The sequence below is a fragment of the Oncorhynchus masou genome, chromosome 15 (genome assembly GCF_036934945.1).
Source record: "Oncorhynchus masou masou isolate Uvic2021 chromosome 15, UVic_Omas_1.1, whole genome shotgun sequence".
NCBI lineage: Eukaryota > Metazoa > Chordata > Actinopteri > Salmoniformes > Salmonidae > Oncorhynchus > Oncorhynchus masou.
Genome location: NC_088226.1, coordinates 11239140 through 11383318, shown reverse-complemented (window position 1 = coordinate 11383318; position 144179 = coordinate 11239140). Strand labels below are relative to the sequence as shown.

Below are 144179 nucleotides of genomic sequence, written 5' to 3'. Positions count from 1 at the left end.
AAAGCAGGGAGAATGTGTGCGTGTCTCAATGTGTGTGTGTGGTTTGGTTTTTACTATCCTTGTGGGGACCGCTTTTTTAGGCTTAAGGGTTAGGTTTAGGGTTAGGTTTAGTTTTAGGGTTAGGGTTAGGATTTTGGGCTAGGGTTAAAGTTAAGAGTTAGGGTTAAGGTCAGGGGAAATGTGTGTGTGTGTGTGTGTGTGTGTGTGTGTGTGTGTGTGTGTGTGTGTGTGTGTGTGTGTGTGTGTGTGTGTGTGTGTGTGTGTGTGTGTGTGTGTGTGTGTGTGTGTGTGTGGGTGGGTGTGTGTGTGTGTAGTCAATTACATTTGTGGGTCAGGGAACGTTAGAGCAATTCTAAAAAGACACAGAGAGAGAGAGAGAGAGAGAGAGAGAGAGAGAGAGAGAGAGAGAGAGAGAGAGACAGAGAGGGCGATGGAGGAGGCTGAGACGGAGAGAGGGAGGGGAGATAAGGGTGAAGGGACAGAGTGATAGTGTGTACACAGGCAGTGGGAATGTGTGAGTGTGTGACCTAGCGCCATGCAGTGTGCTGTATGAGTCTTTGTTCCTGTTAGTCGTTTGAAGGCAGGATGTAGAGATCAGGAACCTTGGCAACAGAACAGTTCCATCTGGGCCTGGGCTAGAAACAAAATGGCTTTGTGTGAGTGTGTTAGAGAGAGACACCCTTATCCCATCCTCACCCCCAGCCGGCTCGGCCCAGCCTCAGGCAGGGTACACGAGGTGCTCCCCCCTCATCAGTCGTCCCAGCAGCCCAGGCCCAGCCAGCTGCCCTGGGCCTGGGGAGAGGGAACAGAGTAGCTAATGGCTCACACACAGCACATGACCTTCACTGAGACACATGCAGACACAGAGCAGGTCCCACTCCAATCAGCAACACACACTTATATAATCTAGAATTTCAGGGAGAAGAGGAAGCCAGCTGATTCAGAACAGATTGTAATACAACAGGTTACATAGGGGTTACATGAGACAGGGAGGGACATTTGATGTAATACTCATAGTTCCTTTTCCCCAAAGGAGCTATTGTTGGGATTTGGGGGTTGTCAGGAAGATATTATAGGTTGGTGAAAGGTTCAACATTGTCAGATACGAATGAAGCAGGCCCCAGGGAGAAGTAGAGCATTCTGGGTATTGGAGTATACTGATCCATATCTCTCTCCATAGGTCATAAGACTGATCACAAAGCAAATACTCCCCTCGTCTCCACTCACAGAGCAATTGACTGTTATAGAGCCATCTGTGATAAATGAAAAGAAGAGGGTTTCTCTGGCCAACTCTGGAACTCGCTCCCCCATTTCGTGAGATTTTCCTGGCTGTGGAGCGTTCACACCCCCACCCCCCAGAGTCATTTTTTAAGAGCTAAACAAGCCTTCTCCATAACATGAGTACATGCTGTACTAGGCCAAGTGCCCGCGGCACGCTAGAGACAATAACTGGACGTTAAACCTACCTCCGCCCTACCCCAGCACCACCAGCTCATTCCCCAGCCACCCTCCACTACCACCTCACATCCCCAGAGTACTCTAGTCCTCTACCTCTCCCTGCCCATCTCTCACTCTCCACCCCCTCCCTCTTCCACATACTTCTTTTCTCAACCCCCCTCTCTCTCCTCCACACCCTCCCACTCTCCTCTCCTCCCTGCCATCCATCGCTTGGGCTGATATTGAGCATGTATTTCACAGACACTCCCTTAGAGACCGGTGACCTCATCACTGGGCAGGAAGTCAGGGGTTCGTGTTCCTCCTTTTGTGAAAGTAATCCCACACTCAATATTTTATTCAGGAGGGAGTGGAGTGGAGAGAGGTCTGACGGAGGGAAGGAGGGGGTGTGGAGGCCCCTAACTCAGTTGATTCTCATTAGTGCTCACTGCTCATGCCACATCATCATGGTCACACGTCTCTACTTATAGACTAGAGCTTTAACTGCATTGAAACCACAGGAGGCTGGTGAGGGGAGGACGGCTGATCATAGTGTCTGGAATGGAGTGAATGGAATGGTATCAAACATGTGTTTGATACTGTTCCATTTATTCCATTCCAGCCATTACTATGAGCCAGTCCTCCACAATGAAGGTGCCACCAGGAACCAAGAGGTCCTCTGTGAAAAGCATTTCTAGATCCAGGTCCAGGTGGCTTAACTTTCACAACTGGTCTAGACTGGACTGCAATGTGGCAGTGGAACACTGTGGAAGAGGAAGGACTGAAACACAAAAGCCACAGAAAATAAAAGGGATGAAAGATTCGACAAAAGGAAGAAAGATTTGACAAAGGGAAGAAAGATTCGACAAAAGGAAGAAAGATTCGACAAAGGGAAGAAAGATTCGACAAAAGGAAGAAAGATTCGACAAAGGGAAGAAAGATTCGACAAAGGGAAGAAAGATTCGACAAAGGGAAGAAAGATTCGACAAAGACAAGATTTGACAAAGAGAAGAAAGATTCGACAAAGAGAAGTTATAAATGAAGCACAAAATATCAAAAGGAATGGAGAACCGATCAGTCTGATTGGTTAGACACATGCTGTAGGTTACTGTATCTTTCTGTAAAAACCCAAGTCAATATGTCGTAAAAACATGGAGACAGAGAGACAAACTGACTGGAAACTTTTGTCCCTGATGTGAGTCAATGAATTTGACTGACGGTTTATTGCTGCCAGGGTGCTATTGCTATATTCTGATGACATCAAGGAAACGCCTAGGCAAGGCTGTAGCAGAGCTCAACTCTACAGCTGCTTCTCCTCAGGCAGCAGCAACAGGAACACATCCACCTGGCCTGCTGCCTTCTACACAGAGGAGGTGTGGGGGCAGGCATCAGCTCTTTCTCTCAGGGGGCCCTACTGTGGACTAGGAAGATCACACACATACGTGCACACACGCACAGACATATATGCACGTGCACATGGACACATATAACACACACACACACACACACACACACACACACACACACACACACACACACACACACACACACACACACACACACACACACACACACACACACCTTTGACAATGTGAGTGTTTTTACTGCATTCTGGATAGAACCTCTGTCTTCTGGACAAGAAAACTATTCCCCATTCAGAGACACGCTCGACCTGTGAAAAGAAAGATCATTCCAATCCATTCCAATTTCTAAGTGATTCTAAAGAAGGAATGGAAAGTACCTGAGCGGGACCTCACCAGTGGGGTCCTCACCAGTGGGACTTCACCAGTGGGTCCTCACCAGTGGGTCCTCACCAGTGGGTCCTCACCAGTGGGGTCCTCACCAGTGGGTCTTCACCAGTGGGTCCTCACCAGCGGGTCCTCACTAGTGGGTCCTCACCAGTGGGTCCTCAACAGTGGGTCCTCACCAGTGGGGTCCTCACCAGTGGGTCTTCACCAGTGGGTCCTCACCAGTGGGTCCTCACCAGTGGGTCCTCACCAGTGGGGTCCTCCAGTGGGTCCTCACCAGTGGGTCTCAACAGTGGGTCACCAGTGGGTCCTCACCAGTGGGTCCTCACCAGTGGGTCCTCACCAGTGGGGTCCTCACCAGTGGGTCTTCACCAGTGGGTCCTCACCAGTGGGGGTCCTCACCAGTGGGGTCCAGTGGGTCACCAGTGGGTCCTCACCAGTCCTCAACAGTGGGTCCTCACCAGTGGGTCACCAGTGGGTTCACCAGTGGGTCCTCACCAGTGGGTCCTCACCAGTGGGTCCTCACCAGTGGGGTCCTCACCAGTGGGTCTTCACCAGTGGGTCCTCACCAGCGGGTCCTCACCAGTGGGTCCTCAACAGTGGGTCCTCAACAGTGGGTCCTCACCAGTGGGGTCCTCACCAGTGGGTCTTCACCAGTGGGTCCTCAGTGGGTCCTCACCAGTGGGTCCTCACCAGTGGGGGTCCTCACCAGTGGGTCTTCAACAGTGGGTCCTCAGTGGGGTCCTCACCAGCGGGTCCTCACCAGTGGGTCCGGGTCACCAGTGGGTCCTCACCAGTGGGTGGGTCCTCACCAGTGGGTCCTCACCAGTGGGTCCTCAACAGTGGGTCCTCACCAGTGGGGTCACCAGTGGGTCCTCACCAGGGTCCTCACCAGTGGGTCCTCACCAGTGGGTCCTCAACAGTGGGTCCTCACCAGTGGGTCCTCAGTGGGTCCTCACCAGTGGGTCCTCACCAGTGGGTCCTCACCAGTGGGTCCTCACCAGTGGGTCCTCACCAGTGGGTCCTCAACAGTGGGTCCTCACCAGTGGGGTCCTCACCAGTGGGTCTTCACCAGTGGGTCCTCACCAGTGGGTCCTCACCAGTGGGTCCTCACCAGTGGGTCCTCACCAGTGGGTCCTCAGTGGGTCCTCACCAGTGGGTCCTCACCACCAGTGGGTCACCAGTGGGTCCTCACCAGTGGGTCCTCACCAGTGGGTCCTCACCAGTGGGTCCTCACCAGTGGGTCAGTGGGTCTCACCAGTGGGTCCTCACCAGTGGGTCCTCACCAGTGGGTCCTCACCAGTGGGTCCTCACCAGTGGGTCCTCACCAGTGGGTCCTCACCCAGTGGGTCTCACCAGTGGGTCCTCAACCTCACCAGTGGGTCCTCACCAGTGGGGTCCTCAGTGGGTCCTCACCAGTGGGTCCCAGTGGGTCCTCACCAGTGGGGTCCTCACCAGTCCTCACCAGTGGGTCCTCACCAGTGGGTCCTCACCAGTCACCAGTGGGTCCTCACCAGTGGGTCCTCACCAGTGGGTCCTCACCAGTGGGTCCTCACCAGTGGGTCCTCACCAGTGGGTCCTCACCAGTGGGTCCTCACCAGTGGGTCCTCACCAGTGGGTCCTCACCAGTGGGGTCCTCACCAGCGGGTCCTCACCAGTGGGTCCTCACCAGTGGGTCCTCACCAGTGGGTCCTCAACAGTGGGTCCTCACCAGTGGGGTCCTCACCAGTGGGTCCTCACCGGCGGGTCCTCACCAGCGGGTCCTCACCAGTCGGGTCCTCACCAGTGGGTACTCAACAGTGGGTCCTCACCAGCGGGTCCTCACCAGTGGGGTCCTCACCAGTGGGTCCTCACCAGTGGGTCCTCACCAGCGGGTCCTCACCAGTGGGTCCTCACCAGTGGGTCCTCACCAGTGTGCACATTAGATTAGAGTAGAATAGATTATTTGTAACATGACATTTACACTACCAAACTCTTAGATTAGAATAAACACTGTCTGTAAAGGCTATCAAAGTAATTGGTTATTTTGATTTTGGCTACGATTACATTATCGGGAGTGTTTATTTTTGATGTGAAGTATCAATAGATTCATTGCAACGGTTAGGCCTATTTAAATAACAGAACACACCAAACATTAGGAACACCTTCCTAATATAGCTTTCACCTGGATTCACCTGCTCAGTCTATATCATGGCAAGAGTGTTCTTAATATTTTGTGGACTCATTGAATGTTACCTTATCATCAGGTCAAGCCCTGCAAGACAACCTTTCCTTTTCAATTTCTCACAATAAGTTTTATCTAAGAAAGGAGATGAGAGAGTGAAAAAGAAAGAGAAAGAGAGAGAAATGGATCAGGAGAGAGAGAGAGAGAGTAGTGAGAAAGCACATTTTTGATCAATGCCTACAGTGTGTTTCATCCAGCTGGCATGTGAGAGCTGCGAGCAGACATTCACGGCAGATCGATTCAGCACTGGGGGGCACAAGCATAGGATTTTGAGGTTAAACTTTGCACGCACAGTCACTCAAAAGAACAAAGTCAAACTGACACAGACACTCACCTATCATTTATACCACTTTCACAGACACACCTGCATTCCCTCCTTCCCTCAGTCTCCAGGACAGTCATCCCCAGTGAGTCTGTACATGTCTGTTACCGCCAGGTCTGGCTTTCTGCTAACGGTGCACAAACACACACTGTTGCTCCAGAGGGGTGTGTTAGGGCCTGGCCACTCCCGGCCCTCACGACACAAAGACAGTAGCACTGCCAGAAAGCAACACACAGCAGCTCCACAGAAAAGGAGAAAAACAGACAGAGTAGGCCAGGGAAAGAGGGGGGCAGAGAGGCGAGGGGTGGGGGTGAATTCACTGAGGAGGCTGTGGAGTCTGAGCACTCTGACTGCAGGGACATTGGTGCGTCTGTCCCCAGATGTGAGGGAGGGGATGGATGGATGGATGGATGGATGGATGGATGTATGGATGGACACAGAAGTGACAGTAAGATCCAGTGTGTCTGAATCCCTGTCAATCCCTCCAGTCATTCTCATGGTGCTACTCTACTGCCTCTACAACAAATCTGTTATGTTTCCAGGACATTTCATTCCCCACCCGCTGCTGACTCTGGCACACACCCCCTTAGGGCCTTCTCACATATTATAGTGTTGGACACACACTCTTAGTACACACCACGCACGCACACAAACACGCACTCACACGCACGCACACACAGCGAGTCAGTGGAACAGAAGGCAGTGGCAACACATACTCTGTCGTCCTCTATCTTCCAGAGATATGCTAATTAGCAGTGACACAGTCGACCAGTGATAAGGAAGTACTATAAAAACAGTGCCTCATGTCTTAGGAAGTGAATGTCATCCGTTACGCTCTCAACCAGCCCTTTCTGCATTGTACTCGATGTGGAGTCCCTGTGGTTTGATAGCATTTCTCTCCTCCCCCTCTCTCTCTCTTCCTTTCCCTCTCTCTCGCTCTCTCTCTTTCTCTCTCTCTGTGCCATGATTCATGCTGTAGTGAAACAGAACTGCTAGGAGACCGGGAGGACATTCACAGATAAACTATGAACATACTCCTTACACAATAAGAACATTCAGCCCTGCATTCAGAGAGGAACTGCACTCACTCACTGACACTCAGTCCAAGATGGTGCCTCGTCCACTGTTGGCCAAGTGGAGAGTCTGTGATTAGTATGTGCTTACCTCATTGGTTAGAAATCTAATGATGCAGTTACTGACATGAGATTGTCCAATTAGCATAGACGGCTTACCACGACCAAACCCGGACAATGCTGGGCCAATTGCGCCGACCTACGGGACTCCCAGTCCCGGCCAGTTGTGATACAGCCTGGATTCGAACCAGGGTGTCTGTAGTGACGCCTCTAGCACTGAGATGCAGTGCCTTAGACCGCTGAGCGCATTATCTCACAAGCTGAAAAGCGTTACCTCAAAACTAGGTCAAGGAAAAATAGCACATAAGATGAAGAGCTTGCCAAGGGCCAGAGTGACACTAAAGTGTTACAGGGATGAAATAATCAGCAAGAGAAAAGGGGGCGAGGGAGGGAGGGAGGGAGGGAGGGAGGGAGGGAGGGAGGGAGGGAGGGAGGGAGGGAGGGCAAGAAAGAGAGCATGTAACTGTGAGGGGAGGAGCAGGGTCAAGGGGGAGATTGGGAGCGAGAGATAAGCAAAGTTTGGTGGGCGTCTGGTGGCTCCAAGGTCACAGAGGTCAGCCAGAGCGGAGGAAAGGTGGAACGTCATGACTCATTGCTATGTGGGAAAGAAGGAGGGAGAGAGAGAGGAAATAGTTTCAGGTCTGTTTGGGATAATTGAAGTGCATCCCTCAGCTGTAGTTGCTTGTGGAGTGTGGGAGTGTAGTGAGAGAGGGAGAAAGAGAGAAAGGGAGAAAGCGAGAAAGGAGGAAGGAGAAAGGGAGAGAGTGAGAGAAAGCGAGAGAAAGAAAGAGAGACAGAGGGAGGGAGGGTTCAGTGCCTGGGCAGGTCTGGTTCCCATTAGACAAGAGGCCCAGAGGGTGGGTTTGTTTGTACAGGCAGAACGTCCCATAGGAGCAGGGGAGGTAGAGGAAGGTTGATGATGTCACTCCGCCCTAATGGGCCCCTACAGAGGGAATATCAACTGCTCTGGTTCACTCTTTCACCCTCTCACCCCTCCAATTCCCTCATCCCTCCATCCCGCCCACCCGTTTGGACAGAATTGAAACAAACGGTTAACTTCTAAACTGTTTACGGATGTTCTCTGTTTGCGTGTTATTCATGAGAGCTGAACTGAGATTCCTGTCATGACTCCTCTTCTCCTTGGCCTGGCCCAGAACAGAGGATCATCTGCTGCTGCCCTTTGACGGATGTGTCATTCACCTGTAAACGAACCAACCTAGCCCTGCAGATGAATCAGCCTCCTGCCTCACTGCCGCCTAATGGACATGTGCAGACAGGTCTATCACTCACATGGCCCATGGGCTGGGTTGTATCAGGACCAGTTACACACACACACACACACACACACACACACACACACACACACACACACACACACACACACACACACACACACACACACACACACACACACACACTCCTTTTACACATTATAATTACAGGCCAATTAATTACTGATGTGACTTTCCACCATGTCATGAATCATAACAGATGCCTCTTATTGTCACCCATTAAATGTGTTTTGGTGCTATTATTGACAGCTGTTATATTGGATGCTATCCCCAGGTCATTCATTATCTCCGCTGACCACCATCTCCATAGTTTGTGTTATTTTCACCATGACAACAATGGTTTCCTTGGTGTTTGTGGCCTAACTGTTTCTCTCTTTTCCCTCCTGGCATATGGCTGTTAGAGATAGCAACAGCCTTAGGCGCAGAGGGATGAATGGAAGGCATCACTGTTGATTGTGGCCTATAAAGGACACTATGACTAACACGCAGTAGCATTAATAGGTTACAATTTTTTTCGATTGCTAAACGACAGTGGACACAACTGGAGTCACATGTGCAAAACTCTAACTACAGTCTGCACAGCAGCAGTTCATGTGGACCAAACTCTAGTTCGTTTTTCATTGCTTGAACACAGTTTTCAAAACTGTACACACTTATCCCATGACTTTAACCACAACCTGCACAACACTGAGGATTTACAGCACTTTGTTCAAATGCTAGCACACTGCTGTCAAAACTGTGAACCACACATTCAAAACGGAATAGATTTCAGCCTTGTGCCTTTCAAACACTGCTGATTGCAATTTCAGCTGAAAGGCTAAGCAGGTGTCTTGTTTTAGACTTGTTAGTGAACACACACACATATTACAGTATATATAGGTAGAGCTCAGAAAGACTCATTTTGGAAATGGAACAAGGAAGATGGGTTCGTGGAGGGAGAAGGGTGGCAGAGAGAGGGCGGATGCGTGGAGGAAGACAAAGAAGACAAAGAGCTGTTATTTCAGATGAAATAAGGGCTACACTTATAGACCATGTCGTGAACCATGGTCTCTCATTGAGAGAGGCAGGGTTGAGGGTGCAACCCAATCTGCAAAGATCCACAGTGGCATCTGTAATGCAAATTTTCCATCATACAAACAGGTGAGAGTTACATCCTTACAGTAAATGAAAACATTACAGGAATCTATTTTGTATTGCAATTATAGAATATTTACACAGATATATATTACAGTAAGTTTAACTGTAAAATACATTTTTACAACAGGACCCAAAGGCTGCCCCCAACAGGGGGAAGCGCAAAAATATTTTCAGATGCGCAGGAAAATGCTATTGTTGACATGGTTGTTGTCAACAATGCAATAAAACTGCGGGAGATTCAAGATAGAGTGCTGGCTGATAATGATGTATTTGAAAATGTTAATTCTGTCGGCACAACAACTATTGCTCGAGTCCTAAAGAAACACCAAGTTACAATGGAACAGTTATACACTGTACCGTTCGAGAGAAACAGTGAACGGGTAAAAGAGCAAAGATACCAATATGTCCAGGTAAGACATCTGAGGTTACGTACACAGCTATACAAAATATTTACAGTAAAAAAAAAACACTAGCATTTCTACAGTAAAACTGTGCACTTACTGTTTTTCAGAGAGTAATGGAGGTGGAAGCACTGGAAAGACCACATTCATTTGTATTTATCGATGAAGCTGGATTTAACCTTGCCAAAACACGGCGCAGAGGAAGGAATGTTATAGGTCAAAGGGCCACTGTGGAGGTTCCAGGCCAAAGGGGGGGAAATATCACCATGTGTGCTGCAATGGCCAATGATGGTTTGCTTCTCAACACACCACTCATTGGCCCATACAACACAGAAAGGCTTATAGCTTTCCTAGAACAGCTCTATGCTCAGCTAGTGCCAGCAGAACAGGGGGAGGCAGTAAGAAACCCCCAAGTTTTTGTCATAGTTTGCGATAACGTTGCTTTTCACCACTCTGCAGCTGTCACAGATTGGTTTGCAGCACATCACAGATTTATGGTTTTGTACCTGCCTGCATATTCACCCTTCCTCAACCCAATAGAGGAGTTTTTCTCTGCCTGGAGGTGGAAAGTGTTTGGTCACCACCCACATGACCAAATGTCTCTTTTGGAAGCCATGCGTGCCGGATGTGAGGACACGAGTCCAGAGGACTGCCAGGGATGGATAAGGCACTCTAGAAGGTTCTTCCCCAGGTGCATGGCAAGAGAAAAGATTAGATGTGATGTTGAAGAAAACCTGTGGCCTGATGCTAGAGAGAGGCAGGATTAGCCCCTCAATTATTTGTTCGAATTACAGTATGTACTTTTAGTTTCTACCTTTTTTTTCTCATTACTGTAATTCCGTAAATTACTACAGACTATTGAAGCAAACTGCTAATTTTCATTTACCTTAAAGAATTGTTATGTTCAAAAATGTTAATAAATCATGTGAAATAATGTCACTCTTTTCTTTGAAGAAAATATTACTTTGTATGAAGTCACTGAAATTGTTCGAACTGTAAAGATGAAAAGTTTGTATTTTCTGTATTGGTGTTTGATGCTAGTGTTTTTACTCTCAGTGTGTTCTGAGTGACAGTGTGTGTTATCTCATTGAGGGTTGTGCATAGTGTTTGGCTGCACTGAGCGTGTTTTGAGCCATGTAAGAGTTGTGTTGCTTGGAATGAGTTTTGCAGGTGATGTGAACTGTTTAGCTCAGGTGACTGTTGGTAGTGCAGACTGTAGATAGAGTTTTGCACATGTGACTCCAGTTGTGCCCACTGACGTTTAGCAATTAAAACAAACTGTAATAAGGAGTCTGATTGGAGCAGAATGACTCTGACTCAACTATGGTGCAACAGACAGACAGGACCAGAAACAGTTGTGGTTAGAGCAGAGACAGAATAGGAAGTGAGACATCCCACTCCCTCAATTTTTCTGTTTCAATGTGAGTCAATGAACTAGGTAGACCAGACCCAGCTGCTATCGCATTGGTGTCTATGGGAGAGCCAAACCTTAAGCTCCCGAGTGGTGCGATCTAAGGCACTGCATCTCTGTCCAAGAGGTGTCACCACAGTCTCTTGTTCGAATCCAGGCTGTATCACATCCGGCTGTGATTGGGAGTCCCATAGGGCGGTGCACAATTGGCCCAGCGTCATCTGGGTTTGGCCGGGGTAGGTCGTCATTGTAAATAAGAATTTGTTCTTAACTGACTTGCCCAGTTAAATAAAGGTTAAATCATTTTTTGTTGTGAAGTAGACCATTACTGACCATTTTTTCCAATGGTAAACGGCCTGAGTGAACTATCTTCTTTTATCCACCATCTTTGGTTAGAGTGTCTGAATCAAAGCTGAACAGACACCTGGTTAGGTTGGGGTTAAGGAGTGGAGGGAGTGGTGATGTTTCACTCCTGGTTCCTCTGACACAAGGACCGGCTGGGGTGTGTAGCACTGATTTATAGAGCCCAGACCAAAACTTCACTCCAACTTTTCCTGGAATTCGAGGCCTTTTGGTGGGAGAGGGAGCAGGGTGTTAAGGGGTGAGTGTGGTCCGAAGGCCAGGGAAGGAGCTATATTTCACCCATGGCCGTTAAATCAATTCTCCTCCAGATGGGTTTCAGGAGGTTGAAAGCGAATGAACAATCTCTTCCCCCTGCCTGTCTATTGCATTGAGTTACACACTTCACCCTGTCTATCCCTATAGGGTAGATCTGTTTCTCAAAGATGGAACCCTACAGTTCAACTTTGTTATTTGAGCTAAGGGGTCAACACTGCACATGATTAGGTAACTAGCATTTCCCTGGCTCAAGTAGTCAGCTGAAGACTGTAGAGGATAAGTGGACTGGTTTGTAACAGTCCAACTGATTACAATAGTTCAGACTGAACAGTTTGCACATTGAGACAATGAATCAGCCACACTGTTGTTCTGTTGGCTGTGGATGCACATGCACGTAGAGGCAAGCATGTGTAACCTTATAAGTATATAGAGTCTCTAGAGCAACTGCGTGTGTGTGTGTGTGTGTGTGTGTGTGTGTGTGTGTGTGTGTGTGTGTGTGTGTGTGTGTGTGTGTGTGTGTGTGTGTGTGTGTGTGTGTGTGTGTGTGTGTGTGTGTGTGTGTGTGTGTGTGTGTGTGTGTGTGTTTCTGTGTGTGTTTCTGTGTGTCTTGTGTGTTTCTGTGTGTGCGTGTTTGTGCATGCACCTGGAGGTGTGTGTGTTTGTTAGTGTAATAATAAAAAGGACCAGAGAATATCTTTATTAGTGTACTGTTCTACCCTTTGAACCAGTTTCTCAATGAGTCACACCAGCCTAATAAGTTATTGTCAGCACCAATGCCTCCTATGCAGGAGAAAGAGGACAAACCCTCCAGCAAGTTACCAACACCCACACAGACCCACAGCGTATTAGCATTATAGCATTGCTATTATAGTTTCACCATGGAGTCGTAAAACTATCAGAACCATCTCAACCAATCTGCTTCAATTTAACATGATCACTGATAGCCCTGGAAGAGGGGTTCGTGTGAGCCTTTAATTTAAGCCAGCTTTCTTTTGTGTTAGCTCGCAGCGATGTTCGTCACTATATGGAGCATTCTTCAGGACAGTTGCACTGTTGCCAAACTCTGACTTTCAAGATAAACACGGGATGTTTTCCAGCATTACAGCTCGGTCCATGGTCACAAAACACTTCCATACCACCACAGCTTGTTAGTCTCACACACGCATACACACACACACACACACACACACACACACACACACACACACACACACACACACACACACACACACACACACACACACACACACACACACACACACACACACACACACACACCTCCCGCTCATGGTGTAGTGTAGTAGGGATCTGAGGCTGAACAGGCTTGGTTTTAACAGGGACGTAATATGGCCCCTGTCTCATACATTTTCAATAGGCCACCCCTAATTCCTAGTGAGGGAAGTTCCCATAATTCCTTGGAGGGATGACTGCTCTGCTCGGCCTGCCCTCCTCACAATGAACTCTGTCCCATGTGTCAACTGCTCTCTTCTCATTAACAAACCAGTGTTCCTGATGTGTTTGTGTTGCAGTGACTGTTCTATCTGCTGCCCTAGATTAGCTTTGACTTTTGTTTGCCATGGATTTAATGGCATGACTCACATCATACTAAATCAGGCAGGCAGCTCTGTTTGACACCGTGACTTCCATCATATTATTTAATAAGAAATCCAATATATGGTGGCACACTCCTTTCATCTGTCATCATCTACTTAAGCTGGAAAAGTGTCGGCTCGATGTATTAATGCAATATGGCCAGAGTCAGGTTTCCTCATCAATGTTGTGAGATTGTGAGACGGCCAGAGTGTTAGTTTTGATTATAAACTGGGTTGTTCAAGCCCTGAAGGATGATTGTCTGACAGCCATGGTATATCAGACAGTATATGACGGGTACGACAAAACATTTTTTACTGCTGGATGATGCTTATTTATAAAACCCTCTTAGGCTTCACTCCCCCCTACTTGAGATATCTACTGCAGCCCTCATCCACCACATACAACACCCGTTCTGCCAGTCACATTCTGTTAAAGGTCTCCAAAGCACACACATCTCTGGGTCGCTCCTCTTTTCAGTTCGCTGCAGCTAGCGACTGGAACGAGCTGCAACATGATGTATTGTATGATGTTATTGTTGTTTCTACCTTCTTGCCCTTTGTGCTGTTGTCTGTGCCCAATAATGTTTGTACCATGTTTTGTGCTGCTACCATGTTGTGTTGCTACCATGTTGTTGTTATGTTGTGTTGCTACCATGCTGTGTTGTCATGTGTTGCTGCCTTGCTATGTTGTTGTCTTAGGTCTCTCTTTATGTAGTGTTGTCTCTCTTGTCCATTAAAATTATTTCAAACTGATCAGAAATACAGTGACAAAGACATTGTTAATGTTGTAAATTACTATTGTAGCTGGAAACGGCTGATTTTTAATGGAATATCTACATAGGCGTACAGGGGTCCATAATCAGCAACCACCACTCCTGTGTTCCAATGGCACGTTGTGTTAGCTAATCCAAGTTTATCATTTTAAAAGGCTAATTGATCATTAGAAAACCCTTTTGCAATTATGTTAGTGCAACCGATATGAAATGGCTAGCTAGTTAGCAGGGTGCGCGCTAATAGCGTTTCAATCTGTGACGTCACTCGCTCTGAGATCCCGAAGTAGTTGTTCCCCTTGCTCTGCAAGGGTCGAGGCTTTTGTGGAGCGATGGGTAATGATGCTTTGAGAGTGGCTGTTGTTGATGTGTGCAGAGGGTACCTGGTTCGAGCCCAGGTAGGGGCGAGGAAAGGGACGGAAGCTATACTGTTACATTAGCACAGCTGAGATGTGTTGTGCTGATGAAAGAAGCAATAAAACTGGCCTTCTTTAGACTAGTCGAGTATCTGGAGCATCAGCATTTGTGGGTTCGATTACAGGCTCAAAATGGCCAGAAACAAATAAATTTCTTCGAAAACTCGTCAGTCTATTTTTGTTCTGAGAAATTAAGGCTATTCAATGTGAGAAATTGCCAAGAAACTGAAGATCACATACAAAGCTGTGTACTATTCCCTTCACAGAACAGCATAAACTGGCCCTAACCAGAATAGAAAGAGGACTGGGAGGCCCCGGTGCACAACCTTAGCAAGAGGACAAGTACATTACAGTGTGTAGTTTGAGAAAAAGATGTCTCACAAATCCTCAACTGGCAGCTTCATTAAATAGTACCCGCAAAACACCAGTCTCACGGTCAACAGTAAAGAGTTGACTCCAGGATGCTGGCCTTATAGGCAGAGTTGCAAAGAAAAAGCCATATCTGAGACTGGCTAATAAAAATGAAGGATTAATATGGGCAAAAGAACACAGACACTGGACAGAGGAAGATTGGAAAAAGTGTTATTGTAACGGTTTTCTTCCTGGGAAGGAGAGGCGGACCAAAATGCAGCGTGGTTATTTATAAACATCTTTAATGAAAGATGAAAACGTGAACACTATACAAAATAAGAAAACATGGGAAAACCGAAACAGTCCTAACTGGTGCAAAACACAGAGACAGGAACAATCACCCATAAGATACCTAAAGAATATGGCTGCCTAAATATGGCTCCCAATCAGACACAACGATAAACACCTGCCTCTGATTGAGAACCACTCCAGGCAACCATAGACTTACCTAGAACACTCAACTGAACACAACCCCATAGACTACAAATCCCCTAGACAAAACAAGACACATAAATCACCCATGTCACACCCTGGCCTATATAACATAATTAAGAAAACACAGAATACTAAGGCCAGGGCGTGACAGTTATGGACAGACGAATATAAGTTTGAGGTGTTCGGACAGAAAAAAATGAAAAGATGCTGGAGGAGTGCTTGACGCCACCTGTGGTGGAGGCAATGTGATGGTCTGGGGGTGCTTTGGTGGTGCTAAAATGGGAGATTTGAACAGGGTTAAATGGATCTTGAAGGAAGGCTATCACTCCATTTTGCAACGCCATGCCGTACCCTGTGGGCGGTGTTTAATTGGAGCCAATTTCTTCCTACAACAGGACAATGACCCAAAACACAGCTCCAAACTATGCAATAACTATTTAGAGAAGAAGCAGTCAGCTGGTATTCTGTCTATAATGGAGGAGCCAGCACAGTCACCGGATCTCAACCCTATTGAACTGTGGGAGCAGGTACGTAAGAAGTGCCCATCAAGCCAATCCAACTTGTGGGAGGTGCTTCAGGAAGCATGGGGTGAAATCTCTTCAGATTACCTCAACAAATTGACAACTAGAATGCCAAAGGTCTGCAAGGCTGTAATTGCTGCAAATGGAGGATTCTTTGACGAAAGCAAAGTTTGAAGGACACAATTATTTCAATTAAAAATAGTTCTTTATAACCTTGTCAACGTCCTACCGATGCTAGATTACGGAGACATCATTTATAGATCGGCAGGTAAGGGTGCTCTCGACCAGCTAGATGTTCTTTACCATTCGGCCATCAGATTTGCCACCAATGATTCTTATAGGACACATCACTGTACTCTATACTCCTCTGTAAACTTGTCATCTCTATAAACCCGTCGCAAGACCCACTGGTTAATGCTTATTTATAAAACCCTCTTAGGCTTCACTCCCCCCTACATGAGATATATACTGCAGCCCTCATCCACCACATACAACATCCGTTCTGTCAGTCACATTCGGTTAAAGGTCTCCAAAGCACACACTTCCCTGGGTCGCTCGTCTTTTCAGTTTGCTGCAGCTAGAACGAGCTGCAACAAACACTCAAACTGGACAGTTCTCAATCTCTTCATTCAAAGACTCAATCATAGCCACTCTTACTGACAGTTGTGGCTGCTTTGTGTGATGTATTGTTGCCTCTACCATCTTGCCCTTTGTGCTGTTGTCTGTGCCCAATAATGTTTGTAACATATTGTGTTATTACCATGTTGTGTTATTACCATGTTGTGTTGCTACCATGCTGTGTTGTCATGTGTTGCTGCCTTGCTATGTTATCTTAGGTCTCTATGTAGTGTTTTGTCCTATATTTATATTTTATCATGACACAAGGCGAGACCCAGATGCAGACACAGGAGGCAGATAGTTGGAGTTTTACAATATTTATTAATCTAATAGGGGAAGGCAAGAGAATGATCGTGGACAGGCAAAAGGGTCAAAACCAATTTGGTACCAAAAGGTACCGAAGGGCAGGCAGAATCAAGGTCAGAGCAGGCAGGATGATCAGGCAGGCAGGAAAGTAGTCCAGAGTCAGGCAGGGTTCAAAACCGGGAAGACTATCAAAAAGAGAATAACAAAAGGAGAACGGGAAAAACACGCTGGTTGACTTGACTAACATACAAGACGAGCTGGCAAAGAAAGGCAGGAAACAAAGGGATAAATACACTGGGGAAAATAAGTGACACTTGGAGGGGGTTGAGACAATCACAGGAACAGGTGAAACAGATCAGGGCATGACAGTACCCACCCCCCATAGAGACGCCACCTGGCGTCCTACCTGTGCACATACCTGGCTGGCCGGGTTGTCGGCTGTGGAAATCGGCAATGAGGGCCGGGTCCAAGATGTCTTGAGCAGGGACCCAGCACATCTCCTCTGGGCCATAACCATCCCAGTCAACCAGGTACTGGAAACCTCTACCCCGTGGTCGAACCTTCAGGAGGAGTCTCACCGTATAAGCTGGCTGGCCACCGATAACCCGGGGGAGGGATGGGCCTGAAGACGTAAGACAAAGGACAGTGAGACACAGGCTTAATCCTAGACACATGGAAGGTAGGGTGAATACAGAGGGTACGGGGTAACAAGACGGACAGCAGAGGAACTCAGGACTTTAGAGCTGGAAAAAGGACCAATGAACCGGGGAGACAGCTTGTGGGACTCTACCCGAAGGGGCAGAAACCGAGTGGAAAGCCATACCTTCTGCCCAATGCGGTAGCGGGGAGCTGGGGTCCGGCGGCAGTCCGCTTGTCGACGATACCTGAAGTTGGTCTTGAGAATAGCCGCCCTGGCTCTTCTCCAGGTACGTCGACAGAGGCGGACAAACATCTGGGCTGAGGGTACGCTGACCTCTTGCTCAGGGAAGAGTGGAGGCTGATAACCCCATGGAGCACTCGAAAGGGGAGGGTCCCGTAGTAGAACTGGGAAGAGTGTTCCGGGCATACTCCACATAGACCACTTGACCACTCCAGGTAGTGGGGTTGGTTGAGACCAGGCACCTTAAGGTGGTCTCCAGGTCTTGGTTGGCTCGCTCTGACTGACAATTAGTTTGGGGATGGAATCCGAATGACAGGCTGGTCGATGACCCAATAAGGGTGCAGAATGTCTTCCAGAACTGAGACGAGAACCCCGAGTGGAGACCACCATAAGCTGGGCCGTCTCCTTGGCAGAAGGTAGTTTGGGGAGAGGGATGAAATGGGCGGCCTTGGAGAACCGGTCGACTACCATCAGAATGACAGTGTTGCCATCAGATGGAGGGAGCCCAGTGACAAAGTCCAGAGACCGGGACGATGAAGAACCAGTAGTGGCTGCAGGAGGCCAGAAGGAGCTTGCCGTGGAGTCTTGTTTTGAACACAGACAGTGCAAGCGGCGACGAAGGCAGAGACGTCAGAGACCATTGTCGGCCACCAGAAACATTGTCGAAGGAAGGCTAATGTACGACGGGACCCTGGATGACAGGTCAGCCTGGAGGAATGAGCCCATTCCAGGACCGGACTGGGGTAGGTTCCCCTTCAGGTCCAGGCTGGGAGCGTTGACCCTCGCGAACCAGGTACTCAATACCCCAATCCACAGTGGCAGCAAGGCATGAGGTAGGGAGAATGGTTTCAGAGGTCGAGGGTGTGGCAGAGGAACTTTATAGGTGGAAGAGCATCAGGCTTCACATTTTTAGACCCTGGATGGTAGGAAATGGTAAAGTGAATCAGGTAAACAGGAAGCACTTGAAGCACTTGGCTGAATGGAGATATTCCACATTTTATGGTCGGTCCAGACCAGGAATGGCTGTTCTGCTCCTTCCAGCCAGTGCCTCCACTCCTCCAACACCATCTTCACTGCCAGGAGTTCTCAGCTGTCAACATCATCATTCCTCTCAGCAGGATTGAGACGATGGGACAGGAAAGCACAGGGATGAAGCTTCTGGTCCTGGGCAGATCGCTGGGACAGGATGGCCCCCACTCCAACATCCAAAGCATCCACTTCCACCACAAATTGACGTGAGTGGTCCGGATGGATGAGGATGGGTGCTGTTGTGAACCAATGCTTCAGGTTGTTGAAGGAATTGAATTCCTCTGTTTTAATTCCAAATTAAAATTAAACACTCTGTCAATTCATAAGAATTTGTAAGACCCTTATTTTATAGGAATGGACAGAGCCCGGTCTTAAAAGTCAAGTAACAGCCTTTAATCAAGAGAGTACTGCCACAATACAGGTTACCACAGGAAATAAACTGAAAATGACATCCTTAGTTCCAGCCCCAATCCGTGCCATATCCGTTCCAGAACAAAGGCTGTCTCTCCAGCCTTCCCACATCCGCCTCTCTACCAATTTAATATAATTTATGACTCAAGGCCTTTTCAAGTAGATAAGCATTCAAATAGCAGTCTGAAGATTTGTACCAAGGAACAGACAGTCATTGTTCTAACTTTTGCCCACGTTCACACACATTATTTTCAGTACTGGGATCAAGAAAGAAAACTCATACATATACAGTAACATTTAGTATTCTGATTAGTACATATACAGTAACATAATAGTATTCGGATTAGTCAGTCCTGATTGAAATGTATACATAATTAGTCATCATTGATAAAATGTCCCTTAACACAGGTCCACAAAGGCTTTGTCAACAGCTGAAGACCATTTGAATGGTACCTTGGGGGAGGTGAGTGCCGAGAGGGGGCCCACCAGGGTACTGTAATCCTGAATTAAATGGCTGTAGAAGTTTGCAAAACCAAGAAACTGTTGCAACTGAACCCTGGATGTTGGTTGAGGCCAATCCACCACTGCGTTCACCTTTCCAGGATCCATCTGAACATTGCCCTCAGCAATGACATATCCCAGAAAGGTGATAGAAGAGCGGTGGAACCCACACTTCTAGGCTTTGACAAACAGTTGGTTCTCCAGGAGGTGCTGAAGGACCTGTCTGACATGGAGTACATGTTCTTGGGTAGATCGAGAAAAACCAGGATGTCGTCCAGGTTTTACGAACACAAACCGGTTTAGCATGTCCCAAAGCACATCATTGACCAAAGCCTGGAAGACAGCGGTGGCTTTGGGGAGTCCAAATGGCATGACCTGGTACTCATAATGTCCACTGGCTGTGTTGAAGACTGTCTTCCACTCATCCCCCTCACGTTTGCAAACCAGGTGGTAGGCATTCCGAAGGTCCAACTTGGAAAACATGGTAGCCCCCTGGAGAGGTTCAAACGCTGAGGAAAGGAGAGGTAGGGGTTGAGGATTTTTGACAGTGATATCTTTAAGTCCCCTGTAGTCAATGCATGGGCGCAGGGTCTTGTCCTTATTCTCCACAAAGGAAAACCCTGTGCCAGCAGGAGATGCAGATGGACGGACGGCCCCAGGAGCCAGAGACTATGTATTCCTCCATAGCAATGGTCTCTGGTTGGGACAGAGAGTACAACTGACCCCGAGGTGGTGTAGTGCCTGGGTGAAGATCAATGGCACAATCATAAGGACGGTGCGGGGGAAGGGATGTAGCACGTGCCTTGCTAAACACTCCCAGGAGGTCATGGTATTCCATGGGGATAACTCACTCACCACAGATACGGAAAAAAATACTGGGTGATTGGGTTTTTTCAGAGTTGGCAGACAGTCTGAGCTAACTCCCTGATTTGCACCATAATAGCCTTTAACCCATGGTCGTGGCGTGCCGTCAAGGAACTGAGCCCTTCCAAAAGGCCCTGTAGCAACTCCTGATGTCTCCCAATGTTGGCTCCCTGCAGGGACACAGCGTGGCGGAGCTGGCCCAAGTCTGCTGGGTCTGTCATGGCCAGTTCGTACGATCATGACAAGGCGAGACCCAGATGCAGACACAGGAGGCAGATGGTTGGAGTCTTACAATATTTATTAATCCAATAGGTTAAGGCAAGAGAATGATAGTGGACAGGGAAAAGGGTCAAAACCAGTTCAGAGTCCTAAAGGTACCGAAGGGCAGGCAGAATCAAGGTCAGGGCAGGATGATCAGGCAGGCAGGAAGTAGTCCAGAGTCAGATAGGGGTCAAAACCGGGAAGACTATCAAAAAGAGAATAGCAAAAGGAGAACGGGAAAAACACACTGGTTGACTTGACTAACATACAAGACGAACTGGCAAAGAGAGACACAGGGATAAATACACTGGGGAAAATAAGTGACACTTGGAGGGGGTGGAGACAATCACAGGAACAGGTGAGACAGATCAGGGCGTGACAATATTTATTTATTTATATTAATGCCAGGCCCCCGTCTCTGCAGGAGGCCTTTCGCCATTTAATAGGCTGTAATTGTAAATAAGAATTTGTTCTTAACTGACTTGCCTAGTTAAATAAGTTCTTGCCTAGTTCCTATTAATTTTGCAACTCACTTCATGTATGTTTTCATGGAAATCAAGGACACTTCTAAGTGACCCCAAACTTTTGAGCGGTAGTGTATACAATTACATTGGTAACCAGTTTATAATAGCAATAAGGCACATCGGCTGTTTGTGGTATATTTTTACATTTTATTTCACCTTTATTTAACCAGGTAGGCTAGTTGAGAACAAGTTCTCATTTGCAACTGCGACCTGGACAAGATAAAGCAAAGCAGTGTGAACAGACAACACAGAGTTACACATGGAGTAAACAATAAACAAGTCAATAACATAGTAGAAAAAAAAGAATCTATATACATTGTGTGAAAAAGGCATGAGGAGGTAGGCAATAAATAGGCCATAGTGAATAATTACAATTTAGCAGATTAACACTGGAGTGATAAATGATCAGATGAACATGTGCAGGTGGAGATACTGGTGTGCAAAAGAGCAGAAAAGTAAATAAAATAAAAACAGTATGGGGATGAGGTAGGTAAATTGGGTGGGCTATATACCGATGGACTATGTACAGCTGCAGCGATTGGTTAGCTGCTCAGATAGCAGATGTTTAAAGTTGGTGAGGGAGATAAAAGTCTCCAACTTCAGGGATTTTTGCAATTCGTTCCAGTCGCAGGCAACAGAGAACTGGAAGGAAAGGCGGACAAATGAGGTGTTGGCTTTAGGGATGATCAGTGAGATACACCTGCTGGAGCGTGTGCTATGGGTGGGTGTTGCCATCGTGACCAGTGAACTGAGATAAGGCAGAGCTTTACCTAGCATAGACTAGCATAGCATACCTAGCATAGACTTGTAGATGACCTGTAGCGAGGGCCAGCAACAGAGCATACAGGTCGCAGTGGTGGGTGGTATAAGGTGCTTTAGTAACAAAACGGATGGTACTGTGATAAACTGCATCCAGTTTGCTGAGTAGAGTATTGGAAGCTATTTTGTAGATGACATCGCCGAAGTCGAGGATCGGTAGGATAGTCAGTTTTACTAGGGTAAGTTTTGCAGCGTGAGTGTGTCAGGCATAGGTGTATAGGTGGCAGGGAAGTCAGGCGCAGGAGAGAAAAACGGAGTGTAAAATGGAGTCTTTTAATAAAGTCCACGTAACATGCTCCATAACACTAAAAGGTACATACATAAACAAACATGGGTACGAGGACCCGACGCGCACCTATACAACATAAAACTACACTGACAATAAAACAATCTCTGACAAGGACATGAGGGGAAACAGAGGGTTAAATACACAACAGGTAATGAATGGGATTGAAAACAGGTGTGTGGGAAGACAAGACAAAACCAATGGAAAATGATGGCTAGAAGACCGGTGACGTCGAACGCCGAGCACCGCCCAAACAAGGAGAGGCAACGACTTCGGCAGAAGTTGTGACAGAGTGAAGGAGGCTTTGTTGCGAAACAGAAAGCCGACTCTAGATTTGATTTTGGATTGGAGAGGTTTGATATGAGTCTGGAAGGAGAGTTTGCAGTCTAGCCAGACACCTAGGTACTTATAGATGACCACATATTCTAGGTCGGAACCATCGAGGGTGGTGATGCTAGTCGGGCGTGCGGGTGCAGGCAGCGAACGGTTGAAAAGCATGCATTTGGTTTTACTAGCGTTTAAGAGCAGTTGGAGGCCACGGAAGGAGTGTTGTATGGCATTGAAACTCATTTGGAGGTTAGATAGCACAGTGTCCAAGGAAGGGCCAGAAGTATACAGAATGGTGTTGTCTGCGTAGAGGTGGATCAGGGAATCGCCCGCAGCAAGAGCAACATCATTGATATACACAGAGAGAAGAGTCGGCCCGAGAATTGAACCCTGTGGTTCAATGGCCAATATACCAAGGCGAAGGGCTGTGTCCAGGCACTCCGAGTTGCGCCGTGCGTAAGAACAGCCCTTAGCATGGTATATTGGCCATATACCACACCTCCTCGGGCCTTATTGCTTAAGTAGACCATGTGTGGGTGGAATCTTAGCTTTGAGTATTTAGAGCACACTGTGTAATAGGTGAGTGTTTACAGTTAACATTGTGTCTATACGGTAGTCTAGTGTATGCAATAAGTGTGCTGCCGTTCAATTTTCTGTTCTCTTTGGGCTCCTAGTCTTTCACCCCTTTCCTTTGAATACCAACCGCTGTGTTATTTCAGTTTTGATTGGATGTGACCGGCGAGGTCATAATGTAATTACTGCACAGCTGTATCAACATCACCAAACTTCGCCAAAACCTTCCTTCCCCTCCTCCATCCATCCCTCTCATCCATCCTCCACTCTGGTCTCCCCTCCCTTGGTCTGGCCTGTTCTGGTCTGCAGCACAGAGGAGCCTTTTCCTGCTCGAGGCCTTTCTGCTCCCTGCTCACTGTCTCAACAACCAGTTTACAGGTCAGGGGAAGGAAAGAAGAGTGGAGGCAGCAGCAGGAACCAGGAGGAGAATCAACACAACAGACCCAACCTGATGATGACTGTGGAGAGAGAGAGGGGGGGGAGAGAGAGAGAGATAGTGAGATAGAGAGTAAGCAGGCGAGAGAGAGAGATAGCAGGAGAGAGAGAGAGTGCAGGAGAGAGAGTGCAGGAGGGAGAGAGAGAGTGCAGGAGAGAGAAAGATAGCAGGAGAGAGATAGAGTGCAGGAAAGAGAGAGAGAGAGTGCAGGAGATAGAGAGAGAGGAAGAGAGGGAGAGAGAGAGATGATCTCCCACCGTCACATGCTATAATAACTCCTGACCTTCGTGCAAAAAATAAACAGTGCCAATATTGACTATGAAAATAGCCGCTATCTCATGTGAGATGGAAAATGGGTGGCCATGAAACATTTACAACGCCGGGTGATGATTCCAATGTTGCACAATACGTTCCCTCCTTCCCGCCCTCCTGTGATTGCGTAAAGGTGTGAAATGAAAACGAGAGTCGGAAAAGATCTTCACTTGTTTGTCTCACAGCAGCAGTGGTTTGTCAGGGTGACCCTGGTGACCGTGGTGACCGTGAATACAGAGGTCTGGGCAACTGGACTGGAGAAGTGTTCAGTTCCTGTCTGCCAGCCACTCGTAAACATGGGAGAGGGAAGTGAAGTGACATGGAGAAGGGAAGAATGTGTAGAGTGTGTAGGAGATCAAAGCACCAGACCCCAGGGTGGTGGTGGTGGTGTGTTGTGGTGCAGCAGGGGAGCTACCGCTGCACAGTCAGTAAATCTCTGCTCAATTTCAAGTGTGTTTCAACTGTGATTTACAATAACAACACCACTCCCAGATCCCTGGTGGAGGCTAACTAACACCATGGTCACTTTCATGGTAAACTGCTGAGTGCCGAGACCCGCATATCAAAAGACAAATCTGCACTGAAAAGAAGGCAAAATTGTATATATCAACTGATCATGAACATGGATGGTAAAACTGAAATAGCTGTGTCATGGATGGTCTCAGCTGCACAATTGGTGTCCTTTATGGCCATTTTCTTGTCTAGGTGATTGTGAATGTCTGGTGTTGTGTCCCGCCCTGGCAGTATGTCTGAGATGTCTGTAGACTGCACTGCTCCAGGCTGTGTCGGCAGTATGTCTGAGATGTCTGTAGACTGCACTGCTCCAGGCTGTCGGCAGAGTGTCTGAGATGTCTGTAGACTGCACTCCAGGCTGCTCCAGGCTGTGTCGGCAGAGATGTCTGTAGACTGCACTGCTCCAGGCTGTCGGCAGAGTGTCTGAGATGTCTGTAGACTGCACTGCTCCAGGCTGTGTCGGCAGAGTGTCTGAGATGTCTGTAGACTGCACTGCTCCAGGCTGTGTCGGCAGTATGTCTGAGATGTCTGTAGACTGCACTGCTCCAGGCTGTCGGCAGAGTGTCTGAGATGTCTGTAGACTGCACTGCTCCAGGCTGTGTCGGCAGTATGTCTGAGATGTCTGTAGACTGCACTGCTCCAGGCTGTGTCGGCAGTATGTCTGAGATGTCTGTAGACTGCACTGCTCCAGGCTGTGTCGGCAGTATGTCTGAGATGTCTGTAGACTGCACTGCTTCAGGCTGTGTCGGCAGAGTGTCTGAGATGTCTGTAGACTGCACTGCTTCAGGCTGTGTCGGCAGAGTGTCTGAGATGTCTGTAGACTGCACTGCTTCAGGCTGTGTCGGCAGAGTGTCTGAGATGTCTGTAGACTGCACTGATCCAGGCTGTGTCGGCAGTATGTCTGAGATGTCTGTAGACTGCACTGCTCCAGGCTGTCGGCAGAGTGTCTGAGATGTCTGTAGACTGCACTGCTCCAGGCTGATGTCTGTAGACTGCACTGCAGGCTAGGCAGAGTGTCTGGGATGTCTGTAGACTGCACTGCTCCAGTGTCTGAGATGTCTGTAGACTGCACTGCTCCAGGCTGTCGGCAGAGTGTCTGAGATGTCTGTAGACTGCACTGCTCCAGGCTGTGTCGGCAGAGTGTCTGGGATGTCTGTAGACTGCACTGCTTCAGGCTGCAGAGTGTCCAGGCTGTGTCGGCAGAGTGTCTGAGATGTCTGTAGACTGCACTGTCTAGACTGCACTGCTCCAGGCTGTGTAGGCAGAGTGTCTGGGATGTCTGGACTGCACTGCTCCAGGCTGTGTAGGCAGAGTGTCTGGGATGTCTGTAGACTGCACTGCTCCAGGCTGTGTAGGCAGAGTGTCTGGGATGTCTGTAGACTGCACTGCTCCAGGCTGTGTAGGCAGAGTGTCTGGGATGTCTGTAGACTGCACTGCTCCAGGCTGTGTAGGCAGAGTGTCTGGGATGTCTGTAGACTGCACTGCTCCAGGCTGTGTCGGCAGAGTGTCTGGGATGTCTGTAGACTGCACTGCTCCAGGCTGTGTAGGCAGAGTGTCTGGGATGTCTGTAGACTGCACTGCTCCAGGCTGTGTAGGCAGAGTGTCTGAGATGTCTGTAGACTGCACTGCTCCAGGCTGTGTCGGCAGAGTGTCTGAGATGTCTGTAGACTGCACTGCTCCAGGCTGTCGGCAGAGTGTCTGACATGTCTGTAGACTGCACTGCTCCAGGCTGTCGGCAGAGTGTCTGAGATGCAGAGTGTCTGGCAGATGTCTGACATAGACTGCACTGCTCCAGGCTGTGTAGTGCAGAGTGTCTGGGATGTAGACTGCACTGCTCCAGGCTGTGACAGATGTCTAAGATGTCTGTAGACTGCACTGCTCCAGGCTGTGTCGGCAGTATGTCTGAGATGTCTGTAGACTGCACTGCTTCAGGCTGTGTCGGCAGAGTGTCTGAGATGTCTGTAGACTGCACTGCTCCAGGCTGTGTCGGCAGAGTGTCTGAGATGTCTGTAGACTGCACTGCTCCAGGCTGTGTCGGCAGAGTGTCTGAGATGTCTGTAGACTGCACTGCTCCAGGCTGTGTCGGCAGAGTGTCTGAGATGTCTGTAGACTGCACTGCTCAGGCTGTGTATGTCTGAGATGTCTGTAGACTGCAGAGCTGTCGGCAGATGTCTGAGATGTCTGTAGACTGCACTGCTCCAGGCTGTGTCGGCAGAGTGTCTGAGATGTCTGTAGACTGCACTGCTTCAGGCTGTGTCGGCAGAGTGTCTGAGAGGACTGCACTGTCCAGGCAGAGTGTCTGGGATGTCTGTAGACTGCACTGCTCCAGGCTGTGTCGGCAGAGTGTCTGGGATGTCTGTAGACTGCACTGCTCCAGGCTGTGTAGGCAGAGTGTCTGGGAGAGACTGTCTCCAGGCTGTGAGGCAGAGTGTCTGGGATGTCTGTAGACTGCACTGCTCCAGGCTGTGTCGGCAGAGTGTCTGGGATGACTGCACTGTCAGACAGAGTGTCATGTCTGTAGACTGCACTCCAGGCTGTGTAGGCAGAGTGTCTGGGATGTCTGTAGACTGCACTGCTCCAGGCTGTGTCGGCAGAGTGTCTAGGCAGAGTGTCTGGGATGTCTGTAGACTGCACTGCTCCAGGCTGTCGGCAGAGTGTCTAGGCAGAGTGTCTGGGATGTCTGTAGACTGCACTGCTCCAGGCTAGGCAGAGTGTCGATGCAGACTGCACTGCTCCAGGCTGTGTAGGCAGAGTGTCTGGGATGTCTGTAGACTGCACTGCTCCAGGCTGTGTCGGCAGAGATGTCTGTAGACTGCACTGCTCCAGGCTGTCGGCAGAGTGTCTGAGATGTCTGTAGACTGCACTGCTCCAGGCTGTCGGCAGAGTGTCTGACATGTCTCTAGACTGCACTGCTCCAGGCTGTCGGCAGAGTGTCTGAGATGTCTGTAGACTGCACTGCTCCAGGCTGTGTCGGCAGAGGGTGAGATCTAGACCCTCACTCTCTCCCTGTCATCTCCTCTCACAGCCTTTGTTATTTTAAGATACGCACATTCCACCACCCTGTCACTCTGTCTGTCACACAAGTAAACATAGACACACACTCATACACACTCACAGATATCCCTTAGTCATCTTCACATTCGTTTTCCCTCTTAACTGAAGTACTCTTTTTAACCTACTGAGTTGAGCCGAGCTGTACTTCACTGGCCTGGTTACCATCCATCATAGTTGCTGGAACTGTGCTGGAAAGGACAGAGTGGAAAGAAAATATCTGAGCCAGCACAGTACGATTCAGGACGGCACAATAGTGTGAAAAGGAGAGAGAGAGAGAGAGAGAGAGAGAGAGAGAGAGAGAGAGAGATATTAAAGCTGTGCTCTTGTTATGGCCTGACCCTGATCCTTGTTATCTGATGACCCCAACATTGACCCCTGCAGTCAACCAGCCAATCCTGCCCTGAGAGATTAGAAGATAAGGAAGTGGAGAGGGGAAAGATGTGTGTTTGACACATGAGTCGGCACAAACACTCTTTTGTAAACACACTTATACAAACAAATCCTGCGTGCACAGTCATCCCTGTCACAAATACACAAAGTGAGTAAGACACACACGCACACACACACACACACGCTGATCTTCTGCTCGATCTCTCAGGTAAACAACTGGCAGTGTTTGTACAATCTCATGGAGGTGAGATTCCAATAGGCTCACGCTTGACCTGCTTACTGAAAGCTTATTTTACCCTCTACTGACACACTTCACTTCCTTCAACTTCTCTGCATCCATCCATCCATCCATTCATCCTTCCTCTATTTCCTTACCCTATTTTCACCTTTTTCACCCAACTCCCTCAGCTCCCCCATCCTCACACATCATTTACGATCCTCCAAAACACCCCCCCCCCTCTCCACCCTCTCCTTCCCAAAATCTTCAGGGTAGTAACAGTCTGCATGAGTGCATTTGAGAGCCCAAGCGTTCCATTCTTCGGGGTGTCCTGCTGAGCTGCGCCAACGCTGTGAAACATCTGTGCTCCAATTTCTTTCTCTTTTATCTGAGTACACATGTAGCTGTCTCTAAGACTGCCCAACCAGTTAGTAGGCTACATACTGCAGGTCAACCTATGGGTCCAGATGTTCCACAGCTGGAGTGGGAGAACATGCAAAACAGTATTCGGCGACAATCTTACACATCAAACACACACTACATCCACCCATATGTCCACAAACACACACACACACAGGGGAGAGAATGGCACACCGCCATAACCATTGAGCTGAACCTGCGAGTATATTAAGCATTTGAACTCACACACACAGGTAAAATAATTATCTGTAAATGTCTATGTCGGGTTTCTCGACCAATGACAAGGGGAGCCGCTGATGGCTGCCATGTGGTTTCAGATTTTGCCCTTGTCCTCTCTGATGCTTCAGAATATAATAGAGCCCCATCCATGACTGTCACCTCTCACGCTTAACTGACTCCTAAACTCAGTCTGTTGTTCCTGTTTAACTGTGCTTGCTGCTCATGCCTGTTTTAGACTTTAGAAGTTGAGGAGGACTGGTGAAAATGACTGGGGAAATAATTCCATTTTTATTCCAGTTGTTAGGAATTATTTGTTTACATCTCGCACGCAAGTAATGCCCTGGATCAGAGCTGGCTAGTCGATAGCTGACAAGCTGGGTGGGTATAGTGGGTATAGTGGCACCACAATTAAAAACACAAACGCCTCCCGTTTGGTAGTTAATAACTAATGTGAAACATGCTTGGTATAGTTGGCCTTGGAAATGTTAACCAGTTCATCAAAATCGTCCAAATTGCACATGCCTACAGTATGAGAGATTATTCAATACGTCCTCAAATGAGGGGGGCACTATTGAGATTAGACCATTTCAGAACAGTGTTTTTAAACAGATATTTTTCATTGATGTATCTAAAAATGTTAAATGTTTCCAATGACCAGCCTCCTCTGATATGTACATGTATTTATCTTTCAACCAGACACACACAGAGAAGGTGATCTAAGCTGACTGACGAGAGTTGTATGACAGCACAAATGACAGGTCCTGTTTAGGAAAACATTATCTCTGAGTTATCATGTTCATAGAGCCTAGTTTAATAATGAACGTGCGGATGAGAATGTGTTTTCATACTGGTACTTCAGCAAGGCTCTGTAAACACAGGGCCTAAGCTGCAGGAAGCCTCAAAACTCATGGCCCCTCAACCCCTACCTTGTGTCCCTCATCTCCCAATCCCTGTGTCCATACCGTCCCTCACCATGGAGCTCTCTGGACCTCCCTGCCCTCCTCATTTCTTTCCCCACCCTGTCAGAGGGAGAGAGGTGATGGCAGAGTCACACACACTGAAATGGAACATAATAGATATGGCCCAATACACCAGTAGAGTAACCAACACACAGAGACACAACAACACATCCACACACTCACACACATGAATAAAGTTGAACATGGGAACAGTCTATTGAGTCCAGGCTATAATAATCGGGGTAACTCTATACTCCTGAGAGAGATTCCTGGGCAGAAGGGGTGGAGCCCTTTAACATTGACTACACACTGAGATCCACTGCACCACGGAAACATCTCACTCATACCCACAGAGAGCTCTGCTAGGAAAATAAATAGACAGATCATATACGTTCAGAGAGACTCCCCTCACACAGCCTCACAGAGAGAAAATACAGACACACAGAGAAAACACTAACAAAGGACACACAGGAAGCAAACAGAAGATGGGTACAACAAGGCCTGGCAGTTATAAAATATATATAATAATAATGTGCCTGTAATAAAATCTGGTGTTATACGTGGCTTCATGTACCCATCATGTACATAACTAACAAAAGCACATACGGTTTCATTTGTGTGGGGGGAAACAAAGTGCCCTCCATGTGGTGTGGACAATGAGGTGAACCTCACCCCACAACGAAGAGATCAAATGTTTCTAACAACTACAAGTCTACTGTGTAGGTAAGAGAAAGCTAGAAGATCAGGTTTGAGATACGAGTGGAAGGTAACACTAGAGGTTATTATGGAGGAGGGGGAGCAGGGGGACCTGTTTTACCACATAACCTGTGAACGACAGACAGACAGACAGACAGACAGACAGACAGACAGACAGACAGACAGACAGACAGACAGACAGACAGACAGACAGACAGACAGACAGAGCGAGAGAGAGAGAAAGGGAGAGAGAGAGACATGTGGCATGACCAACACTTAAGCCACTAATGGGTGATTTGGTGAGAGGAGAAGATCAGCAGACGTCCAAGTGACAATGTTTACTCTGTTTTTTAAGGGGTATGGGGGGAACAAAAACACCCGGCAATGACACACACACACACCTCCTCCAACCCTCACACACCACCTCCTGCTGTCTCCTCTTTTTTATTTAACTTATATTTAACTAGGCAAGTCAGTTAAGAACAAATTCTTGTTTACAATGATGGCCTACCCCGGCCAAACCCTTCCCTAACCCAGGCGACGCTGGCCCAATTGTGAACCGCCCTATGGGACTCCTGATCACAGCCGATTGTAATACAGCCCGGTATAGAACCCAGGTCTGTAGTGACGCCTCTAGCACTAGTGCCTTAGACCGCTGCGCCACTCGGTCCCATTGCTCCATTGATTGAATCACACAGCACATCAGGATACTTATGATGGTTAAAGGCACAGGTTTTACTGATTTTTCAGAGTGGCTGGAAGCAGTTGTAGCTGAGGCCTCTGACTGGGATGCCTGTTCATCTACAGTAACACTATTGATTGGAACATCCAGAACTCATATTGACATTTCTCAGAACATGCCCTATGCTGTATTCATAAAATAGAGTGTAGAATATGGCGCTGAACCACGATCACATGCAAGCATGCAAAGCCCCTTTAGCTGTGTCCTGTTCTCTCATGTTCTGACTGTTTGCAGCACTACCCTAGTACCAAGATAGAACCAAAAATAGGAGTATTGTATGTAGTATAACCACTTTGTGGTAAAGTATATTTGCACTAGAAAATTGCACTAGAAAAGTTACTGGTAAACCTAAACTAAAATGAGGCGATGAGCTAATGCTAAAATGAACCCTGTGCCAATTCTGTCTCAATCATCAGTTGGTGAGAAATATGTCGCTCTGGAGACTAACGGTCACAAAGGTGTTACATAACCAAAATAATTTCCACATCCTTTGACCTGAATGAGAACACTCAGAGTAACACTCATTATTCATGTCATTGTGACCATCAGGTCTCATTGTATCACAAGAATGGATTACAGATGCACATGACTTAAGGAACATTCACAGTGCTAAAAATATAAAGTCTAACTTTGGGTACTTTGAAGCATCTGTGGCGGAAAGAGGAAGGTTATGTCCAGGATTTGTGGAGCTGTTCTCTGATTTCAGAAGAGGAAGTGATGTGAGTAAGAGATCCTTCCCCTGCTTTTCTCTTTACACCTCTTTTTCAAATCCAAACAAGGTCATATTAACAGGAAAACACAGTGGATTTTCCCCATCAATCCTCATGCAGAATAGTAACAGAATATTTTCTTAGTATTGTCTTCCCTGATCTTTGTGCAAAGGAGGAAAACTAGACCTTGTGCATTCAGTGTACCCTAAATAATGGTCCCCCTTAACCAGATTAACCCTAATTGAAATCCCTGTGCATGACGTTGACAACATCTTTGCATCTGTAAACACCACAGAAAATAGGTTAAATGTATATAATTTAGCCATGGAAAGTCCCCTTTCACTGAAATAGAGCATGAGAACAGTTACGCTTGACTGTTGTGATGACTTCCCTAGTGAAGGCTGGCCAGCATCTAAAAGTAGATACAAAGGAAACTCAGATCCTCAGACCCTATAATACCACTCTGCCTTGTTGGGTCTGAGATGAGTTGAGGAGTCACAATATCTGCTCTTACTCAATGGGACATTTTGCTTGCTAGCAGTCCTGGGATAACTATAGTTTTAAATATGCTAAATCCATAGATTAGGGCCTAATTTATTTATTTCAATTGACTGATTTCCTTATGTTAACTGTAACTCAGTAAAATTGTTGGCTGTTGCGTTTATATTTTTGTTCAGTATATATATTTTTAATACCTTGCATATAAAATACCTTTCAATATTGTGTTTTTCTGAGAGGTATTCAAAATACTGTCAAAGGTGATTCGTTTTCTGAGACCTTTATTTGAATATCAAAGGAAATAATTGCCTGCAGTTGTTCTATATCTGACTACTGTTGGACTACCTCAAGTATTTGAAATGTTGGTGTTTTCTAATAAACTACAAACTACAAACTTACTTTTTCTGCCCAGGTCTGCTTGCGAGACATTACAATAAATAGTTTTGTTTCTCTAAATGTCTGTCTGTCTCTCGCTCTCTCTCACTTTCACATAACTCCATAGGGCTAGAGACAAGTCAGGTAACCACAGACTGTGTCACAACAATCCATGTTCACTTACAAGAAAGGCACTTCACATTTGTTTTGTCATTTAGCAGACATTCTTATCCAAAGTGACTTTCAGGAGAAATTAGGGTTGTGCTTTGCTCAAGGGCACATCGACAGATGTTTCACCATGCAGGGGCCGTAATAACAGCTGCCAGATGTGGGGAGTCTCAAGAGCTCAGTCACATTCTCACAGACAATGGAATGCTTGTGAGTAGCCCCAACAGGAAGTGAGGTCAGGGCTCTTGACCCCTCCCCTGAGCTAAGTGGGAGCTGCAAGGTTGGGGGTTCCTCTCTCCTCTGTGAGGCTTTGCAGTGCACTCTCTCTCAAATGTCTTGTCCCATCATAAACTCCCTGACAATGTGCAGTCAGTCCATAATGAGCGCTTGCTAGACATCCAGATTACTCACTGTCCATTCAAACTGCCAACGCTTAAGTGGAGTACGTCACTGACATGGAGGTACGAAAAGAATTGGCGCCTTAGAGGGTAGGTACGCCCACGTGTCGAAGAGCCTCTCTCAGTTTCCAGAGAAACAGAGCGTTAACTTTGAGTCTCCTTTTGATTTCTCCCAAATATACAGTGTGTTTCTATTCAAGATCATTTCACAATTTCCCTGCTTCTGAGAGAACACCTCCCACGCAGCTGGTGGAGGAGGAGAGGTGGAAGGAAGAAAGGTGGGAAGGATGTCTGCAGTTGGTGGGTGGGGTTTGCCCAATCACTGCCTGTCTCCTCTTACTATGCAGCTCTATTCACTCTCAACTCACTCACCAACACAGGGAGAGAAAGCAGACAGTTTATGGACTATATGTTTAATCTGTGTGAGTTTCATTACCTAGTTTCATTTGCCACCAAGATGTGTGTAATGTGTCATGTGGTCTCTGGCTGCTGTATACAACAGCATTACATTGATGTCACTCTGCATCACGGTACAGTAGCTAGGCTGGATTTCTGGCTTGATAATGACTGACAGAACATGCCCATACTCACCTCTCCCCTACCTTCTTGACTGACAGCAGACCAATTGCCATGATGTATTGATTAAAGACAAAAACAAGAATGAGTCAACATGAACAACTGACTCAACGCTTATTTACATGTTTTGCTATGAGCCATATCAAAGTTGAAATGCAAATACATTTCCTTTCCCTAATAGTAAAATCTAATTACAAATAATGTATGGGAAACACTGAAATTCTTCAGTATATGAATAGCCTGTATGCCAGAGACGGTAATTCTAGTACTGTAGTCTGTCAGAAGACTCCTCGGGTCTCAGGCTAGTTTAGATTTTGAGGAGCACTGGACTCACGTTCATCCAGGGAGCGCGAGTGCTCCGGAAGTGAGGTGGTGGAATATTAAGGACGAAAACATCTGGACTTCATTTGTACACTGGACAGAGAAAAACTCACAATGAAAATGCAATTTGTTATCCTGTAAGTCTAATTAGTCTAAGAATAAAGGTAGAGGGTTTATCTGAACATTACAAGTGAAAACCATTAACCACCAATGGGACTGGTGTTCATATTCTGTAGTAGGACGTTTCGGCAGTGGTTCTGAGGAAATATGTGTGTGACCGGCGCGTAATGTGCGCGCGCCTCCCTGTTGTTCCAAACCCGGTGGAGCTGTTGTTCTCAGACTTAGAGAAGGAACAACCACACGGACACTGGGAATAGAGCAACAAAGGAGAAAGTATGAGCCTAACGAAAAGTCTTAGGCATTGTCTTTAAAGTATTTTGTATTGGGAATCATTCAGTCTTCGCAGTATATACTTATTTTTTGAGGCAGAGTAGTTCCAGCTATGGATTTACCTTTGACCAGACAAGCAACACTGCCCAGTCGTCATCCGAACTTTTGATTGTCCTCATTACCCTCGACCCAGAAGAAGACAGCGCTCACAAATCAGGTGAACTTTTGAAAATGCATTTGATTTGGAGATAGGTAGCCACATGCTACACCTTTGTCGACAACAACCACAACTACACCGGCCGACTTCGCACATGGGGTAAGTGGTTTCATGTGTAAACCTACCAGCCAAATTGTACAATTGTGGCAAGTGTACACTCTACACGTGCCGTTTGTTAGAAAAACAAAGGAACTATCAATCAATGAACAATATGCAATGAGTCTGCAACACACGAGGGCGGTTATGAACTTCGCCCACTTTGGGAAGATTATTATTACTATTATTTTATATTAACCTACTCAAAGACCTATAGCACGCATTTAGTGGCAACCACTGACGTCTAATCACACAGGATTGTTTAAGTAACCCTAATGATACTAGAATTGGGCAGCATGAATGATTACCAGGATGCAGTCAAACGTGTTGAGAGGTTATCAGTATATAACGTAAAAGGAAACCACACACAAATTCTAAGAGAAGCTTATGGGTGTCTTGGGTGATGCCTTATTAGTGTCCCTTAAGGTTGTACATTAGATGGTTAATCGAACAACCAGAAAATGATCCCTCAATAAATATGTTGTTTTTATTCTCCGAGAATAACAGATGTTTTGGAACGTTGTTTTTAATGAGTAACATGATCCATTAAATATTAACAAGCCACCGTGCCCGCTGCTGGCGGATCCACTACTGCTCTATGTGTATTGTAGTTTGTCGAGGGGGGTGGGGCTGTGGTCCCCTGGCTTTAGCTTCGCATGGGGCTTCTATACGTCTTGTAGCGGTTGCAAGACCCGCTGTGCCTCCCTCGTGTGTTGTCGAGGTCCGCTCATCCGTCACTGTAAAGGGCGCATTGTCCTGAAAGGATGTTTTAATAAAACAAAAGGCTCCATTATACCATCTCACCGGAGCGGAGCTGCTTGGTCGGCGGATCGGGGTCCCCAAGTGCCTGGTGGATTAAACCTAATTTCCATTCTAAAATGTTTTCAAGTGTTCCAAAATGAATAAAGGCTAATATATATATATATTTTTAGCAACACTGCTCAGTTTTATCTTAAAAGATAAAGAAACTGTTCATAATTCTATTGTAAAAGCCCTTACCTACTTTCTGCACACTTTCACAAACCATTACATTAGGCTAACCTATTTGTTCTGTCATACTGTACATGTATTATATGCTGAGGTCTTAACTGACTACAAAATCAAATCAAAGTTTATTTGTCACATGCTTTGTAAACAACAGGTTTAGTCTACTAGCCCTTTCCAACAATGAAGAGATAATCTTTTAATAATTATAGAAAAAATGTATTACACAAGGAAAAAATACACAATGAGTAATGGTAACTTGGCTATATATACTGGGTACCAGTATGTAGTCGATGTGCAGGGGTACTTAAAAAAAAAATCACCTGTTATTTAACCAGGTAAGCTAGTTGAGAACAAGTTCTCATTTACAACTGTGACCTGGCCAAGATAAAGCAAAGCAGTGCGACACAAACAACAACACTGAGTTTCACATGGAATAAACAAGCGTACAGTCAATAACACAATAGAAGAAAAATGAGTCTATACAGTGTACAAGGTAATTGAGGTAGATATGTATTATAGGTAGGGGTAAAGTGACTAGGCAACAGGATAGATAATAAACAGCAGCAGCGTATGTGATGAGTCAAAAGAGAGCGCCAAATGGTTCAATGTAGATATTTGGTTAACTATTTAGCATTCCTACGGCTTGGGCGTAGAAGCTGTTCAGGGTTGTTTTGGTTCCTGACTTGGTGCATCGGTACCGCTTGCCGGGCGGTAGCAGAGAGAACAGTCTATGACTTGGGTGGCTGGAGTCTTTGACAGCTTTTAGGGCCTTCCTCTGACACTGCTTGACATTACAGTTCAGCGTGTTGAATATGTGGATTAAGATGTGTGGAACAAGTTGTGTCATAATTGTCTGGGTTGTGTGGATTTAGGTGACTGCAATGATGTCTGTTATGGTGTGTTTATGACCCTTTCTGCACCTTGGCCAGGATGAATGAAATAGTGTTTGTTAGGAGCACAGTTTTGGGTCAAATTGACAATGAAAAGCATAAACGCACCCTGCACATTTCTGCTCTTTGAAAGAACAGCATTATGCAAAAACACCTTACAGACACACCCACACAGAATGAGGGTGTCGGTAATCTATTCATGAGTAAGAGAAACACAGAGATAAGCAGATAATCAGGAGGAACTAGTGTTTTATTACCCTGATTAAAAACACCCATCCATCATTGTCTCTCTCTCTCTCCTCAGCTCACTCTCTTCAGTGTGCTGGCCATTAAACATCTCTAAAATGTTAAAAGCTCCTGATGACATGAGCTCATGCTTAACCAATGGCAACAGAGCGCTAAACTAACTGAATGCTTAGATGCATATGGGAACCACGACAGACAAAAAAAACACCAAATAAAGACAAGCAAACATTTCTCCATGATAACATAATTTGAGATGGGTGGTGGGTGGGAGAAGGACATAAACGGAGTGTACAAAACATTAAGAACACCTGCTCTTTCCATGACAGACTGACCAGGTGAATCTAGGTGAATGCTTATTGATGTATCTTGTTAAATTCACTTCAATCAGTGTAGCTGAAGGGGAGAAGACAGGTTAAAGACAGATTTTTTAAGCCTTGAGACAATTGAGACATGGATTGTGTGTGTGCCATTCAGAGGGTGAATGGGCAAGACAACAGATTTAAGTGCTTTTGAACAAGGTAAGGTAGTAGGTGTCAGGCACACTGGTTTGTGTCAAGAACTGAAATGCTGCTGGGTTTTTCACGCTCAACAGTTTCCTGTGTGTATCAAGAATGGTCCCCCACCCAAAGGACATCCCGCTAAGCATTGGAGTCATTGGAAGCATTGGAGTCAACATGGGCCATCATTCCCGTGGAATGCTTTTGACACCTTGTAGAGTCCATGCCTGACAAATCGAGGCTGTTCTGAGTGTAAAGGGGGGAGGTGTTCATAATGTTTGGTGTTTTCAGTGTATGTAGGTGGAGAAGAATATCAGGTGTGAGATGGGGATGTTGTGGGAGTGCTGTGGGTTGTTTCGGGTGTGGATAGGACGCCTGTGCTACGGGGGGGGACAGGCTGGAGATAGATATAACCTGATCCAGGCGACTGGCCATCTGCTTTGGGACCATGTGACCTCACGGCTCATTACACTAGAACAAAACCCACCACGCCGCTGCCACAACTGACCTCTGCCAACCCTCTTCACACACGTTCACTTCACACACTCTCATCTCTGTCCTAAGTCCTGGAGTGCTGCTGTTAACAGCTCCAACACACCAACAGTCAACCATCCACACAGTGTAACCAGGCGGACATGACAGCAGCATCCACACAGTGTAACCAGGCAGACATGACAGCAGCATCCCCACAGTGTAACCAGGCAGACATGACAGCAGCATCCCCACAGTGTAACCAGGCGGACATGACAGCAGCATCCACACAGTGTAACCAGGCAGACATGACAGCAGCATCCACACAGTGTAACCAGGCAGACATGACAGCAGCATCCCCACAGTGTAACCAGGCAGACATGACAGCATCCCCACAGTGTAACCCGGACATGACAGCAGCATCCCCACAGTGTAACTAGGCGGACATGACAGCAGCATCCCCACAGTGTAACCAGGCGGACATGACAGCAGCATCCCCACAGTGTAACCAGGCAGACATGACAGCAGCATCCCCACAGTGTAACCAGGCGGACATGACAGCACCATCCACACAGTGTAACCAGGCGGACATGACAGCACCATCCACACAGTGTAACCAGGCAGACATGACAGCAGCATCCACACAGTGTAACCAGGCAGACATGACAGCAGCATCCACACAGTGTAACCAGGCAGACATGACAGCAGCATCCACACAGTGTAACCAGGCAGACATGACAGCAGCATTCACACAGTGTAACCAGGCAGACATGACAGCAGCATCCACACAGTGTAACCAGGCAGACATGACAGCAGCATCCACACAGTGTAACCATGCAGACTTACTGTTAAAGACAAAAAAAGGATTTAAAGGGATTCATTGGCTCTCGTGCTCTGGCTCTGACACATGTTTTTGGGGTTTAGCAGTCCGTATAGAGTGAATCTAAACTCCATGATGTCAGACTGCTCTCTGGTTAAATCCAGCAGATCATGACATCATCATGTTGGGGTCAGGAGGTCTCTGGGTGCTGTTACCCACCCTGGCTCCTTCCCTGCTCAGTCACCAGTTTATCCCTCATGAATTGAACCCCCCCATGGGCCCCAGGGTCACCAAAGCCTACTGAATGGAGGAAGACTGCAAGGAGAAGTAGCGCGTGAGAAATGCAAGTCAAATCAATGAACAAATAAATAAACCAATGCAGAAAGTAAATGGATGGATAAATAAATGAATGATAATTCAGCAGTGGGAACTGGATGTGTGGTATTATTTCTTGGCCAGGTCGGAAGCCGGGTCACATGGGGGTTGAAGTCGGAGGGAGATGTGGGTGGGGTCATCCCAAAAGGATGCTCATGTTTCAGCTCCAATCCTGGGAGAGCGAGGCCGCTAATACGAGCAGTGAGAAGTCTTTTTCCTTAGGGACGCTGAAGGCTCTTGTTGTCTAATACACACAGCCACTTTACTTTAGTCAGAAAGGAGTACGGACAGCGGAAAGATCAGAGAAGGGTGCAACAACGTTCTGGCTTGTACAGGCAGGGTTAAAAGGAAACAGTCACGTGTCAATCCCATACTTACAGATAAGAGCTGCAGCACTGACTAACAATGTATCCTACAACCAATGTGTGTAATGCCTTTACAGGGGTGGATCCCCAAATAAATGTATGAAGTGATCAAAACAAATGTAATTAGTGCAATATTCTAGATTAAAGGATAAGTAGCATATCATTTATAAATGTGTGCATGCTCTTCTCCTTCGGGAAAACATTTGCTGACTCAAAGGGGGTGTGGCGGGTATTAAAACACTTCTGCGCTACCTGCCGTGAGGATCAGTGGAGGCTGCTGAGGGGAGGACGGCTCATAATAATAGCTGTAACGGAGTGAATGGAATGGCATCAAACACAAGGAAACCATGTGTTTGATGTATTTGAGACCATTCCCCTCCAGCCATTACTACAATTCCGTCGATCCCAATTAATGTGCCACCAACCTCCTGTGGTGTGGATACTCTTGTGCATCCTCTGTCGAAGTTGGTAATGGAGGAGGGGAGCAGCCTTCTTCCTTCGCCTACTAACGAATTGACACTCAACCACTTATTGGTTTTACCGGGTCACGGAGGAGAGAGGAAGGAGACGTCTTTTGCCCAAATGAGAATCTCCACTAGCCTGAAAAACACTTTTCCTGGGTGTGGCAGCTGTAGAAAAATAAGTGCCTTCTGTTCGCAGGCTGCAGAAGTACAAGCTGCAACAAACAGCTGACAGCATGTAGCTTTCTGATACACAGCCAAGAACTGGGAGTGTCTCCGATCAGGAAATATATGGCCTGCTCTGCTTTATTCCCATTCCCAACATTTTACACACATACACAGACACATGAAACTATTTCCAAACGTAATCTGTCTAACACACCCGGACTCACTGTCAGACGTGATCTCAGGAATATTTTATAAATATTTAGTTGAGCAGACATTTGGAGGAGGGAAAGGTTTGGGGTATTTCAGTCCAGGATGATGTTTAAATTTCTTACCCAAATCCAACAGCTTTAAAAGGTCCTGTTACATATCCCGTCTTCTCTAGTCACTTAACCATAAACGTATCCATGGCTACGCACCCTAATACCCTCACCAACATACCAGCATGCCTGACATATCATTAAAGGGATTTGGTTCAAATCATCCTGCACAGTTGTGATAGAGGCATGTCTGTATCATACAGTATTTTTAACTTCACTGTGGACCACCCATAGACTGGCAGAAACTTTCTGCCAGTCTAAGTAATTAGGCTAAGAAAGGTTATTGGATTGCAATATTGGATCTTTCATCCATGGCACATGAAACAATAACAGACCACCTCAACATTTTCATTTTGGTTTTGTGGCTTTCGAAAAAGGCGACAACACTTTGAGAACTGTACAGTGTACAAATACTGTGATTTACGGTAGGGAGGGAGTGGAATGAGCTCCGCGCTCCTGCTACAGCTGTATGGTTAATCAATGTGGTCAGATTGTGGTTTCCTGGTGTCTGGTCAATCCCAGTCAGTGGTCATGTTTCAATGATGTTGGAGCAGGTACACATGGAGATATTTGGTTTGGAACCCCACCCCCACCCACATCCCTCCATTCTGGCAGCCATTGTTATTCTGAGCTGGCTTTGTTTGTGCAGCTGGAAGAAAAGCTGTGCTTCTTCAACCCCCCCACATGGAGAAGGAGGGAGACAAGGAGTTAGAGACAGGCCTTTCAGGATTGTTCAAGTGGGAGAAGCTCAGATTAAAGTTTTAGAGCAGTGTTTGACTCGCTTACTGAGACTTCGAACTCTGAAAGAAGGTCTGTTCCATTAACAACGTATTGGCGACACATCTCTAATGTGTGATTATGAATAAAGATGGATGTGGCAGACTGACAGACTCTGTATTGGCTGGCCTACTTCCTCTCATTATTAACGGACTGACATACTGAAAAGAAAAACACATACCACGAGTAACTGAACTGGAGTGAGGTCATGCAGCAGTTCAGAATGCTTTATAGGAGTTGGCAGATCAATTTGAAATGGACGATGTTTGTCTCAACCAAACGTGACAACAGGTCAAATGTTGTAACTCTTGTGAGATCATCTCTCTGCTCCCGGGTCAAAGTCAAGTAGCCGTTCTCTCACTGCCCTCGAAACCATACCCCCACAGCATGGCAGAGTACTTTCAGACCTGCTCACTATTAATATTATAGCATACATACACAAATATACACACATACAACTGTTCCGTCAAGGTACCTTTAGAGAGGTTGCAAGCCAGTGAAATAATCGTAGCATGGCGCAAACTCCCAAATCTTTTCAGCTGCTATTGTGACTGCTGTATGCATACCACCTCAGGCCAATCAAAATAATAAACTGGCACTTAACGAGCTGTACAAGGCTATAAACAAGCAGGAAGCCCTACACCCAGCGGCCGCCTTTCTGGTTTCCGGCGATTTTAATTCGGCATCGCTAAGACACACGATGCCCCACTTCCATCAACACGTCTCCAACGCGTCCACGTCTCCAACGCCACTAGGGGAGAAAGTCATAGACCACTGCTATTTTACCCATAAGCAAGCATACAATTTCCTCCCTCATCTGGCATTCGGCAAATATGATCATGACTCCGTACTCTTGCTTCCTGTTTACAAGCAGAAGCTGAAACAGGAAGTACCCGCAATTTGCTCCTTTGAGAAATGGTCACCAGAATCGGAGGGTATGCTTCAGGACTGCTTTGCGAGCGCTGGTTGGAATATGTTCTGAGACTCCACCGATTTAACGTTGCCGAGTTTACCACCTCCGTCAATGACTTCATTAGAAAATGCATCAGCAACGTTGTACCCACGGTCAGGGTTCGCTACTTCCTCAATCAAAAGCCCTGGATTAACACTGAGGTTGGCGCTAAACTAAAGAGCATGGCTACCGCACACAGCGCTATCGCAGACAACCCTGCCATCCAGGACCTCTATGTTAGGCAGTGTGAAAGAAGGCCCGGAAAGTCATCAAAACCACCCACTGTCACTCCAACACACACACAAAAACTCGCTCCATCATTCGCTCACTCACACATAATATGCACATTCATTTATACGGACTCTGCACATCCACTCACATGCAAGCTGCTGCTACTCTGTTTATCTCATATCCTGTTGTCCAGTCACTTTATCCCTATACATATCTACCTCCATCACTCCAGTATCCCTGCACCTGTAAATATGGTATTGGAACTGACTTTTTAAATATTTGCCTTATATAGTATGCCTACTTTCTTACGTTATTTACGTTATTGTGTATATCATATATATTATTCTTCTAGTATTAAATTGTTATGGATTATTGCATTGTTGGGCTTTGAGTTAGCAAGAAAGGCATTTCTCTGTACTTGTGCATGTGACTTGAAACTGAACCTCTTGGGTTGTTTCCGTACAGCTCACTCTGCCTCTGTATGTGGTCTGCTTTTACCATGTACTGTAACTGTATGTGTCCAGTCTCAGGGGGGATTGGTGCTCTTATATGTCAGTGCTCGGGAGGTCTCTGGATGTCGAAATATCCTTGTTGTTTTTTATGAGACACATTGGCTAGCTCTTGATAGTTTTTTCTAAAACTTTGTTGAATGTTCGTAGAGCGTGTTCTCTCACTAGGCAACCATGTATTTTTCTGACAGCAAAGCTCTGAATACAGGTCTGTATTAATAAAATACGGAAGGCTTCAAAGCAGCATCTAAAACAGAATCTAAAAGCAATCAGAACTGCGTTGTCCCCCTCTGTTCGGCCCTATAGATGCTACCATATTTTTTTACACACTTCTCATCTCTTTCATTGGCACCATCCCCCTCTCCTCTATTGTGGCCTCCCAGCTCTCTGTCCCGTGACAGTCTGCTGTTATTGATGCATAGAAAGATCACGGGAACATCAGAGGAACAAGCATGCAGTTTGTCGTGTCACAGTCACTGCCTGCACCCTCACCACCAATTTGTGTACACACACACAACTAATATTGCACACACATAGAGATGTGTCAAAGCATTTGGAATCTGCTTCTATAGTGCTTACATTCATTAACATGCATACATGCACGATCACATGCATGCTGTGCACATGGATGCTGTGCGCTATCCCAAACCCTCATTACACACCGTATCCTAGCCAGGCAATAGAATAGAACTGGAGTAGGGTTGGAGTCCAAGTTTGAGCATCAGGTCAGAATAGGAGCTGGGACAAAGAAAAGGTGAATGTGCATTGAAAGCCTATTCGTTTAGGAGTACCTGACTGTGTTAAACAACAACACAGAGATGTGAGATAGCAGCGCTGCTGAAACCTGAAACAAGGACACCTCATCCTCCCTTGAGCTCAGCTGTTAGTTCCAGATCTGACCCATAATGGAACACCTTGTTCCAAACTGAAGGATTCTGACCCAGACCAACCGGTTATGTTCAGGTCCAACAGAAGAACAGAGCTCCTTGTACCCCCCCTGCTCTGAGTGAGCCAGGATACTGACTTGTCCTGCTGAAACTACTGAGCCTTGCGTTCGCATTCTTTTCAGTTTCAGAGCTGGATGGAGACAAGCAGGCCTCCGGGCTGAGTGTAAATATTCCGAGCCTTGCCTCTGTGGTTTACCAGTAATGTGACTAGTGTGTACGTGTCTTAGTGCCGTGAGAACATTAGCTTACTGTTATCTGTTACTACCACGCTTCCTTTGTGACACTAACCACGTTTCCGTCCACAGTTTTTATGCAAGTAAAGTCATACCTTTTTATAAAAAATAAATCACGACAGCTATGATGGAAACAAAGTGTAGGTAGAATTTTTAAATGCAGACAGATACTTTTGTGTCTGTAAAATGTATTATGCGAGAAATGGAGGTGGAAACACCTTTTTATGTGCAAATATTGATATAATAACCATCATATCAAAGTAAACTTGGAGTCACGCAATGATGTGTGTGGTCCTCCCACTACGACTCAGGAAACCATGCAGTTTATTAAGCTACAGATGAAATAAGTTGTGATGAACTTCACAGGGTGGAGCTTGATGCTCCTTTCCAATAACTGTTTGGGGTCTTATTCTGGTGACATGCTGATGGATGCTTGACCGCCGTTTGACAAATACAAATATTCTCGCTCTTATCCATAATAATCTCATCATGTAGACTAGCCTACCCTCACTGTATCTGTGAGTCCACGTGCCAAGACTAGAGTAGGAACATGTGCTATTGAACAAAACATTTTGTGACAACACTATTGGGAGAGTTGAATTTAATGGAAACCCATTAAACTTTTTAGATTTTTATTTGGTACAAGCAAAAAACAATGTCATCGCACAGATTTTTTTATCCACAAGTCCATTTGGTTGAAACACACTACTGGTGAGGAAATTCACATTTTCTTTGTGCTGATTGTTAGTCTATTCACATACAAATCTGTTGCCAACTGGATGGAAACCTAGTTACTGTGATCTCTTGAGCGACGTATAACTGCTCAGGTTGTTGCGAACCTTTCGTGTGAAATGAGTGTAGAAATGATGTGGTGTGAAGACGGTTCAGGGTGTCATGACGAGCCTCAAACCAGAGAGTGGTTGGTTCCTTTATATGGAGTCATGAGGCCTTAATACGGAACTGTAAGAACATGTCTGCTCCAGATGTGTTCTAAGTCAGCTCGTTGTGCCCTTGTGCTTTGATCTCTGTGGTAAGTGTAAAGTATACCGGAGGGGGAACACGGAGAGAGGGAAATGTGGTCCCTTTAAATCAGGACGACAGATGAAAGAGAGATATGCAGAATAGTGTGACGTAAGAATATGAATAATTTGGCAGTGTGCCCCGTGGGACAGGCAAGCTACAAAGACGTTTTTCCACTATATTTAAAAAAATCTTTCTCCGAATGTGCACTAAGTTCCCCTGTGGAATTCCTCTTAAAGCTTAAAACTGAGATATTGCAGGCTTCCATCTCATATCACTGGTCCGTCCGGCCTCTCTACAGTACAAGTCACAGAACGACACAGAAACAGCCTCTCTACAGTACAAGTCACAGAGCGACACAGAAACAGCCTCTCTACAGTACAAGTCACAGAGCGACACAGAAACAGCCTCTCTACAGTACAAGTCACAGAGCGACACAGAAACAGCCTCTCTACAGTACAAGTCACAGAGCGACACAGAAACAGCCTCTCTTCCTCTCGCCTCTGTTTTTTGTTTCATTTAGCTGCCTGGCGGTCATATGAACAGTGCAAGTCTCTCAACGACAGAGCCTCGTCTCTCTTGAGTCTGAGTTTCACTCCCCCACAATCAGTCAGTCCACGCTGTAGCCAGCTCCACAAAGCCAGGTGCTACAGAACTGTATGTCAAAGGTCAAATCACAGACAGACCAAGTGATTCACTCTCCAGTCCAAAGTCTGCTCATGGAGATTTCACCATAGCCATTTACTTTGTTTAGGAAATTGAGCTCTAAACTGTTGTGAATATCAGTGTCAAAGTGGTATGCATATAGATAAGATTATGCTGGTGTGTCTGTGTGAGTGATAATATTTTTCTTTTGGCATTTTGCAGGTGTCTGTGTGTATCTCTGTTACTGGTCCACTAGCACGCGTGTGTTGTGTGGCGTTTCAGTGTTTGTCAACAATCTCCCCAAGGAGAAGTGGGTGTGGAGTCAGGCGCAGGAGAAAGCAAATTTCGAAAAGGGCATTTTATTAACAAGTCCAAAGAACAGGAAACAGGACTACAACTGTGGCATCAAAACAACCGGACCCCGTCCAGGAAAAAAACACCTGTTCAACAGAACATAGGAAAACGCAACACAAACGAAATGCCAGCAAACGTAACAATCCCGCACAAAACCCAGAGGGCGAGATAAAATACCCCTAATTACCCTAAATCAAACACAGGTGAAACACAAGACGGACACAACCAAATGAAAAGGAAAAAAGATCGTTGGCAGCTAGTAGACCGGTGACGCCGAGCACTACCCAAACAGGGAGAGGTGCCACCTTCGGTGGAAGTTGTGTGTGTTGCTATTTGTGTTTTTTTTTCTCCTGGTGTGGGTTTCAGCCCTGGCTGCATGGCTGTGCGGTTGTGGGTGTTATCAGCCTGCCTGTCAACACTGAGCCATTTAGAGGAGATAACACCATGCAGGAAGAAGGCCAGGGGAGGATCACTGCTCTCTCTCTCTCTCTCTCTCTCTCTCTCACAGATCATCATTGATACCACCACCACCACCACCAACCGACTGCATGACTGTTGCCCTGAAGACTTACCCTGGGTTAATGTAGCAGTTAGTGTTATTTCATTTACGCCTCACAATTGGGTTGTTAATGTTGTATGTATTTTCCCTATGGGAAAACACCCTGAGATAAAACCTCTTCTGTTTGTGACTGCAGATGGAACTCAAAGACCTATCTATCTATACAGTGACCGCGGTTAGGGTTTAGGATGAGTGCTGCTCGTGTCTCTTCTGCTCTGTGATCACTCACCTAGCTGAGTTTTTAAAGTCACACTTTATTTGGCCCATCTGTACATGCTCTACAGAGGATCATACTATCTGTTGATAAGCAACTGCTTGCTAGGGTTAGGTTTAGAATAAGGGCTAGGGTTAGCCAGGATAAGTGTTAAGGTTTGGGTTAAAGCTAGGGTTAGTAGCTAGTTAATTAGTTGAAATGTTGCTGATAGTCTGTAGAGCATCTACAGATAGACGATTCAAATAGTGTTTCTGCCCCTGGTCCTGCTGGTTTTGTGAACTCGAATGCCCTGCCTCTGCTTCTGCCTTGCCCTGGGAACGGACTGAGGGCAATCAATGCTGCAGTGATGGCTGTGAAATCACTTCATGTCATGGATGGAGCCCTGGGGCTCAGGGATGTGGAGAGAGAGCAGAGACACACTGCTGCCACCTGCTATCACCAGCAAATTCAGTCCCACTACATCCTGACTGTGAAGCTAAGCTCAGTGTGTGGCTAACTGGCTGGGGCTGTTTAGTCAGTGGGCTGTAGAGGGCTTGTCCTTCCCTGCCCGTTTCCACTATGTAATGACTTGTAGCTATAGAAGAGAGTGTAGCTGGTGTCTGTGTGTAAAGTTGAGACCAGGGGGGGAGTGTCATCTGATTTGGAAAACGCTGTCTGGTAAAGGGTGATATACAAGTGTCACTGATCGTCTGTAGAGCATCTACAGATTTGTATGCAAATAGTTTGTGTGCCTATGAATGCCCATTATTTTGGAATGACATGTTTGACAAGCAGGTGTCCACATAATTTTGATCATGTAGTGTACATGATCTAAGTGTGTTAGTTGGTATTCAGCAGTCATAAAATGGGCCTTATTTACATTGAAGAGCAACTCAAATATGTGACTTTCAGCTCTGCAGAGATGAGATAATGACTTACAATGAAATAATGTAGTCATCAAATAGGCCTAAAACAAAACTCCTGTGTTGTCTTGGCTGTGCTGCTTAGGGTTGTTGTCCTTTTGGAAGGTGAAATATTGAAATATTCCAAAGGCACTGAATGTTTCAAGCCCCATTGCTTCCTGCCTTTATACACTGCATTGTGTCTAACGGTCCTGCTGAGATAGAAATCTTTCTTCCTTCCTGCACTGACATCTTTCATGCTCCATCTCACTGCATTTGTGTTGATACCGCAGAGACAATATTGACACTTGGCGTCAAGGGTGATAACCTGTGGTCAGGGACCGGGGTGGGGGAGGAGGCATTAAGGGGAGGGAGTGCGAAATGGAACAATCCCCCAGACAGCTCGCAGAGCTCTCAATGAGTATGCTCACCACACCATTAGACGGGCCAAAAATGGAACCCGACAAGGCATCCAATCACAGCAAAGATGGGTTCTACCCAGCGTGGGACTATGATGGATAATGATAACCCATAACCGTCTGGCTGCTCTAAAACCTGAGAGAGATTAGCTAGGAGGAGGAGAGAGATTACTACTACAGAGGTAAGATTGTGTCTGTCTGGTGCTTTGATGCGAATACAACAGCTTTAATGTGATAGAGGGGTAGTGTGAAGTAGAGGTCATCTCAGATCTGGAAATTTAGATCCAAATTGGATTTGTGAAATTCCCATCTGACATTTTTTGCAAAATCAATACCCCATCAGATTCGGGTTTCCGAGGTGGACCAGATCCGACCCAAAATATGTCAGAGAAATTTCAATACCTGAACACTTCTCCGTTGCGCAAATACAGCTGTGTCTGTTCCAAGCTCATTGGTGTGGGAAATCGTGAGGGCCCAGTTGAAACAAGTTAGTCAACATGGGTCAGGATCCCTGTGGAACGCTTTCAACACCTTGTAGTCCATGACCCGACGAACTGAGGCAGTTCTGGGGACAAAAAAAGGGGTGCAACTCAATATTGTTGTTCCTAATATTTTGAACACTCGGGGTACTGTATATGTATGTGCGTCTCTGTGTGTCCATGTGACTGAGTGCAGTTATACAAGACGATGTTGTGTCTGAGGTATCTCAAACACTGATGTCTAGGTTCACTGGTTTCCCCTGCAGCAGGAGAAAGTGGAGCTGGGTAGCTGCAGTGCTGCAGTGACAGCAGGTGGGTAATGGAACAGCTATCTGGGAGGGGAGCAGCAGGCACACACAGACACTGCTAATTGGGGCTTATCAGGTGTAGCTGGGAAAGGGAAAACACCACCTGGGGCTTTTGTGAGAGCAGAGCAGGGAGCTATCAGTGGGTCACATGACCACTATGCCGGGATGGGGTGGCTTGGTCTCAGTGTGGGGTTAGGAACCAGATAATTTTGTCCACCAGCCGGCTCTCTCTGTTGAACCACCTAGTTTTACAGCGCCTCAGAACGGGTCTTGACTGGAAGTCTATGGTAGGAGCAGACGAAACAACCGCTGGTTTTAATTGGCTGATCTCTCAGTAATAATTGGCTGATCTCTGTCCATCACCATCTCGCTTAACCCTTCGAACCTCCCCCCTACATTGTGGACTTCAAAGTGCGAGCAACGCAGGTGAGTTTGGAAAATCTGAAAGTACGCATCTTAGAAATAGTTTTCGCGTTTAAAATGTAAATGCCTGAACTCAGAATCAATCGGTTTAATGAGAGAGAACATTTATTTTGATTGACGATTTTGAAGTCCTGTCTACTACTCTTCCCTTTCAAGTCCCACTTTGTTGTACAGTGTTACCTAGCTCTCTGCACCAGTCGAGCCCGGGGAAACCAGAGGATAAGGTTTCAGAAGATCTTTACTATTCGGACTCCTGAATATTCAGCATGGTTCATTTGAATATCTTACTAAATACACATTGCGTGATAAACTTTGAGCAGCTTTGATTATGTAAGACAGATATTATTATCTGGTTGTTTTAGTTCTGATCATTTGTGGATGTAAAACAACCTTGGTGTTGGAGAAAGAAAAAAAGAAATGTCCTTTCACTGTCAATTGCATTTATTTTCAGCAAACTTAACATGTGTAAATATTTGTATGAACATAACAAGGTTCGACAACTGAGACATAAACTGAACAAGTTCCAAAGACAGAAATGGAATAATGTGTCCCTGAACAAAGGGGGGTCAAAATCAAAAGTAACAGTCAGTATCTGGTGTGACCACCAGCTGCATTAAGTACTGCAGTGCATCTCCTCCTCATGGACTGCACCAGATTTGCCAGTTCTTGCTGTGAGATGTTACCCCACTCTTCCACCAAGGCACCTGCAATTTACCGGACATTTCAGGTGGGAATGGCCCTAGCCCTCACCCTCCGGTCCAACAGGTCCCAGACGTGTTCAATGGGATTGAGATCCGGGCTCTTCGCTGACCATGGCAGAACACTGACATTCCTGTCTTGCAAGAAATCACGCACAGAACGAGCAGTATGGCTGGTGGCATTGTCATGCTGGAGGGTCATGTCAGGATGATCCTGCAGGAAGGGTACCACATGAGGGAGGATGATGTCTTCCCTGTAACGCACAGCATTGAGATTGCCTGCAATGACAACAAGCTCAGTCCGATGATGCTGTGACACACCACCCCAGACCACGACGGACCCTCCAAATCGATCCCGCTCCAGAGTACAGGCCTCAGTGTAATGCTCATTCCTTCGACGATAAACGCGAATCCGACCATCACCCCTGGTGAGACAAAACCGTGACTCGTCAGTAAAGAGCACTTTTTGCCAGTCCTGTCTGGTCCAGCGACGGTAGGTTTGTGCCCATAGGCAACATTGTTGCTGGTGAGGAGCTGCCTTACAGGCCCTCAGTCTAGCCTCTCTCAGCCTATTGCGTACAGTCTGAGCACTGATGGATGGATTGTGCTTTCCTGGTGTAACTTGGGTAGTTGTTCTTGCCATCCTGTACCTGTCCCGCAGGTGTGATGTTCGGATGTACCAATCCTGTGCAGGTGTTGTTACACGTGGTCTGCTACTGCGAGGACGGTCAGCTGTCCGTCCTGTCTCCCTGTAGTGCTGTCTTAGGTGTCTCTCAGTATGGACATTGCAATTTATTGCCCTGGCCACATCTGCAGTTCTCATGCCTCCTTGCAGCATGCCTAAGGCACGTTCACGCAGATGAGCAGGGACCCTGGGCATCTTTCATTTGGTGTTTTCAGAGTCAGTAGAAAGACCTCTTTAGTGTCCTAAGTTTTCATAACTGTGACCTTAATTGCCTACCGTCTGTAAGCTGTTAGTGTCTTAATGACCGTTCCACAAGTGCATGTTCATTAATTGTTTATGGTTCATTGAACTAGCATGGGAAACATTTACATTTACATTTAAGTCATTTAGCAGACGCTCTTATCCAGAGCGACTTACAAATTGGTGAATTCACCTTCTGACATCCAGTGGAACAGCCACTTTACAATAGTGCATCTAAATCATTAAGGGGGAGGGGGGTGGTGAGAAGGATTACTTATCCTATCCTAGGTATTCCTTGAAGAGGTGGGGTTTCAGGTGTCTCCGGAAGGTGGTGATTGACTCCGCTGTCCTGGCGTCGTGAGGGAGTTTGTTCCACCATTGGGGGGCCAGAGGAGCGAACAGTTTTGACTGGGCTGAGCGGGAACTGTACTTCCTCAATGGTAGGGAGGCGAGCAGGCCAGAGGTGGATGAACGCAGTGCCCTTGCTTGGGTGTAGGGCCTGATCAGAGCCTGGAGGTACTGCGGTGCCGTTCCCCTCACAGCTCCGTAGGCAAGCACCATGGTCTTGTAGCGGATGCGAGCTTCAACTGGAAGCCAGTGGAGAGAGCGGAGGAGCGGGGTGACGTGAGAGAACTTGGGAAGGTTGAACACCAGACGGGCTGCGGCGTTCTGGATGAGTTGTAGGGGTTTAATGGCACAGGCAGGGAGCCCAGCCAACAGCGAGTTGCAGTAATCCAGACGGGAGATGACAAGTGCCTGGATTAGGACCTGCGCCGCTTCCTGTGTGAGGCAGGGTCGTACTCTGCGGATGTTGTAGAGCATGAACCTACAGGAACGGGCCACCGCCATGATGTTGGTTGAGAACGACAGGGTGTTGTCCAGGATCACGCCAAGGTTCTTAGCGCTCTGGGAGGAGGACACAATGGAGTTGTCAACCGTGATGGCGAGATCATGGAACGGGCAGTCCTTCCCCGGGAGGAAGAGCAGCTCCGTCTTGCCGAGGTTCAGCTTGAGGTGGTGATCCGTCATCCACACTGATATGTCTGCCAGACATGCAGAGATGCGATTCGCCACCTGGTCATCAGAAGGGGGAAAGGAGAAGATTAATTGTGTGTCGTCTGCATAGCAATGATAGGAGAGACCATGTGAGGTTATGACAGAGCCAAGTGACTTGGTGTATAGCGAGAATAGGAGAGGGCCTAGAACAGAGCCCTGGGGGACACCAGTGGTGAGAGCGCGTGGCGAGGAGACAGATTCTCGCCACGCCACCTGGTAGGAGCGACCTGTCAGGTAGGACGCAATCCAAGCGTGGGCCGCGCCGGAGATGCCCAACTCGGAGAGGGTGGAGAGGAGGATCTGATGGTTCACAGTATCGAAGGCAGCCGATAGGTCTAGAAGGATGAGAGCAGAGGAGAGAGAGTTAGCTTTAGCAGTGCGGAGCGCCTCCGTGATACAGAGAAGAGCAGTCTCAGTTGAATGACTAGTCTTGAAACCTGACTGATTTGGATCAAGAAGGTCATTCTGAGAGAGATAGCGGGAGAGCTGGCCAAGGACGGCACGTTCAAGAGTTTTGGAGAGAAAAGAAAGAAGGGATACTGGTGTGTAGTTGTTGACATCGGAGGGATCGAGTGTAGGTTTTTTCAGAAGGGGTGCAACTCTCGCTCTCTTGAAGACGGAAGGGACGTAGCCAGCGGTCAGGGATGAGTTGATGAGCGAGGTGAGGTAAGGGAGAAGGTCCCCGGAAATGGTCTGGAGAAGAGAGGAGGGGATAGGGTCAAGCGGGCAGGTTGTTGGGCGGCCGGCCGTCACAAGAAGCGAGATTTCATCTGGAGAGAGAGGGGAGAAAGAGGTCAGAGCACAGGGTAGGGCAGTGTGAGCAGAACCAGCGGTGTCGTTTGACTTAGCAAACGAGGATCGGATGTCGTCGACCTTCTTTTCAAAATGGTTGACGAAGTCATCTGCAGAGAGGGAGGAGGGGGGAGGGGGAGGAGGATTCAGGAGGGAGGAGAAGGTGGCAAAGAGCTTCCTAGGGTTAGAGGCAGATGCTTGGAATTTAGAGTGGTAGAAAGTGGCTTTAGCAGCAGAGACAGAGGAGGAAAATGTAGAGAGGAGGGAGTGAAAGGATGCCAGGTCCGCAGGGAGGCGAGTTTTCCTCCATTTCCGCTCGGCTGCCCGGAGCTCTGTTCTGTGAGCTCGCAATGAGTCATCGAGCCACGGAGCGGGAGGGGAGGACCGAGCCGGCCTGGAGGATAGGGGACATAGAGAGTCAAAGGATGCAGAAAGGGAAGAGAGGAGGGTTGAGGAGGCAGAATCAGGAGAAAGGTTGGAGAAGGTATGAGCAGAGGGAAGAGATGATAGGATGGAAGAGGAGAGAGTAGCGGGGGAGAGAGAGCGAAGGTTGGGACGGCGCGATACCATCCGAGTAGGGGCAGTGTGGGAAGTGTTGGATGAGAGCGAGAGGGAAAAGGATACAAGGTAGTGGTCGGAGACTTGGAGGGGAGTTGCAATGAGGTTAGTGGAAGAACAGCATCTAGTAAAGATGAGGTCGAGCGTATTGCCTGCCTTGTGAGTAGGGGGAAGGTGAGAGGGTGAGGTCAAAAGAGGAGAGGAGTGGAAAGAAGGAGGCAGAGAGGAATGAGTCAAAGGTAGACGTGGGGAGGTTAAAGTCGCCCAGGACTGTGAGAGGTGAGCCGTCCTCAGGAAAGGAGCTTATCAAGGCATCAAGCTCATTGATGAACTCTCCGAGGGGACCTGGAGGGCGATAAATGATAAGGATGTTAAGCTTGAAAGGGCTGGTAACTGTGACAGCATGGAATTCAAAGGAGGCGATAGATAGATGGGTAAGGGGAGAGAGAGAGAATGACCACTTGGGAGAGATGAGGATCCCGGTGCCACCACCCCGCTGACCAGAAGCTCTCGGGGTGTGCGAGAACACGTGGGCGGACGAAGAGAGAGCAGTAGGAAACCATGTTTAAAGCCTTTACATTGAAGGTATGTGAAGTTATTTGGATTGTTACGAATTATCTTTGAAAGACAGAGTCCTGAAAAAGGGATGTTTCTTTTTTTGCTGCGTTTACATAGCTTTGATAATGACCCCAAATCTAGGCTATGCAGCATGAGCATACATGTTTGGTGATTCGTCTTCGGCTCCTTTCTTGATGCAAATGTGCTCCCTGAAGCGTTTTTTGATTTCCTGTCTCTGATTGACACCTGAGAAACGTATGTCTGGTGCTTGTCTTCCTGTCTCTCGCTGCTGCCTTTTACCTCTTATTTCCTCTCACTCTTTCCATCCATCTCTCGCTCTCTTCTTACACACTCACAATGGAGACACCATTCTGCAGCCTGTACTGTATGGCCGAGACCCCTGGTTCTGCAGTAGACCATTGAACACTAATGTGGGTTAGAGTAGGGCCTTGAGCCATGGAAATACAGAAGCCTGAGGCTTTAGGTTCTTGCACCAGTGTAAAACCTGCCAGTGGAGCTACATGAATCTCACATAGCACACAGACTTGTTCTCTCATTGGATCTAGGCCTAATCCCTCAGTGTAATCTTTCATCTCAGTCACTCTCATCACGTCCTGTTGTTGAAGGTCGGTAGGGAAGGAAGGAATCATGGCAGGTGTGTTTTGGTCTTGGTGCTGAGCATGTGTTCATCTGTTATGGCTACAGCATCAGGGATCTGACAGTGACGTATGAGGTGTCAAGACAGTGCACAGCTTTGACTCGTGCCGTATGAGGTTCAGGACTACAGAGCAGTGGAGCAGGAAGCCTGCTGCTCTCATGTCCTGTCTGTCAGCTAGTTGCCGTGGAGACGTCTGGGCCTGTGTGGCACAGGGCAGGGCAGATCAAGGGCGAGACAACAGCACTGCAGGTAAACCAGCCCATCAGGTTTCACACGCTGTCAAATCCCCTGGTCACAGAGATGTCATGTGGCACGCCAAGGTCTCCACGGTCACGCACAGTCTGACGGGACCTTGAGCTGCCGTCTACTAGCAAAGTCGGAAAACAGTCGGGAAACTCTCCTTAGAAATCTGACTGAAAGATGAGCTGAGGGGAAGGAAGAAGTTGCTTCCAAAACATCACATCATCTCTGTTCAATCTCAGCAGTTTTTAGAGAGCTGGTTTATATTGACTCCTCCAATAACAACATCATTACCATCTGCAGTAGTAATGTAACCTGATGTAATTACACTGGTGCGGCTGGCAGAGGCACTCAGCCTCAAGTCCTGATTTCTCTCTACTTATGGACACAGGAAACCGGGGGGATGGGCGGAGACCTGATGCTATGATTCCGATAAGGAAATAGGAATATATTAATTGAATTGAATCAACTGTATTGTTCCACAGAGGGGACATTGGATTTGACCCCAGCATAAAATGGGCTTACATCAGCACACGTCCAACGGCTAATACAGTTGCAGCAGCCCTATTGGGAGTAGTCTGACCGGGGAGGGAGTGACTCCAGCATGGCTTGGTGTGGCTGTGTTATTCAGGCTGAAAGGCAGAGCTCCTCCACGCCGAAGGAGACTATTGTTCTTTTGTTCCTGCTTGAGGAAACAGCAGAGCATTCTGGTTATTATTAGTAACCAAGAGCAGCTGCGTGTGTGTTCAACCTGTGTGTGTGTGTGCAGCTGGACTGGTGTGCTACTCTACTCAGCTCTCTGTGTGTTGAGTATATACTCTTAGGTGTGTGTGACCGAGTGTATAGGGCTATGTTCAGTACATTTCATTCCTGTGTACGGTGCATGGACAGGCACATGACGTTGAAGCTTATATGTGGGGGTCTGGTGTGTGCTGGTATCAGTGTGTGTTTTTGTGAGTGTGTGTGCACGAGTGCGTGAGGGTTTTGTGTGCGTCACAGAGATGTCTCAGATTCCTGCCTTTGTGTCCAGATGCCATTCCACATGGGCACGCCGCTCTTTCCACTCTCCCCAGCCCAGCTCCTCTCTCCACCCTCACTGAGGTTTGTCACAGCCCAGTAGACAGGAGGGCAGTTAGACTACCTAGCTAGCTACCCAAACAGCAGTAAAACCGTTTAGATTAGGGAAATGAAGCAGACAGCAGCAGCTCAGGATGTAGAGAGGAGGCGTGCAGTGAAAGCATCAGGATCAGGTTACTATGAGCTGCTCTCCAGAAGCATCTCGTTACCGTCGACGTATTTAAGAGCTCAGACTCTAATCAGCTTTCCAGAACCTCTTTACTACTGCACAGCTTTTATTTTTGTTTTAACAGACCCTCCTTTTGCTTTCAACACTGTTTTGACATTTGACTACTGATTCTTTATGGACAAGTGTGTTATTTGCATACATTTGATTGCAAGTCGTTATTTAAACTGTATCTTTCAAATGAACAAACGGCTTAATTTGAACTCATTATTGAATGTAAATGTTTAAGGGTAGAGTGGATCTGAAAAGCAGTAACACACATCTGCTAATTAAAATGTCATGACCCAACTGTGGCTTTTACAACAATCTTAACCAATGACCATGAGAATAGATTTTTCATTTCACTTTAGATTGGTTAATAATATGCTTCCCACAAGTCTGGAAAGTCCCCATCTTGTGATATGCCCTCCAGTGTTTGGGGGGTCATCACGTTGAGGCTTGCCCCTGGCCCTAGTCTGGCTGATCCACGATCTATGCTGCTATGCTGGTGTTAGAGGGACTTCAATAGAGTTAAATGTTGCTCAGTCCGGACAAACGATGGTGTGATGGAGCAGAGTGTTGACGGCAATGTGCTTAGAAATGGTGAGCGGAATATCCTCGGTAGACAGACAGACCTCGCTGCTGTGTGTTCTAGCCTGACGGACCATTAGGTTCTGAGGCTACAGCCTACAGGTGATCTCTGTCTGCAGAAATATCTATGCTTACTGTTCTGGAATGTTTCTTGTTTCCTCGTACTGATTTTCCTAGGAATTACAGTTCCAGATTGGTTAAAGAGTGTAACTCTTCATGATAGGTTATTATGATGACGTAAACCTTGCCCCGGAGTCTCTCAAAGCTCAGCACTAATAAACTATCTCCTTACTGCCATTCCAATCCTGTTGCACAGACAAAAGCAGCAACTTTCTGCCTGTGTGGGTGTTTAGCTGGAGATGTAGCAAAAGGACACAGTACACAGTGTATTTGCAGCAGTAGCACATGTGGTAACACACAGTCCTCGCTGTGTAATGCTCAGGGGATAGTTGTGGCTAAAGGCAGATGCCAGATCTGTCCGGATTGGATCTATTTTTGAACCCTAAGACATGTCTGATCACCCCAGGTCCACAGGCCAAAGCAGGCCCTATGGCAGTAAGAATCAGTCACACACACATCACACACAACTGCTCTGATTTGTGTCATAAGCAAGTCTGACCTTAATAAACTATTTGACTGTAACACAGACCAACTCATTACTTTGTCTCCCCTAGATGAGTTGACAACCTTTTTCCACCTCTTAAAATTATTATTTAAAGGGAAAACAGTTTTAAAAATTAAACTTCATTGTTATCTCCAGCACCACCCCAACATCAACGTGTGAAAATTGTGCTTTTTATATGTTTTGTAGTAAAAAAGTGTTTCCAATGATATCAACCAATTAGTAGGCAATGCCTACTCATAATTGGTTAAAATCACACGATGCACACTATTATATGCCCTGTTAGTAATCCTGACCATGTCTCTCTGTTTCTCTGCAGGTGACCCAACCAGGCTTCCTGGGCCACAGAGACGTGATTCTGGGACGGGCACAGTCCCTCCCCTCAGCCTGCCTGCCCTGCGTCCTCCCCCTGTCTCCCAGACGTCTCCTCTTGAGAGAATGACTATCGGCCCAGACCAGCTCTACCGCCACCACACCACTGTGTGAATGACTCTTTGCCGAAAAGCCACCGTGCTCTGCCACCCCGTTGTTGCCATGAAGAGCAAGTATTCCCAGTACTACAACCGGACCCTGATCCATGCCTACTATGTGTTTGCCAAGGACATGACCTCGGAGGAGCTGGAGGAGCGCACCAACGGGAAGGCCCAGCTCAGCTCCCTCAACATCGTCTTCGTCATCATCTGCAGCATCATCATTCTGGAGAACTTGCTGGTGCTCATTGCTGTGTTCCGCAACAAGAAGTTCCACTCCGCCATGTTCTTCTTCATCGGGAACCTAGCCTTCTCCGACCTGCTGGCCGGCTCTGCCTACATCGCCAACATCTTCCTATCAGGGCCAAGGACCTTTGAGTTGGTGCCGGTACAGTGGTTCATCCGGGAGGGCACAGCCTTTATAGCGCTGGCCGCCTCCGTCTTCAGCCTGCTGGCCATCGCCATCGAGCGCTACATCGCCATCACCAAGGTCAGGGTGTACGGCTCCAACAGGACGTGTCGTATGTTCCTGCTGATCGGGACGTGCTGGGTCACCTCCATCCTCCTGGGGGGCCTGCCAATCATCGGCTGGAACTGCATCAACAACCTGCCTGAGTGCTCGGTCTTGCTGCCTCTCTATTCTAAGAAGTACATCCTGTTTGTGGTCACCATCTTCAGCATCATCCTGCTCTCTATCGGCATCCTTTACGTGCGCATCTACCTGATCGTGCGCTCCAGCCACCAGGAGGCCACCAACTCTCCGGCTTACGCCCTGCTGAAGACGGTCACCATCGTGCTGGGCGTCTTCATCGTGTGCTGGCTGCCCGCCTTCACAGTCCTCCTCCTGGACACCTCCTGCCGCAGGCTGGACTGCCCCGTCCTCTCCAAGGCAGACATCTTCTTCGGCATCGCCACGCTCAACTCGGCACTCAACCCACTGATCTACACGCTACGCAGCAAGGACATGAGAAAAGAGTTCCTGCGCGTGCTGTGCTGCTGGGGGCTGCTGACCAGCGGGCGCCCCACTGACCGATGCCTGGTGCCCCTCAAGAGCTCCAGCTCTATGGAGCACTGTACCAACAAACACGAACACCAGACCACGCCCATCATGCAGGCAGAGTGCACCACCTGTGTCTGACTCAATGCTATAATCACACAGTGTGTGTTTCTGAATGTGAATGTGTGTGCGTGTGTCTGTTCGACTGGGTGTGTGAGAGGGATAGTGTGTGTGATGGGGCTGTGTGCAGGTGAAGAGACTTAAAGAGGAAAGCACACCTGTGAACCCCATCCCCACTCCAGACCTGCCACACAGAAGACCGTCTTGTCTGTTTGTCTGGAGAGATGTCACAACATCGTTGACTCTCATTACAATCATGCCTGTGTGAATTCACAATCAGCATTCAACCGATTCACCACAAGAGCGTGGTAACGCAATCATCCTCGAGAGTGAATTCACTATTATTCAATGAATTCACAATCGTAGCTGAGACTTTTTTCAATCTTATTTTTTAACAATGTTTTAAACATTTTCTTAGGGACTTTCACAGAGTGGAGTCAATCTTTGTTGAGGGAGTCTTGATTATAACGATACATAATTAATGTTCTGCGTGTCGACTTGTTTTACATGTATGCAGACTCTCTTATGGAAAGCCAAATCCACAGACACCATATACATAATCGTGATGCTGAGTTGTTGGAGTGTTTTACTGCGCCCTGATAATGGTAAAGCTTTCACATATTGCACTTTGTAGACATGTAAGCGTTGTGTGATTGTTTATGGCTGTCACCCTCTTGAAAGGTTAAACCACAGAAGTTTCCCTGAGTGAATTATATATGTATCCATACATACAGTACTCATAGGCCATAGCTCATATAGAGAGACGTGAGGCACCCAGGCAGTGACTAGTCCTCACTCAGTACTGCACTCCATGCAGGCCAAAACCCTTACAAGTACCCCTCTAAACCAGGGCTATATATCTTCATATATAAACATACATAGATCCCTTTGATTAACTGCAAAAGCTAAAGTACTCTGCTTACGTATATTGCATGACATTCCAACTCCTTTGTAAGAACTAATGTGTATTGGTGTACTCCAGTAAGTTCAGCTTGTTCATTAACATTCTTTCTCTCTCTCCGCCCACTTAAATCTGTCCCTCGCTTTTAATGTTGTCTTTTGTAACTAACGTTTCCTAAGAGGAAGGCCCAATCAGAAAACACATTTCTTGAAGTGAGTTGGCACTGATAAATTTCACTCAATTACAGCTACCCAGCAGCCCATAACCAACAGGACTGTTGTTTTAACAAAGTTGTAGCAACACAGTGGCAGTGTGCTTTCTGTTATTATTGGTTCTTGCTCCAGGGGAATGGGCCTGAATGTAAGTCTGAAGTGTTTGGAGCGAGACCGCTCTATTTTTTTACAGTATTATAGATCATTGACTTGTCATTGACGTGCAGACAGAGGGATTAAACAGGGTAGGTCAATCTCACTGTGAAGTCTTAAAAACAGACTACAACAAATAACAGCAATATCACCACCAAGCATGTCCAGGTAGAATGGTTGAAAAATAGTACAGTCCTGTTCAACACAGGAAGACATGGGCTTCGTCCACAGTAGACGCTTCTCATCTTCCCCAATCCCAATAATCCCCCTCCATAAACGAGAGAAGATCCAGTGTCAAGGGGAGCGGGGGTCTCCATTCCCGTCTCAAGAGGTCGCCCTCTTTATTCTCTTAAGACGCCTAAATAAACTCTTAATTCCTCTAACGACAGGAAGTCCTGTGTTTCATAAAGCGGTTGCTGTTGTTCAGGAAGAACCTCATCTGCCTTTGTCCAGACACACTCACTCTCACTTGGCCACGCTTCTGGTCCTTATATTTCCATGCAGGTTTTTACAGCCTGCTAGTTAGACAGCGAGCCCTAGCCTGGAATCCAAACTGATATGCTCTGTTTCAATTGTTTCACTTCACAATAAACTGAACCTATGAATGTAGATTCCGGGCTAGGCCAGACCAGTAGGAATAGTGAAAGCAATATGGCAGCTTCCATATTGCCTGACTGCCTGCGCTCTCCCAGGTTTCTTAAAAGACAACGCAAACATACCTATCGCTTCATTCATGTGTTGTCTAACCCTGTATAAATATATGAATAACTATGTATGTAAGTATGTACAGTATGTATGTATGTATGTATGTATGTATGAACTGTGTTCATGTATGGAATGTCTTGTGTGTCCAGTAGCACTATGCCTGTGTCAGAACGGTACATATTAAACACTAATAGTGGTACATAATTTGTTTTTCTTAAATACATTCCTTTTTATAAAATAAATGAAGTATCAAAAGAATCCAATGCATTTTGTGTGTGTGTTTTTAACCAAGTGAATGTGTGCACACAAAAGTTCATATTTGTGCATGTATTGTATGAGAAAAACATGTTCTGATACGTTTCACTTTCCAGGCCTATTGCCATCTTTCAAAATCTCACATGGCTGCATGAGGTGTAATTGAAAACTGATATTTAATCCAAACATGCTCTAACAAAGTCTAAAAAAATACTTGTTTCAACATGAAAAAGCTCTATGGAAATGTTGCCATTAAACTTTCCCCATTTAACCTTGGCCTTCACATCTAACAGCATGGTTTTAACTGCTTCCAGACTAACATGAGAGATTTCTGTTGTGTGAAATGTTAGGGGTGACCATAAGGGGCAGGAGAGGTTAGGGAGGGAAAGAAAGAAAATCGGGTGTGGCAGGCAGTTTTAAGAAATTGTTATTTAGGAGGGAGAGTGGCTGTTTATCTGGGCGCTCCATAAAGATGGGACACAGCCTTTGGAGGGAGGGCGGACTCTGGGCCACGGCCCGGGAGAGGGAGTATGGACTTGAAAGAGAGTCTGGCCTGGTTGCTGTCAGACGTCCAGGATTCCTGGGTGGGAACATTGGCTAAATCAGCCCCAGGAGGCTGCGCTGTGGTCATGACTAAAAGGGATCCAGCTTTTGTCAAATTAAAGTCCGATTTGACTTTTCGTAGGAGGTTAGAACTTACGCAGCAGGTTAGTATAATTAACATAGCAGGTTAGGAGAATTAAGGTTAGGTAAAATGCTTTAAAAAATACTTCTACAGTTAATTTGACAAAAGCTGGATCCCTTCCAGCCATGACCCTGCGCTGCTGGGAATGTGGCCAATAATTTCCAGAGCTCAGCAGCAGGATATGACAGAGTCTAGAAACCTGTAGGTGAAGAACACAAAAGGCATAAAGGTTTACGCTGTGTACATAAAGCTCAACTGAAACAGCTGCATATGCTTAAAAAGACATGAACACATTCACGCCACACAGGCACACCCTCAATCAGGCATCCATATTGGGAAAAAGAAGACTGCACACTTGCGAGTTTAAAACATACAGGCACTTGGAGTCAGCTGCACATTCCTGTTATAGATATATCACAGCAAAAACACACACGTACAAAGAAGCTCATATGCTCTTGTAAACAATGTGAAATGGCTTGGTGGTTAGCAGGGTGCGCGCTCATAGCGTTTCAATCGGTGACGTCACTCGCTCTGAGACCTTGAAGTAGTTGTTCCCCTTGCAGACAAGGGCCGCGGTTTTTCTGGAGCGATGGGTTACGGTGCTTTGTGGGTGTCAGTTGTTGATGTGTGCAGAGGGTCCCTGGTTCGAGCCTTGGAAGGGGCAAGAGGGACGGAAGCTATACTATTTCAGCCTCAAGAAATTCACATCAACGGTAATGAACTTGTGCCGCCTTGTGGTGAAACAGACTTCAATTTCACTTTCATTCACAGCACTAATTTCTATCATAATATGTTGAGTATGATATGTGTGAGTTTTTAATATAATTATTTTATTTTTTATTCATGGATACTTTGTATTTCTACACATTCATTATTAACTTTTGTTTTCGGGTTGCATAATGCAAATAATTCCATTTGTCCAACCCAAAATAAATATGAAGAGATGCTGGCTTATGTTATGTGCTAAATGGTTCTGGGATGATTTTAATTACATTTTACTGCACACACTTGCAATTATGAAGGTTTGTTTTTCGACAATAGACACAAATGTTGCTATTGTGTACTGGTCGTTCCACAAAATGAGTCCCTTTTGTATCCCTTTTATATTTTAAGTAGAAATTGTGCACCAATTTTACATTTTAAAAGTATGTTATATTAAACAAAGTACCCATTAATATAGAACACGTTTTTATATCAATAAAGACACTCTATGCACCCTCTGTGACTTCTAGGAATATTTTAGACCACTTAAACCCAAAGGTTTTCACCATCGTTGTTAAGCCCTTCACAATGCTTTGACAAAGTAATTTCTGGAGTTTACATATTTCATATGATTAGTTATTCATTTTAAGGTAAAAAATAAATAAACATGACCCTCATTCTAAGGTCAACCATGTTATATGAACTGAACTATGGTGAAACTATTCCTATTTAAATACTATTTTAAAAGAAACCTTGATCATTCAGAAAGTATTCAGACCCCTTAACTTTTTCCACATCTTGTTATGCTACATCCGTATTCTAAAATAGATTGAATTGTTATTTCCCGCTCATCAATCTACACAGAATACCCCATTATGACAGAGCAAAAACAGGTCAAGATTTTTTTGCAAATACAAAACTGAAATATCACATTTACATAAGTATTCAGACCCTTAACTCAGTACTTTGTTGAAGCACATTTGGCAGTGATTACAGTCTTGACTCTTCTTGGCACACCAGTATTTGGGGAATTTCTCCCATTCTTCTCTACAGATCCTCTCAAGCGCTGTCAGGTTGGATGGGAGCGTCGCTGCACAGCTATTTTCAGGTCTCTTCAGAGATGTTCGATCGGGTTCAAGTCCAGGCCCTGGCAGGGTCACTCAAGGACATTCAGAGACTTGTTCTGAAGCCACTCCTGCATTGTCTTGGCTGTGTGCTTCGGGTTGTTGTCCTGTTGGAAGGTTATCCTTCCCCCCAGTCTGAAGTCCTGAGCGCTATGGAGCAGGTTTTCATCAAGGATCTGTCTGTACTTTGCTTCGTTCATCTTTCCCTCGATCCTGACTAGTCTCCCAGTCCCTACTGCTGAAAAACATCCCTACAGCGTAATGCTGCCACCACCATGCTTCACCGTAGAGAGGGTGCCAGGTTTCCTCCAAACGTGACGCTTGGCATTCAGGCCCAAAAGTTCAATCTTGGTTTCATCAGACCAGAGGATCTGGTTTCTCATGGTCTTTAGGCAAACTCCAAGCACGATATCATGTTCCTTTTACTGAGGAGTGACTTCCATCTGGCCACTGTACCACAAAGCCCTGATTGGTGGAGTGCTGCAGAGATGGTTGTCCTTCTGGAAGTTTCTCCCATCGCCACAGAGGCACTCTAGAGCTCTGAATACTTTCCGAATGCACTCTATTCAACTTCTCAGATGCATTCAGATTCAGTTTTCAAATTCAGTTTTCTAAATTCAGAGACATCATCCTGGGCACTCATTTATCAATGTTGAATGCGAACAGAAATGTTCGTAAAGCGTGCGTGCAATCATTTCTAAGCAAAGTGTGGGATTTATCCATTTGTACTTGTACTTGAGAATGTGCGTAAATTTAAGCACAACTCTGACCATGCGTACGCACAGCACCTTGTGGTAGAAAAGTCAATCTGGCACAAGCTGCATAATGCAGGGAGCTGTTTTCAATCAGTGTGCAGAATTTTTTGCTGAGAGCGACGCTTGGCTTATTAGTAGATTAAATTTTCCAAGGCATATTTTATTTTATCTCTGCAACCAACTCTCTCCAGTATTAGAAAGTGAGACGTAACGCACCAATGCAATCCCAGTGCACACCATAGTCCTCTCCACTCTGGAAGTTTTGGCCACTGGAACATTCCAACGGGAGACTGCGGATTGGTCTGGCATTTCACAACCAACCATGAGCCGAATATTGCCTGCAGTCCTTCATGGCATTATTTCATTGACCCCACAATACATTGTTTCCGTACACTGCTGTGCAACAGGCCAGAGTGAAAAGGGATTTCCCAATGTCATTGGAACAATTGACTGCACCCACATCGCAATAAAAGCACCATCAGTGAACAAAATCAACTTTGTCAACAGAAAAGGTTTCCATTCTGTCAACGTGCAGGTCATCTGTGGCTCACATTTGGCTTTGTTGACTGTAGTGGCCAGGTGGGACACATGATTCAGTCATTGCGCAGAACAACAGTTCAGTTGGCCTTAACCTCCAGACGGGAGCTGTTGAGTATGGATGGCTTATTGGTAAGTGACTCGTGTTTTATTTGCCATGTTCGACCTCTAATGGGAAACTGAATGTTGTGTTCATAACTGCAGGAGACCAGGGCTACCCATTAAAAACCATGGCTGATGACTCCCCTCACAAACCAACAAGATGCACGGTACAATCAAGGCCACACATGCACAAAACAACAGTGGTGCGCACCTTAGGCCTGTTGAAAGGGCGTTGGCTGTGCTTGTCTGGGACAGGAGGCATACTGCAATACCAGCCTAGCAAGGCTTGCCTTTGAAATTACATCTTCAAATGCCATTGTGTGAATGTAATACAATGTGCAAATTCCTTTTTAGGTTTGCTACATTGTCAAGGCTTGCAGTGTGTGCCACAACATTACATAAAAAAATGGCATTCCACTGAATGATCCACCCAGATCCGATGAGCCCATGCCTGACGGAGTGTTTCCCACCACCCATAGCTCTGGAACTGAAGACAAGAGTCAATATCATACAACGGTTTAAAGGTATCTGTTCTTCCAAATATTGTAATCAAATCGACAAGGAAAACACGTTTACATTGCGCCATAATTTGTCTCACATGCTTAACACAATCAACAAGTTATTTCAATGATTGATTACTCTCTCAGGCCGTTGCATACATCCTCCAGCTGCTGTTGGAGTACAATAATTGATGTGTTGATCTCTTGTTGTTTCAGTACTGCGTCAGACAAAACATGCCGCACAGCTGAAGTGCTCGCCAAAGCAGACACACTTCTTGTAGGCCTGGGGATGGCTGAGGGGGTCAGGCAAATCACCCACATCTGTGAAGATTTCATGTTTTGTTATATATTTGTTGAGAAAAAAATATTTAGATGTGGTCCATGTGTGAATATGGTTGCGAAAATAAAGTTTGGCTTACCATCAGTTGGTGTCTGCTATTCCTTCAGGGTCTGGGAAAGGGTCCTCAGTATCACCACCAAATGATGCCAGACACTGAGGTCAGACACCATTGTAGACAGTGAAGAGTCACTCTGCACTCCTCCTGTTGCACTTCTATCCCTTTTGTGGATCTTTTTTTTTGCATACGTTTTCCAATCAAACCATTTATTTAATTTAATGAACTGTTCTGCACTCAGAGGCAGAATTTACCACAGCTCTAACCTGCTCCCAAGCAATATTTATTCTCTTATTTGTCAAGCCATTGCTGAGGGCTCCAAAAAGTATGTCTTGTTTTGCTTCCACTTCGGTGATCAAAAGTTATTTCTATTTCAGCGAAAAAGTTTATTTTCTTTGATTTCTCCACGTTGGAGAAATGAGTGACATTTCTTGCAGCGTTAAAGGGAAGGTTTATGACCATAATTGGTCATTTAGGGCGGTTCTTTATGTAAATTAGACTTCACGTGCACGAGCAGTGTTTTAGAACGTGTCTGATTTATCAAGGCAAAATACATACACGTCTGTGTAAATCAAGCGTACGAGCAATTGATACTTGTACTTGCGAACATTCTACATTTTCTTCGTACAGTTAATTTAGAAGCTTTTCTACGCAACATTGATAAATGAGGGCCCTGGCACTTTAAGCGGTACTTGATAAGCAAGCAGGGTGCAGTCCTTTACATGAACTTCCTGAATGTATCCAAATAGAGTACCACAGTATGAGTCACAATACCCATAAAAACCTAGCGGTCAAACACCGTTCTTTTTTTTTTTTTAAACACTTAAAATAAAGGCTGTGTTTCGTGTAGACTGCCATTTTGATAACCGTGTAAATCTCCATAGGACAAGGTGATTTTTATCACTAAATTAGCCTGTATTTAATCCCCCAAAATGAAATGCTAATTAACTACCTACCTGAGGTGACAGGTAGCCTAGTGGTTAGAGCGTTGAACTAGTTACTGGAAAGGTTCCTCGATCAAATCCTGGTGCTGACAAGGTAAAATTCTGTTGTTCTGCCCTTGAGCAAGGCAGGTAGCCCACTGTTCCTAAACTGTCATTGAAAAAAATAATTTGTTCTTACTGACTTGCCTAGTAAAATGAAACTGCTCATGTGGCTATTATAAAGAACTACAAATGCCATGATCTGGACGAGACTGCCTAATTGAAGCAGTCTATCTAGATCATCTCTAGATTAACTACCATGTCGTAATGAATAAATTGGCTAAATGTATTTTAAATGGACAATTCTGTGAACTGTCCTATGCAAGTTTTAAATTGATATAATACCTGCTAACAAAGGTGTTAGAGATTATGTGCAGGAGCTTGCAGGGATTTCTAGTCTTGCATGATGTCTACTTTTATGCTAATTCGTTTTTCGAATCTGAGAGTAAATAGACAAATATATTTATGTCACCTTCTCCGAGAGAGATTTAAATGGTTTATCAAAACGTCACGCCAGGGTAAGCCTACACAAAACATAGCTCATATTTTAAGTGTTTCTAAAATCCCCTATGAAAAAAATGAATGGTGGAAAAACCTCTGGAACGGTTTCCCTGTTTGACCGCTAGGTTTTATGGGTATCTTTACACTTCCAATGTGAGTCTCTATAGGCTTTAGCTAAGTGTGTTAACACAGTCTTTAAATCTGTTCTCCTCTACCTTTCCTGGCTGGCAAAGTAGCAGTGCTTGACTTGGGTAGGAGCTCACCAGAGCTGAGTACCAGCATTTCAAATGTTCTACTGCTTGAGCTCCTGTTACTTTTAGAAAATATTAGCTCAAAAGTATTGTGGAGCTTCTGGACCTAAATATAAACAGTACCGACACCCAAATTGAGTACCAACACCTATTTCAGACCAAGTCAAAGCACTGTAAAGCACCAGGATGTTGGTCTCTGGTTTTCAATCTGAATTTGAAATCTGAATGCATTTGAGAAGTTTAATATATTAACTTATATTAACTTGAAATTATAGTTTGTAAACTTGGTACACAGACAGTGAATGCAATATCTACAACATTGAAACTGAATATATAAATATTGAATTTTAACATTAAATTCTATTTTATTTGAAAACTGAATGCAATATTCATTCAATTTAGTTTCAAATCATTAAATACAAGTTAAATTTCTGAATTAAATTTGTGCGTTACAATTTATTTTATTAAATTTCAAAATAAAAAATGATGGTATTCAAATACAATTTCTGTTGCCACTGAAATGACCCATAAGTAAACCACACCCCGCCACCCCCACGTGTGCGTATGCCAAGTTGCCCCATGTCCACCAGATGCATATGATGCAAATGCGTTTTGAAAATATTGAACGCATGGTGGACAGAACGCACAACCACCTAGTGCGTCATCCCTAATTTAGCGTTCGTACTGCTCCTTTGACATTGAATGACAATCGCCGGAACTCAAAGTTTGCGGCATCTCGTGGACATGAGGCTTTAGTTGTACAGCAGGTCACCATAACAAATACATTTATTAAGCCAGCGATGTTTATCTCTGATAAGTACCAAAAAAAAACATCAACCATTATCACTAGCAATCCGATTGCATTTCCCTCGAAAAATCATGTACATTGTGGTGAACCGAGTTTCGTAGTAGGCAAATCAATGGGGGTATCAACAATTTACAATATTCCATAGAGGTGAAAACGTACTATGAAACAAACAGCCAATGCTATGGATGTATTATTTAATTTAACTATCAATGTAAAAGTTGTTCAAAACCTTAATCGATACATTTATTAATGAAATGTGATCCCATATTCTCCATGCGTTTCACCTATACATCAACGTAATGGTAAAGCCCAAAATGCCCGGGTTTCCGCGCGAAAAGAGGGCCCGCGCGCCTGAACTGCATATAGCCTACAACAGATGCTACACGCATTGTTGTTCAGAGAGCTCTGGTTTTAGCACATTGTTTTAACGATTCTTTGTTGTTGTTTTTTAATATAAACGAATTTTAGATTTTAGTCTATCACGCTCACACTTGAAATGCCAGCCAATACCTCCTTGTCTCTGCCGGTGGATGTCAGGAAAAGGTAACGTTACAAGCTAGCTAGCGCAAATGTAATGTTGCAGTGCTGTCATGTTCGGCTAGCTAGCTTGCAGCACACTGCATTCAGTTCACCCTTTGTCCTGTCAAATAAGCACACATGCATGGCATGGGGTATTCTAATTCTCACCGCATCACACGATCCACCATTCCATTCACAATACTGCGAATTAATGTTGCCATGCTGAAGCTGCTCAGCTAACTGGATAGTTAGCATCTTCCACACAGTTTACTACCTATGCCATGTCTAGCTATTGTACCAAAGATGTGTTGTGCTTTGAATAGATTTGGCGCCAAATAATACATTTTGGCTCATGTCATCTGTTGCCTCTCACTTCAATATTGGATAATGCATGTTATGTTTTTTTTTCCTAGTTTGCTAACTAATGTTAACGTTCGCGTTATCGCTCTAATTGTTAGCTTGCTAGCTATCATCGACTATTTGTGAAATGGTAGCAATTCAACGGCTAGCTATCTACTTTGTCTTGACAGCATAACCTTACTCTAGCTGGTTTATTTTATTCGATGCTTGGTACAGTAGCTAGGATAGGAATTCAAATCAATGTCAGGTTCACAATCAAGTGTCCAGCTAATTAGCTAGATATCGTTAACATTTAGCGTTAACGACCTGCCAACCAGTTGTGTCATGTTGATATGTTGGTTTTGACTATGTTCATGTTATTGTAGCAAGTGGGTAACACTATTTAAAATATATATATATTTATTTATTTAAACAGGCTGGAGGTGTTGGAAAAAGATGAAGATGGGATCTCAGATGAGGTGAGTGACCTGAACTACCATGTTGGACATTTGGTTTCGTTTGCTAAAAAGACTTATTTGCGTTTTCTATGTTATTTCATCTTTGACTAATGCCCAGAAAGCCGATCATGACTATCCCTTTGAAGTTGTATTTGTCGTATGTACAAGATACACATGGTATACATCGTCCAACGAAATGGTTACTTGCAGGTCGCTCGGCAATATGAAATAATACAAGAGAAAGTAAATGGCTCAAACTAGAATAAACATTTTAGCATAAGTATAATACAATAATGCACAATCTATAGTCTAATATTTACACCTGTTTTGGGGATTGCAGGGCAAGTGTTTACATTGTGGATTATTTTGTGTGTGGCATGCAATTGTGTGGATTTGTATTTATCTTTTCACCTTTTATTTAACCAGGTAGGCTAGTTGAGAACAAGTTCACATTTGCGACCTGGCCAAGATAAAGCAAAGCAGTTTGACACATACAACAGAGTTTACACATGCAATAAACAAACATACAGTAGAACAAGTCTATATACAGTATGTGGAAATGAGGTAGGATAAGGGAGTTAAGGCAATAAATAGGCCATGGTGATGAAGTAATTACAATATAGCAATTAAACACGAATGGTAGATGTGCAGAAAGAATATATATATATATATATATATATATAGCACACATGACTGTACAAGTAGAGATACTGGGGTGCAAGATAAATGTGAGGAGAGCTGCATAGTGTTCAACATTCTGATGGCTTGTAGCTACAAGCAGTCTCCGAGCCTGTTGGTATCAGACCTCGTGCTCCAATAGTCTTCCTCACAGTAAGCGAGTGAACTGCTTGTGGCTAAGCACTTAAAATAACTTAGATGGGTAGCACCTTCCAAAGCAGGTCTTAAACAAGTTTATTTAACTCATAGGACCTTGTCAAACAAAAGGTGGAGTTGGTGCAGGACTTCCTGCATGCGGATGCCCAGGACCAGCTCAGCAGCCTGAAAGCCAAGATGAAGAGTTCAGAGATCTCAATGGTGAGTTGTGGCTGCATCCTGTCACTAACGAATCCACTCACTCTGGCCCATCACTCACTCCACAAATAGTATCTTTGGGTTTGTCCAAAATGGCACTTTGTTTCCTATATAGTGCAGTGCTTTTAACCACGACCTGCATGTTCCCCTCAGGATGGCTACCTCTCTAAGGTGAAGGCCCTATTGGGACGTGAGCTGTGTGTGGAGAATGGCTCACACGGGGATGTTGTGGAGCAGAACTGCAAGAATGGCAAAACAAATGGCTCTGCAGCAAATGGTGACTCTCACGAGGAAGAGGATGATGATGGAATCATGGACACCAAAGAGGCTGATGCCATGAAGTCTCCTTCTGCCCCCAAAGGCAAGGGAGGACGGAAGATCAAGTCAGACTCTGAGCCCAAGAGTGAGTAAAAGTGGCTGGGAACATCAATTTGAAATCTATACAGTATCCCTTACTTTTCTGAGATGTCTCTTGCTCTGAAAGATTGGCTCTGGATGTCCATCTAATTGTTTGACCAAGCAACTTGTAAAACACCGTACACATTTTTAGAGAACTGTACATTTTGGGAAATGACCAAGTGTTGAGGCACATGGATGCATGTGCAATTTATTCCAAATCCTTAAATAATAAAACATCGTTTCTTTGCTTATGTCCAGAATCTCCTGGTTCCAGGGTCACAAGAAACTCTGTCTCCGGGAAACAACCGACCATCTTATCAATGTTCTCCAAAGTGTGCGTAGGAACTCATCTGTTTTCCTTAACCTTTCAAGGTCTTGTGCATTCTGCTCATGAGTAAACTTTCCTCTTGCTCCCTTGCAGTCAGAAGTGCAAGTCTGATGAGGTGAATGGTGAGGTTACAAATGGAAAAGTGGAAGAGCAGGAGAAAATAGAGCGGGACACGGAGGAAGAGGAGGTGATCTTATTGTTTGGCACCTGCTACTTAAACCTTGTGATTTACTCTTATTAATCAATGCTCCTCCTAATCAGTCCTTTCTGTTGTAGACACCGGAAGAGAAGCGTTTTAAAGTGGAGCCAGACAATAAGTAAGACCTTCCTCCCTTCAATTGGCCACATCCTTCCTCCAATTTGCATTGACTGTCATCTCTCTCTTCTCAGGCCAGTTGCAGAGGACGCCACTAGTGAGAAAATGAAGCAAGTGGCTGCAGCTAAGGTGAGGCCTTTTCCTGCACTCACGCAGTTATAATTTTGGTGCATAGTTGCCGTGTCACTGATGCTCATCTCATGTTTCAGACTCCACCCCCTAAATGTCCAGACTGCAGGCAGTATCTGGATGACTCGGACCTCAAGTTATTTCAGGGAGATCCTGATAATGCGGTGAGAAACTCGAGTGTGACTACAGAAAATGTGATAAGGTGCCATTTTAACGTATCATTGGGGCCAACTGGATAATTGTTGAATGATGACTTGCACTAAATAGGCTTTTATAGAGTAAAACAATATGGAGTTATTCTGGTAGAACAATCAATGAAACCATTACTTTTCTTGCTTATGTTTGTATATTTACAGCTGGATGAGCCAGAAATGTTAACAGACGAGCGCCTTTCTCTGTTTGACTCAAACGAAGACGGCTTTGAGAACTACGAAGAACTACCCCAGCACAAGATTACCAACTTCTGGTGAGTGGTCCCTTAATGCTGTCCCTTCGAAAATGTATACTGCATCAGCCTTTTAGTGCATGTTTTTTGCTGTCACCTTGGTAAAAGTGAACTGTTCTTTGTTGCAGTGTTTATGACAAGCGTGGCCACCTGTGTCCATTTGACTCTGGGCTCATTGAGAAGAATGTTGAGCTGTACTTCAGCTGTGCAGTCAAGCCCATCTATGATGACAACCCCTGCATGGATGGTATGGCCCTGACCTTTTTCACACTAACTGTTTATATACTTGTTTTCCTCCAACCATTCTAAATCAACTATCTTTACTAAACCATTTTATGTGAGGTATACTTGAGTGGTGTACATCTGGCTAGCTACTGTACTGCTATTCTTCTAGGTGGGGTTCCTGCCAAAAAGCTTGGTCCCATCAATGCCTGGTGGATCACTGGTTTTGACGGAGGAGAGAAGGCCTTAATTGGGTTCACTACAGGTAATCTAATCAAGAGCTTCCTTTAGGTTTAAGTGGATTGAACGTTAAAACATTAACCTAATGCCTATACTCATGGGGTGTGTGTATATAGTGACTCTGATCTCTAACCCATGTCTTCTCTCAAGCCTTTGCTGACTACATCCTGATGGATCCTAGAGAAGAGTACGCCCCCATCTTCGCCGTGATGCAGGAGAAGATCTACATGAGCAAGATGGTGGTGGAGTTCCTGCAGAAGAACCCTGACGTCAGCTATGAGGACCTCCTCAACAAGATTGAGGTGAAATACTAATGTTTGGTGTAGACACTTGACCAGGGTCGTGTTCATTAGTGCAAAATGTTTCAAATTGATGCAACTAAAGTTGAATGGATAAATGCAGGTAGTTTTTTGTTTAATGAACATGGCCCAAATCTTCACACATGGCAACATCAGCTTTAGCACTGACTTGACTCGCCAGCTCTCCTTTGCCCCTAAGACCACAGTGCCTCCTGCTGGGCTGAACTTCAACCGCTTCACAGAGGATACACTGCTGCGCCACGCCCAGTTTGTGGTGGAGCAGGTGGAGAGCTACGACGAGGCCGGGGACTCTGACGAGCAGCCCATCATCGTCACCCCCTGCATGAGGGACCTGATCAAGCTGGCTGGGGTCACCCTGGGAAAGAGGTAATGATAGGACCTGGTATTGTCTGATGTTGCCCCCCCCCCCCCCCTGTCCTTCCCCTTTAGTGCTGTCTGCTTCTCACTAGGCTGTGTGGCTGGAAGAGAATAATAACTCTTAGTATGAAGTTAAAATTGCAGACTTGTCTTGTCAGTAGCTGGATTGAAGATGCAATTCAGTCTTAATTTGGCTGTGGTTCATTTTATGTTGAAACCGTAAAGCTAAAGGTCCAGCCACCAGAGCTGTGTATGTTCACATGCTGATTTGTGTTGTGGAACAATAAGGGGGTCATGTTTGTCTCCCTGCTGTCTGTTCCCTCTGATCCCTGGTGTTTAACAATCCTCTTGACATTCCCTAATGCAGCATGCTGTTGTACTGGTAGGTATTCTACAGCCCTTCGGTCTGAATATATCCTTGGCTTGTTTGGTGTGCATTGCAACAAATGTGTTGTCATAGAGCAATTTGGTGAACTGTATAGCTCATCCCAATTTGTGCGGTTTGTCATTTAAAAAAATCTGCTGCATGCCTACTAAAAGCATGGCTGCTTTAGCTGTCGGGAGCTTGAACACAGCATTACTACATTTGTACTAATATTTGTTATAATAATTGATTGCATTGGGCCATCACCCAACCACCTGCTTCTTTGCCTTCATAGGAGAGCTGCTAGAAGACAGGCCATCCGCCATCCCACCAAGATTGAGAAGGACAGCAAAGGAGGGCCCACTAGAGCAACTACCACCAAGCTGGTCTACAAGATCTTTGACACTTTTTTCTCTGACCAGATTGATCAGAATGAGAAGGATGGCGGAATCAAACGCCAGCGCTGTGGTGTCTGTGAGGTAACTAAATGCCAATCTGAATAAGGTTGAGCCAAGGCTGGGAGGAGCCTTATTTAATTGCACTTTGAATAAGTGCAAACCTTCTGCCACTCGAACTAGCTAAACCCTTATGCAACTAATTGGAACAGTCTTCTGTTCATAATTGAAGTATGTAGCACTTTAGAATTAATTTAACTAGGCAAGTCAGTTAACAAATTATTATTTATCTACGAAAATGGCCGTCTGTGGGGATGGGGGGGCCTGGGATTAAAAATAGAGGACACAACACTACATAAAGAGACTTGGCCTTTCTAGTGCAGGTGTTCCGCTAGCGGAACCCCTCAACAACATTCCAATAAAGGCAGCGCACAAAATTAAAAAATATTTTTTAGAAATATGTAACTTTCACATTATTAACAAGTCCAATACAGCAAATGAAATAAACATCTTGTTAATCTACCCATCGTGTCAGATTTCAAAAATGCTTTACAGCGAAAGCACAAATGATTGTTAGGTCATAGCCAAGTCTAAAAAAAATAATTTTTTTTTAAACACAGCCATTTTTCCAGCCAAATATAGGAGTCATAAAAAGCAAAAATATAGATAAAATAATCACTAACCTTTGATCTTCATCAGATGACACTCATAGGACATCACGTTACACAATACATGTATGTTTTGTTCGATAATGTGCATATTTATATCCAAAAATCTGTTTAGATTGGCGCGTTAAGTGCAGTAATGTTTTGTTTGCAAAACATCTGGTAATTTTTGCAGAAATACTCATAATAAACATTGATAAAAGATACAAGTGTTATTCACAGAATTAAAGACTTCTCCTAAATGCAATCGTTGTGTCAGATTTCAAAGAAACTTTACGGAAAAAGCATAATCTGAGAACGGCGCTCAGAACCAAACAGCCAGAGGAATATCTGCCATTTTGGATAAATATTCACTTAACTTTGATCTTTCAGAAGGCATTCCCAGGAATCCCAGTTCGACAAATTACTGATTTGTTCCATAAAGTCCATAATTTGTCCAAATAGCCACTTGTTGGCATGTTCAGCCCAGTAATCTATCTTCATGAGGAGCGAGCACTTCGTCCAGACAAACTCAGTTCCATTGCAGACCTTTAGAAACATGTCAAACGATGTATGGAATCAATCTTTCGGATGTTTTTAACATAAAACCTCAAGGTTCCAACCGGAGAATTCCTATGTCCTGAAGAAAAGCACTGGAACAAGAGCCAACTCTGTCAGGAGCGTGCGTCACGAGCCTGAGACTCTATGCCAGACCACTGACTCAAACAGGTCTCATGAGCCCCTCCTTTATAGTAGAATCCTCAAACCAGTTTCTAAAGACGGTTGACATCTAGTGGAAGCCGTAGGAAGTGCAACTTGACTCTATAGACACCTTATTCGGTAGGCCAATCTTTTAAAAACTACAAAGGTTAACTTCTTACGGCCGAGATCCCTTTAACAGGATCTAAATGCCAGTGAAAGTGCAGGGCGCCAAATTCAAACACCAGAATTCTCATAATTAAAATTCCTCAAACATGCAAATATTTTACACCATTTAAGATGAACTTGTTAATCCCACCAGTGTCCGATTTCAAAAAGGTTTTACAACGAAAGCATGCCATGCGATTGTTAGGGGAGCACCTAGTCACAGAAACACAGCCATTTTTCCAGCCAAAGAGGAGTCACAAAAAGCAGAAGGAGAAATGAATCACTAACCTTTGATCTTCATCAGATGACACTCATAGGACTTCATGTTACACAATACGTGTGTTTTGTTTGATAAAGTTCGTATTTATATCCAAAAATCTCAGTTTACATTGGCGCGTTATGTTCAGTAATATTTTGCTTCCAAAACATCCAGTGATTGTGCAGAGAGCCACATCAATTTACAGGAATACTCATAATAAATATTGATAAAAGATACGTGTTATGCATGGAACTTTAGATAAACTTCTCCTTAATGCAACCGCTGTGTCAGATTTAAAAAAAAAAAGCTTTACTGAAAAAGTACAACATGCAATAATTTGAGTACAGCAGTCAGCGACCAAAACAAGCCATACAGATACCCGCCATGTTGTGGAGTCAACAGAAGTCAGAAATAGCATTATAAATATTCACTTTTGATCTTCATCAGAATGCACTCCCAGGAATCCCTGTTCCACAAATGTTTTTTTGTTCGATAAAGTCCATAATTTGTCTAAATACCTTTTTTGTTCGCATTTAGTTCACAAATCCAAATTCACGACGCGCAGGCCAGACAAAGTCAAATTCCATTACAGTTCGTAGAAACATGTCAAACGATGTATAGAATCAATCATTAGGATGTTAACATAAATCTTCAATATTTCAACCGGAGAATTAGTTTGTCTTTAGAAAGGAAAAGGAAAGCAGCTACCTCTCACAGACACGCGCCTGACTGAGCTCATGGCATTCTGCCAGACCTCTTACTCAGTCAGCTCTTATTCTTTCCTTGTTCCCAGTAGAAGCCTGAAACACAGTTCTAAAGACTGTTGGCATCTAGTGGAAGCCTTAGGAAGTGCAATATGACCCCATAGACACTGTATATTGGATAGGCAAAGACTTAAACTGACAAACCTCAGATTTCCCACTTCCTGGTAGGATTTATTTCTCGTGTTCTTGCCTGCCATATGAGTTGTGTTATACTCACATATCATTCAAACAGTTTCAGAAACTTCAGAGTATTTTCTATCCAAATCTACTAATAATATGCACATCTTAACTTCTGGGCCTGAGTAGCATGCAGTTACTCTGGGCACCTTATTCATCCAAGCTACTCAATACTGCCCCCAGCCATAAGAAGTTAACTTCTTATGGGCTACTGTCCCACCTGGCCAACATCTGGTGAAATTGCAGAGCGCAAAAGGGTCCTCAGGGTTTTGCCTGCCATATCAGTTCTGTTATACACAGACATTATTTTAAGTTTTAGTAACTTTAGAGTTTTCTATCCAAATCTACCAATTATATGTATATCCTAGCTTCTGGGCCTGAGTAACAGGCACTTTACTTTGGGCACTCTTTCATCCGGATGTGAAAATACTGCCCCCTACCCAAGAGAGGTTAAGACAACACAGCATGGCAGCAACACATGGTACAAACATTATTGGGAACAGGTGTTGTATATGGAGGATGAGGGCTGCTGTCTATCTCAGATATGGGGGAGTGAGGCCTAGGAAGGTTTTACAAGTAAGCATTCTTGCGACGGGTATACAGAGATGACCAGTATAGAGTGCAGTGATGTGTCCTATAAGGAACATTGGTGGCAAATCTGATGCTAGAATGGTAAAGAACATCAAGCCGCTCAAGAGCACCCTTACCTGCCGCTCTCTAAATTACATCTCCGTATTCTAGCATGGGTAGGATGGTCGTTTGGCAGCTGGGGTGAAAGAGGAGCGACTGGTGGAGGAAACCAAGTCTAGATGTAACTTTAGGCTGCAGCTTTGGTATGAAATGCCCTAGTTTAAACCACATGTTCTCATTCTTCTGTCTCCAGGTTTGCCTAGTTCCAGACTGTGGCAAGTGTTCAGCCTGCAAGGACATGATCAAGTTCGGGGGTAGTGGTCGCAGCAAGCAGGCTTGCCAGAAGAGGAGGTAAGTTAGCTGGTCTTTAGTGCCCCTCTTCCCCCTTAGCTGCCTAGATAAATGGTGCCTGTCATGGCTGTAACTGAACTCATACCATTTTTGTTCCAGAACACTTCCTTCCCATGAGCTCATTCTGGAAAAATGCTAAACAGTTTTAAGAGTCTCAGAACTGACTCGACTCGATTATATTTTATTTTTAACTGCCACCAAGTGTGAACTGGGGAATGGGGCTATGCTAGCCAGCTAATGAACATCTTCAGAGCCCTTTATTTCAAATTGGGGGCTTATGCTGTAGGTATGGTGGCTTGAAGTCATTGGCTAATGTGATTTGCTCCCTTATCAATGTAATTTCCCCACCAGATGCCCCAACCTGGCAGTAAAGGAGGCTGAGGATGATGAGAACATAGAGGAGGAAGAGTTGTTGCCTGTAAAGGCCCCTTCAAAGAAGTGTGTCCAAGACTAAGAAGCAGAGCAATGGCAAGCTGACCTGGGTTGGAGACTCTATCAAAGTATGTCCTCCTTAGTGTTCTTAACCTCAAAATATCCCTTAGTACACCAGACCTTTAATATAAAAAATGTGTATGTAATTTCACTGACTTGCTGCAATGCAAACAGCTATTGGTTTAAAGGTTCTCTCCTCTCCTTCCTGTGTTCAGACTGAGGGGAAGAAGCAGTACTACATGAAGGTGTGTATGGACAATGAGGTGCTGGAGGTGGGAGACTGTGTTTCTGTCAGCTCTGATGACCCATCAATCCTGCTCTACCTGGCCAGGTAGGTCCTACAACAGTTTAAGAATCTTGACTTAGCCTTTTCTATTGGTTTCTGTCTGGGTCAGGAGTTGACTGTCTTGGGTCTCCAGGATTACATCCCTGTGGGAGGATAACAATGGGAAGTGGTTTCATGCCCACTGGTTCTGCCGCGGTACAGATACTGTACTGGGGGAGTCCTCTGACCCTCTGGAGCTGTTCCTGGTCGAGGACTGTGAAGACATGCAGCTGAGCTACGTAGAGGGCAAGGTCAACGTCATGTACAAGGCCCCTTCAGACAACTGGTTTATGGAGGTAAGAATTCATTGGCTTTATCGCTCATTAAGCGGAGTCGCTAGCCTGGTCCCAGATCTGTGTGCACGGTCTTTCCAACTCCTACAGTCATTGCCATGCCAATTTTCTATACAGTTACTACTCAATGCACCTCATCACTGATGTATTTTGTACCACTGTGTTTTCAGGGTGGCATGGTAGAGGACATCAAGGTGATTGATGATGACAATGGGAAGAATTTCTTCTACCAGCTGTGGTATGAAGGAGACTGTGCCCGCTTTGAGACCCCACCCACCTTCACACCCCAAGAGGACTGCAAGTTCAAGTGAGTCATAATTGACATTTGACAACCCTATCAGTGCTATAAGTACTTACATTTGGAGCTCTGAAAATCTAGTACCGGAATACCTTGAAAAGCGAACATTTCCTCAGTGTGGTTCTTAGTCATTTCAAAATGTGTTGTAGCCAAGGTTTTTTAATCTCCTGCTCCAACGATTTCATTTCTGATCAGTTTGTGATGTAGACTTTCATTTCTTTCCTACAGTTTCAATTGACTGGTGTTGCGGTAAAACCATGTACGGTTATTATGACATCGAATGTCTTGAACTTGGCTTGCCATACAAAGGGACATTTTGGCTGTTTTTTGTTTGAGAAACATGATACAATACCCTACATCTCAAATGGGAAAATGTTGAATTCCAATGCATTGTGCCTTTGGAAAGGCTTGTCAAGTGGTAATGCTGTTTTTCTTCTATACTGCAATTCAATACAAATTGAGGTCTTCAAATTACAATTCAGTGCTTGAAAGTCGTTGAATTTTACTTAGCCATATCTATGAACCTTTTAAGTGTTTGACATTTTGATAGGAGGATTAGTAAATTGGTCTTGGGTTACCGTGTCCCTTGTATTTCAGCTTCTGTGCCAGCTGTAGTAGGGCTGAGGAGAGGGAAGAGAAGGAGACTCCTCGGGTGTTTGAACTCATAAAGGACGAGGCCCACGACTCCAAGGCCTTATATGCTCTGGCCTGCCTGAAGGGAGAGCAGTTCAGGGTGGGAGACAGCTGCTACCTACCGCCCGACGCATACAACTTCAGGTGAGTGGAACATCCAGGAATACTGACACTTATACATGGCATTGTTGAATACTTGTTTCTGATTGGTAAGCTAGGTTTGGTTTGCTAAACTAGCAAGTCTAGTTGCCTTGGTGACCAAAACAATGTACCGGTAGTGATCTTGTGAACTTGCTATCTACTTCAGTGGATGTTAAACATTTCTAGTGGCAAATGTGTTCAAATATAGCCTTGGTATAAAAGGCATCAACTCTGGACTCTAAGCATTCTCTGGAAAATGATGCGACTCCATGGCATTTTAGTTGAGCTCCGCTAGCACATTGTGGAACTGTCACGCCTTGGTCTTAGTATTTTGTGTTTTTAGTTAATTAGTTGGTCAGGCCAGGGTGTGACATGGGTTTATGCTGTTGTATTTCGTAGTGGGTTTTTTTAGTTATTGGGATTGCGGCTGAGTAGGGGTGTTGCATAGGTTTGGCTGCCTGAGGCGGTTCTCAATCAGTCAGGTGATTCTCGTTGTCTCTGATTGGGAACCGTATTTAGGTAGCCTGGGTTTCACTTTGCATTTTGTGGGTGATTGTTCCTGTCTCTGTGTAGTTTCACCAGATAGGCTGTAATTAGGTTTCACGTTCCGTTTTGTATTTTCATGTATTCGTCATTTGTTTCATTAAACAACATGAGTAACCAACACACTGCATTTCGGTCCGACTCTCTTGCAACAAACAAAGAACGCTGTTACAGAATCACCCACTACACACGGACCGAGCAGCGTGTTAACAGGCAGGAGCCACAGGAGAGGCAACAGAAGCAGCTTCAGTGGGAGAGGCTGCACCACTTGGAGAATTGGACATGGGAGGAAGAATTGGACGGAAAAGGACCCTGGGCTCAGCCTGGTGAATATCGCCGCCCCAAGGAGGAACTAGAGGCGGATAAAGCAGAGGGGCGCTGGTATGAGGCAGCACGGCGACGTGGATGGAAGCCCGGGAATCAGCCACAAAATTTCTTGGGGGGGGGGGGGGGGCTTTCAGGGAGTATGGCTACGCCAGGTAGGAGACCTGCGCAAACTCCCTGTGCTTACCGGGGGGCTAGAGAGACAGGGCAGGCACTGTGTTATGCAGTGGTGCGCACGGTGTCCCCAGTGCGGGTGCATAGCCCGGTGCGGTATATTTCAGCTCCGCGTATCGGCCGGGCTAGATTGAGCGTCGAGCCAAATGCCATGAAGCCGGCTCTACGCATCTGGTCCCCAGTGCGTCTCCTTGGGCCGGCTTACATGGCACCAGCCTTGCGCTCGGTGTCTCCGGTTCGCCTACATAGCCCAGTGCGGGCTATTCCACCTCGCCGCACTGGCAGGGCGACCGAGAGTATTCAACCGGGTAAGGTTGGGCAGGCTCGGTGCTCAAGAGCTCCAGTGCGCCTGCACGGTCCGGTCTATCCAGTACCACCTCCACACCCCAGCCCTCCGGTAGCAGCTCCCCGCACCAGGCTTCCTGTGCGTGTCTTCGGCCCAATACCACCAGTGCCAGCACCACGCATCAGGCCTACAGTGCGCCTCTCCTGCGCTGTCCGAGCCTCCTGCCTGTTCGGAGCAGCCTGAGCCGCCAGTCTGCATGGAGCAGCCTGAGCCGCCAGTCTGCATGGAGCAGCCTGAGCCGCCAGTCTGCATGGAGCAGCCTGAGCCGCCAGTCTGCATGGAGCAGCCTGAGCCGCCAGTCTGCATGGAGCAGCCTGAGCCGCCAGTCTGCATGGAGCAGCCTGAGCCGCCAGTCTGCATGGAGCAGCCTGAGCCGCCAGTCTGCATGGAGCAGCCTGAGCCGCCAGTCTGCATGGAGCAGCCTGAGCCGCCAGTCTGCATGGAGCAGCCTGAGCCGCCAGTCTGCATGGAGCAGCCTGAGCCGCCAGTCTCATGGAGCAGCCTGAGCTGCCAGTCTTCTGCCTGAGCCGCCAGTCTGCATGGAGCCCTCAGTCCAGTGGGGTTCTGGGTGAGGACTACTAGGCCATGGTCGGCGGCGAGGGTGGATTATCCCAGGACGCGTAGGGGAGGAACTATGACATTAATGGAGTGGGGTCCACGTCCCGAGCCGGAACCGCCACCATGGACCGACGCCCACCTGGACCCTCCCTATGGTTGAGGTTTCCCATCAATTCCCATTATTTAAAGTGGCTGGAGTTGAGTCAGTGTGTTGGCAGCAGCCACTCCATGTTAGTGGTGGCTGTTTAACAGTCTGGCCTTGAGATAGAAGCTGTTTTTCAGTCTCTTGGTCCCAGCTTTGATACACCTGTACTGACCTCGCCTTCTGGATGATAGCGGGGTGAACAGGCAGTGGCTCGGGTGGTTGTTGTCCTTGATGATCTTTATGGCCTTCCTGTGACATCGGGTGGTGTAGGTGTCCTGGAGGGCAGGTAGTTTGCCCCCGGTGATGCGTTGTGCAGACCTCACTACCCTCTGGAGAGCCTTACGGTTGTGGGCGGAGCAGTTGCCGTACCAGGCGGTGATGCTCTCGATTGTGCATCTGTAGAAGTTTCTTCAGCCTCCTGAGGTTGAAAAGGCGCTGCTGCGCTGCCTTCACGATGCTGTCTGTGTGGGTGGACCAATTCAGTTTGTCTGTGATGTGCATGCCGAGGAACTTAACTTACTACCCTCTCCACTACTGTTCCATCTATGTGGATAGGAGGGTGTTCCCTCTGCTGTTTCCTGAAGTCCACAATCATCTCCTTGGTTTTGACGTTGAGTGTGAGGTTATTGTCCTGACACCACACTCCGAGGGCCCTCACCTCCTTCCTGTAGGCCGTCGTTGTTGGTAATCAAGCCTACCACTGTTGTGTCGTCCGCAAACTTGATGATTGAGTTGGAGGCGTGCGTGGCCACGCAGACGTGGGTGAACAGGGAGTACAGGAGAGGGCTCAGAACGCACCCTTGTGGGGCCCCAGTGTTGAGGATCAGCGGGGTGGAGATGTTGTTGCCTACCCTCACCACCTGGGGGCGGCCCGTCAGGAAGTCCAGTACCCAGTTGCACAGGCCGGGGTCGAGACCCAGGGTCTCGAGCTTGATGATGCGCTTGGAGGGTACTATGGTGTTGAATGCCGAGCTGTAGTCGATGAACAGCATTCTCACATAGGTATTCCTCTTGTCCAGATGGGTTAGGGCAGTGTGCAGTGTGGTTGAGATTGCATAGTCTGTGGACCTATTTGGGCGGTAAGCAAATGTGGAATGGGTCTAGGGTGTCAGGTAGTGTTGAGGTGATATGGTCCTTGACAAGTCTCAAAGCACTTCATGATAATGGAGTGAGTGCTACGGGGCGGTAGTCGTTTAGCTCAGTTACCTTAGCTTTCTTGGGAACAGGAACAATGGTTGCCCTCTTGAAGCATGTGGGAACAGCAGACTGGTATAGGGATTGATTGAATGTCCGTAAACACACCAGCCAGCTGGTCTGCGCATGCTCTGAGGGCGCGGCTGGGGATGCCGTCTGGGCCTGCAGCCTTGCGAGGGTTAACACGTTTAAATGTTTTACTCACCTCTGCTGCAGTGAAGGAGAGTCCGCATGTTTTCGTTGCAGGCCGTGGCACTGTATTGTCCTCAAAGCGGACAAAGTTATTTAGTCTGCCTGGGAGCAAGACATCCTGGTCCGTGACTGGGCTGGTTTTCTTTTTGTAGTCCATGATTGACTGTAGACCCTGCCACATACCTCTTGTGTCTGAGCCGTTGAATTGAGATTCTACTTTGTCTCTATACTGACGCTTAGCTTGTTTGATTGCCTTGCGGAGGGAATAGCTGCACTGTTTGTATTCGGTCATGTTTCAGGTCACCTTGCCCTGATTTAAAAGCAGTGGTTCGTGCTTTCAGTTTCACTCGAATGCTGCCATCAATCCACGGTTTCTGGTTTGGGAATGTTTTTTGTAATAGTATTTTTATTGGAATTTCACAATTTTCACCCATATTAAGAGATACAAGAGACAAGGCACAGAACAAAAACAAGAAACAGCACCCACTTCTACGCGCATATATATACAGATACATACACACCCATACATACGTACATCATTTTTCTCTTCCCGCTCGGTGCTTCTCTCACCCTGTTACCATCATTGCCTCTCTCAATACCTACATTTTAAACAAACTTACAAACAGAAATTAAACAAAAGCTCAGTTTAAACCAAGAGGTTAGGTTCCACACTTGGAACGTACAGTGTAGTTCTGAAATACATAGATCCCTGCCATTCTAAGTGAATCCTTGCAGCATAATAGCTGATACATCAGGTTCTAGGTAATTTAGATAAGGTTCCCATACTTTGCATTCTAAACAGACCAGTTCTACAATGTACATGTCAGATATTCCAGAGGCACCCATTCAAATAGTATCTTATGCCAATATTTAATAGAAGGGACCTTATCACTAATCCACTGTAAAAGGATGTTTTTCCTCGCTGTGAAGTTAAGGATGTTGTAAAGCCTCCTTTTACCCACAGAAGTAACATGCCTACTAAGGGAGACCTAACAATAAAGAAACTGGGTCCAGTTCTAGATCAACCCCTAGGCTCTTTTCAATTTCTTGCAGAACACCAGACCAGTATCTTTGTATTTTGGTACATGACCATAAACAATGTGTTAAAGTGCCTGTATCAGTTTTGCATTTAAGACACTGAGGAGAAGAGGAAGTGGGGCTGAAAGCATGTCTGCGATTTGGGGATATATGCAATATGTGTATTATTCTTAATTGGATTGCTCTAGTACGGTTACATATAGATATTGTTTTTTGAATATCTCAAAATGTCCTCCCACGTCTCTTTGTCAATAGTAACAGACAATTCTTTCTCCCACACTTGTTTCACCCTCTGTGTGTTGACAGCAGAAAAGGACCTTAAAGTATCATAAAACAGACTTACAGACATTTCCCTTTGTGGGAGAAAAAGCATTTTTTTCAATGACAGACATATCAGGGTTACCAATTAAGGTGGTGCTCTTCAGAATATATTGTCTTGTAGGAAGCGGAAAAAGTCCTGCTTTGGGAGTCTATTTCTCGACCATCTGCTCAAATGACAACAAAATCTTATCAGCAAATAAGTCATTTAGCCTACGTATGCCCTTATTAAGCCATAAGTTAAAACCAGCATCCAGCAATCCTGAACTGAAATCTGGGTTGTTAAGAATTGGGGTAAGAGCAGAGGTTAGTTTGGACCTTCCCAGGAAGCGTTGAACTGACCTCCATACTTTGAGTGTGTTAAGTGTAACGGGATTATTGCAGTGATCTTTTAGACTTGAAACTTCTGAAGAATAAAAGATCCTGTAAGGTGTATTTTGAAAGAAGTCTCAATGTCTAACCAAATAGAGGAGTCATCATTTGTGATCCAGTCAGAAATATAAAAGGTGGGCACACCATTGATAGAACCTGATATTGGGCAGGTCCAAGCCGCCCATAGAACTTGGCAGCTGCAATATTGCCATCTTAAGTCTTGGCTTGCGTTTACTCCATATAAAGGAACTTAGCCATCCATTTACATCCTTTATTACTGTATTGGAGAGTAATACTGGGATCATTTGGATTGGGTAAAGTAGCCTAGGTAAAATGTTCATTTTCAAGAGGGATATTCTACCCAACCAAGAAATCGGGAGAGTTCCAGCGCTCCAGATCCTGTCTTATTGTATCAAACAAGGGAACAAAATTGGCTTTGTACATTAGCTGGAATTTTGGAGTTACAAATATACCCAGATACATGAAACCTGAGGGAGACCATTTAAAATGGAAGGGGGGGAGAAGTATTAGGTACCGAGTGTAGGCTACCAAGTGGCATAGCCTCTGAGAATTCGCTGAATAATTCAATAATATTAATTAGAGGTGTAATTGAAGTCTCGGGACTAGAGATGAATATCAGGACATCAGCATACAAGCTTATTTTATGGTGAACATCACCAATGAGCAGCCCCTGTATAGCAGGCGTTACCCTGATGGCCTCGGCCAGTGGTTCCATAACGAGTGCAAAGAGGGGGGGTGATAAAGGACAGCCCTGTCTGGTACCTCTGTGTATGGAGAAGCTATTTGACCGTAGCCCATTAGTAAGGACAGCAGCCTGAGGATCATCATAAAACTTTCACCCATTTTATAAAGTTGTCCCCCAGACCAAATTTATTTACAGCAAATAATAGGTAAGACCACTCCACACGATCAAATGCTTTCTCAGCATCTAGGGAGAGCACAAGACCATCCACAGCACTTTGTTGGTAGGCTTGAATTACATTAAGAAGCCGCCTAAACATGGTTGCATGACTTATGGCCCCTAATGAAGCCAGTTTGGTCTCCTTTCACAATTAGTGGCAGTGAGTCCTCTAATCTTGTGGCTAGAATTTTAGAAAGCAATTTTCTATCCACATTCGGAAGGGAAATTGGTCTGTACGAAGAACAAGACTCTGGACATTTTCCTTTTTTGAGAATAAGTGAAATGTTGGCTTCTCTCAGCGTTTGAGGAAGTTGGTCACTTGAAAATGAGTGGTTAAACATATCACGCAATGGCTCAAGGATCAGGTCATGGAACTCTTTATAGAACTCACTACAAAACCCGTCTGGTCCTGGGGCCTTACCATTTTGCAGATTCTTAATTGCGACCATGATCTCTTCCTTGGTAATAGGGGCATTAAGGAGGGACCTCTGCTCTTACAAAAGAAGTTCTCAATTTGGGTGCATCCTTTGGCAGTTCTGAGGCATAAAGGTTTGTATAAAATTTCTTAAATGAGTCACTTATCAATTTATTTTCATATAAATGATTACCATCAGGGTCAGTAATAGTAGCAATTGACAGTCAGCCCTCTTTCTAGCTAGGTATGCCAAGTACTTTCCTGGCTTATCGCCATGTTCATATAGCTTTTGCCTGACAAATCTCATTTTCTTTTCAGCGTCCTGTGTTAGGAGAGAGTCTAACGTTGATCTAATGACTGATATTTCCTTTAATAGGGCAGGAGTGGGCGTTTTAATATAGTCCTCTTTAGTTACTAATTCACCCTCTAACATGTTTTGCTTTTTCCGTCTCTTAGTAGCTGTGTGACATAATCAGACCCCTGGCATACGCTTTACAGGTCATCTGTTGAGAGTTAATAAAGAAAAACGCTTTAAACTGTAATAAAATATGATGTGAATGTATGGTTGTGTTCAATCTCTAATGTATTGACTGATTGAATGCCCCGTTGAGTTTTATATCCAGGATCACCTCAGCATGATCAGATATCCACTAGGATAGGAAGCATAGTCATAAAACAGACTGCAAAGACGTCCTGGGCATAAAAAAATTATCTATTCTAGTCTGACATCCATGAGGTGCAGAGAAAAAAGTGAACTCTCTATTGGAGGGATGAAAGGCTCTCCAGACATCTGCATACCCCAGATCATCACAAATAGCTTTAAGTGACTTAGCTTGAGGAGAGAGTGAAGGTTTCCCAGCGGTATAGCTATCAATAAGGGGGTTCAGCAAGCAGTTAAAATCTCCTCCAACCACTGCAGTGTCCAAGTTTAATTCTGAAAAATCTAGAAACGCCTTTAGTGAGGAAATCAGGGGGGAAGTAAATATTCATTATGGAAATGTTCTGCCCTTGTAAAGTACCATTAATTATAACAAAGTGACCAAATTTCTTTCACACAATTCAAGACCTTAAGTGGTAAGTTCTTTTTCACCAGAATTGCTACACCTCTACTTCTGGATGTAAATGATGAGAAACACTTGACCAAACCCCCCTTGTTGTAATTTCAGGTGCTCCTTATCCTCCAAATGAGTTTCTTGCAACAGGGCAATATCAATATTTTCTTTTTTCAAAAAAGACAGAGCCCTCTTCCTTTTAATGGGGTTATGGCTCCCTCTAATGTTCCATGTACATACACGCAGTCTATTACCTGCCATTGTATCTTGACCATTCAATATCCAGACTGGATCCTACTGTAAAAGTGGGGTGGTACCTTTTTCCATGTGTTGAACTCTCTATCTCACTGAGCATAAACAAACTATATGAACCCTGAACTCGAACTATACTAAACCCAAAAATTAAAACATGTAAAGATCCACTGGCTTCCAGTTGAAGCTCGCATCCGCTACGAGACCATGGTGCTTGCCTACGGAGCTGTGAGGGGAACGGCACCGCAGTACCTCCAGGCTCTGATCAGGCCCTACACCCAAACAAGGGCACTGCGTTCATCCACCTCTGGCCTGCTCGCCTCCCTACCACTGAGGAAGTACAGTTCCCGCTCAGCCCAGTCAAAACTGTTCGCTGCTCTGGCCCCCCAATGGTGGAACAAACTCCCTCACGACGCCAGGACAGCGGAGTCAATCACCACCTTCCGGAGACACCTGAAACCCCACCTCTTCAAGGAATACCTAGGATAGGATAAAGTAATCCTTCTCACCCCCCTTAAATGATTTAGATGCACTATTGTAAAGTGGCTGTTCCACTGGATGTCAGAAGGTGAATTCACCAATTTGTAAGTCGCTCTGGATAAGAGCGTCTGCTAAATGACTTAAATGTAATGTAATGTAAAATCCAAAAGGGGGTTTTCCCACTAGCTAACAGGCACGGGATTTCAACTCTCCAATGTAGACTCTTAAGTCCGCATTGCCGCTCTATAGCCTCATCCTTTATATGTATGGAAAAGAAAATTGAGGCTCTTCCACCTAAAACCAAGCCTGGGCACCAATATGGATTCACACATATCTCAGCCTGAGCTATAGCGGCTATTACTTTAGCAAGAAAAATAAAGATACGAATATTACTGATCCGGAGTACGTGAGGACTCACAACTGTTTCATGATCAGATTCAACCAAAAATAGAAAGTTATTCAATACTGTGGAGGTGCAGCTTAAAATTATTTTCCCGGGAGAGTCAGTGTAGCCTAGTGTTTAGAGCATTGGACTAGTAACCGAAAGGTTGCAAGTTCAAATCCCCGAGCTGACAAGGTACAAAATCTGTCGTTCTGCCCCTGAACAGGCAGTTAACCCACTAGGCCGTCATTGAAAATAAGAATTTGTTCTTACTTGGCTAGTAAACTAAAATAAATAAAAACACAGCAGCCTCTTCAGGTGTGTAGAGCTTTTTAGGTGATCCGTTGACCATAATTTTCAATGTGGCCGGGTACAACAGTGCGTAGACCATCTTCATTCTCCTGAGTCGAGCCTTCGCCTCATCAAACGCTTTGCGTCTTCGTACAACCGCTGTGGAGTAATCATTGAAGAATGAGACCTTTGGACCTTTTATGTTGACTACCATCAGAGCCGATGTTTCTAGCCGCATCCATGACGCGCTGCTTGTTGTGGAACTTTATAACCACCGGCCGTGGGCGCTGATTGGGACCGGGTATCGGTGCTTGAGAGCGATGGGCTCTGTCCAGCTTCACCCGACCAGCCTTAGTGTCCATTTGTAGGTAGCCAGGAATCCATTCCTCAAAGAATTTTACTGAACGTGTCCCTTCAGATTTTTTCCGGGAGTCCCACAACACGAATATTGCATCTGTGTCCTCGATTATCCAAGTTGTTAATGTGCTCCGCCATTTCGCGTACCTGTTTCTCAAGTGCTTTTATCTTAGCGTCCATAGATGTAGTTGAAGTTTCCACTGCAGCAATTCTTCCCTCCGCCTCAACAACACGTTCCACAACCCTCTGTATTTCAGCTGAATGGCCTGCTATTGCTTCCAAGACCTATCAGTCATCTTTTGAATAATCAAGTCCATTGTGCCAGGATCCGCAATGGTGTTAGCTTCGCTAACGTTAGCTAGCTCCTCATGCACATCCACAGGGGTGGTGGTTTTGGTCGACTTCTTAGTAGTTCTATTGGGCATGTTGTCCGAGATTTTTGCGAAATAGTCATCAAGACTCATTATATGGTAACTTATTTAGCCAATTCTACCACTTTTTCAAGCTAGGAGATTAATGTAAGAATATAAATTTACGAGAGCCCGCTGAAACACCTCTCTACGGCGCCATTTTGTCCCCCCGTTTGTGAATGGTTTAATCGTTGCTATGGGAACGACATCTTCAACGCACGTTCTAATGAACTCGCACACCGAATCAGCGTAATCGTCAATGTTGTTGTCTGACGCAATACGAAACATCCCAGTCCACGTGATGGAAGCAGTCTTGGAGTGTGGAATCAGATTGGTCGGACCAGCGTTGGACAGACCTCAGCGTGGGAGCTTCTTGTTTTAGTTTCTGTCTGTAGGCAGGGATCAACAAAATTAAGTCGTGGTCAGCTTTTCCGAAAGGAGGGCGGGGCAGGGCCTTATATGCGTCGTGGAAGTTAGAATAGCAATGATCCAAGGTTTTGCCAGCCCTGGTTGCGCAATTGATATGCTGATACAATTTAGGGAGTCTTGTTTTCAGATTAGCCTTGTTAAAATCCCCAGCTACAATGAATTTAGCCTCAGGATGTATGGATTCCAGTTTGCAAAGAGTCAATTAAAGTTTGTTCAGAGCCATCGATGTGTCTGCTTGGGGGGGAATATATACGGCTGTGATTATAATCGAAGAGAATTCTCTTGGTAGATAATGCGGTCGACATTTGATTGAGGAATTCTAAAATCGGGTGAACAGAAGGATTTGAGTTCCTGTAAGTTGTGATCACGTCTCGTTAGCCATAAGGCATACGCCCCCGCCCCTCTTCTTACCAGAAAGATGTTTGTTTCTGTCGGCGCGATGCGTGGAGAAACCAGCAGGCTGCACCGACTCCGATAGTGTCTCTCCAGTGAGCCAAGTTTCCTTGAAGCAAAGTCTCTGATGTCCCTCTGGAATGCTACCCTTGCTCGGATTTCATCAACCTTGTTGTCAAGAGACTGGACATTGGCGATAACAATGCTAGGGAGTGGTGCACGATGTGCCCGTCTCCGGAGTCTGACCAGAAGACCGCCTCGTTTCCCTCTTTTTTTACGGAGTCGTTTTTTTGGGTCGCCGGCTGGGATCCATTCCGTTGTCCTGGGTGAAAGGCAGAACACAGGATCCGCTTCGCAAAAGTCATATTCTTGGTTGTACTGATGGTGAGTTGACGCTGCTCTTATATTCAGTAGTTCTTCTCGACTGTATGTAATGAAACCTAAGATGACCTGGGGTACTAATGTAAGAAAACAAAACTGCATAGTTCCCTAGGAACGCGAAGCGAGGCGGCCATCTGTCGGCGCCGGAAGTTGGTGTCGTGGGGTAATTGCAGTGGTGTCACAACAACACAAATTAAGAGTACAGGTTATTGTATGGGACAGTAGACAAATGTTTTTGAGAAAGATCTGTTAAAACCTCTGGGATATGTGAGATGCTAGCGTCCCACCTGGCCAAAAGCCAGTGAAAATACAGAGCACCAAATTCAAATAAATTACTATAAAAATCTAACTTTCATGAAATCGCACATGTAAGATAACAAATTAAAGCTACACCTGTTGTGAATCCAGCCAACATGTCGGATTTCAAAAGGGCTTTTCGGCGAAAGCAAACACTGCTAATATGAGGATAGCACCTCCTTAAACAAAGAAGCATATTTCAACCCTGCAGGTGCGACAACGCAGAAATAAAAATATAATGCATGCCTTACCTTTGACAAGCTTCTTTTGTCGACACTCCCATTAATGTCCCATTAACTCTTGAAACTACCCATCCCGGATCCGGGAGAATTGTCATCAACTACACTAATTAGCATAGCGCAACGGTCAAAAAATATTACTAGACAATATTCTTTCATGAAATCACAAGTGAAATAGTGAAACACCCTGTCATCTCAGATTTTGAAATTATGCTTGACAGCCAAAGCAAGACAAGCGTTTGTAAGTTTATCGATAGCATAGCATTATGTCCAGCTAGCAGCAGGAAGCTTGGTCACAAATCAGAAAAGCAATCAAATTAACCGTTAACCTTTGATCTTCAGATGTTTTCACTGACGAGACTCCCAGTTCGACAGCAAATGTACCTTTTGTTCCATAAAGATTATTTTTTATACCCAAAATACCACCGTTTGTTTGTCACGTTATGTTGAAATCCACCGGAAATAGAGGTCACGACAACGCCGAAAAAACATTCCAAATAGACAAACATGGCAAACGTTTTTTTATAATCAATCCTCAAGGTGTTTTTCAAATATCTATTCGGTAACATATCAACCGAGACAATTGGCTTTTCAGTAGGAGCGAGAGGGAAAATGGCTACCTCCGTCTTTTACACAAAAATCACTGAGCCCTCAGCTGGCCATTTACGCAATGTAGTCGTTTACGCTCATTCTTCAACATAAAGGCGTGAAACTACGTCAAAATGCTGAAGACACCTTAGGGAATACGTAGAAAAAGGAATCTGGTTATCCCTTTCAATGGCCAATAGGGGTGCATAGGAACACAACGGTTTCAAAATTTCGCCTGCAATATCAGTTCTGTTATACTCAGACAATATTTTGACAGTTTTGGAAACTTTAGAGTTTTCTATCCTAAGCTGTCAATTATATGCATATTCTAGCATTTGGTCCTGAGAAATAGGCGGTTTACTTTGGGAAAGTTATTTTTCCAAAAATAAAAAGTGCCCCCTAGTTTCAAGAGGTTAATGTAAATAATCAATAAAATTGAAGACTGGATGATCTGTGTACAATACAGGAGGAAAATAAACTGTAGCTAGCTTTCTGGTCACCCGCCTCTAACAGTACACTTGAAGTGACCCTCGTTCTGAACAGGGCTACTTCATTACACAAAGGAATACCCTCAACCAATTTCTGAAGACTGACATCCAGTGGAAGTGGTAGGAACTGCAAGAAGGTCCCTTAGAAATCTGGATTCCCAATGGAAAACACATTAAAAAGAGTGACCTCAAAATACAAAACAAAGATCTGAAGGGTTTTGCCTGCTAAATAAGTTCTGTTATACTCAGACATGATTCAAACAGTTTTAGAAATGTCAGTGTTTTCTATCCAAATCTACTATTAATAATATGCATATCTTCTGGGGATGAGTAACAGGCAGTTGAATTTGGGCATGCATTTCATCCGGATGTGAAAATACTACCCCCTGTCACCAAGAAGTTAAGGGATAAAGCTAATGAATGGAAGATCATTTGATGTAAATCTAATTGTATTGATTTGGGAGGGGTGGGTCCCAAGAGATTCTGGTGCAAAAATGGGGTCCCTTCTGAAAGTTTCAGTACCACTGCCTTGCATAGGCATGTTCTCCATTGGGGACAACTAGACAAATCCTAGTGTTGGCAAATTCAACATCAGCTTTTCATTGTTTTATTTATTTAAAAAAAAATCTCCCCTTACATTAACATTTTCTTGTGTGCTTAGTGTGAAGGCAGCCAGTCCAGTGAAGCGTCCTCACAGGAAGGAGGACGTGGATGAGGAGTTGTACCCAGAGTACTACAGGAAGCATTCAGACTATATCAAGGGCTCCAACCTGGATGCCCCTGAGCCCTTCAGAGTGGGACGCATCAAGGAGATCTTCTGCCACAGACGCAGCAACGGGAAGGCTGACGTGTCTGAAGTCAAACTGCGCTTGTACAAGTTCTACAGGTGAGCACCCAAGTCAAATGTCATGGTAGAACTGCAAAAATGGACCCCTTGGATCCATGTCAAATTGAGTGACTTTTGTACAATGAGAATTTTGGCCGAAAATGAATCTCTTCACTGTAAGGGATGTGAACTGGTGCCAATACGTGCATGTCTGTATTTTGTGGTTTTACTGTACTCTTAATGTTCACCCTCTGTCAGGCCTGAAAACACTCACAAGGGGGCGAAGGCAGGTTACCACACAGACATCAACCAGCTGTACTGGAGTGACGAGGAAGTGACAGTCAACATGTCAGAGGTGTTGGGCCGGTGTCGTGTGGAGTACGGAGAGGACCTGAATGAGACTGTTCAGGACTTCTCCTCAGGTGGACCTGACCGATTCTACTTCCTTGAGGTGAGGCTGGACCTGATGAGAAGCAATTGAGCAACTTTAGCATGCAAGAATAATATGTGAAGTTAAGTAGCTGAAATGCTTGTTCAACAAAGTTTGCTCAAGATGGTAATATCGGTCTCCTTCTAACTCAAAGGCTTATAATGCCAAGTCCAAGAGCTTTGAGGACCCACCCAACCATGCCCGCTCTGCTGTGAACAAGGGCAAGGGGAAAGGGAAGGGCAAAGGTAACTACTCTCCTCTGGTACTTATTGCCATTCACATAGTTCTCTCCTTTTGAAATGTCCTCGTGCCTATTCGAGGTTTAGGCTTGTCATGAGGCTTCTCTGACTACTATTGTAACTATGGCTCCAAACCCCTGTCCTCCAGGTAAAGGGAAGTCGTCTTTTGCTCAGGAGCCTCCAGACCAGGAGCCTCAGGACCCCAAGGTGCCCAAGCTGCGTACCCTGGATGTGTTCTCTGGCTGCGGTGGGCTCTCGGAAGGCTTCCACCAAGCTGGTTAGTAGTTTCTTCACTTCAACAGCTTGGAAAATGTCCAAGTTGTAGGTGACCGAGGGAACTTATTTTAATATACAGGGAGAATTTCTTACAAGAGTGAAGTTAAGTGTTTGTCAGGCCACATAGTGACTGCAATTTGTTGCTCCTACCTGTCAGGTATCGCTGAGACTCTGTGGGCCATTGAGATGTGGGACCCAGCAGCCCAGGCCTTCAGACTGAACAACCCGGGCACCACAGTGTTTACAGAGGACTGCAATGTGCTGCTAAAGCTGGTGATGTCTGGAGAGAAGACCAACTCCCTGGGCCAGCGGCTGCCCCAGAAGGGAGACGTGGAGATGCTGTGTGGAGGCCCTCCCTGTCAAGGCTTCAGCGGCATGAACCGCTTTAACTCCAGAACCTACTCCAAATTCAAAAACTCTCTGGTGGTGTCTTATCTCAGGTCAGTTAAACATGTAGGAGTATATTATTGATCTGTCCAAGTACAGAAGCTCTAGTCTAAGTGGTTACTGTGTAGTTGTATACTTTTCCCCTAACGTGTATTCTCCTATAGTTACTGCGACTACTACAGACCCAAGTTCTTCCTGCTTGAGAACGTGAGGAACTTTGTCTCCTTCAAAAGCTCCATGGTGCTGAAACTGACTCTGCGCTGTCTTGTCCGCATGGGCTATCAGTGCACATTCGGAGTCCTTCAGGTGAGTTATTAGTTAACTTAAGCTGGCATGTGTCTTTCTGATTTATGAATCCAATAGTCTGCAGTATAATGCAATTTTAGTTATGGTGCTACATGTTGTGAAAGTCACCTCTGCTGTCCACTTCCCAGGCTGGGCAGTACGGTGTGGCTCAGACGCGGCGCAGGGCCATCATCCTGGCGGCCGCGCCTGGGGAGAAGCTTCCTCGCTACCCAGAGCCCCTGCATGTGTTCGCTCCCCGGGCATGCTCTCTCAACGTGGTGGTGGACGATAAGAAATATTTCAGCAACGTCACACGGTAACCAGCCACCAGTCAATGTAAACGCGTGTTGTATAGCTTGTGATGTGAAGGATGAGGGTTGTCTAGTTTCTGATTGTTCCTTCCTGTTTCAGAGGTAATGGCGGTGTGTACAGGACCATCACAGTCAGGGACACCATGTCTGACCTGCCAGAGATCCGTAACGGAGCGTCTGCTCTGGAGATCTCCTACAACGGAGAGCCCCAGTCCTGGTTCCAAAGGCAGATCAGAGGCACACAGTACCAGCCCATCCTCAAAGACCACATCTGCAAGGTACAGCTGCTGCCTCATAGTTACAATCACCTGGTGGCTCAGCATTAACTTGTTAGAACAGCCAAAGGTGTGGCTCGGCCTTCTCTTGGATAATTTAGTCAGCTAATAAACTTCAGTGCAGCTTAGTGAAAAGCTGTTTTGGTTTTTACAGAAGCAGAGAGCACCACACTTGGAGAGCAAATTTGTAGTGCCTCTGCTTGCGGTGTTGGTTAAATTCATGGTGTGTGATGACTGTCTACATGAGTGTATCAAAACAGGAATGGATCATCTCGGAAGTAGAACTAGGAGTAGAAAGTGTTGCTTCTCAATGGAATTATGCAATGCCCCATATATGCACTGAGAACAGTTTGTTTCAGGGAAAGCCATCCAAGTCCCTCTTTTGTTCCCAGGACTTGAGTGCCCTTGTAGCTGCCCGTATGAGGCACATCCCCCTGGCGCCTGGCTCTGACTGGAGGGACCTGCCCAACATCGAGGTCCGGCTGAGGGACGGGACCTCATCCAAGAAGCTCCGCTACACCCACCCTGACAAGAAGAATGGTCGCAGCAGCTCTGGAGCACTGAGGGGTGTTTGTACATGTTCAGGAGGTACTAAATTTCATGGATATTTAGGCCATACAAATGTTATGAAATGCTTAATGGATTTAAAAAATATATAAATGTTTTAATACAACAGCAACCGTATCAGTTTAACCTCTTGGCTAAAACAGTGGGTGCTTGGAGTGTTCATGACTCTGACAAATAGTCTTAACATGTTCATTTTTATAGCACTTTCGGGTCAGATGGCCAATATAATTTGGATGGCAAATCCAAGGTTGTTGTAATGCTGTCTGTAGATATGTTCTTATTGCCATCCTGTCCTCTAGGGGTGCCCTGTGACCCTGCTGACAGGCAGTTCAACACACTGATCCCCTGGTGTTTGCCCCACACGGGGAACCGCCACAACCATTGGGCTGGCCTCTACGGCAGGCTGGAGTGGGACGGCTTCTTCAGCACCACCGTTACCAACCCTGAGCCCATGGGCAAGCAGGTAAAATCTAATACTGTACCAGTTCTATTGGAATTGATGAATGGCCAGGACCATTTCACCTCAGGACACAGCCATGTAATAACATGTACAGTGGTTGTAAATACTAGTCTATAGAAATGTATTGGGGTCCCTTTCCTGCAGAGCTGTAATGTTGGATGCTTTGGGTACTAAAATGTCCCGTCATGTGTCAGGGTCGTGTCCTGCATCCAGAGCAGCACCGAGTGGTCAGTGTGAGGGAGTGTGCGCGCTCTCAGGGCTTCCCTGATACCTACCGCTTCTTCGGAAACGTTCTGGACAAACACAGACAGGTACTGGACTTGGTCTCTCCATCTGGAATTCAATCCCCTCCCAGAAAATGCCTTTGAGTGACACTGTCCCCCCCCAAAAAAAAATCAGGTTGGCAACGCTGTTCCTCCACCACTCTCCAGAGCCATTGGACTAGAGATCAAGAAGTGTGTCCTAGAGCGGATCAAGGAGCATGACGATACAAAAGAGAATGAGAAAGGTTAGGCCTGCTCAAAGTGCATTCTATTCTGTATTAGCTACCGCTGCTCATTTGGGCGAATTACTGATAGTGGCTTTAATGTGGATGGGAAGCATGTCATCAGTATCCATATGATGTCATTTTTTTCCCTCAGAGAACGGGAAGCAGGAAGAGAACCTCAAGCAGGAGAAGATGGTGTCAGACTAGTGCCCAGCCCTATTCCAATACCCTTTCCACTGAGTCATCAAATTCCCTGGAGCTCCTGAAGCCCACCAAGCCACAGGAGATCCTCATATTTTAAATGAGCTGGCCAGTCTGCAGTACCATTCCATGTTTATGATTTTCTAAATGTGATTTTAACTGTATTTGCAAATATCTGCTTGGAACGTGAATTGTATGTAGTTTTTATATGTTGTAATATTTCAAATAAAGCTCTTATTAAATGGTGTCATCTTGGCCTTCAGTGCAGCAAAAATCAGTGCATACAGTAACTGGTGACGCTTATGTTGAATCGATCAGATTCTAGTAAACAGGTTCCCATGTAGAATGGTCAAATGTTGTCCCAATACACCCCCAAGTTTGTATTCCATGAAAAGGTTCTGTAGAGACATACCAGGATTTACGTAGTCAGAATCAGCCTTTATTCAGAGCCACATTTTACTACATGAATGAAATGGAATCGCCATCTCAGTTGTTTGATGGTCTGGGAGGGAAAAGATGGTTGAATAAAGTCAGTAAATGAATCCAATGCAATTTAGTGTAGATTCTAAACAGCCACTGATAAAGCTTTCAATGCATATGGAATCTATAGTTCCTGATGAGTGCTCCATCTGACATGAATCGTTCATCACAAGTCCAACAATACTCACTTGGCCCATTCCACATTGAGGATAAGATGATCGTATCCAAATCCTGACACTCCTGCGATGGCTCTGGCTGCATCCTCCCTGCGGTGGAAACTGATGAAGGCAAAGCCCTGAAGGACAAACAATTTCAGAATAAACCAACCAGTTGAACTTCTGAAAGACCTGTAAATGCTCCCACAATTGTCAATTACTCCATTAACTTGCTGGTGCATGTATACACTACTTCTAAACTAGTAACCATTTGAACTTCTGCTGCTCTCACCTTTGACTGGCCTGTGTTTTTGTCCTTGGCCAGGTAGATCCTGGAAATTGAGCCGAACGGCCTGAAGAGCTCCTGCAGATCCGTCTCACGGGTGTCCTCAGACAGGTTGGTCACACGGATGGTGGCGTTGTCATCAGCTGTGGAAGGATACACACTTGTTAGTCGGTTTGTGTTCTCACCCCCAGCCGTTTAGGCATCTTACCAAAATGCCTGGCTTTGTTGGAATTCCTCAAATGAAATCAAGAGGACAAATGTTTTATATCTCTGCTTAGACTGCTCCATGCTGAACCAGGACCATGAGTGTTGGTTTGGTGACTCCATAGACTAATATGCTCCTTATTCTAGAATAGTTGAATCATACGTACATGCACCACGGCGATTGGGTTGCATGGACTCTCCTCTACGTGTGCTGCCGTCCCTCAGGCTGGGGGGCACATACTTCCCTGTTTTGCTCCCTGCAGCTGGTGCGGCAGGCTCAGGCTCGTCTGAAACAAAGTTTAAAAAAATATCCATCAGTGATGTCAATTTAACAAAATCATTAACCACAATCATGACTACATTTACAGCACAATATAACTTCTAAGCTATGGGCAATTATGACAATACCTCCTGCAGTCTTCGTCGGGTCTCCAGTGGACAGGCCCAGCTGCTCGGCCAGCTCCTTCTGCATGGGACCCAGAGTGTCCTTGTAGGGGCAGCGGGTGGTCCAATGGTCTCCTTTACAGATTCGACAGGACACTATCTTCTGTCCCTTCAGCTTGTTCATGGGGTCCTCTTCCACATCTTGGGCATTCAGGTCCTGAGAGAAGGATTCAGGTTATTACATGTCATCACTGATTTATACCGGAACTAAAAGGCGACAATGAATAAGGATCATATAACTACATCATACAAAAACATATTGTTGGATTGTTGTGACTGAAGAGGAGATCTGATGGCTCAAAGAGAACAATACTAGATCAGCTTCTATCACTGGCTCCTTACCTCTTTGCTAGAGATGAACACCATAAAGACATCATCACTGACTGTGGTATCAGCAACATTAGGACCTGGTGGGTCATACTCTGAGTTGCCAAACTTCTTCCAGTTCTGATTGGAGGGGATAAAAAAACAATGTTAAGTCAAATCAAAATACCTTCAATTTTTTAACACTTTACACACATGGGAATTGGCCTATATGGACAGGACTAAATTGAACTGTGAATAAGGATATGCATGACCATGGCAGCAACTGAAAGAAAACACTTTGGAGATTATGGGGAAATGATCAGACTAAAGGTGATGACAACAGTTCACCTGACACATGACTGAATCCAAACATTACACTGTTGATTTTATGTGCATTTAAAATGTACTGTACTTTGACACATTTGTTGATAACAAAATCTGAAAATATTCTGGATAGATTCAGTAACAAAGAATATGTGTGGAACATTTTGGGTAGGTGCAACAAAGAACAGAAAATGATGAGGGTTTGAGTGAGGCCTAACTTGTGTTTTCAAGTGGCCACACCTCTCCAAAGTGTGAACAGTTCTTAAGCAATTTTAATGCACTTTTATGACTTGAAGAAGATTCTTCAGCTGTAATGTGCTTTTTTGAGCTCTCCTATCTGTGCCATTGAGGAACTAGAGGAAGCACACTTGCAGTTACTTTGTTTGGAACACCGCCCTGCATCCCTGCCTCAACCCAATTACTGTTGGTGTTTATGCAATACAAAAACGGTCCATTATAAATCCCAATCTGGGTCAGATGGGCATCATTTAAAAGCTTGTTCTATTGCCAACATGACTAGCTAAATTATAAAATATGATCTTAATGTTAGGCTTTCACAAGGCAACTCAGAGAAGCCAATCGAAATTTGTGTCATGAATGCATTCAGATGTGTATTCAGCGGCAAATCTTCACAATACCCAACAACCAAACTCAGGTAAAGATGTTTTTGACCTAGACTTGGCACTCCGGTACCGCTTGCTGTGTGGTAGCAGAGAGAACAGTCTATAACTAGGGTGGTTGGAGTCCTTGGCAATTTTATGGGTGTATCAGAGGAAGGCCCTAAAAATTGTCAAAGACTCCAGCCACCCCAGTCATAGACTGTTCTCTCTGCTACCACACAGCAAGCAGTACCGGAGCGCCAAGTCTAGGTCAAAAATGCTTCTTAACAGCTTCCATCCCCAAGCCATAAGACTCTTGAACAGTTAATCAAATGGCTACCTGGACTATTTGCATTATCCATACCCCACCCCCCATTTTTACACTGCTGCTACTCTGTTTATTATCCATGCATAGTCACTTTACCTCTACCTACATGTACATATTACCTCGACTAACCGGTGGCCCTGTACATCGACTCTGTACCGGAACCCCCTGTATATAGCCTCATTACTGTTATTTTATTGTTGCTCCTTGATTATTTGTTATATTTCTTTTTTTCTTATAACTGAATTGTTGGTTAATTGCTTGTAAGTAAGCACCTGTTGTATTTGGCACATGTGACAAATAAAATTAGATTTCTGTTCAGTATTGGGGGTGGGTGGGGGGGTGGGGGTATAATGCCATGTCATCTTGTAACTGTATATCAAACATTGTGATCATAGATGTTGACAATGTATATTAAATGAGTCTTAGGATATGGAAATGTGAAGTGCCCATTTGGCTTGCTTGTATGACATCAGTGGTATTTACTATAATCCGTAACATCTCATCTGTCACAAAACACATAGAGCCTCGTAACTTACAGCATTTCCCTCACTCAGACAAAACCATTCTAAAGTTACCCAATTAGCGGGATGGATGGAAGAAACTTCTTGTCACACGCAGTGCTCAAGTTCAGAACAGCTGTCAGTCAAAACCCATACAAAGCTGAGGAGGAGGAGACCCTGAGCTCTGATGTCATGTATAGCATGTTATTGTACAGCCACTGCCTCCAAATCTGCCATTTCCCATCCATATACAGGTACAAGTGTAAAGGGTTCATGTACAATCCTATCAAACTCAATACTGAGGTGTTGCGCAACAAATGTTAACAAATAAAATACTGACCTTTCTCCTGGCAACAGCTTTGGAGGCCTTCCTAGTCTCGATCTTGAAGGTGCGAATAATCTATAACAGAAATGACAAATGTTCATTTCTTGGTTAGTTACATCTGATTCAGACATCAGGGGCAGTAGACTATGTGGGAAGGAATCAAGAACCCCACTCTCCTATTTGGATGAGCATTAAAACAAAAAAAGTACCTTGAACTTCTTTCCATCCTCGTCGATCTTGTATTCCGTGATGGTTTTGACATTTCCTTTGACGGTTTCTTTTGGAGGGGGTAGGGTACCTGGTGGTGGTGATGACGACACACAAATGAGGTCCTGATAGTTAACAACAATATCGATACTGTCTGTTAAGTGGATTGTCTGCCTACCACCAACTACCCACCGTATGACGAGTAGACTTTGTTTCCCTGACAGACTAACGTTCGTTACTAGCTAGCCAACTAACGTTAGGGGGGGGGGGGGGTAGCCTTCTCCCTGACAAATCCCAAAAATTGTCGTACTGACCACGACGTGTGACAGAGAAACTAACGACTATAATGAAGAAAAAAAAATACACGTGGAAATCGCCTGGTTTAGCTAGCAAGTTAATGCTAGCCAGCTTCTTACCTTCGTCTCCCTCCTCTTCAACCTGATCGGCCCAACTGGGCTTGGAACTAGAAAGAAGGATTCACACACAGTGTTTGAGAATTCAAAGACATGATATATACGATAATCATTATATTTGTATTGAAGAACTCACTCGTCGTATTCAATCGACGGCATTCTGTCTGTGCGCGCAGCGGCCAGAGAACAAGGAAAAATACACGAGCGACACAAACTAAAAAGCTTACCAAATAGGATAGCTAGTGCCACCAACGGGTATGGAGGCTACTTAATGCAACTTAAACGATAGGGCACAAAATCTTATTCGATGAGGTTTATCGGCGGTTGGCAACCAATTAACCAATACATCCCTGCAGTTCAGTTGATAACCATTGCTATAATTGCTAAAAATCCAATCTTACTGAAACATATATCACCTGGCCTATCCCTCTGTACTGGTACAGATCTACAATTTACACCACTCCTCTCCGGATCCCTTCCCCTTGACCCATCTTCCTCTAATTCCTTCCCTGCCTGGGAGAACACAGCAACTCCCAACCATCCAGGAAAAGTTTGGTGACAAACAATTTTATTTTATTTAACTAGGCATGTCAGTTAAGAACAATTTCTTATTTTCAATAACGGCCTAGGAACAGTGGGTTAAGTGCCTGTTCAGGGGCAGAACGACAGGTTTGTACTTTGTCAGCTCGGAGGATTTGAACTTGCAACCTTCCGGTTACTAGTCCAACGCTCTAACCACTAAGCTACCCTGCCGCCCCACAATGCATTTTCCAGCATGATGGAGCACCTTACACAAAGGCAAAAGTGATAACTTAGTGGCTCAGGGAACAAAACATCAATATTTTGGGCCCATGGCAAGGTAACCCCCCAGAGCTTAATCCCATTGAGAACTTGTGGTCAATCCTCAAGAGGCGGGTGGACAAACAAAAACCCACAAATTCTGACAACCTCCAAGCATTGATTATGCAAGAATGGGCTGCCATCAGTCAGGATGTGGCCCAGAAGTTAATTGACAGCATGCCAGGGTGGATTGCATGGGGTCTTGAAAAAGAAGGGTTGACTCTTTGCATCAACTTCATGTAATTGTAAATAAAAGCCTTTGACACTTATGAAATGCTTGTAATTATACTTCAGTATTCCATAGTAACATCTGACAAAAATATCTAAAGACACTGAAGCAGCAAACTTTGTGGAAATTAATATTTGTGTCATTCTCAAAACTTTTGGCCACGCCTGTACAGTGGAAGTCGGAAGTTTACATATACTTAGTGTCGTGACGTTGTATTAGTTAATGTGACGACTGTTGTTCATCGAATGATTAAAGTTTCTAATTGCGTGATGAACTGAATCAAGCAATTATTAACTCATTAACCTGGGGCACTGTCACGTTCTGACCTTTATTTCTTTTGTTTTGTCATTATTTAGCATGGTCAGGACGTGAGTTGGGGTGGGCAGTCTATGTTTGTTTTTCTATGATTTGGGTATTTCTATGTTTCGGCCTAGTATGGTTCTCAATCAGAGGCAGGTGTCATTAGTTGTCTCTGATTGAGAATCATACTTAGGTAGCCTGGGTTTCACTGTGTGTTTGTGGGTGTTTGTTTCCGTGTCTGTGTTTTTCACCACAAGGTACTGTTTTGGGTTTCGTTCATTTCACGTCTTTTGTTTTTGTATTCAGTTGTTCATGTGGACATTTTCGTATTAAAAGAACCATGGACACTTACCACGCCGCATATTGGTCCTCTGATCCTTTTCGCCTCTCCTCTTTGGAAGAAGAAGAGGAGGAAATCCCTTACAGAAACACCCACCTGCCAAGGACCAAGCGGCGTGGTAAAAGACAGCGACGACAGCAGCAGCAGAAACAACAGCGGCCAGCATCACAGGATTACACAACTTGGGAGGAGATAGACGGGTGGGCGGTCGACCCAGGGAGAGTGCCGGAGCCCGCCTGGGATTCGATGGAGCAATGCGAGGAAGGTTACAGGAGAATGAGGTTGGCGAAGCCAGCACGGCAGTGCGACAGGTACGAGAGGCAGCCCCCAAATATTTTTGGGGGGACACACGAGGTGTGGGGCAAAGCCAGGTAGCAGACCTGAGCTCACTCCTCGTGCTTATTATAAGCAGCTCGTTACTGGTCAGACACCGTGTTATGCGGTTAAGCGCACGGTGTTGCCAGTACGTGCCCATAGCCCGGTACACTATAGGGCAGCCCCCCGAGAGTGTCATGCGAGCGTGGGCATCCAGCCAGGGCGTATGGTGCCTGCTCAGCGTGTCTGGCCGCTGGTACGCCGTTTCGGGCCAGGGTATCCTGCGCCAGCTCTGCGTGCTGTGTCTCCTGGGCGCTGGGAGGGTGCAGTGCGTCCTCTGCCTGCGCTCCGCTCGTGCCGGGCAAATGTGGGAGTGGAGCCTAAGGGAGAGGTGCGCGTAGTAGGCACTAGATCTCCCGTGCTTACCCACAGCCGGTTCAACCTGTGCCTGCACTCTGGACGGTCCGGGCTAGAGTAGTTGTCCAGCCTGGGGAAGTGGTGCCAAGGCTGCAAAAGAGCTCAGGTGCACCCCGAGGCACCCCTCTGTCCCGAGCTGCCCCTCTGTCCAGTGGGGTCATTTAGTAGGGTCACCGTGGTTAGAAAGCCACGGAGGCGGACAATAAGGCGGACTAAGACGATGGTGAAGTGGGGTCCGCGTCCCGCGCCAGAGCCACCATCGCGGACAGACGCCCACCCAGACCCTCCCCTATAGGTTAAGGTTTTGCGGCCGGAGTCCGCACCTTTGGGGGAGGGGGTACTGTCACGTTCTGACCTTTATTTCCTTTGTTTTGTCATTATTTAGTATGGTCAGGGCGTGAGTTAGGGTGGGCAGTCTGTTTGTTTTTCTATGATTTGGGTATTTCTATGTTTCGGCCTAGTATGGTTCCGCAAAACATTCTCTTTGATTTGGATATTTTCCATACAATGTATACACATCAAACATCTACTAGGAAAACTCTTCACATTACAACGTTTTCGTAATAACTTCATCTATTAACCTTTAATAACAAAACAAAAATGACATACATTTTCATATTCCATCTATCGTCATGACCACCATTGTGGCTGACGGAAACCATTGTTCCAAAGTCCTTTTATTTAATGTTTAATGTTCTGAGGCTGGTTCTCCATAGTAACAGGACAAAGGAATTTGTCTGTGGCCTGAGATTTAACAGGGACGTGAGGGGTCATAAAACCCCCCACATCTTCAGACCCCTAGATCTCTCCTCCTCTGTTGGGGTTGAGAGATAATCTGTAGGGTTGTGGTCTCCTATAACCTGACCTGGTCAGGACAGTCATGACATTAGGTTGGAGTCATTAAAACTCAATTTTCAACCACTCCACAAATGTCTTGTTAACAGTTTTGGCAAGTCGGTTAGGACATCTACTTTGTGCATGACACAAGTAATTTATCCAACAATTGTTAACAGACAGATTATTTCACTTATGAGTCACTGTATCACAATTCCAGTGGGTCAGAAGTTTACATACACAAAGTTGACTGTGCCTTTAAACAGCTTGGAAAATTCCAGAAAAATATGTAATGGCTTTAGAAGCTTCTGAAAGTCCAATTGACATCATTTGAGTCAATTGGAGGTGTATCTGTGGATGTATTTCATGGCCTACCTTCAAACTCAGTGCCTCTTTGCTTAACATCACAAGAAAATCAAAAGAAATCAGCCAAGACCTCAGAAAAAAAATTGTAGACCTCCACAAGTCTGGTTCATCCTTGGGAGCAATTTCCAAAAGCTTGAAGGTACCATGTTCATCTGTACAAACAATAGTAAGCAAGTATAAACACCATGGGACCATGCAGCCGTCACACCTCTCAGGAGGAGATGTTTTCTGTCTCCTAGAGATTAACGTACTTTGGTGTGAAAAATGCAAATCAATCCCAGAACAACAGCAAAGGACCTTGTAAAGATATGGGAGGAAACAGGTACAACAGTATCTATATCCACAGTAAAACAAGTCCTATATCAACATAACCCGAAAGGCCGCTCCGCAAGGAAGATAGCCACTGCTCCAAAACCGCCATAAAAAGCCAGACTACAGTTTGCAACTGCAATCATACTTTTTGGAGAAATGTCCTCTGGTCTGATGAAACAACAATAGAACTGTTTGGCCATCATGACCATCGTTATGTTTGGAGGAAAAAGGGGGAGGCTTGCAAGCCGAAGAACACCATCCCAACCATGAAGCACGGGGGTGGCAGCATCATGTTGTGGGGGTGCTTTGCTGCAGGAGGGACTGGTGCACTTCACAAAATAGATGGCATCATGAGGGAGGAACATTATGTGGATATAGTGAAGCAACATCTCAAGACATCAGTCAGGAAGTTAAAGCTTGGTTGCAAATGGGTCTTCCAAATGGACAATGACCCCAAGCATACTTCCAAAGTTGTGGCAAAAGGGCTTAAGGACAACACAGTCAAGATATTGGAGTGGCCATCACAAAGCCCTGACCTCAATCATATTGAAAATTTGTGGGCAGAACTGAAAAAGCGTGTGTGAGCAAGGAGGCCTACAAACCTGACTCAGTTAAACCAGCTATGTCAAGAGGAATGGGCCTAAATTCACCAAGCTTGTGGAATGCTACCTGAAATATTTGACCCAAGTTAAACAATTTAAAGGCATTGCTACCGAATACTAATTGAGGGTATCTAAACTTCTGACCCATTGGGAATGTGATGAAAGAAATAAAAGCTGAAATAAATCATTCTCTCTACTATTATTCTGACATTTCACATTCTTAAAATAAAGTGGTAATCCTAACTGAGCTAAGACAGGGACTTTTTACTAGAATTTGTCAGGAATTCTGAAAAACTGAGTTTAAATATATTTGGTGTATGTAAACTTCCAACTTCAACTGTATATTTTTTAATTTAACCCTGCAAGTCAGTTAAGAACAAATTCTTATTTACAATGACAGCCTACACCAGCCAAACCCTGACGACGCTGGTTCCAATTGCCCGCAGCCCTATGGGACACCCAATCATGGCCGGTTGTGATACAACCTGATTTGAACCAGGGTGTCTGTATTGACGCCTCTCGCACTAATAAGATGCAATGCCTTCGACTGCTGCACCACTCGGGAACCAATGAGCATTTAGAGAACGAACCACCCAGTTTACAATTATACATTTTACTAACAAATGTTTTGTTTGAGTTGTAAACATTTATGTGACACATAAATGCCAAAATAACACGCTAAACGTATATATATATATATATATAACATTTTTTTATTTTACTAAACAGGTGGAGCTTCCTGCCTGAATGACAGGTCGCCATTGCGCCTCCGATACTTCGCCCTGTTTCACTTCCCTTTCCCCTCCTGTCTTCATCCTGCATACAACTCACTCTGCTTACACTTTCTACCATTCCTCTTTAACAAACCATCTCCCTTTTCCCCGCCATTTTTAACCGACTTAAGCTCACCCTATTTCTCCCTCTCTTTTAGACCTCATCTGCCTCACGTTTTCCCTCCATTCCTCCTTCCTCCAAGTATACATCACCTTATGATAATACTGCACTTCTCACATTCATCTTGTTCTTGCCCTCTCAAGAGACGCCATTTAACCGGCTGTCACAATCTCCATACAATCAGCATGAACCCCTCGGGATGTAACGCTCAACAGTGCATCCCACTTCTAAAGCAGCTGCATCTTCTTGATGTTCCTCTTTATCAATAGCTACAGCGACTATTTTCCATTTCAAACTAGCATGCTTTTCCATCCACTGTCTCCTAGGGCACACAATGGTTGTTATAATAACTTTTTATCTCGTGCTTTTGGTGTTAATATATTTCTCATCATGTGAAAACTGTAAATTATTATGTTGTAATGTAGCTACATTTCAAATAGTTATTTTGAATATATTCAAATTCTATTATCTGATACTGTAATAATGAAAATACAAGAGGGCATAGTTTAGACATCATGAAAAGAAACATGACCATCAAAAACATCTTACATCAGAACATTGGAAGGAAGTGCATATAGCTGCAGTTATTTACAGATATGTCATCAACTGTGTGTAACACTTGCTTATCAGAAACACCATAAGTGCAAGCATCCAAAGACCAGAGAGAGCATCATTTTGTTCATGTATTATTCATTGCCATATCTGCTGAGCTCCTTCCACAGCAGGCCACTCGGATGTTATCAAACACAGCCATGTAGAGCAGTGGATGGATGCACATGTTCAGTGTAGCCAGTCCCTTGGACACCTGGTAGGCCTTGTACACCCAGTCGCAGACAGGGCCAAGTTCGTCAACATTGCGGAAGAAATAGTAGCTCTGGAGGAGGTGATAAGGCACAAAGGAAATGGCATACATCACAACCACTGCAAACACCATCAGGGCCACCTTCCGTTTCTCCAGGGAGGTTATATTCACATTCCTCCACACCGCCCTCAACACTGCGCAGTATGATGCAAATGTGACCAGGAAGGGAATAAAACACCCAGCCACAGACAGAAAGACTTTGTAAAACAAGTGAGTGTATGCAACTGCATCACTGTTGGTGCAATAGGAGTAGGATACACAACGGGTTTTGTTGATTCCCTCTGGACATGTGGAGGCAAACTTCAGCACAGGACAGGAGATGGCTGTCACAAAGATCCAGATGACGACACTGGCAGCCTTGGCTTTGGCTGGGTTCACATGGTTCCGGCTGAAGAAGGGGTACACAATGGCCACATAGCGGTTCACACTGATACCCATGATGAAGTAGATACTGACATACAGGTTGCAGGTGAAGAGGAAGCGTTCTATCTTACAGACCGCCACCCCAAACAGCCAGTTCTTGTCCTGCATGTAGTAGACTATGAGCAGGGGCAGGGTGAGGACATAGAGCAGGTCACTGATGGCCAGGTTACAGGACAGCACCACACCAGTGTGCCAGTTGTTCCTCTCCCTGGTCGCCAAGAGTCTCAGGGCAAACAGGTTACCAACCAACGCCACACAGAACTCAACACCATACATTGAAGGCAATAACTGCACTTGGAACTTGTCACCATGACAAGAAGAGTTGTAATCCATAATGTTTGTGTATTGATTTCTGTGGGAGATTAGAAAATAGGAGGGGAAAAGGCTGTGCAAACGGGCTCCCAATAGTGGTATTTGTTCATCTCTGTGGAAGGAAAAGGATAAATATATTCATTATATTCTGAAGTGGAGAACCATTCTTTTATGCAGTTCATCCTGATCCCCTAAGGGGAACTTTGCACTGTGCCAGCCAATACATCAGTCATAACAGTTCATAACATCAATCAGTATCATTCTGTCGCAATACATGGAATAAATTGCTAGTATTAGTAGTGGTTTAAGATACCTTCAGAGCTGTTGTCTTATCAGAAATATACATCTGTGGTCAAAAATAAATAAAAACACACTGCAGTTCTCCATACTAATGTTGTGCAATGGATAGGAAATAATAATCTAAAATACCATGGACCAAGGTTGTGTAAATCTTAAACCAACAGAATGTCTGTCCAAAACACCCCATGGAGCCTAAAACAAGTTCCATATAGTTTCTCTCTAAGAAAAGCCACAAGACCGTTTCTGATGTTACTTCTCCAGTCTATTCAACAAGACACAAACACCAGAAGTATGCACCAGTATTCAAAAACAGGTGGTCAATTATAAACGGTTCACATTTACTCCATTTCTGTCCTTACACTTTACATATATTTAAATGTATAATGGCAATGACCTCAGAATAAAGGCAGATTAGTACTTACTCATTGACAGACAGATAAAGGCTACATTTCCTGGGGTAGACGTTCAGAGACCAGTAGAACTTCCTATGATAGGTTAGTTACATGTACAAAGATTTAAAGCAGTCACTTCCCTTTCTGAACTTCCACCCCCCCAAATCAACACCTTTGTAGGCATTTTCAAGAAATGTGACCAACACTGCATGGCCCTTGTTCTATTTGTAGCACAGTACCAAATGAAAAGGTGATCACTCTATGGAACTCCATTTGGACAGCTTATTTTACCTCGGAAGAACAGAAGTTTGAGTGAACATCTGTCATCAGTACCTGAGAATTTGGCGGAGTCCAAACAAACTTTATGCAAATGTGGATCATCAGGGACAGAAATCTATGACTCATAGCATACGTATCGGTGAATCGATGTAACATATGAATTACGAGTGAGTGTAATCAATGTGTAATAACACCATAAAAAAATAATGAACGTGTTAAATTATGTGACGTGGAGTCATATTCAGGTCGATTGGTCAAGAAGCTTTTTTGACACAAGTCAAATAGTGTTATTTTACGTGTATCTTTTTGACACGCAAAGACCCAAACGGCGTTCCATACTCAAGTCTCGTGTGCATCAGCCTCGGCTCCAGTTTACGGTCACGCTTTGAAGTGAAAGCAGAGACTACATGAGTCGGCCCCAAGATAAAAAGGCTACACACAACTGAGCTGTACCTTGTATTCAGCCATTTATTTGCCAATGCTTATAATATTTTTTATAAACATGTTCACAAGGCACAAAATTACATCATTGCATTTTCATCCAGTCCTCCAGCTGACTTGTGGCGATACCAATGTCCTTTCATGAAGGAATACATTCCTCTGTTCATGTTGATCAGAAACTGCAGTGACCACAAGCGTGAGTCCATACTGCCACCTGATGTTTTACCAGGGTAGAGCGCTCAGCGCGCATCAATCCAGGGTTATGAAGCTCAGCTCTTCCCCTTCCTCTGTTTGAAGCCCTCCTTCGGCCCTCTAGGACCCTTCTTGAAACCACCAGGACGAGGTTTGCCCTTAAACTTAGAACCCCTATCACCCCCAAATTTACTGCCCCCCTCAAACTTCGCTCCAAATCTTTTATCCCTGTCACCAAATTTCTTTCCTCCCAACCTTTTGTCTCCTGGTGACATCTTTCCAAAAGATTTGCCCCCATCCCCAAATCTCTTTCCTGCCCACGTCACCCCCCATTCGGTCTCTGGGTTTCCCTCTCGGACCGGACCTATGAGGTGACTTGGAACCATATTTGTTTTTCTTGTCGTCGCCAGAGAACGGTTTCCTCTTCTTGAAGGGTCCTCCTGAGGGCCTTTCAGGTCTTTGCCTCCTCTTGGCTGCAGGGAACATATCTAGATGGGAGGGAGAAAAATAAATATAGAAGTTGATTTTGTCTGCCAAAGTAGCACAAAAATATAGTACAACAAAACACAAACTTTAGAGACTTGTTTCAGTACTGAAAGAGTACATACCTTCATCTGGCTCCTCCCCTACAGCCACGTCGTCAGATTCAACAACCGGGGGCCTGTTATCCTGGTTCCCGGGATCCTCCACTTCAGGGTCATGCTCTTCCTCCTCCTGGCGCTTCCTCTTGATGCCTGCCATGCTTCATTTCCTGACATTACAGAAACAAACATCACTGTTCCACTCCAACTCAGGTGGAATGAATAGCAGTTACAATGTGCTATAACACTCACTTGTTCTCCTCCCGTAACACTTTCTTTTGGGAAACATCCTGCTCTTGTTTTTTCTTCCGTTCCTGCTTTTCTTTCATCGGCGCCTCTTTTCGGATCAGGATCTCCTGAAGCTCTTCCTCAGTCTTGGAGACTTCAGAAAAGACATTCAGAGTGCCTGTACCAGCATTTCACCATGACCAATCAACAGAAACACCCAGTCTCAGTGGATGTGTCAGCAAGCGTACTTTTTTGTTGTTGAAATATCACAGGTAATCGTTGTTATCTTTTCATCATGTACATCCCATGGACAGCTAAATAAACATGAAACTGACAGGTGTACTTACTGACTGCATGGTAGAGAATGTTCCCCTCTCCCATTCCCTCCTCGATCTTCACCAGCTGCATGGTGATGCATGGGCCAATCTGAAGAGAAAACAAACTGATGCTGTAAAACCCTACCAGAAACGGCTGACAATGTCACGTCAGTAGGATCAACCGCTGAAGGCACCATGGTGATAAATGTCAGGATGTGTCAGTAAGCGTTTACTTTTGTGAAATATCACAGGTAATCATAGATATCTTTTCATCATGTACACCCCATGGACAGAAAATGACAAGACAAACTGATGCTATAAACCTAGCATTTATAGTCACTGCCAACACAGGAGTAGACAATTCTATAGAAACACTGGTTACAATGTAATATCAGTAAGATCAGCCACTAAGTCACCATGGTAATCACCTCAGTCAGTATAACAGCGCTCTGTTGAGACGCCATGTTACCACGCCCGGAGTAGATCTGTGGCAGTTCCGTTATATTGTGATCTCCATCTTGCTCTGCTTCACTTTCTGAAAGATTAGCCCCTCTGAAAGAAAGTTAGTAGGGTAAGAGAACACATAACAGCTGGCCAAATCAGAATGACTTTGTAGGTAGATCACTTCACAGCCAGCATAGACAAGGTAGTATCACCCAAATAACATTGTGAAACAGCTCAAATTCATCAAAGCAACAGTGACAACCCAAACACATGCAGATGGACCAGATAGATCAAGTACAGCAGGAGATACTCTGCAGTCTGATAGGACTGACAGACGGGGCTCTTACTTCATCAGCAGCTCACTGATGTCCTCAAACTTGCTCATGTTGGGGAACTTTTCCTGCACCAGCTTCTTCACTCCTCTACTCATGCCCACAGGGACTACCTTCAGGCTGCTGCAGAGGGGGATAGGGAGAAGGACAAGGATGAGTGTGGACTGAACCATTTAGTCAGCTACTGGCGGGGATTCTGCATGATGGGTGCATCAGTGCATTTACTTTGAATATACATCACTAAACAGTCAAATCACAATCTGTCATCCTCTGAGCCCAAGCAGTCTTCCTATAGAGTAACCAAGCCACCTTGAATTAAAACGAGTGCACAAAACATCCTGTATACGTACTAACGGCGAAATTCAATTTCTTGAGACACTGGATCGTAGTTCAGCAAAGTACATCTCTTTATGGCGTTGAGGGCTACCTACAAGAAGCAAACCTGTTAAAATGCATACTAATCTGATTCTCATCAATACAATAAGAGGATAAAAAGATTGTGGGATATCAGAAAGCGTTTACTTTTGAGTGATCGTCACAGATAATCAGAAGACTGTACTATCATCATATTTCACAAATCCCCAATAAAGCAAAAATCCAGGTAGTGGTGCCTTTGACATACCTTGTGCACATTAATGGAAGGGAACATGTTTTGGAACATGGTGGCCATAAGTTTGACATGCATGCCCTCCGAGCCAAAGTTATTGAGGACCAGCAGTGGATGTGTGAACTGCTGTTCATGCATTCTGTGCCTCTTCAGTGACGAGACCACATCTTTAATAAGGGAGTACCTAAAACGATTAAAAACATATTCAGGAAAAGCAATTGAAGCCCAAACCCCTATATTTGCTTGTTTCTAGTATTGGGGCTCATCAGTGCGTTTACTTTGAACATATATCACCGAACAGTCACGTCAAAATCTGTCATCCTTTGAGCCAATCTCTTCCAGTAAGTCATATGGGTTTGTGTACTCACTTTGGTCACCTGGAAATGGAGCATAGGCAGCTGAGCAAGCCTCTGGAAAGAGAAAAAAATTACTCATACACTTGCTAATTTGCCATTAGGATCTAGTAAACAGCCCAACTGTAGATATTGATGCATCAGTGATAAACATCTTAATCATGAATTCAGATATTCTCATTACTCATCATCTGCACCAGCAATTGGAATAACTAAGGAGGTGGCTAACACAGCATATATACTTCATTGATCAATTGTGATAAATCATAAAGCTATTCCCTTTGCCTGCCTTTGAAAAGGCCAAGGTTTCACAGCACCTGCAGTGTCTACTGTTAAAGCCCCTCGTGGTACAGTAACGCAACAGGTGTTGCAAAATGTTGTCTGTTGCAAAATAAACTGTTTACGCCAAACAATACCCATTAAGGGTAATATTTTTTTTTTTTACAAAACATACTTTTTGACAAGAAAAATATGAGTTTCTACAAAATCAAATATGTTACTCCCTGTTTAATTTGCTTCAGTTTGGTTCTTCAACAGTAAAACGGTTTCAATAATGAATACACCTCTGGTGTTTGCAGACATATTTACCATGTTGACTCTGCTGGGCGTCTTGGTGAAGATCATGAAGTGTGTCACTCCCAGTGGCCCTGCTTCAGCCACAAAGCCCTTCAGCACATTCTTCTTCCTCACCTGTCAATCACAAGCAGGCAAGACCTCAAATGCAATCCATTATGAGCCAAGACACACTTCCATGTATAAACTCAGAACAGTGATTGAAAGTTTTATAAAAATTAACACATATTAAGTAACAAATGTGGCATGCAGTAACGTCATTTTGATTCAAGTCAGTTATAAATACCTGCTTTGAGTTTCATGACATGAACAAACGGACCTTAAGGGATTCTGCAGTGAAGGGCTCCACGACGCGCCGCATGTTCTCCACTAGCTGACCGACATTCTTGCCGACTTGGCCACCGTGAAACACGAAGGAGTGAGGGACCGCACCGAACACCTCTTCCGCCACATGGTTCGCACTCAAACGTGACTTCTTCTGGTTTTTGGTCTGACATTGAATTAACACGTTCGTTTAAATTGGCACGATACTTCGCTATGTTACAAGCTAACGCCGTTGTGGATGTAATCAGTTACAAATATTTTAATCATTGTTCAGATATTCTCATAAAAACATCATTTTCATCCACCTAACTACACATGCAGATGAGACAATATTAAATATAGTTATCAGTAACTTTATTCAGTTTACAATAATCGTGTCAATAACTAGATAGCTAACGTTATTTAGAAAACTTTAGCTAGCTAACGTTAGCCAACATCTACTTAACCGCTTACCTTTGACTTTCCCATAATGGCAGTTTAACAAAACACTATAATATAGTCAATAATATAAAACGTCGCTAATGAACCTAACTATCTAAATGTAAAAAGCGAGCAAGCTCCATTATGCCTCTCTGAGTCATTTCAATCAGATACTGCTCTTCAACCACGTGGATCTCACTGCGCCGGCGCGGTGTGTGTCACATTGAAAAACGTTCGTCTTATTCAAATGCCTAACCAAACTTTTGTTTTCAGCTTCCAGTATGTATACGTGGCAACCTACCTGGTGTTGCTAGAGGAATTTGAAGAACATTTGCAATATGAAGTCCAAAAGGTAAAACTTCATTATTACAGTGTAATTACATGTAACAGGTAGTGTAGTTAATTGTAATAACTCATAGTTACACTGTAATAACATGTAACTGGTGGTCATTTCATTCTGTAATTACAGAGGTGTAACAACAAATGCTTGTTACCATGTTTGTTACAAAGGGGCAAGTTTCCACTAAATTCAACAATTTAGTGTTTCAATTCACCAATTTAGTATTTAGTTTCTTCTCAGCTGCATCCGATTCAGTAATAACTGTCACAAGGTCGTGTCTCTTGTGGACAGATGCGCTGGGTGTCCTAGATTATACAAATTAGATGCTCAATAGGCTCTAATTACTAACCTGTCAATCCACACCCTTCGAAAGCTCCAAATCAAATGTTATTGGTCACATACACATGTTTAGCAGATGTTATTGCGGGTGTACAAAATGCTTGTTTCTAGCTCCAACAGTGCAGTAATATCTAACAATTCATAACAATACACACAAACCTAAAAGTAAAAGAATGGAATTAAGGAATATATTAATATTAGGACGAGCAATATCTGAGTGGCATAGACTAAAATACAGTAGAATAGAATGTAGTATATACATATGAGATGAGTAAAGCAAAACTATGTAAACATTATTAAAGTGACTTGTGTTCCATTATTAAAGTGGCCAGTGATTTCAAGTCTATGTATAACTGGGTGGAAGCAGCAAAGTGATGGCTATTTAACAGTCTGATGGCGTTGAGATAGAAGCTGCTCCACTCAATGTTGTTGCTAGCACTTGCCCCCAAAGTGTATAATCTGGGTTAACTTGGTTGAGTTTATAAAAACATGTTATATCATGGCTCAGGCTAAGACCCAGATGCAGACACAGGAATCAGATGGTATGAGTCTCAGAGTTTATTATAGTACAAGGGGCAGGCAAAAGGTAGGTCAAGGCAGGCAAAGAGTCATATTCCAAATCAGAGTCAGGCAGGTACACGACGGCAGGTTCAGGACAGCAGGCAGGATCAGGACAGGCAGAAAGGGCAGAACTGGGGAGACTAGGAAACACAAACACATGGGAATATGCGGTTAGGATTTGACGGGACAAGCCAAACTGGCAACAGACAAACAGAAAACGCAGGTATAAATACACAGAAGATAATGGGGACAAATGGGAGACACCTGGTGGAGGGTGGAGACAAGCACAAGACAGGTGAAACAGATCATGGCGTGACAGTTATATATAAGTTAACCTCACTGACTGGGGTCTACGATATGGGTGTCATCCCAGATTATAATACAAAAATAATGTATAATTAATGTTTACGCTAGCCATTATGAAAACCTGAATCTCCTTGCCATCCAAGTAAGAAGATAAGAGCATCCTGACTGGTTGCATCACTGCCTGGAACGGCAATTGCTCGGCCTCCGACCGCAAGGCACTACGGAGGGTAGTGCGTGCGGCCCAGTACATCACTGGGGCGAAGCTGCCTGCCATCCAGGACCTCTACACCAGGCGGTGTCAGAAGAATGCCCTAAAAATAGTCAAAGACCCCAGCCACCCCAGTCATAGACTGTTCTCTCTACTACCGCATGGCAAGCGGCACCTAGTCCCAAGTCTAGGACAAAAGGCTCCTCAACAGTTTTTACACCCAAGCCATAATCAAATGGCTACCTGGACTATTTGCATTGTGTGCCCCCCCAACCCCTCTTTTACGCTGCTGCTACTCTCTGTTTATCATATATGCAAAGTCACTTTAACTATACATTCATGTACATACTACCTCAATTGGCCCAACCAACCAGTGCCCCTGCACATTGGCTAACCAGGCTATCTGCATTGTGTCCCACCACCTGCCACCTGCCACCCGCCAACCACTCTTTTACGCTACTGCTACTCTCTGTTTATCATACAGTGGGGCAAAAAAGTATTTAGTCAGCCACCAATTGTGCAAGTTCTCCCACTTAAAAAGATGAGAGAGGCCTGTAATTATCATCATAGGTACACTTCAACTATGACGGACAAAATGAAGAAAAAAAATCCAGAAAATCACATTGTAGGATTTTTAATGAATTTATTTGCAAATTATGGTGGAAAATAAGTATTTGGTCACCTACAATCAAGCAAGATATCTGGCTCTCACAGACCTGTAACTTCTTCTTTAAGAGGCTCCTCTGTCCTCCACTCGTTACCTGTATTAATGGCACCTGTTTGAACTTGTTATCAGTATAAAAGACACCTGTCCACAACCACAAACAGTCACACTCCAAACTCCACTATGGCCAAGACCAAAGAGCTGTCAAAGGATACCAGAAACAAAATTGTAGACCTGCACCAGGCTGGGAAGACTGAATCTGCAATAGATAAGCAGCTTGGTTGGAAGAAATCAACTGTGGGAGCAATTATTAGGAAATGGAAGACATACAAGACCACTGATAATCTCCCTCGATCTGGGGCTCCACGCAAGATCTCACCCCGTGGGGTCAAAATGATCACAAGAACGGTGAGCAAAAATCCCAGAACCACATGGGGGGACCTAGTGAATGACCTGCAGAGAGCTGGGACCAAAGTAACAAAGCCTACCATTAGTAACACACTACGCCACCAGGGACTCAAATCCTGCAGTGCCATACGTGTCCCCCTGCTTAAGCCAGTACATGTCCAGGTCCGTCTGAAGTTCGCTAGAGAGCATTAGGATGATCCAGAAGACGATTGGGGAAATGTCATATTGTCAGATGAAACCAAAATATAACTTTTTGGTAAAAACTCAACTTGCCGTGTTTGGAGGACAAAGAATGCTGAGTTGCATCCAAAGAACACCATACCTACTGTGAAGCATGGGGGTGGAAACATCATGCGTTGGGGCTGTTTTTCTGCAAAGGGACCAGGACGACTGATCGTGTAAAGGAAAGAATGAATGGGGCCATGTATCGTGAGATTTTGAGTGAAAAGCTCCTTCCATCAGCAAGGGCATAGAAGATGAAACGTGGCTGGGTCTTTCAGCATGACAATGATCCCAAACACACCGCCCGGGTAACGAAGGAGTGGCTTCTTAAGAAGCATTTCAAGGTCCTGGAGTGGCCTAGCCAGTCTTCAGATCTCAACCCCATAGAAAATCTTTGGAAGGAGTTGAAAGTCTATGTTGCCCAGCAACAGCCCCAAAACATCACTGCTCTAGAGGAGATCTGCATGGAGGAATGGGCGAAAATACCAGCAACAGTGTGTGAAAACCTTGTGAAGACCTACAGAAAACGTCATTGCCAACAAAGGGTATGTAACAAAGTATTGAGATAAATCTTTGTTATTGACCAAATACTTATTTTCCACCATAATTTGCAAATAAATTCATAAAAAATCCTACAATGTGATTTTCTGGATTTTGTTTTCTCATTTTGTCTGTCATAGTTGAAGTGTACCTATGATATATTACAGGCCTCTCTCATCTTTTTAAGTAGGAGAACTTACACAATTGGTGGCTGACTAAATACTTTTTTGCCCCACTGTATATGCATAGTCACTTTAACCATATCTAAATGTACATACTACCTCAATCAGCCCAACTAACCGATGCCTGTATATAGCCTCGCTACTGTATGTAGCATCGCTACTGTTTTTTTTCACTGTCTTTCACTGTTTTTATTTCTTTACTTACCTATTCTTCACCTAATACCTTTTTTGCACTGTTGGATAACGCCTGTAAGTAAGCATTTCACTGTAAGGTCTACACCTTTTGTATTCGACGCACGTGACAAATAAACTTTGATTTGATTTAAACCCACAAGTACACCACAGAATAACACAATGCAATTACTAGGTGTTAGACAGGATTTAGCTAGTTGAAATGAAGTGTACCTTTAGCAGTGGTGTAAAGTACTTACGCAAAAATACTTTCAAGTACTACTTAAGTCATTTTTGGGGGTATCTGTACTTTACTTTTTAATTTTTTACAACTTTTACTTTTACTTCACTACATTCCTAAAGGAAATAATGTACTTTTTACTCCATACATTTTCCCTGACACCCAAAACTACTCATTACATTTTGAATGCTTAGCAGGACAGGAAAATGGTCCAATGGCCACTGATCTGTAACGGATTTCCTCCTCTTCGTCTGAGGAGGAGTAAGGATCGGACCAAAGCGCGCGGTAAGTTTTCATGATGTAATCTTTAATGAAAAGAAACTGAACACTGAAATACAAAACAATAAGGTGAACAAACGAAAACCGAAACAGTACCGTGTGGACCAAACACTCACACGGAAAACAAACACCCACAAACCAACAGTGAAACCCAGGCTACCGAAGTATGATTCTCAATCAGAGACAACTAATGACACCTGCCTCTGATTGAGAACCATACTAGGCCGAACACAAAAACCAACATAGAAAAACAAACAGACTGCCCACCCCAACTCAAGCCCTGACCATACTAAAACAAAGAATAAAATAACAGAACTATGGTCAGAACGTGACATGATCAGGTGGAATCACTAAACACAAATGCTTCAATTGTAATGATGTCTGAGTGTTGGAGTGTGTCCCTGGCTATCCCTAAATAAATAAAAAACAAGAAAATGTTGCTGTGTGGTTTGCTTAATATTTAACTTACAAACTGACTTGTTGGGAAGATGGTTTCCTATGATGGTGCAGCGTTGAAAGTCACTGATATCTTCAGTAAGTCCATTCTACTGCCAATGTTTGTCTATGGAGATTGCATGGCAGTGTGCTCGATTTTATGCACCTGTCAGCAACGTTTGTGGCTGAAATAGCCGAATCCACTAATTTAAAGGGGTGTCCACATACTATTGTATGGTGTATGCGTATGCGACCAATAAAATTTGACTCGATTTGAGTCACCACTAGAATTGTTATTGAGTAGGCCTATATCTTTGTTTAATATAATTGAGCAAATTAGGAATCTAACAATAGAAATCCTTATTATTTTGTAAGAAATGTAAGGTCTTTTTACATGTTGCAATAAAGTTGACTAAAGTAGAACCTCATCTGTTGTTTGTAGGTATTTTCACTTGGTAATGCGTAATTTGTAATATCGATATTGCTTATCGGTAATTATAAAGTTACACATCACTTTTAATAGCTACATCCTGTGTAACAATTAGCGACATCCTTGTACTTATGCAGATATTACAGATATAGTTATACTCTGTGGTGTATTAGTGTGTTTATTGTCCCACTTGAATAATGATTACATTGTCAGAATGGGTAACGTACTTTGTAGGTACACAATAATTAAAAGTAAGTACATCTCAAGATACACTTAATTTTAACTGGCTAAATCCTGTGTAACACCTAGTAATTACATTACACTTATACAGATATTACACATACTCTGTGGAGTAATAGTGTGTTCATTTTTTCACTTGGCTGGTGCTTCCAGTAGCTTTAAAATTACGGCCAGGTTGTCAGGGTGGATGATGTACTGTATAATTACACATTAATTACATAATGTTCCCCTCAAAATCAGTGATGGAAAAAGTACCCAATTGTTATACTTGAGAAAAAGTAAAGATGCCTTAATAGAAAAGGACTCAAGTAAAAGTGAAAGTCCCCCAGTAAAATACTACTTGAGTAAAAGTATAGAAGTATTTGGTTTTAAATATACTTAAGTATCAAAAGTAAATGTAATTGCTAAAATATATTTAGTATCAAAAGTAAAAGTATAAATGATTTCAAATTCCTTATTAAGCAAACAACACAGCAAGATTGTCTTGTTTTTTTGTATTTACAGATAGCCAGGGACACACTCCAACACTCAGACATAATTACAAACTAAGCATTTGTGATTAGTGAGTCTGCCAGATCAGATGCAGTAGGGATGACCAGGGATTTGCTCTTGATAAGTGTGTGAATTGGACCAGTTTCCTGTACTGCTGTCAAGGCTGTAGGTAACTGGTGAAAGGAGTCAGGCGCAGGAGAGCTGAGATGCGTGGACAAGGTATTTAATTCAAGAAAACACCAGTACAAACACAATAATATGGTGCTGGAAAAATACTGGTACCACAAAATAAACGGGCGTAACAAAACCCGGCAACAATAATACCAGCCGTCAGAATACAGCCTTACAATAAAACAAACACACATACAAACATGGGGGAAACCAGAGGGTTAAATAATGAACATGTAATGGGGGGAATTGAATCCAGGTGTGTAGAAAACAAAGACAAAACAAATGGAAAATGAAAAGTGGATCGGTGATGGCTAGAAGCCCGGTGACGTCGCCCGCTGAACACCGCCCGAACAAGGAGAGGGACCGACTTCGGTGGAAGTCGTGACAACTGCTAAGTATTCAAAATGTAAAGGGAAAGGGGTAACGAGTACTTTTTGGGTGTCAGAAAAAATGGAGTAAAATGTATTTTCTTTTCTTTAGGAATGTACTGAAGTAAAAGTAAAAGTTGTCCAACATTTAAATAGTAAAGTAAAGTACAGATACCCCCTAAAAACGACTTAAGTAGTACTTTACGTACTTACGTACTTTACACCACTGCTCACTACCGAGTCCCAAACTGCCTCTGGAAGCAATTTCAGCACAAAACTGTTCGTTGGGAGCTTCATGAAATGGGTTTTCCTGGCAGAGCAGTCGCACACAGGCCTAAGATCACCATGCGCAATGCCGAGCGTGGGCTGGAGCACTCCACCATTGGACTCTGGAGCAGTGGAAGCGCATTCTCTGGAGTGATCAATCACTCATCTGGCAGTCCGACGGATTAATGTAGGTTTGGTGGATTCCAGGAGAACGCTACCTGCCCCAATGCATAGTGCCATCTGTAAAGTTTGGTTAAGGAGGAATAATGGTCTGGGGCTGTTTTTCATGGTTCGGGACCGGCCCCTTAGTTCCAGTGAAGGGAAATCTTAACGCTACAGCATACAATTACATTCTACATGATTCTGTGCTTTTTGGGGAAAGTCTTTTCCAGGCCTAATCGCCCAACATCAGTGCCCAACCTCACTAATGCTCGTGGCTGAATGGAAGCAAGTCCCCGCAGCAAAGTTACAGCAGCAAATGCTGTTACAGCAGCAAAGGGGAGACCAACTCCATATTAATAACCATAATTTTGGAATGATATGTTCAACGAGCAGATGCCAACATACTTTTGGTCATGTAATGTATTTAGCAGATGTTATTGTGGGTGTAGCGAAATGCTAGTGTTTCTAGCTCCACTAGTGCAAGCATATCTAACAATACACAACAATACACACAAATCTAAAAAGTTAAAGAATGGAGTTAAGAAATATAGAAATATTAGGACGAGCAATGTTGGAGTCTGGAGTATATATATATATATATATATATATATATATATATATATATATATATATATATATATAGAGTACCAGTCAAAAGTTTGGATACAGCTACTCATTGTCAGGACCCGGTTACGAACCTGGGTCTCCGGAGTGAGAAACAGTCACTTAACCAACTGAGCCACGAATAGTCAGCAGAACCCAGAAGATGAGGCAGACACAGCAGTACTTAAGACGGTGTATTTAATAAAGTAAAAATGAGAAGTCCTTCAATACAAAAAATGGCAAATCCAAAAGGTGGTAGGAAAAGCACAAAAAAGCCTCAAGAGATACTCGAAAACAAAAACAGAATTCCACAAGCGCATCCACCGGAATCGACAAGAATACACAGAACACTAGGGCTGGGTGCTAACATACAAACACAGAGCACAGAACTGAGGGAAACTAAGGGTTTAAATACAATCAGGGTAAACGAGGCACAGGTGCAAATAATAATGGGGAACAAGGGAAAAAACATGAGGTCAAAAAGCACAATGGGGGCATCTAGTGACCAAAACCCGGAACAACCCTGGCCAAATCCTGACAGAATCCCCCCCCCTACGAACGGCTCCTGACGTTCCTACCAGCTCTCTCAGGGTGGAGGGCCCTGAACTGACGAATGAGGTCAGGGTCCAGGATGTCTTTGGCAGGAACCCAGGAGCGCTCCTCGGGACTGTAGCCTTCCCAGTCCACCAGATACTGCCAGGACCGCTGCACCCGGCGGGAATCCAGTATCCAATGGACGGTATAAGCCGGCTGGCCTCCAATGACACGAGGCGGAGGGGGAGGTCTGTCTGCCGGGACAAGGGGAGAAAAACAACAGGTTTTAACAATGAAATGTGAAATGTGGGATTAATCTTAAGGGATCTGGGTAAGTGTAGGCGATAAGAAACTGGGTTAACTCTCCTGGCAACCTTGAAGGGACCGATGTATTTTTGGGACAGCTTGCGAGACTCCACCCGTAGAGGTAAGTCTCTTGTGGAGAGCCAGACTCTCTGGCCGGGGCGCAGGGTAGGCCCGGGACGGCGACGTCTGTTGGCTTGTTGTTGGTACCTCTGTGAGGAACGCATAAGATTAAGACGGGTCTTCCTCCACATAAGCCGACAGCGTCTGACGAACTTCAAGGCTGAAGGCACTCTGACTTCTGCCTCCTGGTCCGGGAACAATGGAGGAGCATAGCCAAACTGACACTCGTGCGGGGACATACCAGTGGAGGAGGAGCGCAAGGTGTTGTGCGCGTATTCGGCCCAAACAATAAAGGATGACCATGTGGACGGGTTGTCACGAGTCATACATCGGAGGGTGGTTTCCAGCTCTTGATTCATCCTCTCTGTTTGGCCGTTGGACTCCGGATGGTACCCTGAAGATAGACTGGCAGAAACCCCCATGAGTTGGCAGAAGGCCTTCCAAAACCTTGAGGCGAACTGGGGACCTCTGTCAGAAACCATATCTTGAGGAATGCCGAAGACTCGGAACACATGATTAATTACCAACTCAGCCGTTTCCTTGGCAGAAGGTAACTTAGTCAGAGGGACGAACCTGGCCGCCTTTGAAAACCTGTCGATTATGACTAGGATAGTAGTATTGCCATGGGATGGAGGAAGTCCAGTAATAAAGTCCAATGAGATATGGGACCAGGGTCTGTGGGGAACAGGTAAAGGGTGAAGGAGTCCTTGAGGGCGGAGGTGAGAAGATTTGCCCTGGCAGCACACGGGACAGGCATTGACGAAAGTGGCAACGTCTTCTCTTATGGTAGGCCACCAGAACTTACGCTGGATGAACTCCAAGGTGCGACCTACGCCCGGATGACAGGTGAGGCGAGAGGAGTGCCCCCACAGAAGGACCTGAGTCCTCACTGCCTTGGGGACAAACAACCGATTGGCAGGACCTCCTTTCGGGTCCGGTTCGCTAGCTTGAGCACGTCTCACGGTATCCTCAACTTGCCACGAGATCGGAGCCACAATCTTAGCAGCAGGAAGGACAGGCATGTCCGTGTCATCTCGAATGGCAGGAGCGTAGACTCGGGACAGGGCATCCGGTTTGAGATTCTTCGACCCGGGCCGATAGGTGAGGATAAACTGGAATCGATTGAAGAAAAGAGACCATCTAGCTTGTCTAGAGTTCAACCGCTTCGCCTGCTGGATATACTCCAGATTTTTGTGGTCCGTAAGCACTTGAAACGGGTGAGAAGCCTCCTCGAGCCAGTGTCTCCATTCCTTCAATGCCATCTTAACCGCTAGGAGTTCACGATCCCCCACATCGTAGTTCCTCTCAGTCGGGGTAAGCCGGTGTGAGAAGAAAGCGCACGGATGAAGCTTCTTGTCTTCACCCCTCTGAGACAGGACAGCTCCAACACCAACCTCTGATGCGTCTACCTCCACCACAAATGGTTCATCCGTAGTCGGTAGTATCAGGATGGGAGCAGAGAGAACGCGCTGCTTGAGTCCTTGGAAGGCTGTCTCAGCTTCTCTTCCCCACAAAAACCTTGCATTGCCACCCTTGGTTAAAGCTGAGAGAGGGGCTGCCACCAAGCTGAAGTTCTTGATGAACTTGCGGTAAAAGTTTGTGAAGCCCAGGAAACGCTGAACTTCCTTAACGGATTTGGGGGTGGGCCAATCCGCTACCGCCCCTACCTTCCTGGGGTCCATTTGGACTCGACCGGGTTCCACTACAAATCCCAGGAATTGTACTCGGGATGAATGGAATTCACATTTTTCCGGCTTAACGTACAGATGGCTGTCCAGGAGGCGTTTGAGTACTTGTCTGACATGCTTAGTGTGTTCTTGAAGGGAGCTCGAAAAGATGAGGATGTCATCCAAGTAAACGAACACAAATATGTTAAGCATATCCCTAAGCACATCGTTTATGAGCGCTTGGAACACCGCTGGGGCGTTGGTCAGGCCGAAGGGCATCACCAAGTATTCATAGTGACCAGTAGGCGTGTTGAAAGCGGTCTTCCACTCGTCACCAGGTCTGATCCGCACAAGATGGTATGCGTTCCGCAGGTCAAGCTTAGTGAAAACAACTGCTTCCTGGAGCAGCTCGAAGGCTGTGGCCATAAGGGGTAGCGGGTAACGGTTACGGACGGTTATGGCATTGAGTCCCCGGTAGTCGATGCAAGGACGTAATCCACCGTCTTTCTTGGCCACAAAGAAAAACCCTGCTCCCGCCGGGGAGGTGGATGGACGCATGAGGCCTGCTTCCAGAGCGTCCTTGATGTAGGTATCCATAGCAGCTCGTTCGGGTGGAGATAGGGAAAAGATCCGACCCCTGGGGGGGCAAGTGCCCGGAAACAGGTCGATGGGGCAATCGTAAGGTCTATGGGGTGGTAGCATGGTGGCCCTGTTTGCTAAACACCAGTTTGAGGTCATGGTAAAACTCGGGAACTCGGGTCAGGTCGATGGATTCTAAAGACTCGGGAGTAGAACTCGGGGAATTCTGGAAAATACAAGTAGCTTGGCACGTAGGACCCCACTGCTTGATAGTGCCCACAGACCAGTCGATGTGAGGGTTATGGCTGTGAAGCCAGGGGTATCCAAGGACGAGAGGGAACTCGGAACAGGAGATCAAATGAAAGTTCATCAATTCCTGGTGTTGTGAAACTGAAAGTCGCAAGGAGGTAGTGACATGAGTGACAAGTCCAGATCCCAAAGGGCTTCCATCCAATGTAGTGACCCTCATGGGTTCACTTAGAGGTTCAGAGGGAACGCCATTCTCCTTCGCCCAGACACCATCCATGAAGTTACCTGCGGCTCCAGAGTCTACCAAGGCTTGAAGGTGAAGCTTGTGGTTGTCCCAGGAGAGGGTGACTGGAATGAGCAGACGGGAGTTGGACGGATGGGAGGAGGTTATGTTTCCCGTTACAGTTCCCCCGGTCTGTACGGGACAGAGCGTTTCCCTGGAGCCCGGGACACGTGGAACGGAAATGGCCCGGTTTGCCGCAATATAGACAGCGTCGCTCCCTCATCCGGCGGTCTCTCTCAGCCTGGGAGATGCGTCCAATCTGCATGGGTTCCGATGGAGCCAGCGAGGATAAAGGTGGGGACTCGGAGCTGGGACTGATAGGGGCTAGAGGTCTACGGTTGAGTTCTCTCTCTCTCAGACGCTGGTCAATGCGTGAGACCAACTTGATCAGGGACTCGAGATTGTCCGGTGGTTCCCGAGTGGCCAGTTCATCTTGGATAGTGTCGGAAAGGCCTTTCAGAAAGCACACCGTGAGCGCCTCGTTGTTCCAGCCACTTGCTGCTGCCACCGTGCGGAACTGGATGGCATAGTCCGTCACGCTGCGCCAACCTTGGTGGAGAGTCAAGAGCTGTTTGGCTGAGTCAGAACCACTGCTTGGGCCTTGAAACACTCGTTTGAATTCCTCAGCAAAGGCAGAGTAGCTGGCACAGCAGGAACTATGGGCATCCCACACAGCAGTAGCCCAGGCCAGGGCTTTTTCCGACAGCAGGGTGATGATATAAGCGATCTTAGACCGGTCGGTGGGAAACGACGAGGGTTGTAGCTCAAAGGAGAGAGAACATTGGGTGAGAAACCCTTTACAAGCACTTGGATCACCTGAGAACCGTTGGGGAGGTGGAAGACGAGGTTCAGCCAGGGGGTTAACTGCCATGGGTACGTGAATCTGAGGTACTGGGACGGGAACTGTTGCCGGGGTAAGACGATCAGATATTTGCTTAATGGAAGTCAGCATCTCCGACAGAAGATGAGAATGTCTAGCCATTAAGGCCTCTTGCTGAACCAGGGCGGCTTCGTGGCGTTGGACAGTCTCCTGGTGGTGGGACAGCATGGCAAAAAGGTCCTGGGAACTGGCTGCCTCTGGGTTCATTTTTGGCTCTGTGTTTCTGTCAGGACCCGGTTACGAACCTGGGTCTCCGGAGCGAGAAACAGTCACTTAACCAACTGAGCCACGAATATTCAGCAGAACCCAGAAGATGAGGCAGACACAGCAGTACTTAAGACGGTGTATTTAATAAAGTAAAAAGGAGAAGTCCTTCAATACAAAAAAATGGCGAATCCAAAAGGTGGTAGGAAAAGCACAAAAAAGCCTCAAGAGATACTCGAAAACAAAAACAGAATTCCACAAGAGCATCCACCGGAATCGACAAGAATACACAGAACACTAGGGCTGGGTGCTAACATACAAACACAGAGCACAGAACTGAGGGAAACTAAGGGTTTAAATACAATCAGGGGAAACGAGGCACAGGTGCAAATAATAATGGGGAACAAGGGAAAAAACATGAGGTCAAAAAGCACAATGGGGGCATCTAGTGACCAAAACCCGGAACAACCCTGGCCAAATCCTGACACTCATTATAGGGTTTTTATTTATTTTTACTATTTCCTGCATTGTAGAATAATAGTGAAGACATCAAAACTATGAAATAATCATATATGTAATCATGTAGTAACCAAAACAAATTTAAATAAATCTAAATATATTTTAGATACTTCAAAGTAGCCACCCTTTGCCTTGATGGCTGCTTTGCACACTCTTGGCATTCTCTCAACCAGCTTCATGAGGAATGCTTTTCCAACAGCCTTGAAGGAGTTCCCACATTTGCTGAGCACTTGTTGGCTGCTTTTCCTTCACTCTGTGGTCCTACTCATCCCAAACCTTCTCAATTGGGTTGAGGTCGGGTGCTTGTGGAGGCCAGGTCATCTGATGCAGCACTCTATCACTCTCCTTGGTCAAATAGCCCTTACACAGCCTGGAGGTATGTTTTGGGTCATTGTCCTGTTGAAAAACAAATGAGCGCAAACCAGATGAGATGTCGTATTGCTGCAAAATGCAGAATGCAGAATGCAGAATTCTAAATAAATCACAGACAGTGTCACCATCAAAGCACCCCCACACCATCACACCTCCTCCTCCATGCTTGGGAAGAGCACATGCGGAGATAATCCGTTCACCTACTCTGTGTCTCACAAAGATACGGTGGTTGGAACCAAAAATCTCCAATTTGGACTCATCAGACCAAAGGACAGATTTCCACTGTGTTTCTTGGCCCAAGCAAGTCTCTTCTTAATATTGGTATTGACTGACCATTATGTCTTAAAGTAATGATGGACTATTGTTTCTCTTTGCTTATTTGAGCTATTCTTGCCATTATATGGACTTGGGCTTTTACCAAATATGGCTATCTTCTGTATATCACCCCTACCTTGTTACAACACAACTGATTAGCTCAAATGCACGAAGAAGGAAAGAAATTCCACAATCTAACTTTCAACAATGCACACCTGTTAATTGAAATGCATTCCAGGTGACTACCTCATGAAGCTGGTTGAGAGAATGCCAAGAGTGTGCAAAGCTGTCATCAATGCAAAGGGTGGCTACTTTGAAATATATATTTATTTGTTTAACACTTTAACACTTTTTTAAAACACTTTTTTTGTGTTATTTCATAGCGTTCATGTATTCACTACTATTCTACAATGTTGAAAATAGTCAAAATAAAGAAAAACCCTTCAATGAGTAGGTATGTCCAAACTTTTGACTTGTACTGTAAATATATACTGGGATGTATAGACATTATGGACAGTATATAGATATAATATTTTGTATATCTGAAGAATATGTAGTATAGAATAGTATATGGACAGCAATAATTAAATAGGACAGGCCTTGACTAGATTACAGTATATACAGTGGGGCAAAAAAGTATTTAGTCAGCCACCAATTGTGCAAGTTCTCCCACTTAAAAAGATGAGAGAGGTGGAAAATAAGTATTTGGTCAATAACAAAAGTGTATCTCAATACTTTGTTATATACCCTTTGTTGGCAATGACAGAGGTCAAACATTTTCTGTAAGTCTTCACAAGGTTTTCACACACTGTTGCTGGTATTTTGGCCCATTCCTCCATGCAGATCTCCTCTAGTGCAGTGATGTTTTGGGGCTGTTGCTGACTTTCAACTCCCTTCAAAGATTTTCTATGGGGTTGAGATCTGGAGACTGGCTAGGCCACTCCAGGACCTTGAAATGCTTCTTACGAAGCCACTCCTTCGTTGCCCGGGCGGTGTGTTTGGGATCATTGTGATGCTGAAAGACCCAGCCACGTTTCATCTTCAATGCCCTTGCTGACAGAAGTAGGTTTTCACTCAAAATCTCACGATACATGGCCCCATTCATTCTTTCCTTTACACGGATCAGTCGTCCTGGTCCCTTTGCAGAAAAACAGCCCCAAAGCATGATATTTCCACCCCCATGCTTCACAGTAGGTACGGTGTTCTTTGGATGCAACTCAGCATTCATTGTCCTCCAAACACGACGAGTTGAGTTTTTAACCAAAAGGTTATATTTTGGTTTCATCTGACCATATGACATTCTCCCAATCTTCTTCTGTATCATCCAAATGCTCACTAGCAAACTTCAGATGGCCCTGGACTTGTACTGGCTTAAGCAGGGGGACACGTCTGGCACTGCAGGATTTGAGTCCCTGGCGGCATAGGCTTTGTTACTTTGGTCACAGCTCTCTGCAGGTCATTCACTAGGTCCCACGGTGTGGTTCTAGGATTTTTGCCGTTCTTGTGATCATTTTGACCCCACGGGGTGCGATCTTGCGTGGAGCCCCAGATCGAGGGAGATTATCAGTGGTCTTGTATGTCTTCCATTTCCTAATAATTGCTCCCACAGTTGATTTCTTCAAACCAAGCTGCTTACCTATTGCAGATTCAGTCTTCCCAGCCTGGTGCAGGTCTACAATTTTGTTTCTGGTGTCCTTTGACAGCTCTTTGGTCTTGGCCATAGTGGAGTTTGGAGTGTGACTGTTTGAGGTTGTGGACAGGTGTCTTTTATACTGATAACAAGTTCAAACAGGTGCCATTAATACAGGTAACGAGTGGAGGACAGAGGAGCCTCTTAAAGAAGAAGTTACAGGTCTGTGAGAGCCAGATATCTTGCTTGTTTGTAGGTGACCAAATACTTATTTTCCACCATAATTTGCAAATAAATTCATTAAAAATCCCACAATGTGATTTTCTGTATTTTTTCCCCTCATTTTGTCTGTCATAGTTGAAGTGAACCTATGATGAACATTACAGGCCTCTCACATCTTTTTAAGTGGGAGAACTTGCACAATTGGTGGCTGACTAAATACTTTTTTGCCCCACTGTACAGTTTTTATTTTATTTATTTTTTATTTTACCTTTATTTTACTAGGCAAGTCAGTTAAGAACAAATTCTTATTTTCAATGACGGCCTAGGAACAGTGGGTTAACTGCCTGTTCAGGGGCAGAACGACAGATTTGTACCTTGTCAGCTCGGGGATTCGAACTTGAAACCTTTCGGTTACCAGTCCAACACTCTAACCACTAGGCTAGTTGAAGTATACACTTAGGTTGGAGTCATTAAAACTTGTTTTTCAACCACTCCACAAATTTCTTGTTAACAAACTATAGGACATCTACTTGTGCATGACATAAGTAATTTTTCCAACAATTGTTTACAGACATATTATTTCACTTATAATTCACTGTATCACCAGTGGGTCAGAAGTTTACATACACTAAGGTGACTGTGCCTTTAAACAGCTTGGAAAATTCCAGAAAATTATGTCATGGCTTTAGAAGCTTCTGATAAGCTAATTGACATCATTTGAGTCAATTGTAGGTGTACCTGTGGATGTATTTCAAGACCTACCTCAAACTCCATGCCTCTTTTCTTGACATCATTGGAAAATCCAAAGAAATCAGCCAAGACCTCCACAAGTCTGATTCATCCTTGGGAGCAATTTCCAAACGCCTGAATGTACCACGTTCATCTGTACAAACAATAGTACGCAAGTATAAACACCATGGGACCACGGAGCCGTCATACTGCTCAGGAAGAAGACGCGTTCTGTCCCCTAGATATGAATGTACTTTGGTGTGAAAGGTGCAAATTAATCCCTGAACAACAGCAAAGGACCTTGTGAAGATGCTGGAGGAAATAGGTACAAAATATCTATATCCACAGTAAAACGAGTCCTATATTGACATAACATGAAAGGCTGCTCTGCAAGGAAGAAGCCACTGCTCCAAAACCACCATAAAAAAAGCCAGACTACGGCTTGCAACTGCACATGGGGACAAAGATCGTACTTTTTGGAGAAATGTCCTCTGGTCTGATGAAACAAACATAGAACTGTTTCGCCATAATGACTATCGTTATGTTTGGAGGAAAAAGGGGGAGGCTTGCAAGCCGAAGAACACCATACCAACCGTTAAGCACAGGGGTGGCAGCATCATGTTGTGGGGGTGCTTTGCTGCAGGAGGGACTGGTGCACTTCACAAAATAGATGGCATCATGAGGGAAGAACATTATGTGAATATATTGAAGCAACATCTCAAGACATCAGTCAGGAAGTTAAAGCTTGGTCGCAAATGGGTCTTCCAAATGGACAATGACTCAGGCATACTTCCAAAGTTGGAGTTGGAGGGGCCATCACAAAGCCCTGACCTCAATCCCATAGAAAATTTGTGGGCAGAACTGAAAAAGCGTGTGCGAGCAAGGAGGCCTACAAACCTGACTCAGTTACACCAGCTATGTCAGGAGGAATGGGCCAAAATTCAACCAACTTATTGTGGGAAGCTTGTGGAAGGCTACCCAAAACATTTGACCCAAGTTAAACAATTTAAAGGCAATGCTATCAAATACTAATTGAGTGTATGTAAACTTCTGACCCACTGGGAATGTGATGAAAGATATAAAAGCTGAAATAAATCATTCTCTACTATTATTCTGACATTTCACATTCTTAAAATAAAGTGGTGATCCTAACTGACCTAAAACAGGGAATATTTACTATGATTAAATGTCAGCCAATTTATTTGGCTAAGGTGTATGTAAACTTCTGACTTCAACTGTATGTACTGTACATATAGGTAGGGGTAAAGTTACTAGGCAACAGGATAGACAGTTGCATCAGCGTATGTGGTGAATGTGAAAGTGTGTGTGTGTGGCATCAGTATGCATGTGTGTGGTGTCAGTATACATGTGTGTACATGTTATGTGTGTGTGGACGTATGTAGTGTGTTTGTGTGTGTGTGTGTGTGTGTGTGTATGTGTGTGTTGGGGTGTCAGTGTTAATATATGTGAGTGTGTGGATAGAGTCTAGTGTGTGTGCAAGAGAGTTAGTGCAAAAAGAGTCAATGCTGGTAGTCTGGGTAGCCATTTGATTAGCTATTTAGTAGTCTTGTTTAGAAGTCTTATGGATTGGGGGTAGAAGTTGTTCAGGCTCCTGGTGGTTCCAGACTTGATGCATTGGTACCGCTTGCCCTGCGGTAGCAGAGAGAACAGTCTGTGGCTTGGGTGACTGAAGATTTGAACAATTTCTTGGGCCTTCCTCTGACACCACCTGGTGTAGTTTTAATCACTTAATAATTCATAAACAAACTTGATATCAGTAAAAACACTGTAACTAATTGGTAGGTATACCTTTACTTGTTACTTCTGTGACCTTTCATCCTCCTTTCTCATGAGTGAGTGAAATTAGAGGTTTTTGGTAACGGAATTACAAGGCAGAAGGCAATGTAATCTAAAGTAATCTAAAAAACAAAATATAAGTGTTGATATTAGTTGGCAGAGGTCTTTAAATGATTGTTTTTTAATGTATTTCTAATACCTTTTCATACTTTTTCAGGTAGATGTTTTCTACGACCCATTTTCTATCTGTTGGACCAGAAATCAAAGCCTTTGCTTATTCCACATTTTTAGGGTGAAAATGGTTGGAAAGGGTATATATGCCTTAATTTGTAAAATCATAGACTCTTAGCTTTCATTTGCCACCAAATTTGACATGTTCCTGTGAACTTCACATGTTGCGCTCATGGGTTCTTTTCAGATGAAATGCCATCTTTACCGTATCTACTAGCACACAGCAGTTGAAAGAGACTATCCAGGATGACTGACAGAATTATTCCTCGTCATACGGTGGATATTCACCTTCATCTGCATCTTATCCATATTATAACCCTCAATATATTGTTTTTATATTGGGCATTGTTTTATAAATTATATTGATTACTCATGGCCTACCTTTTGAAGCTGAACTGCAGTAACAGGTGGACCGCCTGGGAGTAGGCTTCTGTGAGAGAACAGCAGGCTGAAGGGAGGCAACGGGCCGAGACAGAGAGAGGGCTCCTGCCTCCTGCACTGAGGGCTAGAGGCTGCTGAGTTGAGAGGATGGGAGGGGAGAGAGAGAGGGGGTGTCATTAGGGCAGTTTGTAATTATGTCTCTCTTTGTTTAGAGGGCCTGTGACAGGGATGAAGTGAGGGGGAGGTCTTGCTGCTGAAAAAATGTTGTGTGTTAGTTTGGTGAGCAGTTCTCTTTCTCCCTTGAGTCTTTCTTGCTCAGTCTCTCTGGTCTGCCTGAGACATACCAGGAAAAAGGGTCGCCGGGCTGCATGCTACAACAACAGCGGTGGACTTTCTCATTGGGAAGCAATTCTGCGACAGTAGACCATTCTGAGGCAATGCTAAGGAAAGGTCCGTTAGTCCTGTCATCTGAATTCTAGATGAGGATACTTTAAAGAAGTACATTCTGTACCCATTAGAGCTCAGGATTCTGGGATACGCACAGGAACACAGCTGACAGAGTTTGCCAACTGACTCTACACCTCTGAACAGGACTGAGGTAAGTCATGCTCCCTCACTTTAAAAGTTACAAAGGTAGGATCACCTTTCAGATTTAATAAGAATAGTGCTGCTATTATAATGATAGATGATCAATGTTTGGCGATATGGTACAGGGCTTCTGACACTACCATTTGGCAATCATGTGATGTATTCTTTTTCTTTGGTATTCCAGTTTACTTACAGAAACTTGTTGGTACCAATAATGTGTTTCACTGAGGTTGAGGAGTAGTGACCCTGCAAATATAGTGTATTGTGTCAATATTGAGGTGATAATGGTGGTTATGGTGTTGACAATGGTGGTAGCCAGAGTTGACCCTGAAAGGATTGTGTTGACCAATGGGATGGAAGTGTGAGTTGACTCTGACTGGGTTTTGTTGACCATCGTCACCCCAGTGTTGACTTGCTAATAAACTCCAGCCAGGCAGACAGGGTTAAGTGTACTTTCACCTTCCAGGGGAACATCTGGTAGCTGTCAAGGCTTGAGAGACAGTCTGAGCTGCATCTTAGATATTGTGGTAGCACTTTTACATGTTCTGCTTTCCACTGAAATTGCCCGTATGGAATTTTGCATCTTTGTGGCCAGTGTCTGACTGCGATGTACTTGGTGTACAATTATAGTTGTTTGAAATGGGGAAAAGCTAGTTTTACTGAATGAATACATCTCTACATGTTCTAGAAATTGAGTATCATGTTTTATTGGGGGAATCTGCTAATGAATCTCTATCACTGCTTATTTCCACGGACAGAAGAGCAGTTGAACAGGTAGATGGAGAAGCAGCTGACTATTGGCCTGTCTCTGTTGCTGGGGCTCCTCCTAGTCATGCCTGAGGTGGGCGGGCGGAAGGAAGAGTCCCAGAAGCGCCCGTCCCGCTCCTCAGAGCTAAAAGCAGGCCGCTGCTCCTACACCTTTATCGTTCCCCAGCAGAAACTGAAGGGGGCGCTGTGCGTGAGCACCGAGTCCACCACCGGAGCCTCCAACCACTCAGAGGTAACGGCTCTGCGGGGTGAGTTCAGCCGTCAGCAGGAACAGCTGGAGAAGCTGAGGGGCCAGCTGGAACAGGAGGGGGCCCTGGTTACGGAGGTACGGGCACTACGGAAAGAGAGCGGCAGCATGAACTCCCGCATTGCCCTGCTCTACGCCCAGCTGCTGCACGAGGTTATGTACAGGAAGGACCAGGTGATCGAACAGAGGCGGGTCGAGAACCTACTGCTCAACGTCACCGCACAGGTAAACAGACAGAGAGCATTGTGGGAACAGCTGTGTTCATAAGGGGGAAGTCAAAATCATATAACTGTATACCCGCTCCTACTATCTCTCTACTGCCTTAGTATCCTTTACCTATCGATGACAGGCATGTAGCACCTTGATACATCCCTGATTGGCCCGTTGTCTGTTGCTCGGTCATCGTGGACCAACATCCCAGATGCTGCAGATCTCCACTAGTTACAGGGAGCTGGAGAAGAAGTATGGAGCCCTCACATCCATGATGAGCAACCAGAGTCAGCTCATCGCCCGGCTGGAGAAGCTGTGCCAGGCCACCAAGAACACTACCCCACTTCCACAGGTAGGGGGAGCTCTGTATTTATCAAACCACTGGCATTGTTAACATGGGCCTTTCTCAAGCACTGACCCTGACCCATGAAGCTAAAGTTGTACCATAACATACTACAGTACCCACAATGGTCTGTACAAAAGTCTTCATATATTTGTGTTTTATTGGACAGATGACCTCTGAACCCCTGAGTATCCAGTCCAGTGGGCGTCTGAATGACAGCTCACAGTCCAAGGAGATGGCTAATGATGTTCAGAGAGACCAGGGTGCCCCTCCACTACGGCCACAGGAGGAGAGAGAACCCCTGCAGGGGACAAAGGTGCTTCCCACCAACATGGCCGACACCCCTACTGACGCCCCCTTCATAAGCTTCCCTGTCACTAAGACCTCAGGTAAATCACTGCACCCTCAGAGCTTACAACTGCCAACGGCGCATTCAGCTTAACCAACACTGTCTATGTAGGAATGAAGGTCTGTCTTTGTAAGACCGTGTGAAAGAGTTACACTATGTATCTTCCCCGGGCAGCATTATCACACATTATAACACCTTGTTTCTATTTCAGTCAATACATCGCATATCTCATTGGATCCTGCTTTGTTTCGATATTGTTTTTCGATATTGTTTTTCTGTCACCTCTGACAACAATCAGAACAAGCAAGCTGTTTTCTTTCGGCCCTTCAAATGCTTCATTGTTTGCTGTTGGGACCTTGAGTTTGTGTAAGAAGCAATGTCAGTATTTTGTCAGTGTTATTTACACTCCAGAAGACACTGTGCAGAAGCTCGGGGAGTCACTGAACCGCTGATAGGACTTTGTTATCTCTCTGGGAATGCCTAAACAATGTCCAATAACTGCCAACTGTTCTTATCAGAGTAGAGAAGGGGCTTTGTTAATGAGTAACACACACACACACACACACGCATGCACACACATACACAAAGTTTGACTTTGATATAACATTTGCAAATTCATCAATAATATATGTTATAAATAACAATCAAATGGGCCAAAATATAATCCTCTTTTAGGAAATAAACCATCAAAAGTAGCTAATCCACAATTTGGTACCAATAACCAGATTTGTCAGCACCTCCTCTTTAGAAAGAGCAAATGGGATGAATTCCAAATAAAAATATATTAGAATCTAAAAAAATCTAATTTACCAAACAAACTCTCTCTCATACACACACGCACGCACGCACACACACACACACACACACACCCTAATCACAGCCATCTTTAGGACATTGCTATGTAACCTTGAATTACAAGGTGATACCCCCATACAATGCACGTTATGTGCGCCACTGGAATGTGTGAGATTACAAGGCAGAGCATTCAGATGTGTGACACCACCTTGTATGGACAGGCCCTCCCCCAGTGGAGCTGAGCAGCAGCAGCAGCAGCATGTGGACTTCACACCAGTTACAATGTAGAATAAAGGGAGCATGACTCAGAGCTTATGTGTGTGGGATGAGTGACAAGGAGATACTTGTCTATAGAATGAGTGTACGGTTGCAGTATGAATAACCCTTGGTCTGGACTGTGTGAGAGAGAGGTGATGCTTAGCCTTTCTGCGTCCGTTCATGCGGTGTACGCTTATCTCTTCTAGTGTGACATAAGACATACAACATGTGTTGTGAAAGAATGTCTTCTGCAGCAAAGAGATAAGCTGAAGCAAATCCAGAAAACATGTATCTGTGACCCTGTTGGCTCTAAAACAAACAGAATTCCAGACCACTCTCTCCATTACGTGTCTCACTCACTCCCTCATTTCCAGCAGTTGGTTGAGCCTGCCTAGTGGCAGGTGGGCGGAGTTTGGGCGTTCTGGATTTCCATTGGTTGCATTGCACCAGATAGGCTCAATCGAGCACAATTATGACTATTTGAACCCAGGTATGTTCCGAAATCCTAACTGCCTTTGTGAGCCACATACCTACACCATCTCTGTCCCTCAGGACCCTGGAGGGACTGCCAGCATGTGCTGGACTCGGGCGAGACCACCAATGGGATCTACCTGCTGCGTCCACAGAGCGCCAACCGGCTTCTGCAGGCCTGGTGTGAACAGACCAAGGCCCAGGGAGGCTGGACCGTCATCCAGAGGAGACAGGACGGATCAGTCAACTTCTTCAGGACCTGGGAGCAGTACAAGGTGCTCTCACCTCCAGTTTGCAGTGAGCCACTAAAAGTGAAGCACTCAAGAGTTTGTTATGACATCAGCCAGTGTGCTACTACCATTGCAATACAAAACACACAGTGAGTGTGTGCACTGCAGACCCATAATAATTTCCCCTCCTCCATTTTCCTTTCATTTCAGCTGATTATATGTGATGAAACATGAGCTGTATAGTTACTGTAATTGACAAACATCACAGTGGGCTATAAAACCAGAAAAACAGCTGGTATTACAGCTCAGAGACTCAAGAGTATCCTTCAGTTGAGGACGGTTTAACACCACAGAAGTCATGAAAACTATTGCTACAGTGAACATAACCCTAAACTATCTGTTGTACCCCTCCACCCCAGCAAGGCTTTGGTAACCTGGATGGAGAGTACTGGCTGGGTCTGGAGCACCTCTACTGGCTGACCAAGCAGGCCCACTACAAGCTTCGGGTGGCCATGGAGGACTGGCAGGGCCGCCAGGTGTTTGCAGAGTACGACAGCTTCCGCCTGGAGCCTGAGAGCGACTGGTACCGTCTGAGGCTGGGGGAATACCAAGGCAACGCCGGAGACTCAATGTCCTGGCACAATGACAAAGCCTTTACAACTCTGGACAAGGATAAGGATGCTTATTCAGGTGAATCCACTCTGACCTCTACTACCCTTTCTTTTTTCATTTCTGCCTCTTTTCATGGCTGCCTGTTTGAACACCCAGGTTTGGCTTGATGAGTTGGTTTCTCTCTCCATTTCCTCATTAGGGAACTGTGCCCACTTCCAGAAGGGGGGCTGGTGGTACCACATGTGTGCCCACTCCAACTTAAACGGCGTGTGGTATCGAGGGGGTCACTACCGCAGCCGCTACCAGGACGGGGTTTACTGGGCAGAGTTCCATGGGGGCTCCTACTCCCTCAAGACAGTCACCATGATGATCAAACCCACCTAACCCTCTTCCCATTAGATATACACCACAGGAGGTTGGTGGCATCTTAATTGGGGATGACGGGCTCGTGGTAATGGCTGGAGTGGAATAGTTTCAAATGTGTTTGATGCCATTCCATTCACTCCGTTCCAGCTATTATTATGAGCCGTCCTCCCCTCAGCAGCCTCCTGTGTTATACACATGTCAATCATGCATCACAGCAATATTATGGTTCCTTCATGGAAAAGGAAGGATGTTAATGAAGTTCTTATATGTTAAACAGGTATGTTAATAAGACAGCGTTAGACTGACATGCCAACACAACATGTGGAATTGTTTTCTAACTGCAATGTATTTATTTTATAAAAAATTGCAAAACAATGTTTGAAGATTACACCACAAGGTGAAGTAGGAGTCCGTTTCTTTTGCTAATGAGAACTGACGTTGTGGTTTGATGCAGTGGTGTAAAAAAAATACTTTAAAGTACTACGTAAGTCATTTTTTGGGGGTATCTGTACTTTACTATTTATATTTTTTATGACTTTTACTTTATTACATTTTTGAAGAAAATAATATATTTTTTACTCCATACATTTTCCCTGACACCCAAAGGTACTCGTTACATTTTTAATGACTACCAGGACAGGAAAATGGTCTAATTCACGCACATTAAGAGAAAATCCCTGGTCATCCCTACTGCCTCTGATCTGGCAGACTCACTAAATACAAATGCTTTGTTTATAAATTATGTGTGAGTGTTGGTGTGTGTCCCTGGCTATCGGTAAATAAAAGAATGTGCTTAATATAAGGAAAAAGGTTTGCTTAATATAAGGAATTTGAAATTATTCTACTTTTACTTTTGATACTTAGTATATTTGAGCTATTGCATTTACTTTAATACTTATGTTTATTTCAAACCAAATACTTTTTTACTTACACTCAAGTAGGATTTTACTGGGTGACTTTCACTTTTACTTGAGTCATTTTCTATTAAGGTATCTTTGCTTTGACACAAGTATGACAATTGGGTACTTTTTCCATCACTAGTTTGATTCAGTCATGTTTCAGTTTAACAGTTTCCTCTTTGCACAGCATCAGGGTAGGGTTTGAATTTCCTCTTTGAAACACTTGCTTCACACAGTAAGCTCTCTGCCTGAGATACACTAACTGGCACTAGCACAGCGTTAGGACCGAGCCTGGACCAACGGGTGGACCATCAGTCAGGGCATCCTGTCTTACAACATCACCCTCACCTTGCTCAGCATGGGGTACCAGAGAACTACCATGATCTCACTCCAGAGGATGTTGGGCCTCCTCATGCTCATGCTGTTACATGGAGGTGAGTGGTTAATTTGTTCCATACTTATCTATTAATATCTATTGTTGTGATCGCTGTGTGGATTATGATGTTTATGTTGACTGTAGTTTATCATTTAGTTATTATCTACTCTGGTGATATAGTAACTGTTTGCTGTCTCCCAGGGTGGTACTTAAACATGTGCTCGCCTCCTGCTAACAAAACTTGAACGGAAGTTGATTGTTGACAAAGGAAATTAGTTTTAACCCCACAATGGCCAATTTGAAGATAATATTTGAGAGCAATTAAAGTCAAGAAATTAAAGTATTCAATGAGCAATAAAAAAGTTATATTGATATGTTGCAATAATGCAATAAGGTAACAGTCATCAGTAGACAGGGCCCTGAGTTTTTCCTGATCAGGTCACATGGATAGAAACAACTCAGGACCCTAATTAAAGGATACATTATATGATGACATGAAATCACAAGAAACACACACTCACTCAGGTACAACACAGACACTGTTGATGTTGTTGAGTGATATGTCAGTGTCTAAATGGGTGGGGTGGGTGTGAATTTCCATGTGGTGTAACATTGAGAGCAACATATATGACTGCTGATGGTGGGTGTGGTGCTTGATTGTTAGTATGGGTGTATGGCTAGTATGTGCTAACCTATTGTCATGACTTCCGCCGAAGTCGGTCCCTCTCCTTGTTCAGGCGGTGATCGGCGGTCGACGTCACCGACCTTCTAGCCATCGCCGATCCACTTTTAATTGACCATTTGTTTTGTCTTTGTTTTACACACCTGGTTTCAATCCCCCCAATTACTTGTTTATTATTTAACACTCTGTTCCCCCATGGTTTTTGTGAGTGAGTGTTTGTATGTATACAGTCCGTTATTGTGGGCTAGTTTATTGAGTTGTATTTAATGATTCCTTGAGTAAATTACGTTCCTTACTCATATCTGCTGTCCTGCGCCTGTTACGGTTTTCTTCTAACTCCTCCTCTGACGAAGAGGTGTAGCAAGGATCGGACCAAAATGACGCGTGGTAATTTTCATACATGTTTAATGAACGAATAAACACGAACAATACAAAACAACAAACGTAACGTGAAAACCTAAACAGTCCTATCTGGTGACAACAAACACAGAGACAGGAACAATCACCCACGAAACACTCAAAGAATATGGCTGCCTAAATATGGTTCCCAATCAGAGACAACGATAAACACCTGCCTCTGATTGAGAACCACTCCAGACAGCCATAGACTATGCTAGATACCCCCACTAAGCCACAAATCCGATACCTAACAACACCCCAAGACAAAACACACCACAATAAACCCATGTCACACCCTGGCCTGACCAAAATAATAAAGAAAACACAAAATACTAAGACCAGGGCGTGACAGAACCCCCCCAAGTTGCGGACTCCCGGACGCACACCAAAAACCATAGGGGAGGGTCCGGGTGGGCGTCTGTCCATGGTGGCGGCTTCGGCGTGGGACGTGGACTCCATTCTATCCAAGTCTTAGTCCCTCCTCCTCGCGTCCTAGGATAGTCCACCCTCGCCGCCGACCATGGCCTAGTAGTCCTCACCCAGAACCCCACTGGACTGAGGGGCAGCTCGGGACTGAGGGGCAGCTCGGGACTGAGGGGTAGCTCGGGACTGAGGGGTAGCTCGGGACTGAGGGGAAGCTCGGGACTGAGGGGAAGCTCGGGACTGAGGGGAAGCTCGGGACTGAGGGGAAGCTCGGCACTGAGAGGAAGCTCAGCACTGAGAGGAAGCTCAGCACTGAGAGGAAGCTCAGGCAGGTGGTTGGATCTGGCAGATCCTGGCTGGCTGGCGGTTCTGGCAGATCCTGGCTAACTGGCGGATCTGGAAGGGTCTGGCTGACTGGCAGATCTGGAAGAGTCTGGCTGACTGGCAGATCTGGAAGAGTCTGGCTGACTGGCAGATCCTGGCAGGCTGACGAATCTGGAAGAGTCTGGCTGACTGGCGGATCTGGAAGAGTCTGGCTGACTGGCAGATCTGGAAGAGTCTGGCGGATCCTGGCAGACTGACGGATCTGGCTGCTCCATGCAGACTGGCGGCTCTGGCTGCTCCATGCTGACTGGCGGCTCTGGCTGCTCCATGCTGACTGTCAGCTCTGGCGGCTTCTTGCAGACTGGCAGCTCTGGCGTCTCCTTGCAGACTGGCGGCTCCTTGCAGACTGGCAGCTCCTTGCAGACTGGCAGCTCCTTGCAGACTGAGAGCGCTAGCTGCTCCATGCAGACCGACAGCTCTGGCTGCTCCATGCAGACTGGCAGCTCTGGCTGCTCCATGCAGACTGGCAGCTCTGGCTGCTCCATGCAGACTAACAGCTCTGGCTGCTCCATGCAGACTGGCAGCTCTGGCTGCTCCATGCAGACTGACAGCTCTGGCTGCGCTGAACAGGCAGGAGACTCCAGCAGCGCTGTAGACGAAGAAGGCTCTGGCAGCGCTGAACAGGCGAGAGACTCCGGCAGCGCTGTAGAGGAGGAAGGCTCTGGCTGCGCTGAACAGGCGGGAGACTCCGGCAGCGCAGGAGAGGAGGAAGGCTCTGGCTGCGCTGAACAGGCGGGAGACTCCGGCAGCGCAGGAGAGGAGGAAGGCTCGGGCAGCGCTGGAGAGGCGAGGCACACTGTAGGCCTGATTCGTGGTGCTGGCACTGGTGGTCCTGGGCCGAGGACACGCACAGGAAGCCTGGTGCGGGGAGCTGCCACCGGAGGGCTGGTGCGTGGAGGTGGTACTGGGTAGACCGGACCGTGCAGGCGCACTGGAGCTCTTGAGCACCGAGCCTGCCCAACCTTACCTGGTTGAATACTCCCGGTCGCTCTGCCAGTGTGGCGAGGTGGAATAGCCCGCACTGGGCTATGCAGGCGAACCGGGGACACCGTGCGCAAGGCTGGTGCCATGTAAGCCGGCCCAAGGAGACGCACTGGCCTGACCAAAATAATAAAGAAAACACAAAATACTAAGACCAGGGCGTGACAGCGCCTGACTCCTCCACACCAGCTACACACAGGCCGATTACACCTATATAAACTCCATATTTGACAGAAGCACCATTGTCAAGATTGTAACACATAGGGATGGACTATGTGCTTTACAGTGCTCTATTAAGCAATTGTTGTTCCATGATATACTGTACTTGCACAATAGGAAATGCGTCTGAATATTTTGGGCAAGGTGATTCCCCTTTCAGCATGTTTCAGAAGGGATGAGATCATCAACAACCTAATGTAATATTTTCATGAGAAATGTAAATGTTTGGGTAACCAATTATCAGCCATTTAATATAACGTGTCTCAGAGTTCACCCGTACTGCAGTTTACAGGAAAGGTCATTGTGAAATCCAACCAAAGACTAAAGACACCACCCACTCTGACTTTATCACCAGCTGCAGATGAAGCCGGTCTTCCTGACATCAACCCCCTGACTCTGGAGCCTCCAGTGGTGGTGGTGAGACACGGGAATCCACTGGAGGTCAACTGCAGCACATTGTTCAATACCCACCTAGGGATGCACTGGATCTCTACAGAAGGAAATACAAGCTTGGAGAAAAATAGCCAGTTTGTCACCTGGAACATGGCTGTGGTGGACTGGGGTACACAGGCTCGGTGCAACATAAAGTTGAATGGGAGTCTCCTATGCAGTCAAGACCTTACTCTCACTGTGTACAGGAAGTGTGTCCCATTGAATATGAGTAGATTCATTAGGAAAACATCACCGTTTAGAATAAAAAATGTTGTTTTTTCTGTACAATACAATAGTGAAGTCCACTATACAATTAACACATACAAGTAGGAAGTGTAAAGGAGAAATTAAAAATACATGTGGAAAACAATTATTAAAAAAATTATTTATATCACAAAGATTCCAGACAGCGTCTCCATCTCTGTTCTGAGACACTCTGGTCCC

At 45.2% G+C, this 144179-nt stretch overlaps 4 protein-coding genes, 1 long non-coding RNA gene and 1 pseudogene across 9 annotated transcripts; 4 read left to right on the top strand and 2 right to left on the bottom strand.

The window, feature by feature from the left end:
- The first annotated feature begins 31770 nt into the window (after positions 1–31770).
- LOC135555603 (sphingosine 1-phosphate receptor 2-like) lies at positions 31771–61315 on the top strand. 4 transcript variants are annotated; one of them, XM_064988185.1, is made up of 2 exons: positions 31771–31941; positions 57819–61315. In XM_064988185.1, exon 2 carries the CDS (start codon positions 57986–57988, stop codon positions 59105–59107), a length of 1122 nt encoding a protein of 373 aa, XP_064844257.1. In that variant the 5' UTR covers positions 31771–31941; positions 57819–57985; the 3' UTR covers positions 59108–61315. The 4 variants fall into 4 exon arrangements, with proteins under 4 accessions (XP_064844257.1, XP_064844256.1, XP_064844255.1 ...); XM_064988184.1 differs by lacking the exon at positions 31771–31941 and adding an exon at positions 34282–34875; XM_064988183.1 differs by lacking the exon at positions 31771–31941 and adding an exon at positions 34282–34974.
- A 1202-nt stretch (positions 61316–62517) lies between these two features.
- On the top strand, positions 62518–66028 carry LOC135555602 (uncharacterized). 2 transcript variants are annotated; one of them, XR_010457886.1, is made up of 4 exons: positions 62518–62710; positions 65320–65384; positions 65572–65741; positions 65934–66028. It is a non-coding gene; the product is annotated as an uncharacterized LOC135555602 (long non-coding RNA). The 2 variants fall into 2 exon arrangements; XR_010457887.1 differs by lacking the exon at positions 65320–65384.
- A 2967-nt stretch (positions 66029–68995) lies between these two features.
- LOC135555600 (DNA (cytosine-5)-methyltransferase 1-like) lies at positions 68996–97903 on the top strand. Its single transcript, XM_064988180.1, is given in 35 exon segments — positions 68996–69198; positions 69950–69992; positions 70899–71006; positions 71157–71406; positions 71661–71736; positions 71824–71917; positions 72007–72047; positions 72121–72175; positions 72256–72339; positions 72532–72641; positions 72749–72867; positions 73015–73107; positions 73233–73384; positions 73581–73768; positions 74419–74602; positions 78113–78210; positions 78562–78651; positions 78653–78710; positions 78858–78973; positions 79062–79263; positions 79431–79567; positions 80156–80335; positions 93574–93798; positions 93997–94189; positions 94323–94413; positions 94556–94684; positions 94841–95123; positions 95235–95376; positions 95505–95671; positions 95767–95944; positions 96334–96529; positions 96808–96971; positions 97163–97279; positions 97368–97476; positions 97610–97903. Coding segments are annotated over 35 exon segments (4572 nt in total). The 5' UTR covers positions 68996–69151; the 3' UTR covers positions 97663–97903.
- A 165-nt stretch (positions 97904–98068) lies between these two features.
- Positions 98069–102436, bottom strand: LOC135555601 (eukaryotic translation initiation factor 3 subunit G-like). The gene is made up of 10 exons (XM_064988181.1): positions 102364–102436; positions 102231–102277; positions 101817–101905; positions 101623–101682; positions 99568–99672; positions 99190–99382; positions 98949–99068; positions 98584–98720; positions 98325–98431; positions 98069–98158 (listed from the first exon to the last, which is right to left on the bottom strand). Exons 1-10 carry the CDS (start codon positions 102384–102386, stop codon positions 98143–98145), a joined length of 897 nt encoding a protein of 298 aa, XP_064844253.1. The 5' UTR covers positions 102387–102436; the 3' UTR covers positions 98069–98142.
- Positions 102437–105331: 2895 nt separating this feature from the next.
- LOC135555248 (suppressor of SWI4 1 homolog) lies at positions 105332–115254 on the bottom strand (annotated as a pseudogene).
- Positions 115255–115306: 52 nt separating this feature from the next.
- On the top strand, positions 115307–139727 carry LOC135554979 (angiopoietin-related protein 2-like). Its single transcript, XM_064987359.1, has 8 exons — positions 115307–115408; positions 134222–134301; positions 135050–135531; positions 135728–135868; positions 136029–136248; positions 137814–138007; positions 138382–138652; positions 138774–139727. The coding sequence occupies exons 3-8, from the start codon at positions 135070–135072 to the stop codon at positions 138956–138958; spliced, it is 1473 nt and encodes a 490-aa protein (XP_064843431.1). The 5' UTR covers positions 115307–115408; positions 134222–134301; positions 135050–135069; the 3' UTR covers positions 138959–139727.
- The last annotated feature ends 4452 nt before the right edge of the window (positions 139728–144179 follow it).

Bases quoted from the DNA above. Each gene is read 5' to 3' on its own strand.
- LOC135554979 (XM_064987359.1), top strand. From the start codon at position 135,070: ATGGAGAAGCAGCTGACTATTGGCCTGTCTCTGTTGCTGGGGCTCCTC. The intron at 135,532-135,727 runs GTAAACAGACAG...CCAACATCCCAG, and splicing joins TGCTCAACGTCACCGCACAG to ATGCTGCAGATCTCCACTAG. The intron at 138,653-138,773 runs GTGAATCCACTC...TTTCCTCATTAG, and splicing joins GGATAAGGATGCTTATTCAG to GGAACTGTGCCCACTTCCAG.
- LOC135555601 (XM_064988181.1), bottom strand. From the start codon at position 102,386: ATGCCGTCGATTGAATACGACGA. The intron at 101,906-102,230 runs GTAAGAAGCTGG...CACCACCACCAG, and splicing joins TGAAGAGGAGGGAGACGAAG to GTACCCTACCCCCTCCAAAA. The intron at 99,673-101,622 runs GTCAGTATTTTA...CCCTCCAATCAG, and splicing joins AAGCTGTTGCCAGGAGAAAG to AACTGGAAGAAGTTTGGCAA.
- LOC135555603 (XM_064988185.1), top strand. From the start codon at position 57,986: ATGACTCTTTGCCGAAAAGCCACCGTGCTCTGCCACCCCGTTGTTGCC.